This window comes from Martes martes (genome assembly GCF_963455335.1).
Source record: "Martes martes genome assembly, chromosome: 2".
In the NCBI taxonomy this organism is placed as follows: Eukaryota; Metazoa; Chordata; class Mammalia; order Carnivora; family Mustelidae; genus Martes; species Martes martes.
In genome coordinates, this window is record NC_137889.1 from 126514922 (window position 1) to 126659100 (window position 144179).

Consider the following 144179-nt stretch of genomic DNA (forward strand, 5'->3'; position numbering starts at 1 on the left):
CCACTTCCTTCCCACTTTAACTAAAAGTCTCCTTTTCAGTGAGGCCTTTCCTGGCTACTTTGTCCAAAATCTGATCTCCTCACACCCTCAACAATTCACATATTTTCCCCTGCTTTATTTTTCCCATTGGAACATAACATTATCTAACATATCTTTGATTTATTTATCATGAGCATTGTCTATGGTCCTCACTAGAATGTTAGCTCTCCATGAAGGCAAAAGTTATTGTATTTTTCAATCCTTGACTCATATCTAACCCAATGGCTGGTATATAGGAGATATTCAATAAATGGTTTCTGAATTTATGAATTTATAGAACTAGAAGAATGTGATATGACTTGTACCTTATGAATGTGCACAAAATTCATATACTACAACTTTTACCTAATTTTACCAGCAGGCTGATAAATAAATAAACTGATGTTGTTATCTGACAATTAAGTTTCCAAGGCATTTAAAATATGTGATATAAAAATAAAGAGGGTTTGTCACCTGATTTTGTCAGTTTGCCCTAGGACACAGAAGACACATAGGATACTCTCTGTGTATTGCTATTATCTATTTACGTTTTTGTTTATATATATCCATCTGAGCTGGTGACCAGTTAGGTGATGATTCATCGATTATCTTAGTTACTGTGTCATTTATGTTGATGTGTTTTGTTTCTACATGTTCACTGGGTAGGTGAGACTAATACTGAGGGACTGTTACATTGCCTTGGTGTGGATCTCTCCAGGAGTATTTATCCAGGATTATTGTTTATCTTCCTACTCAGAAACTTTTTTTCTGTTGTGTAGCTATATATCCTTATTCCATTCCTGACACATACATGAATGCCTTTTAGGGTGGTTCAGAAGTGTCCACTAAGGTACAAAAACACATAAGATAACAGTAGCTGCCCCCAAGGAAGCTATATTATTTCTGGTTTAACTTTGTTCAGTTTGTTAACTCGGCATTCAGTGTGAAAAGGGTAATTTTGGGATTGCTATGAACTCAAACATTACCAGAAGGGGGCATCAATAAACAATGAAAAGGATATCACAGAAAGAAGTGGAGGACTTCAGCAGAAGTCTGAGAATAGGAGAGTGAGAAGCTTGGATAGTCAGGAAAAATGTTATGCAGTAGTTATGTCAGTGCATGAAGAGAGGTAGGAGACAATAATTTAAATTGAACAGTGGCTTTTAATTTAATTTAGAAACACATACCTGGGTGTATATTCTCTTGGTTCTGATTTTCATGATGGAAACATCCATTCATTGACTAGGCGAATGAAAACTGGAAGGGTAACAAACAACTCTGTGACTTAAACATGCAACATGCAATTTCTTACATTTTTTAGCTTTATAAAAACTGAATTACTAAAAACAGTAATTGACTTCTCTTCAGAAAAGTTTGATTTAAGGAAAAAAATGTAAGTTAAAAGAAGGCGAGGCAAAGGATCCCTCTACTTCCAATTTAAAATAAAAGACTTTGTGGTATGCAGAATAAGGGCCTCTAAAGATGTCTACATTCTAATCTCCAGAACCTGTGACTATGTTACCTTCTATGACAGAAGGATCTTTGCAGATGTGATTAAGTCAAGGACCTTGAGAGAAGGACATTATTCTGGATTATCTGGATGGGCCCCATGTAATCCCAAGGATCCTTGTAGGCATGAAGCAAGATAGTGGGAGGAGATGCAGAAGTTGGAGTGATGTGGCTATGAGTCAAGGAAACAAATTCTTTCCTGGAACTTGAGAAGGAATACAGCTCTAATGACACATTTTAGACTTCTGACCTCCATGACTGTAAGATAATGAATTTGTATTGTCTTAAGCCACTAATATTGTGGTAATTTATTGACAGCAACAATAGGAAACTAATACAGGCTCTGAAAGCAGATCTTTAGAATTGTTGAGTGATTGAATCAAGATAATTTTCCTAGTTTTATTTTTGTTTCCCTTCCAAGATTTTCATGGACATAATAAAGTAAATACTATAGCTCTTCTGATAAGTGATACCAAGTGGCTGTGACACCAATAGTTATCTGGATTTACAAAGTACATTTTACTCCTAGAAAAAACAGAATATATTAGATATATGTTTTGAATGACCATATAGTCTTTGTTCAATGGATGTCTATTTAACCTCTGTCCAAGTGGCTGATAGATGAATAAATAAGCAGTATAACCTGCCAATTAAGTTTCCAAGGAATTTAAAATACATGAAATAAAAAGAGACAGAGTAGGTTTCTTTTTAAGTCTTGGAATTGTCAGAATGTTTAAAGCACCAATCTTTCAGGCCTCACTCTTGTGATAAAGAATATAACAAAACCATGAAAAATGGAGCTGTTTGAATCCATTTTTGAGTCAGAGACTAGAAGAAGAATGGACAAACAGTATGAAGCCTTTGTACTATTTTTGCAAGTCATTCTCATTAAAGTCTGAAGACTGTAAAGCTATTGGGCTCCTTCTAGGATAATGTCCCCCCTACTGTTATATTTCTTCCAATGAAACCCATCTGTGAGCTTTTTCAGGATGTTCATGACATGCATTTAAATTGCCTGTTGTGTTCCAGAAACCTCTTCTTCCTGCAAACAAGTGGTGACCTCTCTGCTCTATGTTCATTCAAGGGACAGACACTGTACATCATCCCAGGCAGGCAGCCAAATGATGGCCACATCCTGTTCAATGCAAAAATACACATTTTCATTAAACCAAGATAATTAGAAAAAGTAGCATAGAGGAATATGAGTAATTCCATCAGTAATTACAGCAATTATACCCTTAATTGCCATGCCACCTCCAGTGTCACATTATATATATGTACTGGCGTTTTACAGAGAAAACACTCACATGTTTTATATTAAAGATGTACCTGGTTACATCAGGTATTTCTAGTGGTTAAAAGATAATGGAGGTAGTATTGTTTCATCCTTGCAATGATCAAAGCAAAATGCACTGTATTGTCTTCATTGTCATTACTGAGTGATTTTCAAGACATAAATTTCTCTGTATTCAAGAAACGAGGGATAAAAGCCAATATACTAGAAACCATCATTTCATACAGTTTTGTCCCCAAATTGGTGAAAAACAGTTTCTCAAATTTCCCAAGAAAGAGAAAAATACCTGCTATTGGGTGTTTCTTCAGTTTTGCCCCTAGAGCATATGCTTAGAGTTAGCCTGTTAAAAAAATTTAAGTGTTTATCTCTGGATTTGACTTTCTAGTCCCGCATTTCTCTGCTAGCATATTAGAAACAAATCTTTGTGTTCACCTGGTGTTCTTGCAGTAGGAAAGCCGGTCAAAACCACATTGCCTTCAGTTGCCCACTGGGCTGGTTTCTCTCCCTCAGCCTGCAGCCCAAGTGTGTAAAATGATAAGTAAGAGACTTAAAGTTCATCTGTCCTCTTGCTCAGCCCTTAGGAATGACTGGGTTTGTCTCCCTTGCTGCCAGGCTTGCTGGTAAATGTCAGCCCTCAGAGAGATGTGATAGAGTTCGTCACTGTGAGGAAGGAGACAGAGCTGAACTGCATAGGGAAGAAGAGTTGTTTTGCATCCCACCAAGACAGATTGTCATAGCTTTTTCCTTTTCGAGTCAACATTTTGTATTTAATTAGGATGATTTTATAATCTCACAATAAAAGACACTCTCTTGTTCATATGTATCTGTTCACATTAACCTATTCTAGCCCCACTGAGTAGTCTCAAGTTCCCTCAGTGGCAGCAACTCCTGGAGCGCCATTCCCAAACTGCCGGCTACCGCAGAGGAAGAAGGTGCTTTACTGTTCCCTAGACTGGGGCTTAACTTATGCAGTAATACTGCTGGCAGAACAACTGAAGCTACGTCCATTCATAAATCTGTAGTTGATTTACATTAAAGCCCGAGATTGTGTCGGTTTGTGGTATCTCAGAAGTTCTACTAGATAGAGAGTATTCAATCACAATGTACGACTGAGACCAGCCTCTTGGGGTTGCATCTTTTATGCAATGTGCAGTTCCCTCCCAGGCACCTCCTAAGTCCCCCCCTGAAGGTGAATATAGCTGGAATGTGTTACTTTCTCCCCTATTACTTGCTTTGCTTATGACTTTTCTAATTAGGGCATTCTTCACATGGCTAACTTTCAACTGTGTTATTTTTCTTTTCTTTTTTCTTTTTTTGTAAAGATTTTATTTATTTATTTGACAGAGAGAGAAATCACAAGTAGCCAGAGAGGCAGGCAGAGGGACTGGGAAGCAGGCTTCCTGCTGAGCAAGGAGCCTGATGCGGTGCTTGATTCCAGGACCCTGAGATCATGACCTGAGCTGAAGGCAGAGGCTTAACCCACTGAGCCACCCAGGCATCCCTCAACTGTGTTCTTGAGGGATAACATCTCACGTCTGAGTTTTCAGGAATGCAAACATCTTGCAGGTTCCTTCTCCTTATTTTGTCTATTCTCTAATATTTTGGCAATTTCTGCTGTTTACTTGTGTTGCATCTTGGTCATATGACTGAAACTCTCCCTGTCTCAATTTCCTCATTGGTAAAAACAAGGATAACAATACTTGTTTTACAGAGTCATTGTGAGGACTTAATAAATTAAAATTCTCTAAGTATTTAGATGTTGTCTGACATATAGTTAGTGCTCAATAAATCTTAGCTATCTTTATCATCATGATTAATATTACCCTGAATTCATGAAACTTTCACATTCTCTTTTCTTAAACTCTTCACCACTTAGATACAATATATCTTTTTCTGATCAAGTTTCTCATTAATCTTTACCTTTTAACTTTGTGATCCTGAGTAAGTCAATCTCTCTGAGCTCTAGTTTCCTCATAAGTGGGGGTGATGATAAAAAAAAGTATCTTCATCTGGTTATCATGAGGATAAAATGAGCAAAGTCTATTAAATGTGCTCACCTGAAGAGGTTTCTACTATATAGCAAATGTTCAATGAGTATTTAATGATGTTAGTTTGCAAGGGTTCAATGAATAATAATATTATTAAATAATATTATCAGTACACTCTATGTTTTGGACATGGGTAATATAGAATTGATTATATTTTCCATGTGATTATTTCTCTTTCCTTTTCCTTTTTATTGAGGTAAAATTTATATACAGTAAAATGCACAAATCTTAAATGTACAGGTCAATGAATTTAGACAAATGTGACCAACATTTGTCCATGTGACCAACAAACCAAAGACGATGCAGACCATTCTCACCATTCCAGAAAGTTCTACTGATCCTTCTTCTAGGCTGTCTTGATTCCCAGTATGCAATCAATGCTCTGATTTCTAGTGCCATAGATCAGTTTTGTCTAGTTTTGAACTTCATTCCTGTGACAGAAAAATAGATTATGTGCTCCTTTGTGTCTAGTTATTTCACGCGACATGATGTTTTTGAGGTTCACTTATGTTGTTTCACCTATCACCTATACCACATTTTGTTTACCCATTCTTTTGTTGATGGTATGTATGTGTGCTTTTTTGCATTTTGGCCATTATTTAGAAAGCTTTCCATCAAAATCTTTGTGTGGACGTTTTCATTTCTCTTTAGGTAAATACCTAGGGATGGAAGAGATCACAGGGTAGGTGTATGTTTGTCTTAAGACACTGCCATATAGTTTTCCAATACGGTTATGCCATTTTACATTCCTACCACCAATTTATGAGAGTCTTTTTAATTTAAGTTATTCTAGTGAGTAGGAAGTGTCACTGTACTCTGGATTTAATTTGCAGTTCCCTGATGACTGATGATGTTGAACATCCTTTCATGTGTTTATTGGCCATTCCATGTCTTCTTTGTGAAGTGTGAATCCTGTATCTTCTTGTGAAGTGTGAATTCAAAACTTTTTTGCATTTTTAAAATTGGATTTTTGTCTTTTTATCATTGAGTTCTTTATATATTTAGGATATAAGTCCTTTGTCAGATAAGAGTATTACAAATATAGACTCCCAGCTGGTAGCTTCTTTTTCACTTTCTTAGCAGTGTCTTTGGATGAGTTTTAAATTTTAATAAAGTTAGTACTTCATGGTTAGTATTTTTTGTGTTCCATAAGAAATCTTTTTCTACCTCAAGTTATAGAAATAGTCTTCTGTTTTTTCTTCTAAAGCCTTTAGAATTTTAGCTTTAAGTTCAAGTCTATATCCATCTCAGGTCACATTTATCCATGGTTTGAAGAAGGGGTCAATTTCCCTTTTTTCACTTTTTCATACATTTATATAGTTGTTCCAGTGCTATTTGTTGAAAAGACTTTCCTTTCTCCATTGATTTGCCTTGGATTTTTGTCTATAACATATTTACTGTATATGTATGAGTTTATTTTTGAACATTCTGTCACATTAACCCATTTGTCACTTGTTATTTCAATGCCACACTACCTTGATTTTTGATATTACTGTAAATGGTATTGATTTTTAAATTACCTTTTCCCATTGTTTGTTACAATGGACTACAGTTTTTGGTATGTTGATCTTGTATCCTTACTTTATTAAACTTACTTATTAGTTCCAGTAGTAGATTTTCTGCAAACTCCTTATGATTTTCTACAGTCATAGTCATTTAGTATGCAAGTAAAATCAGTTCTTATCTAACTTTTTTTTAAAGATTGTTTATTTATTTGACAGACAGAGATCACAAGTAGGCAGAGAGGCAGGCAGTAGGTCGGGGGAGCAGCTCCCCGCTGAGCAGAGAGCCCAATGTGGGGCTTGATCCCAGGACCCTGAGATCATGACCTGAACCTAAGGCAGAGGCTTTAATCCACTGAGCCACCCAGGTGCCTATTGTTCTTATCTGTCTCTTTGATGTCTTTCTCCACTCAAATCAACTGATGATTTTTATGATAAACAGCTCAGTTTACCTGAGGAAAGGAAATGTTGAGTATCTGATTATTTCTATTGTTTCTTAATCTAAAAAGAGTTTTGGAAGGCATGCCTATATAGGATGTACTACAGAAATCATATTCTGGAATATTATACCAAAAGATAAAAATTTAAGGTGTGAAAATCTAAAAGGAGGAATTCTGTTGAAGCTGCTCTTAATTGATTACCCAGGGTGCTTGTGAGTAACCATTTGTTCTGAGGATAGCTGTGAGTAGAGATAGCTTATTAGTCTAATTTCTAGTGTTAGGATTTCACATTACTATAAAACTTTGTTGAACTTCACAGCTTTACATATCATTAGGACTTCCTGTCTTTCTATAGGTGTTATTAGCCTCATTTCAGACTGAGGAAAATGTGGCAGGCTGAAGAAAATTTGGCAAAACATACTGAAATAAATCAGCAGTGCTGCAAAGAAAACAATTGATAAAAATTTCTATTTTGGTCCAATCCCTCTTTTATCAGATACTATGGGTTATCTAAAGTAATCTAAACAATGACTCTTCCCCACAGAAAAAGGAAATTAAAACTTTAAATCAGCCCTTCATTTTTTTCTGCACTGGAGGTCTCCAGTGGAGAAGGTCCCTTGGATGCTTTTTCATTATCTTAGGCAAATAAGCATCAGGGGCTTCTGTGTAAATATGCAAATGCACATGCTGAATTAAGCGTATTGTTTGCTCAGTTAATATGTGCTTTGGAAGAGGCATTATTTGCTTATAAAGCTCTGAAATCCTTTGTAGATACATCATCTTGGGCTGACAGCTTTGAGAGATGGAAGTTGATGGAGTACTTACTCTAGCAGCCCTGCTTGAAGTGCCATTGGCATGGCTTCGGGGGAGGGGGTTGCTGATGGGTGATGCTTCTTTCTGTCACCACAGCAATGGCACAACCAGAAATAGCGGACAGCATGTGAAGAGATGATGACAGAGTATAAGGGATACACAGAATGAAAATTGCCCAGAATATGGCAGGACTTCTCCCTGAATAATTGAGAACTGGCTGAACAGTCACAGAGAGGCACTGAATGGGCATCTTTCTATTGAAGTTCCTACAGGACTTACTTCCGATATTCAGCAGAGAGGGAGTATGTGAAGAGAAGCTCCATTGCTTACTGTATGTCCCTATCCAGCTCACAGTTTCTAAATGAATGACAAGGAATAGAGAGCTATTGGTTTTTTGCTGAATTATAGCCATCTGGCTATTTTAGGAACAGACAATTAGAAATAGTGAGAATTCCCTTTCTCTTGTCTTCCAGAAGTTGGCATGCTGAAATCTGGTCTCATGGCCTTGTATTTGGAAGCCCAGCAAGGATATTCTGAGTCCTTCCATGTAAAGAAGTGTGACCTCAGTATATTACTGCATGTATTCAACCCAGATTAATGATCTCTAGGTAGTCAAAAACCTGGCCCTACACAGTTTAATGTCATCTTGACCTAAGTTAGGAGCATTTGATTTTCTTTTAATGACAGGAGACTTTAAGTCATGTAGTGCTTGGACAAAGCACTGTTGCAGGTTGTCTCCTGTGAATGTGTGTCTTATGGCTGATGGCTCCATTAAGTGAGTGGTGCAAACATATTCTTTAGTCAAGCTTCCTTTTACTCTGCTTCTGGTGAATGCTGAAGAATATAGAGGTTATTGTAACAAGACAGAAGTAGTTAAAATAAAAAGTTAAGGGGGAAAACAGTGAGCTCACTCACTTTGATGAATTTGCTAAGAGAAGTATATCCAACTTTGGCATTTTTTTTTCCTGGCCAATTTGTTTGAGAGGAAGGAATGGAATCAAAAGTTTTGAAAAGTGTGACACACCAAGTGAATCCATAAGCCAATTTTCTCTACGAAACAAAGCTCAAAGGCACAAAAGCACAAAGCAAGGTTTCTGTGTCTGCCACAAACTCACTCCCTTGAAGTTGTCCTGTTGCTTTTATAAGCTAAATTGCAGCATAGCCAATGGGCAGATAGAAGCAGGTGAGGTCCCACCGTGGACGTATTCCATCTGTAGACCATTAGGAGTCTGCTCTAGCCGCCCTGTGTCGTTCTCATTAAATGCTAATCAAAAGGCTGGGGCTCATCTTTTTTGCAGTGCTCCCTATTTCTTTTAATGCACCTGCAAATAAAATGAAATGGTCTTAATGGACTGAGGCTTTGACTGATTCTCTTAGCTCTGCTGCATGGTCACTAGTTGCTTCTCTTGGTAATTTACAGGGTTTCCTGCTGTATGATAAAACACAGGTGCTCAGGCTGTCATCCAGAGCAATGATTTATTAGCTTTAGTGATACCACAGACCTCAGGCAGCAGGCACTAAATCAAGAGAATATATACTGAAATAATATGTTTTCTGATGATGACCCATGGAGACTCTTTAGCTGTTCATGCCCTTTACCCACTGCTGTTGGTTTTGCCATTTCTCCTCATTATTTTAAAGCCCACAGGATTCACTTCCTGTCTTAATTTCTCACCTGCCAGGACAGTCTCACCACCAGCTTTATTGCTATAGATTTCTAGTTGATCCCTCACACCACCAAAGAGTTCCAGCTAATGAGTAGGAGAAAGGGAACCTTAGGGGCTTTTTCAGGCCTTAGGGACCTTCAGAATTCCTTTTCCAGGCTCTACTTTGATATGGTTGCCAGACAATAAAGCTCACATTGTCTTTTAAAAAAAAAAAAACCTGCTTTGAGGTTAAATATGTCTGGACATTCATTTGGAACATTTCATCTACTGAATATTTCTTCATGGAAATTTGTTAAGAGGTTCTGCCTTCCTATTTTTGTGACAGTGACTATCAATCAAAGTGACTTCCTGTTGATTATCAGAGAGCCCTATGAACAGATCAGGGAAATCTTTAATTACTATTAAATGCCTGCCAAACATGGGCACAGGGAAGAATTACTCATTTCAATCAAAGCAGAAGACTGGTGTGGACTCTTAATTTTAATGAGAGGACAGATCAAAGATGTAAAGAGAGTCCTAGTAGGTAAGAAAGTAAGTACAGGAACAAAATGTCCAAAATAATGCTGAAAATGAAAAAAAAAAAGCAGTACTAGAACAGAAAAGTCAATCATGTGAAATATTAAGTAAGGTAACAAAAATGGATATTAATTATACACATCAGATAAAGAAATCCAGAACTTTTAATAGGGTAAAATAAAGAGATCCAAAGCTTCAGCCAAAGCCGTGGGGGGCAGGGGTCAGTGGTTATTGTCTTGCATTCGTAGTGTGGGATGACAAATGTAGAGTGTGTATGACAAGGCAATGGACGTTGGGAGGTCTGAGAACTTTTATGACTAAGGATCCTGGGATTTGACGACACCAAAGTGGAATAGCTGAGTGGTGAAGATAGTGAGGATGGTGATCTCAGGAGATTTCTTAGTGTCCTCAAAGGCAACAGGTACTCAGTTGGTTAAAAGAAAGTATATATGTCTCCCCAAAGTGATATTCAGAACTTTCAACAACTGATGAGGCATGGTCCTGACCCTTCAGTATAGAGACCAGCCATCACCTGGAATGGGATCCTGGATGCCTCTGCATCTAGGCATGGCTATGTTATGGCTAGATGCATGGCTATGTCATGGGCAGGAGGAGTCCTGGGAGAGGGCTAGGCAGCCAGGCCTGTGAGGAGCTTTTAGGGGTTTCAGGGCAGTGACTTCCTACATTAAAACATATTTATTTTTTCTTTAAAAATTTTTATTTTTAAAATTTTAATTACAGCATAATTAACATAAAGTGTAAGTTTCAGGTGTATAATATATTGACTCAACAATTCTATACTTTACTCAGTGCTCAAAACAAACCATCAGTTTGCTCCCTATATTGAAGAGTCTGTTTTTTGGTTTGTCTCTTTTTCCTTTGTTCATTTGTTTTGTTTCTTAAGTTCCACACATAAGTGAAATCATGTGGTATTTTTCTTTCTCTGACTGACTTATTTCACGTAGCATTATACACTCTAGATCCATCCATGTAGTTGCAAATGGCAAAATTTCATTCTTTTTAAATGGCAAAGTAATATTCCATTGTATATATTCCATTCCATTGTGTATATACATATGTACATACCACATCTTCTTTATTCATTTATCTATTGATGGACACTTAGGCTGCTTCTATATCTTGGCTACTGTAAGTAATGTCATAATAAACATAAGCATGCATATGTTTTTTCAAATTAGTGTCTTCATATAATTTGGGTAAATATCCAGTACAGGAATTACTGGATCATATGGTAATTCTATACCCTTCCATACACTGGAAATTCCTCTAAAAATCAGCCACTGTTTTCCACAGTGGCTGCACCAGTTTTCATTCCTACCAACAGTGCATGAGGGTTCCTCTTTCTCAATGTCCTTGCTAACAGCTGTTGTTTCTTGAGTTTTTGGTTTTAGCCATTCTGATAAGTGTGGAGTGATGTTTTATTGTGGTTTTGCTATCCATTTCCCTGATGATTAATGAGGTTGAGCATCTTTTCATATGTCTGTTGGACATTTGTATGTCTTCTTTAGAGAAATGTCTGTTCATATCTTCTGCCCATTTTTTGATTGGATATTTGGGTTTTTTTTTGTGTTGAGTTTTGTAAGTTCTTTATCTGCTTTGATATTACCCTTTATTGCATATGTCATTTGTAAATATCTCCTCCCATTCAATAGATTGTCTTTCCCTTTTGTTGATTATTTCTTGTACTATGCAGAAGCTTTTTATTTTTGACACAGTTCCAATAGTTTATTTTCACTGTTGTTTCCCTTGTTTCAGAAGACATCTAGAAAAAATGTTGCTACTATCTATGTCAGAAAAATTGCTGCTTGTGCTCTCTTCTAGGACTTTTAAGGTTTCAGGTGTCACATTGTGTCTTTAATGCATTTTGAATTTATTTTTGTGTATGGTGTAGGAAGTGGTCCAGTTTCATTCTTTTGCATGTTGCTGTCCAGTTTTCCCAACACCATCCGTTGCATATTCTTGACTCTTTGGTCAGAGATTGACCATATAATTGTGGCTTTATTTCTGGACTCTTTATTTTGTTCTATTGATCTATTTTTGTACCAGTACCATACTATTTTGATTAGTACATCTTTCTAGTATAATTTGAAATCTGGAGTTGTAATACCTCAGTTTTGTTCTTCTTCTTTTTTTTTTTTTAAGATTGCTTTGGTTATTTGGAGTCTTTTGTGATTCCACAGAAATTTTAGGATTATTTATTCTAGTTCTGTGAAAAGTACTATTGATATTTTGATAGGGATTGTTCTGAGTCAGTAGATTGCTTTGGGTAGTATGGACATTTTAACAATATTTGTTCTCCCAGTCCGTGAACATCTTTCCATTTGTTTGTGTCATCTCCAATCCTTAGAATCTCAGGAGTGTTTGATTATGACCACTATTAGTATTTTTTTTTATGGCCACTGTTATTGACATCTGAGTGGGAGAGTTTAGTTTTGGGAATATCAGTGATTGCCTAGGAAGCAACAGAAAATTTTCTTAGATTACTATTTTGAATTACTAGTCATTTGAGAAAGAGGCAAATAGATAATAAAGTATACTGTTAGTGTTTACTAATAGTATATTCAATTAAATACAAAGAGATAATTTCAGAATTCAGTGTTAAACAGGTTGTTAGAATCAATACTCAATTTCTGCTACTTTTGCGCATAAAAGCACAAAACATTATAATTCCGCATGTGCCCATGAATCTGTTTTCTCACTCCCTTTGCCCTCTCTCTTCACTCTATGGAACTAGTGGTCCTACTCCGCCTGTCCATGGCTTCAGCCATCTGCTTTCCTTTGCTCTGTGACAGCTATGCCTTCTGTTTTTGGCCTGCCTTCTTGGTTTCTGACCTGTATTTGCCTGATGTCTGGGAGCTGTGAGGATCTGCCTTCCCTGTATCTGCTTGATTCCTAACTTACTGCTCTTGCCTGCCCTCTGATGTGCAGTCTTGCTGGACTCTGCCTGCCTTATGGCTTACTCATTGTTCAACTCGTAACTCCTCAATATGGGTGAATTTCTGGTTTGTCCAGTTTCAGCTTCACCACCTTAACTCTGATTTCCTATTGTGGTCCACCATTCTAGTGTAAAAGCCTAGTATACAAGACCCCTTCTTTTTGCTCTCCTGTACTGAGGAAGAGAATGCATAAATACAACTTTAATAACCCCCAAAAGGTGTGAGCACATTTCGGGATGAAGGGCAAGGCATACACAAGTTAATAATTCAAAGGAGCACTTTCAAGTAGTTCCTTTAGTTAAGCATAGGCTTGAGATGCATCAATATGATTCTTTGTTGGTTTCCTTTGTTTAAGATTTCTGACTCTTTGAAGTATTTTCCTTTTAAAATAAATTTCATTCTAATTTCTCCTGAAATCTCAGGATGACTGCTTTCTTTAGATAGTATTATTTCCATTTACTGGAGAAGTCATTTACTGGAGAACCACCATTCAAAGTGGTTCTTTGAATCCATCTGACTCATACCTCAGTCAATGTTATTTACATTCTGCTCACAAGAAAATCTCCAGAGTCAGTGTCCCCTCTGCATTTTTCAGCAACCCAAGGTTCAGCCTCAAATTCTACTTATGCATCCTGTGTCTTCTCAGTTCTTATATCATCTCTTTTTGAACTCACAAATCCTTAAAAGCACTAGGTCTCCTTATAATTTTGGTCATAGAATTATAAACTTCCTAGATAAGGTGGAGTTTCAAAATCTCTAGGCATTCTCACTAATTAAAAACCTTTTGTTTCCCACATGCCACATAATCTTTGTTAGGATGTTACTAACCTTATTTTCTTCATCTCTAATTTGACAACAACAACAAAAAATAAAGCAACAATAGTAATGTCAAACATGTACTGAGCAGTCATTAAACACTAGCTTTTATGTTTACATTGGTTGTCTCTGTGATTATTTTTTAAGGAGATGTGTTAAATCTAAAAACAGTGTTTGTTTTTGCAAAACATGTCTTTTCTTCAAGTTAAGTAGTTCGTTCAAAGTGAATTATATACATGACATAAAAAATTACAGAGAAGGGAAAACTTAAAAATTAAAACATAAAATTATAATAAACAAGATATTGCAAACTGACAATAATTGTATAAAGCCCATTATTGCTAATTTAGATATGTAAAATACTATATTTTTTAAAGATTTTATTTATTGATTTGAGAAAGAGAGGGAGGGAGAGAGAAAACACCAGTAGGTGGAAGGTCAGAGAGGGAGGGACAAGCAGACTCCCCACTGAGCAGGGAGCCTGATCACAGAGCTCAGTCCTAGGTCCCTGAGATTTTGACTTGAGTTGAAGTCATATGCTTCACCCACTGAGCCACCCAGGCACCCCTAGATGTGTAAAATATTATTGCTATTCTATTTGTTTACGTGCATTTTTTAAATGAATGTAAGTGTTTTTATGGCTTCCCTCATAATTTCAGTCCCCTCACTATGATTTTCTTTAAGGCTTAAGATTTAATTCACTAAAAGATAGAATATCTCTGACAGCTCAGGGAGGCCCATGCCCTCTGTTCCTTGGACTTGTTGTTTTAGGATATTAGCATACTCTGGAAGTGAATTTTCCAGCCACAGAGGTTTCCAGGGTCTCAGGGTAATTCAAAGGCCCGAGTCTGTGACTAAGGTGATAGGGGAAGCAGAGTCTCGTCTGGGGGAGCTAGGGGAACAGGACCTGGTAAGGGGATCAGGCTTTAGCTACTAAGTTCAGCTCATACTGTTACTGGTCCCAAAGGAAAACTGGGTAAAAGCCAAGGCAGAGGTCAAGTCAGGCAGATGTTTAAATGCCACACATAATGAAACTGAAGTAGAATGACTGCAGGTCAGGGGGCTAGATTCATTCCAAGCTGACCTTTCACCAGGAAGGGGGCAGCACCGTATGTCCAGACTCTCACTTAGACTGGCCATCACTGGTTGCAAGTCTCTGCAGAATGGAGCAAAGTTATTCAGAGATGGATTTAAATCTTCTATTTAGTGTCTTGGACAAATATTTTCTCTGTGCTTTAATTTCTTAACCTATGCAATGAAAATAACCAAATCTATCTCGTATGAAATTGAATTTGGTTAACATTGTGATTAAATCTGGGAATGTATAAAAATTACTTAAGACAGTGACCAGCACATAGTAAGTACTCAATAAAAGGCAGATACTATTTTTATTGTTGTTGTTGCTATTGTTATTGTTATTTTTATTGTTATTTAAGGCTGAAGCCAAGGACCCAACAGAGGCAAGCAAGAAGCTGTACACAATGACTTTTAGAAGTGAGGTTTTACCACTCACGCTCTCTAAAAAATCCGTTCCAGTGGTACTTTAGCTCTTGAAAATAGAAATTCCTTAGGGGTAAGAAAATAGAAATTCCTTAAGGGTAATCTATATCTTCTCAGAGAAGAAATGTTTACATTCTTTTTTATACATACATAAAAACTTAATGATGTTGGCAAAAGATATATAAAGTGGGGATGTTATGTAAAATGATTCTGGTCTTTCAAGTAAAACAACAACAACAACAACAACAACAACAACAACAAAAACAAGTTACATTCTGGCCCATTTGAACCTGGACCCAGACTGAAAGAGTTCTATCTGGCAACTATAAGGGTTGAGCATTGTAGAACATGTGGAACAAAGTTCAATAAACTTTGTTTTAGTTTATAGTAAACTTAAAGTTGAAATTCCTTTAGTAACTGCAGCACATATATAATTTTTTTTCTCTTTTATTTTAATGTTAAGATATTGAGATAATGGGGTTTGGTACATAAGTTCTGTAAGAAATCGAGTCTTCGGGGTGCCTGGGTGGCTCAGTGGGTTAAGCCTCTGCCTTCAGCCTCAGGTCATGGTCTCAGGGTCCTGGGATCGAGCCCTGCATCGGGCTCTCTGCTCAGCAGGGAACCTGCTCCCCCCCACCTCTTCCTGCCTCTCTGCCTGCTTGTGATCTCCCTCTCTCTGTCAAATAAATAAATAAAATCTTAAAAAAAAAAAGAAATCGAGTCTTTCCTCAAAAATCTTACACTCTTGTAGGAAAAGAAGATATATACAAATGCACCACACACACAAGAAATTTACTCCTACCCTTCAACCACCAGTGTAACTACAGATGAAGTGATGGGCATAAATAGAAGATTTTTGCAAGGATTAGAGAAGTACAGTGAAACATTCTCTTAGGCTACAGACAAAGCACATTGGGACAACCATTACAATTATTCTTACTGTTGTATTTATTGTTATTTAGGACAGAAGCAGGAAGGCCAAGCAGAGACAAGCAAGGAACAGGTATTCTGTGACTTTCAGAATGGGGACCTAGTCCATGCTATTTCACCCATGGCAAATATATAGCAGGGAGAAAACAAGGAAGGGTGAACATGAGGGCAATCATGTCCACACAGACTTCTTGCTGACTCTGTCTCATGTTTAAAAATCTGGACAGGAATTAGCCATACAGAATCAGGAGTATGGGGGTTTGGGAGAGAGTGCTCGGTAGATGCCTGGCAGCTACTCCATGAGGGCTTATAGGCAGCAGGCATTAGGCAAGACCTGGAAAGTCCTGCTGTGTGGTATGAGACATATGAGCTGAATCATTTTCCTTTTCCTTCTGTGAGTCCGTAAATAAAATGGGCATTACTCACTACTAGTGCTTCTGGTGTTGGGTATTTTGGGGGGAATTTTCAGGGTAGAGAAGGGAGTACTGAATCAGACCTCAGGAAAACACGAGATGTAAGTAAAGGCTGCCCAAAGGATTCCAGGACATGTATGGATTAGAATTTAATAATGATAATAAAATGTAAGACTGAGAAGTGTCATAAAAGAAGTAAAAAGAAATCTCGTCAGAGGTCTGAGAAGTGGAAAGTTATGAGTAGTCTAGAATAGAGAAAGGAGTGAAAAAGGAGGAGGAAAGCTTTGCAAAAGAGTTAATTGGATTGGTCTTTGGGAGATGGTGTGGTGGACACTGGCTAAGCCCCTATCATCCGCTCTACTTCCGATGATTGTGTAAACTGACTGTGGCCATTCCATGCCCGTTGTCAGGGATTAGTTCATAGATGGATAGGCCCATGCTAATTTAGACCAATGAGACAGGTAAAATACATTGGGGCTTTGGGGGAAGAAGCAACTGTTTCCGATATTGGATGGGAACAAGGAAACATTTAGCTTCATCTGCTTCTGGCTGTATTCTTGTTCTCATAAGAAAAGCCAGTCTTCCCATGAAGCTACAGTGAAGGAGAGCAGACTAGAAAGAGAGAAAGAGCCTGTCTTCCTGCTGACAATGGTACAGAAGGGTAAGATTTGAATATGTGGAGTGACAGAAATTCTGTAGAACTATGATCAAAGGCACAAAGGTGAGAAAGTTTAAAATATATGTGGAGAACAGCCAGGAGTTCTCCACCACAATCCTCTCCACACTCACTGGCTCTGTCTATCTAGGATCTGAAAACAATGTACAATAAACCACTTTTGTTGTTTTTAAAATGTACTTAGTTGTTTTCACTTCAGGAGTGCATTTATTATTGCTTTTGAGTATTATACATTTGAATGTGGTAGAAAAAATCAATTTTTTGGTCGTTGATCAGTTTCCTTAATGGTTACATTTTTTTTTAAGATTTATTTATTTGTTTGAGAGAGAGTGTGTGTGAGAACATGGGAAGGGGTGAGAGGGAGAGAGAGAATCTCAAGTAGCCTCATGGCTGAGTGACCCTGTCTGATCTGGGGCTTGATCTCATGACCCTGAGGTCAAGACCTGAGCCAAAATCAAGAGTTCAACGCTTAACCAACTGAGCTACCAGGTGCCCCAATGGTTACTTAATTTTGATGTGTTTTAAGAAATTGCCATATCAGTAGTTGTGTTTGAGTTTCCATCACATTCTCTAGGTCTACCACTTTCTGCCATAGCAAGGTGTCGTGGGAAGAGCTTTGGAGAGAATACCCGTGGCTTTGAATCCCAACGTTTGGTTGTGTGACAGCTAACTTTTTAAGTGCTTTTTCGTCTACTGTACCCTAAGAAACTTTTTTGTTAAATGAAATTCCATTCATGTTTTATCTTACTATAGTCGCTGGAATCAAGACTAGACTTACTATTTTAGGTTTTTACTGAAATAACAGTTCCTCTTCCAGAGTTTTCAGAGAGAGATAGCTCTGAGAAAAAAGTTTATTATGTCGCAGGAGAGGAGGTTTTTACTTTGGTATCCTGACCAAATTCCATTTGGAATACTTGTGTTCTACCTTATTAAAATTTATATAATAAAAATAATCAACCACTTTTGGGTGGTTATGTAATTTTTTCTTATTTCCTATTCCTTGTTTTATGGAATGGTTTTCATCTGGCTGGAATGTAAGTTCAATGAACAGAGAAAATTTTGGGGGACTCTGTTCACTGTCATATAACAAACACCCAGAAGAGTGCTTGAACCATAGTTAGAGCTCAATAAATGTTTGCTCTATAAGTGAGTCTATTAATCAGTGCTACTACATACCACATGATTTTTCCATGTTGGGAAGAATGATTTCTTCATCACTATATTTTATTTCCTTAATTGAATTAAGTTATTGTTTATTGGAGGTTTATTTTCTAGATGACTAACAGTTATATGAAGTGTTTCCAATTAAATTATGTAGGCTTCTGTTTATTAAATTTTAAGATAAATTTAGATTTTGAAAACAACACTATAATCTATACATAAAGAATATCTCCTTTGTTATAAGAAAACAAGGGTGAATAGCTTGACAAGTAATACTGTCCCTTTTGATGAACTTATTAGTCTTTGATGTTTTAATGTAGAACAAAATAAAATGAGAAAAATTATTTAATTCTGCCTCCTGTGCTTAATCTATGTATACTTAATCTTATTGGCTGCTATTGTCACCCTGATAATCAGATTCAAAAGTATCAAAGATGAGGAAAACATCAATCTAGCAAAATGAAGACTCTCCTTTACCTGTCCCACCAACTGAAAAAAAAAATAAAACAAGAAAAATAACTTATTCCCCAATGGCAAGTTAACTGAAACTAAAATATTTGAAATAATAAATGTCTCCAGATACCTAGATTTACACATTGTTTGCCTTGCTATAAATAAATGGCTGCTATAAGTAAGAGCAGGCGTAAATGACTGTGACTGCACTGTATGTATAGGGAAGGCATATGTCTTGATGGGAAACAAGGGACAAGGAACATAATGAGATTCAACTGAGAGAGATTTGGGACTTAACTCCTCTTCACGTTGGAGTGAAACCAGATTCATAGCCGTAGAAGGACTCCATAAACATAATTCACTGAAATGAGAGGGTGATAAAAGGCCTTTTTTCTTGCCTTTTGCAGGGATAAATTACAGCCGAAGCTACAGAAATGTTCCTTTCCAGCTTCAGATTAAGTGTGCTTGTATAATAAACATTTCCGTAACATTCAGCTTCTTTAACCTAGACAGCTCAATTAGAGCTGTACGATAAAATACAACTTCCATGTACTTTGTGAACACTTAATGTGACTGAGGGCCTGTTAGCGAGAAATCTCACAGAAAATAGGTCTTGTCAAGTGTTTAAGGAAATTGAACTGGCATGGTGTTTAACAAATATATATATGTATATATTTACATTCTTTTAGATTCTATGTAATTTAATTATACTGATATATTTTTGACTCTTTTCTCTGTGAAAATCTCTTATTCATATGTCTCCTTTTTGCTGGAACACTATGGGGAAACTTGGGATTTTGTTATAAGTAGGCATAGATGTTTAAAGAAGTTAGGAATTTGGCAGAGTCACAAAGATTATGGAGAGAGTCTTAATCCAAATCTCAAAATTGTCATGAATTGAAGTTAAAACCTGTGATCCCCTGTGACTTGGAGTTGTATTGTTGAATGAATTTGCATTTCTTTTCTGGAGCAAGCAAATATCCCTTGTAGGACTGGTTGAGAAAAAGATCTCAGATGGATGAGTGGTCTGTAAGCAGCACTGTGTGCTGGAGACAAAATTTGGCAATCTGCCCCACTCACTCATCTGCACAATAGCATTAGAAGACCCTTCCAGGCTGTGACTGTTGCGTTCGTGTGGTAACATTACCGTGTCATAAACATTGTCATGAATGGGGTGCCGGGGTGGCAGGTTGGTTAAATGTCAGGCTCTTGATTTCAGCTCAGGTCATGATCTAAGGGTCGTGAGATCAAGCTCCGTGTCAGGCTCCGAATTTGTTGTGGCGTCTGCTTGAAATTCTCTCTTTCCCTCTGTCCCTCCTCCTGCTCACGCTCTCTCTGTTTAATAAATAAACTCTTAAAAAAAAAAGTCATGATTATCTATCTAATAAAGTTTCAATTTCTTCAGGCCAGTGTATTTCATGTGAGTCATCTACTTAATTGGGACTTACTTTCTCCAACATTACTTCATGCTTCCAACGTTTATGACAAAGCACAGAATTTATTATGCCTTGTTTGCCCACCTTTCTCCTGTCAGTCCCTCTGTGCATGCTAGCAGGAGTGACTCTGCTCCTCTCCACCCTTGCTGGTGGAACCTTTGTGTGAATCCTTCACCAGTCTCCCAGCCAGGAAGAGTGTCCCCTCGAACTCCTTTATTGCTTCATTTTCCTTCTCTTCTGACACATCAATTTCTACTTGTATTATTGTTATCTTTGTGTCTGTCTCTTCTCCCTCGAGGGCAGAGCAGGTGATGGATTCCCTGTCATGCTTGGGACTAGTGCTGTATATTCAATTTTTATTTTTCCACTTATATTGAACATATTTATAAACAGATCCTTCTTTCTGAGAATACCAGCAATAGTTTTTTGAATATACAGAAATACCATGTATAAATATAATTTAAGTACCTATAATAGTGTTGTGAGAAGGACCGAACGCTGATGAATAGAATACCAAATACATTTCCACTTGTAGAGGAAAAGGATCCTAGTGTCTTCCTGAGAAATTTGTTACTTCTAGCTTAAAAGAAAAATCTTACAGACTAACAGAGAAACTTCGGGGAACATCAAAAGGTAAAAAGATTAATTTTTAATGTTACATGATGTCTCTCGAAGGAGATAATTCAGATGTCAGTTGCACTTTTTCTTCACTAGATTGGTTTATCATATCATGGTGAGGAGAAGATGGGAGAGAGTGCCTGAACTTTTCAAAGGACTTGTTTACCAATGTTCCAATCACGCAAGATAAGTGGGACTTCAGGGAATTCTTTATTTGCACTTCTAATTGTTTCCTTACATGTGTCCATAAAAATTCATTCAGAAAATTGCAACAGATTTAAGGAAATAAAAAAGACTTCAGATGGCTGTTAGTAATACAAATAACTTAAAGCGTTTTTGCAAATTTCATGTCAGCCACAATTAACAATATGATATTTACTTTGGAGTGGATGGATACCCTCGGTAAACACTCTTTCCAAGTATATCAATGATTCTTTTTATAATGTCATTGTAATTGAAGCATTTTGCCTTGCATAGACAGATGGGTGAAAAGCCAGTGCTGATGACCATTTAGGCCGATATAGGCCATTTCACAGGCCAGCTCCACCTTGTCCTGTGAAAAATGGCTATCTCCTTGGTGAAGGGATCCATGCAAGCATTGGAGCTTGGATCACAGTTACCATATACCAAGAATTCTGCCAGACTGCAGCACTTTTGGCATTGTCTCATTTACATGCAGTGTGATGTGGAATGAATTTGGACAAACATTGATTGGTGAGAAGCAGATGAGTGTCATGATCACCATTTTTAGTGCTTCATTTTCTCACTTCGTATAAAAATGGTCTACCCTCTTGAGAAGTAAAGAAGATATAGAAATGTTGCTCTACTGTGTGAGTAGCAAGACAAATATTTCCTTTTCTACCACAGAATGTTTTCTGGTGCTTGTCAAAATTTCTTGTGTGTTCTGTGACTCTATCCTCATACACCATGGCAGCGCTTTCTTCGTGATAGCTCTGAGCTTGCGCTTGTTATTAATAAAACCAATATTTGGAGACTTATTGGGATGGATTTAAAAGCCAGTCAATGAGGCTGTTAATTAATCTGCTAGCCCTTTTCTCTTGCCCTGCCATTGCAACGATCACCATAAACTGTGCCTCAACCAGCATAGCCCTTTTCTGATGAGGTGTGGCTTACTGATAATGATTTCATTTCTCCTCGGGAGGTTTTTGTGTCTGTACTCAGTCATCTTGATGGCAGTGTTTTTACCATAAACATCAAATGTCACTATACTGGGAACAATATGTGACAATTAACCACATTTAATTGGTCTGACAATTATGGAGACATAATGCTGCCATGGAAATGGGCTGCCTCACAGCTATATTGATGATGCTGGGTGGAATAGCTTTCCTGTGTAGGACTTGTAAACAGAGATGTTGCTTCCACCAGTTGAGAGGGTATTTGGCTGCAAATAATAGAAAACTCTATTACAGTATTTGCACATGTTCTGTTATTCTTAGCACGTATAATGACGGGAATTTTAGTTGCAAGCTGATTGCTACACCTCCAGAATCTGTCTGAGTCCCAGGAGAAAGATGGAAGGGAGAAGCAGAGAGGACCAGTTAGGAGATCATTAACTTCCCAGAATTCTCAGTTCATTCCTTATTAAGCATTTAGAGGTCCTTAGCTGTAGTAGAATCTGGGGAATACTGCACTGAGTCAGATCTTGATTCTTCATCAGATGGAGAGAGGATAGTGATACTGAGTCAGCTGATAATGTCAGTCACACTTCTTAAATGTGATTTTAAAAAGTTGAGAGGTACCTGGGTGGCTCAGTTGGTGAAGCTTCTGATTCTTGATTTCGGCTCAGGTTGTGAACCCAGGGTCATGAGATGGAGCCCTGTCTGTCTCTGCATTCAGCATGGAGACTGCCTGAGATTCTTTCTCTCCTCCTCTTCTTCTGCCCCTTCCTACTGTGTGCACATGGTCTCTCTCTCTCAGAAAAATTAATAAGTCTTTAAAATAAAAGAGTTGAATAAGACTGAGAGTTGCTTTTCTATATTGTAAAATCTCACTTTTCTGGACTGAATATTCCTGGAGTGTGGGCTGGGTTGGGAAGAGTTAGAGAGAACTAGAATACTGCAATAGATTGAATGCTTTTAGTTCCCAGGTTGCTTTGGCTTAGAAGCCAAGGAAACAGGCAGAAAAGTCCCCTGGTGACAGAAATATCATTCCTTATTTTCATCCTTCTTTCCCTTTTACACACTCTAACCTCATCCGTGATATGGAGAGACTTGTAAAAATTGTTACTCCATTGTTCATGACCTCCCCTATATAGACAAATGATAAGATAGGTAGTGTTCAGGTAACAAAAGCCTAGACTAACATCTCCCTTTAAGAAAGGAAAGGAAAGGAGAATATGAAGAAAGAACTGTGAGATACTGGCAACTATGATCTGCCAGAAAATTGATGTTTGTAAACTTGTGCCTGGTTTTATTTTCAATATTTATGATTTTATTGGAATTACGGAGTCCTTGACATTAAGTTATATCGCCAGTAGTTTCCGAGGGAAGGGCAGGTAAGTGATCAATTGCTTTAGGCAAAAGTCATTCATTGGTATCTGACTAGATTCTCATAGTTAATTTTATATGCTGACAATTACATAAATTAATCCAGTAAATCCAACAAAGCCTACCAAGATTTGTGTGGATTTGTCATGAACATTAAAATGTCATCAGGATACATGATAATTTATACTGCCTACAATTAGCAGTAATCCTTCCCGTCTCCAGTGAGAATCTAATAACAAGAGCTAATGGCTGTAATGCTAAAACAAACACCAGAGGATCTGAGCAAAATCTCTTCTTTGTGGCTTTTGGAAATGGTCTTCTGTGTGTAGAATATTTTCATGGTGCACATTTTCTTTTTTTGGAAGAATATCAACTGCTTTTTCCTATTCCAAATCAAAGTGTTTCAATACATCATAGAACATATTGTTTCTTTAGTTGAATTATACATCTTGTGTTCAATAAAATGGTAATTAGGGTTTGTATGGTAAGTATTTAGAAGGTTCAAATTTCCTCAAATAAATCCATAACTGTAATGTTGACAGTATTTTAATCCACTATTAACTAAATTACTAGTTTTGACAGTTTAACACAGGGGTAGCAATAGTGACACAGCTACCACTAGCTCTTTCAGGTGTATGTATGAACCTAAAAGATTTTCCAAGGTAGATGGAGCTTATGGCATACAGACTGGTAGGCAAAACTGGGGCTACTTTTTAGTCCCTGGCTTGCTCCCTCAGCTAAGTACCCTTGTGCAGAGCACAACCTATATATAATGTGAACATACCCTGGGACTAAAATTCCAGTTAATGAGTATAAATGTAATACCTCTGTAAGAGTTTCTATTAAGTGCCAACACATTTGAACAACCACACTGAATGGACAGTATTATATAGCAAAAATAAATTAATTATATGGTATTTGCAAATAATTAATAAATTAATTATATGTTATTTGTAAAACCACACGGATCTTTTGATGTTGGAAAGGCTATGTAAGAGGGCACCTGGGTGACTCAGTTGGTTAAGCATCTGCCTTTGGCTCAGGTTGTGATCCTAGGGTCTTGGGATCGAGCCCCATCTTGGGCTCTCTGCTCAGCAGGGAGTCTGCTTCTCCCTCTCCCTCTGCCTGCTGCCTCCCCTGCTGTGCTCTCTCTCTCTCTTTCTCTCTGTCAAATAAATAAATAATTTTTTTAAAGAAAGGCTATGTAAGTCATTTTTCTTTTTTTTTTTAACTATATAGAAAATATTAATTCCTTATCAGTCATATGTCAGGAACTTTCTACGTACATAATTGCATTTATTATGAACAACAGCCTTATTTTATCAATAATGAAATCAAAGCTTAACAAAGTATGCAGGAAAGGGCTAACGAGAAGGCCCAGGCTGCTGAAACTCTGCACATTTCCTACGTCTTCAGGCTGTTGGCTCCTGGGAGATGAGCTCTGAGTCTTTGGAGAATCCTACCTGCTACAAGTGTTGTGGCAGGCCTCAGGACTTAGGCCGTACAAGACAGTTTATGCAAATGATGTGATTTTCATGAATCCTGTTTTGTGTGCCTGGAGATTTGCACCACTCCGTAACACTTGGACTGGGAGGTTGTGTTCTAAGTAGCTGAGGTTAGTCAAGTAGGTGTTGTATCCTCTATGAATGATCTCCAATGGAATCTTTGGATACCAAGGCTTGGGTGAATTTCCCGAAACACTTTATATGTTTTGCCACACATTGTTGCTGGGAGAATTAAGTACTGTCCTTGTGACTCCATTAGGGAAAGGACAAATATAAGCTTGTACCTAGTTTCTCTTCTATTATTCTTTATTCACATTTCCCTTTGCTAACTTTAGTCAATTCTCTTTCCTTATATTAAACCATCTCTCCCTTCTTTCCTTCAGTGAGTATTTCTGCAGTATATAAGGTATTTATATATTTCTGCAATATATAAAGTATTATATATTTCTGCACATATAAGGTAGGTGAGAAAAAGATACAATATTTTTATTCCTCTGACAGTGGCAGGAAAATGCACAGGCTTCAGCAGACATGAATATTTTCAGTGACCTTCAGGGTTTTTGTCTACAAGTCACTTGTCTTTGTGATGGAAGTGTATAAAATTACTGTTTGTGGTTTGCTGTATTTTCTGGAACTTCTTAACTTTCTCAAAGCTAATAACAAATCTTAAATATAGTGGTGACCTTCCCTGATATTCATTCTTTCAGCATTTTCAATGGTTTAGTTGTCATTTATTTACCTGTATTAAATCTATTCCTATTTGAAATACCTAGTTTACATCTGTTTTCCTAACTGAATATTGAGAGGGTGTTTAGTACCAGAAATGGTCTCAGGAACTAAACCACAAGCAAGAATTGTAGTCATTGAGAGAACAGAGACAAACTAGATGACCTTTGATTGCCCTGACTTTCTTCCTGAAAACAAATTATGTGTCATGTGGCAGGAAGAGGAAATCCAAGCAGAGTATAGCAGTTTCACTGGCTTGAGAGACAGAAATTGGAATTAAGTAGGCTGAGGCAACTGGAATTTGTGAGGCAGTGTTCCAGAGAGGAAAGAGCTATATACAGAAAGAGCTCCAGAATTCTGTACAAGGATTTTCTTGAGTCTGCCTTAATATCAAGCTTTTCCATATATAGAAGTGAGACTCTGTGATGCTGGGCAATGAAAAGCCACTAAATATCTTGAGCTGAATAATTCTGAGTTCACACAGGGCCTAGAGAGCTTATGGTCTGACAATGATAGTGAGAAGATTATACTGAACATTTAATTTTTCTTTTCATTCATGTTGCTATTAGGTTGGTTGTGCAACAAATTGAAATTTGTAAACAACTGGTTTGGTGTTCACCCTGTAGGTGTGTAGCCCTAGAACAGTTGCAGGGAACTTTGTAGATGTGGGAGAGCTCTCCCTATTTTGCTCCTCTAAGTTTTCCCACTGCCATAAAAAATTGGATGAAGGACCTGAACAGACATTTCTTCGAAGAAAGCATACATACAAATAGCCAATAGGTGTGTGAGAAAGGTGCTCCATATCACCACTTCGCAGGAAAATGCAAGGCAAAACCAATGTGGTATCACCTCACACATGTTGGAATGGTCATTATAAAAAACAAAGGTAAGTGTTGCTGAGGATGCAGAGAAAAGGAAACTCTTGTACAGTGTTGGTGGGAATGTAAATTAGTATAGTCATTATGGAAAACAATGTGGAGTTTCCTTTAAAAATTAAAAATAGAACTACTGTATGATCCAGTGATCCCAATACTGTGGTGTGTATACATCCTAAGGAAATGATATCTAGATTTCAACAAAATACCTGCACTCCCATGTTCGTTGTGGCATTGTTCACAATAGTCAGTATATGGAAATGACCTGAATGTCCACTGATAGATGAATGGATAAAGAAAATGTACATACAGGGCACCTGAGTGGCTCAGTGGGTTAAGCCTCTGCCTTAGGCTCAGGTCATGATCTCAGGGTTCTGGGATCCAGCCCCGCATCAGGCTCTCTGCTCAGCAGGGAGCCTGCTTTCCCCCTCTCTCTCTGCCTGCCTCTCTGCCTACTTGTGATCTCTCTCTCCGTCAAATAAATAAAATCTTAAAAAAAAAAAAGAAAATGTACATATAACGGAATATTATTTAGCTGTCAAAAGAGAAAATCCTGCCATGTGCAACAGCACAGATGAACATGGAGGACATTATGTTAAATGGAATATGCCAGACACAGAAAGACAAATACTGCATAATTTCACTTGTATGTGGAATGTAAAATAGTCAAACTCGTAGACGCGAAGTTGTAGAGTGGTGTTTGTCAAGGACTGTGGGGAGAGAGAAATGGGAAATGTTAGTCAACGGCTACAAAATTTTGTTATACAATAAGTACTGAAAATCTACTATAAAGCATAGTGTCCATAGTTAGCAATACTGTGTTGCTTAAAATTTTTCTAAGATGGCAGACCTTATGTTAAGGGTTATCACAAAATAATAATGACAGCAACAATATTATTATCTAAGAGGGCAGGAGGAAACTTTTGTAGGTGATGAATAGGTTTATGGCATAGATTGTGGTGAGGGTTTCATGTGTTATGCATATCTACAAAATCATCAAGGTGTAAATATTAATTATATAAAGCTTTTTGTATGTCAAAAATTTTTTAAGGGAAAAGAATTTCAAAACAACAACTATAGATGCATGTAAGGATTAAAAGAAAACATAAACATAATTATAAAAGAAGTGGAAGATACATAAAATAAGCAAATGGAATTTCTAGAGCTAAAAATACACTATCAGTAGTTAAAAAAAAAAAAATCCTGGTAGGGCTTAAGAAGATACCAGACACTGAAGAAGATCAATGAATTTGAAGACATAACAGAAATAAAACAATCCAAACTGAAGCATGGAAAATATAAAGCTGAAAAAAATGAGCAGATCCTTAGTGGCCTCTGAGACAGCATAAAGCAGTATAAGATATTGTAATTGGATTCCAGGAATGGAGTGGAAAAAATATTTGAAGAAATAATACAAAATTTCTTAAAGATTTATTTATTTATTTGAGAGAGGGAGAGAGCACACAGCAGGGAGAGGCAGAGAGTCTCATTAAGACTCCATGCTGAGAGTGGAGCTATACATGGGGCTTGATCTCATGACCCTGAGATCATGACCTGAGTGGAAACCAACAGTGAGGTGCTCAACCAACTGCACCACCCAGGCAGGACCCCCTCATTTTTAAAAATATTTGATCAAAACTTTGTAAATCCAAATACCCAAGAAACTCAATGAACACAAACAGCATTAAAAAAGAAAAAGAGGAAAAGAGAAAAAAGAAAACTATCCCATAAAATACATAATAGTCAAATTTCTGGAAAAGTGATAAAAAGAAAATCAATCTTAAAAGTATTTAAGGGACAAAGGACTTATTAACATGCAAGGAAAGAAAGCTAGAAATAGTCAGTTACTTTTTATTTGAAGCACACATGCCAGAAATCTGGAGTGACTTCTTTCAACTGTTGAAAGGAAAAAAAAAATTTTTCCTATCACAAAATATTTTTTAAAAATGGAGTCAAATTAGAACTTTTTTCAGAGAAACAAGTTGAAGAAGTTTGTTACAGCAGGCCAACAATACAAAAAGAGTTAAAGAAATCCTTTATAAAATATATAATTTTTTTCTTATTTTCTAATTTTTCTAAAAGATAATTGAGGGGCACCTGGGTGGCTCAGTCAATTGACGGTCCAACTCTTGATTTCAGCTCAGGTCATGAGATTGAGCCCCATGTCTGACTCCATGCTTACCGGGGAGTCTGCTTGAGGGTCACTCTCTCCCTCTCCCCCTGCCCCACTTCTTGGCTCTCTCTTGCTGTCAAATAAATAAAATCTTTAAAAAAATAAAAGATAAATGATAATTTAAGGAAAATGTATAATAATTGTTTTATGACATTTATAAAGTATTTAGAAATCAAGTATAACTAAAATAGCTTAAAAATGAGTGGAGGAAAATGAATCCTATATAATACTCTTATACTGTAATTTTACCAAATTGACACTAGTTAGACTAACATTTTACTTAGATTGGTCAAGAAAATAAAGAGAGAAAATATAAATTATCAGTAACAGAAGTGAAATTGAAGGAGTGGGCATTGCTAACAGATTCTATAGGATATAAAAGTACAACAAAGGATTGTTATGAACATCTTTATGCCATTAAATTAAATAATCAACAAATTCAGTGAAGAAACACAAGTACTAAATTGTTTCAGGAAGAAGTACAAAAAACTGACTAGTCCTATATCTATTAAAATTGAATTCATAGTTAAAATACTTTCCATAATGGAAACTCAAGACTTAAATGGCTTTGAAGAAATTCTCTCAAACATTTGGAGAAGAAATAAAACAAATTTTGCATTAAATTTTTTCAGAAAATAAAAAAAGGAAACACCTCCCAGTTTATGATACTAATATTAATATGGTACAAAAACTAAACAAGTATATTATAAAGAAATAAAATTAAGGATCAGTATCTCCTATGAATATAAATACAGAAATGTCCAGCAAAATAATAGGCAAATCAAAACCAGCAATATAAAGAAGTTGATAATAAGTCATGACAAATTAGAATTTATCTCAGAAAAACAATGGCTTAAAACAAATGGATCAATGTAATTCACCACATTAACATAGTAAAGGAGAAAACACATATGATCATCTTGATAGATGCAGAGAAGTAATTTGAATTAGTTTCACCATCATACATGATAGAGTCCCATCAACTAAGGAACTACTGGGGACTTCCTCAAATTGATAAAGCAAATCTATAAAAACCTAATATGATGTTTAATAGTAAAAGACTGAATGCTTTCCCACTGATGAACAGGGACATGTCAAGGAGGTCCACTCTTGATGTTATTTTTATATAAAATAGTAGTGGATCTAGCCAGTGTATTAAAATTAGAAAAAAACAAAACCACATAGATTGGAAAAGACTAAACCTTTTTATATTCACAAATGATATAATAATTAATTAGAAGAATTTAAAATATCCATAGAAAAGCTGCTAGAGTGCTTATGTGAATTTAACAAGGTCTCAATGTACAAGATACAATTTGTAAAAGTCAAGTTGTATTTTTATAGATTTGTGACAAAAAATTGGACATGGGAATTAAAAATACCATCTATAATAATATCAAAATGTGAATATCTAGGGATAAGTTTAACAAAATATGTGCAAAGGCCTGTATACTGAAAATACAAGACAAGGATGGACACTTTTATCATTGCTATTTAACATTGTAGTGGAAGTTCTAATCAGAGCAATTAGACAAGAAAAATAAATAAAAGATAACCAAAGTGAAAAGAATGAACATGTATTTATTAACAGATAACATGGTCCTATATTTAGAAAATCCTATGTAATACACAAAAATACTATTAGAACTAAAATAATTTCAGCAAAGTTGTAGGACAATAAATCAATACACAAAAACCAGTTGCATTTCCATATACTAGCAATGAACAGGCCAAAACAGAACATGAGAAAATGATTCCATTTACAATTGCATTATAAAATAAAATACTTAGGAATTAATTTAGCCAAAAAGGTGCAAGGTACACATTCCGAAAATTTCAAAATGTTGCTGAAATAAATTAATGAAGGTCTTAATAAATGGAAAGGCAGCCTTTTTTTTAATGGTTTGAAGACTTCATATTATTAAAATTGAAATATTCCACAAGGCAGTCTATAGATTCAATCCAATCCCTATCAAAATCTCAGTGGCCTTTTTTTTTTTTTAGAAATGGAAATGCTGATCCTAAAATTTGTATGGAATTGGAAGACCTCAAATGGCATTTTTTTTTTTTTTTTTTGGATAACCTGATGCAAAAATACCTTGGTTCTCTCAGACCACATCATTGTCTTGATGGTCTGTTACATTGATGACATCATGCAGATTAGATCTAAAAGAGAGGAAATAGGAAATAAATATCTCAGAAACTCTTATAAAATTTCAAGGATCCTGCATGTGGTTGAAGATTCTAGAGTTTTAGTAGTCTGGGAATATCGATGTGTCCCATTCAAAGTGAAAGACAAATTGTTGCTTCTGTGCTCTCCAATAAGAAAAGAACAGACTACTCTTTAGATTCAGGAGGTAAAATATACCATGTCTGAATAAACATTTTTTTTTAAGATTTATTTATTTATCTGAAAGAGAGAGAGAGCGAGCATGAGCATACTCGGGGGGGAGGGACAGAGGGAGAGAGAGAATCGCAAGCAGACTCCCAGCTGAGCAAGAGGCCCGACATGGGGCTGGATCTCATGACCCTGAGATCATGATCTGAGCCAAAATTAAGAGTTGGACACTTGGGGCACCTGGGTGGCTCAGTGGGTTAAGCCTCTGCCTTCAGCTCAGGTCATGATCCCAGGGTCCTGGGATCGAGCCCCACATCGGGCTCTCTGCTCAGTGGGGAGCCTGCTTTCCTCTCTCTCTCTCTCTGCCTGCCTCTCTGCCTACTTGTGATCTCTGTCTGTCAAATAAAAAAATAATAAAATCTTAAAAAAAAAAAGAGTTGGACACTTAGCTGATTGACCCACCCAGGTGCCCCAGAATAACCATTTTTTTGAGTGACTTATTAGGGTGCTGGTTTTGAGTGGGTCCAATAGCAAAAGAAGGCTTCAAGTTACTATGTGAGCTGTTCCACTGCTTTAACCTTGTGACTTTGTGGATCCAATTGTGTTAAAGTGTCTACATCGATTGTGTATGCTCTTTGGGAGCCTTTGGAACTCCAGGAGAATTGCACCACAGATCCTTAAGGTTTTAAAGCAAAGTTATACCCTTTTCAAAAATAATAATTTACTTTTTGAGACAAATCTTGGTTTGATATTGGGCCTTGAGCATACAATAGCAAGTAATATGTAACTGAAGATGCCTGTTATAAAATGGGTGTTACCTGAACCACCAAGCAATAATAGGATAAGCAACAACATTCTCTCATCAGGTGGAAGTTCATTTATGTCATATCAGGGTCTAGCAGCCCTAAAGACGTTTGAATGTCAAGAGCAAGTGCTTAAACTCTCCATTGCATTTACTCCTGTTGCCTTCATATCTCTCACTCAACCCACCCCTGTGCCTCATGAGGTGAATCTTGACTTAGAAAGAAAATATTCAGGCCTGATTTGTGGAAGGATTTGCATAATATGCAGGTAGCAGCCAGAATTCAATGCTTAGCATTAACTTAGGAGTGGTTCAGAAGGACAGTGGGGAATGAAATTTCTTTCAGGGGACAGAATATCAAGCAGTATATCTTGTCATCCTCTTTGTCTAGAAAGAGATAGGGATAGAAGAAAAGATCTACATGGATTCAAGGTAAATAGCTCACAGTTTATCCAGACGGTCAAGGGCCCGGAAACACCACATTTGGGAAATCAGTGATAGGAAGGCATGGGGAAGAGACACATCCTTGGAAATTTGGAATGTATTCAGAGTGTTGAGGCTATTTGTGACTCACATGGAGGCTTACCAAAGCACACCCACTATAGTGGGCTTTCAGTAATCAGGTGAATGAGATGACCTGCTCTTTGGACATTTTCCTTTTTAGTGCTACTGCTTGCTTAAGGGCATCAAGAATAAAATGTACATAATGACATGGAAGGAGAATATGCATACTCAAAGTAGAGATTCTTCTAACTGAGACTGATCTGGCCACTTGTACTGCTAAGTGCATAGTATGTCAATAGCCAGAAACCAATGTTAAGTCCCAACTATGACACACATTCTATGGGAACAGGCTAGCCTTTCTTTCACCATTGAGGAATCAATGATTTATCTTCATTGAAATTTTGTAACATCTACAATGCTTTTGGTGTTATCATGCGGGAGATGGGGTAATGTTCAACCAGTGACTAATGTATGATGCAGCTTTTCCCATGGCCAGATGTGGGAACACATGGATGTGGGAATCAAGATGTGAAAGTAAGAGTGCCTCCATTCACTGTTATTTCTTATAACTGACATGCCAAACTTTTCTTCCCATTGCTACATATTTGGATTGTGTTAGTTGAGAGGTTTTAGTTTCCAAGGGAGAAAAGTTTCCCACAGAGAACACAACATTGATTCTGCTGACCTGGAATTAGAGATTTCTCTAGCCACTTTGGGATTCTCATGCAATCAACTAACAGGCAAAGAAGGCTGTCACAACACTGACTTGATAGCAAATTTTGATAAAGAGTACAATGTGAGAAGCTACTGAATAAGCAGCACTTCAGCTGTTCTGGGTTTTCAAATCATAGGGTGACCTAAACTTTTACTCCTGATGTATAGGAGTAAAAATTATAAAAGCACAAAAATACATAAATGAATAATTAAAAAATACATTGTGTCATAAGAATAATTTAACAAGGAAATCAAATTTAGATCAAGACATTAGGGAAAGACTCTGAAAAATTAAAAATCTAAGATGTGATGTTGATGATATGCTTGGGACTACCAAAGGGAAGAGTAGAGGAGAAAGCATTTTGGGCAGAATGAAATGCTGTGCAAAGAGTTTCCTTTGAGGAATTGTATGATGACTGATATAAATAATGTGTGTGCCAGGCTGTTGGTGGCAGTAGATGGGGGTGGAGAAGTAGGCAAAAGCCAGGGCATGCAGGGAGTTTTACATAATGGTAAGGAGTCTGGAACTCTTTTATTAGATATGAGAAGACACGGAGAGGGTACAGTAAAGAGATGACAAGAAGCAATTTATATTTTATAAAGATATTTGCTGCTGAGGAGAAAGGTTGAATTAAAGGTGATAGAACAGATAAGAATGAGGTTGATTATGAGGTCATTGCAATAATCCAATTAAGAGATAAGACAGAGGGGCCCCTGGGTGGCTCAGTGGGTTAAAGCCTCTGCCTTTGGCTCAGGTCATGATCCCAGGGTCCTGGGATCGAGCCCCACATCGGGCTCTCTGCTCAGCAGGGAACCTGCTTTCTCATCTCTCTCTGCCTGCCTCTTTGCCTCCTTGTGATCTCTGTCAAATAAATAAATAAAATATTTTTTTTAAAAAAGAGATAAGACAGAGAAAATGGAGGAAAAGGACAAATAGATGGACCAGCAATATATGTACAGGTGGAATAAACAAGTCATGGTGGTGGACTGTGCAATGGAAATGATGAAGAGGAAGGAAAAGATTAGTTTCTAGGCTTTTGTTCCCCAAAATTGGATAAATGGAGGGATCATTTACTGAGATACAGCAACAGGAATTCAAGCAGGTTTTGTGTTGGGTTAACTTTTGGACATGATAATTTTGATATTCTTCGTGAGATACCAAGTAGAGATACCTGGAAGATGTTTGGATATATGAATTCTAGTCTAGTTTATTGATAATGGGTCATTGGCAAAATGATTTTTGAATCCCTGAAAAGAGGTTAGCTAAAGACACAGAAAAAGAAAAGAAGATAAGTGGACCTAGGACAGAGCCTTGCAGAATTCTAACACTGGGAAAAGGGGAAGAAGTGAACAAAGGAAAACTGGGAGTGAACACTTTTGCTAACTGAATAATAACTTCTGTTTATCTAACTTATTTTAGTAGATAATCGTTAATATAGCCCATACTATCATTAATTATCCTAGATTTATAATATATAATTGTATAAAACATACTACTGTTGATTCAGACTATTATACTGTATGAGGTAAATGTTCTTACCAGTATAATTGTTCCTTTAAGAATTAAACATTCTGTTTTAGAGTCAGAAGCTTGGGTTCAGTCTTTCCAGGAAATCACTCTGTCGTTGTCGTTGTCGTTGTCTATTCCTCTCTACTGACATCTTTTTTGTCTGGACTTCCACAATAGCAGGTTCATCATATCCCTGCTTTCTAAAAAGAAATACTGTATTTTCCATACGGCCACCTTCTTGAAATATACATATACACCTTCTTGAAATATACATTGAATCCATTTGTTTGGACATTTTAGTGACTTCTATTTTCACTTAAACACCCGAGAAACCTTCCATCTCATCTTAATCACTCATTTACTTATTTTTCTCTCTCCACTCAAATATGAGCTCCAATAGGACAGAAGTCTTCTTTGTTATGTTCAGTGCTATATCTCCAAGTCTAGCACAATGCCTGGCACACAGTAGGAGCTTAATAAATACCTCTTGAAAGGACAAGGATTGCGTGGTTAATCACTGCATCATTAACATCTAGCACACTGACCAGCATATAGTAACTACTCAACATGTATTTGCTGAATGAAAAAATGCATGAATAAAATGAATGTACAATTAATCAAAAGTGATTCTCTAGTCTTAACATCTCCAGTAGGTAAGACTGAATCTTTTGTCACAAAATTTGGATATATTAGCACTTTAGAAAATAAAAAACAACACCAGAAGTACTTAAAATCATTGTGTCAAATACATAAAATATGAAATCACCATGTTCTAACTATGAGCTCTCTGACAACAGAATAAATTTTTGTTCATCACTGTATTCCAACTCCTGGCACACAATCATATACAGAATTTCCCTCTTTAGCTCATCTGTAAATAAAGAGGAAATATAATTATTGCACTGCAATTTTAGATGGTTTCCTCCAGAAATGCCTTTGAGCTAGTTGCTTCTGAAACATTAGAAAACATTTCTGAGCAGTGTGTTTTCTTCCTTCTCACCTGTGACTGTCATTCAAATAATGTGATTTTTCCACAGCCTTGATAAACCTAAAATGGGAGTTAATCAAAGAGCTCTCAGCTGGAACATTTGACTTGCTACACATATTCTTACATCTAATGGGGATTAGGTTATTTTAAAAATAATTTGCTAGTGTGAAAGACAAGGTTCAAATGAAAAACACATGTGTATAGATCTAGATTAAGTCCCTTACAAGTTCATACTTCCTGACATCTATTGGGACTATTGTAATCTGGGTTTCTGGGTTTGATTTAATAGAAGGGCAAAATCTTGTGGTGAGAATTGATATGATGCCCCTCTCAGGTGTAGTTTCTTTCCTCTCAAAGCTAAGTTTAGATGTACTCTGGGATTTCTTTGACTTGAAAGGCTTGAGTGTGTTAAAACTTTATAGCTATTACTGGAATTTTAGGATTTTCTGAGATTTAAGGCTCTGATTCTAGACACCATGTCTAAGAATTTTTTTCCTTGTTAGGAGAACACCTAGTCCTAGACCTCTCTACAGTGACAGGTGTGTTCTGGGGATTAATGACAATGTTTAAAAAATACAGAGTTCTGTAGATGAAATATGCTTCTTTGGTTCAAAACATTAGTGGTCCAGCTGAATATTTTCAGTTATAAAAATTGAATCAAATGTGTTTACCAAAACAGTGCTTCCAGTGCAATTGCTACCCACATGTTTTTATATATCTAATGCATGTATAGCTTATTAAAATATCTTACAGATGCAGTTGGATAAAAATGATGCACTTGAAATTTAATAACATTTAATTTACCAAGTACTTTATCATTGTCCTGGAAGAAAAGTCCTCAGATTCTGTTTGGTAGAGTTAGCAAAAGAACTGTAGTAATAGAACAGACTTTTCTAGATAATTTAGCCTTCTCATACCACTCTGTCGTCCTGGTGGAAACTGCAGTCTTCCTTGGCATTTGTTTTTACTTGACTTTAAGACCAATTTATATAATAACAGCATGAAGTCTTCAATTTGACATACCCTTTCTGTACCTCACCTATGATCTTTTAATTTATTACTGCCGGTGTTTTCTGCATTGATTTGATGTTTTATCGCAAATGTACAGAAAATTGTTTTTCTTTAGACTGAAAATCAAGAGTCACTTTTTTTTTAATGTTGAGCAAAGCATCATATATGCAAACAGGGAAGTTATTAGCATCTTACAGATTACAAATTAGGCACAGCTGGAGACTGTATTAATATCATCAGGCTAACTAATACAGAGAAGCATTAATTTACTAATGGTGCTAGACTTTGTCCATTATTGAATAGGCATAGAATAAAGTGTTGTAGAATCATTTTGTTCATATTCTATGTGTTACCTTTAAGATAGGGTAGGAGATTTTTATGGTCTGAAGGAACTCACTGAACTTTTAGAGCATGAAATACTTCAGGTTAGGAAAGTCAGACTCTATAAGGACTATTTTGATGGACATTTTTGTCATTAAATTTTGAATAAATATGAAAAGTATGTAAATATATCCTAAACAAAAAAATAAGTACTTAACAAAGAATTTGTCATCTTTTATCGAAGTAAGCCTAAAAGAGAAATAAAAATCTCATTTCAGTTATTTGAAAGATAGCCCATAGTCGATTTGCATTAGATGTTGATTTAACAAGGTCTTCTTTGGTTAGCATTTAATAAAGTGTACTGTACCTGAAAAACAGTTTATCTCATTGAATATTATCATATTTATTATTATTATTAAATATTTATTGATTTTTCTTGGATAATGCTTGGCACATAATGTTAAACAAAAATTCTTGAATTCATTAAATTGTATTGAAGAAAATTAATTTTTAATATAGAAAGATAGCACTAAGGTGTGTTTGAATTAAATGCAAACAATATGTCTGAAAAATCAGTTCTGGCTAGTCTGTTTATTCTAGACCATATGCTTTTGAGGACAGCTGTATTTTGGATCCAAATGTTGCCTTTTTTCTATTACTTTAGTCTTATAGGTCAACTTAACATGTGTATGGAGAATGAACTTAGGAGCTTGAGTTAGAAACTCCCGGATGCATGGCCATAGAACCTGACTTAAGAGTTGTAAGAGCTGATAAACCTCAGGGTGGAAGACCTCTCAGAAATCTAACATACTTCTCTTCTGGGATTTCTCAGAGAGTCTTCCAGAGAACTCAAAGTCCACCTGAGTGTTCCAGAAAAAAGAAAACAAAGATTCTGTAACTAAATAAGTTTGGGCAATGCTGCTTGCTGTAGCTCTCTCCTGGTGTGTCATAACGCACATTAACATATTAAAACTCCAAGCACTAAAAAATATATCTACATGTATTTAACACAACATCTCTTAAAATATACTTGACCCTGGGGGGGGTCTTTTTTCAAATAATCCTATTAATGTAATAAGGACCTAATCTTCTTTTCTGCATATTTTGGACAATTCTGTCTTAAGGTGCTATCAATAACTTACATTAATTGTGAAAAACAGATGAAAAAAAGGACACATGAAGCCTTTGGACTTTAGAAGAAGTCAGAAAGGTTGCCTTTGAGGGAGGAAAAGAAACAAACCAGGAATCAATGGGGGTGATGGACCAGCTTTACAATTTGTCTAGTGGTTGTCTGTGATTTCATAACTATTGACAAGTACCATATGTAAATGTTAGGGTTCTCTTTTGATGCAGAAGTTATTATCCATCGTGATTCAGAAATAAAATTTATTTGAGCCAAGGGGCAAAGATGGTTAGGATAGTTTAATTTGTTACAAATAGAATATAAATGGAGATGAAAACAATAAGGAAAAATCATAAAATCACAACACTGTAAGAGGCCTTTGAAAGAGTCTGTTTTATTTTTATTCCATTTGGAAAGTTCTCCATTCAAAACAAAGCATATTCAATTACTTTGTTGATAAATTTTCATGACTTTTATGTCATTAATTCTTTATAATATCAAATTCAAATCCCTTCTCTTATAACTCAAGCCTGTTTCCTCATGTCTTGCCTTTGTGTGCATATTGGTTTACTGTCACTTAATGGAATTTTGTCATCTTTTATCTGAATTCTTTAACTAAGCCCTTCTTGTCCTCAGAAAGAGGGATTTAAAATGTATTCTGAAGCTAGATTTCTGTCATGGAGAAAATGGGAGCTATATCTTCTTTATTTCTGACTGGAGTGTTTTCAGAGTCTCCCACACAAAACAAGTGACAAGTATACATAAGGATCTATTTGATGGGAAGAGGACAAAGAGGTTCTCAGTAATACATTTAAGAAGGAGCTGGGATTTCTCCATATTTGGCACCTAGAAACACAAAAGCAGTTTATGTGAGGATAAGTTAGTGACTTAATAACCAACCAGGTAAATAAAGTTAGGCAGCATGTGGATTTTTCAATTCTCTTTCAAGTCAAGTCTGTGGCAAAAAAGAGGGACTTTGTTGGTGTCAGGTGGTGCTTCAAGGACAGGAAAAGCGCCTTGGAAAGCAGGCGCAGGTCCTCAGAAGAGATTCTGGATGGAGACTCTGCTCCCAGAGTGCTTTTGAACACCATGAAGAATGCATTCATCTACCTTCAGTTCAATAATTAATGTCACTATTCCTACAGTTTCTCTTAGAATAACAAATACAGGCAACTCAAGACTTTAAAGATATCTCACTTTAGATGCTTCATTTTATGGCATATTTTAGCCTTGATATTATTATGTGTTATAGTGACACAACGTGGAGATAATGTTTTCAGATTTAGGGGAATTCTTATGACCTCCACAAAAGAAGAGACAGTGGACTATTTGACAGAATACTTTATTCAATTTTTATTTATCATAAAAAGAGAGCAAAATGTTTAAATGATTGGCATAACATTATGGAACTGAGCTCTAGTTGGAATCTAGATGATTATTTGCACTTAACATGGAAATTGACTTTGCCTTCAGAACTCGAGTCGTTTCATGCAGAGTTTTGTGCTCTCTAAGGTGATTTCGGTCCGAAATCTCACCTGAGTTCTAAGGAAATTCTGATATTGAAGCAACTTCATGGAGAAAAGAAAACATTCATGCACACCCACATCCCCACCCCCACCCCAATGCCCAAGCACAGGCTTTGAAGAACTTGCTGTTGTGGTTGCTGACATGGAGAGGAAAGCATCCTCTGCTATTTTTCCTTGGAGTTCTATTTCTGCAAATCTCGAGCTCAATGATGGCTGTTTTTAACCAGCATCTTGCATGTACTTTCCTTTGTATATAGAGGACATTTTGCTTTTATATAAAGGGTATTTTATGGCACGTGTTGGACATGATTTTTCTACCACTTATCAAATTTTCTATCATATTATCAGATTTATTTTCCCTATCTTATATATGAAAATTAATTTTAGCACTATAATTATGTTGTAACTTGATTATTTATTTATCTCCTATTCATTTGGTGCACAGGATATTAGTTTTGAAAGAGGACTTTGAGATCATGTGCTCTAAACTCTCTTTTTTCCCATTGTGGAAAAGTTATTTATTTGCCTAAGGACATATGATAGCTTACTAAAAGAGTGGCAGTTAGAATATGGGCAACCTGAAATAGTATGCGATCACAAGCTGATGGAATGCCTTTTCTGAATTTAAGAAACAATTTCAAAATTAGCTGATTTGAATACTCAAGCAGTCTGCGTACGTGGTAAGTTCTCATTCAGTATTTGTAGATTGAATGGATAAATAATAGATGTTGAATAATAGCCATTTAAGTCGTGATTTTTGTGGACTTGTTTGTTTTATTTAACATTCTAGATCATCCTTGACACATTTATTTTGTCTGCATAAATTAATAGCTCACTTTCTACATAAATCCATAAATTTAATGTCTTTTGCATGGAAACAGAGTCTTTTCTTGATTCAAACAAATTATTTCTCACATGTTCAGCATACCTGTGCTGTTCCATTCAGCAAGGCATATCCATTTGTAAGTGCAGAAACCAGCCTTTTCTGAGTTGGGAGATAATATCCCTTACACATTTGGAGGTGTCGATTTGTAAATGGAAGGATAAAAGGTATCCCAAATGCCAGCTAGCTCTTCTTTGATATTTAAAATATTGTCTAGGTTTATATCTAAATTTTTACATCCATCTTAAAAAATATAGTAAGAAAAACAATTTTTACTTAGAAGTTTATATATTTGGTTCCAAAAAGGTTATAAAAACATTTTTTTCTGTTAAGCAATTATATTCTAACACTAATATGGTAAAGTCACCAGTAGGAGAACAATGACATCTATGAGTTAGACAGACTCTAGTTAACAATTAGATGATACAAAAAATGGTAAAGTTTATTTTACTTGTCTATTTGCATATGTGTCCTATATATCCATCAGAAATACAGAATGTATTATTTAAATAAAATCTAGCTGAACTGATTGAGGGTGGAATCATTTACCTTTGTTAGTGTCTTTATGAGGACATTTACACATGCAGTAATAGAGATGGATAATTAAACATACTGATTTCAATAATACTTTAATGGAATGTAATTGATCTTTCAAACTTTGTATCATTCCTGATTCTCAAAATCTTGGTTTTAAGTATCAAGATTGTTCATTAAATAACTCACTTCTATTCCTCTTTGCTATTAAATTTTGAAAATGCCATAAATCTTTGTCAAAATTGCATTTGTTATCTCTTAGATGTCTTCTTTATGACATCCTCAGCATCATCAATTTCAAAACCGAGTTGCACCATCTTGTGTTTAATTTGCTATTTCTCAGTTAGTTATGAATACTATTACCGCCTTTAAGTCCTTTATGCCTTACTCTGCTGTTCTCTCTCATTTTCACATAAACTGGTATATGAGCTGAAATAGATCCTGTTATGTGGAAAGAGTCAATTAATTCACACTTTGATCTAATAAGATAGGCTCTATCCTTGGATAGGATTTGTGGGCATGACAGTAAAGTCTCTCACTCTATCCCAGTAGAATCCTCCCAGTTCAACAGGCTGTTAGGCATTTGGAAATCTTTTCTGATTTTCTATATATGGCTTCCCAGCATAGCTTTCCAAACTTCCTTGGTGTAAATTATCCTTTTTTAAAATCTAAAATGTGCTTGAGATATTTCTGAAAAATTTTCTCAATACAGACTTTAATTGAAGATGGAATTGTAGTTCAAATGCATTCTCCTGAATTGTTATCAGGTGTCTAAAACAGCAGGCAGTAAACTGTCTTTTTTCCAGCTAAGCACCTATTAAAGCTACTGGCTGTATTTGTTATAATACCAGCCAGTTAGAATGAAGCCATTCCAGACTGACTTATCATTCATGTATGCTACAATTTCAACCGACCTACTCTTTCCATGTAGTAATCCCATTGCAGTTTCCTTTTTAAAAGTAGCCAACACATCTATTTTAACCCTTAATTTCCTTGAGCCTCTCTGGTATACTCAGCAGACAAAGGTATAGAAAACACAGTTCCTAATTTATAGAGAGATTATACTCTAAAAGGTCATTTGTCAATTAGCTTAAAATAATGGCACTCATTTCCCCAAAAAGCAATGCTATTTTTTCTGTTTAGGTTCTTTTTGTTGTCTTCAAAATTTTATCCTTATTATTTATCAAAATATATTCCTGGTACATGGTAGGTATTAAATAAAATTTGTGGCATGAATGACTGAATGTAATGTCCAACACTGTAAAACCTAATCACAATGCAGAAAACCATTTATATGAGAAAACGTTTTCTGAGTTCCACTTTGGAATAAGGCCAGCTACAAACCTTTCAATAATACACTGGAGTAAGAACTCGTTACCAATTTTCCTGACTTGTGAATAGACGCATCTCTAGTCTGTCTTCCTGGGAGCCCTTTTAAGTCTTGCATAGCTTGTTCTCTCTTTCTTTTCTTCTGCTTGCTCCATGAATTGGTTTCCTGTTTCCCTGGTGTTGTATGTAGTTTCACATATTTTATTTAATCTGCTACTCCTGAAATAAAGGAATATTTCTTGAGAGGTTTTTTCTTCTTTGTTTTTTATTCCTTCCTATGTGAATAACAGGAAAGTAAATATACCAAATTTTTTTAATCAAGATTTTATTTATTTATTTGAGAGAGAGAGAGCACAAGCAGAGGGGAGAGGGAGAAGAAGGCTCCCCAAACAGCAGGGAGCCTGACATGGGGCTTGATTCTAGACCCTGGGACCACGACCCGAGCTGAAGGCAGATGCTCAACCAACTGAGCCACCCAGGCACTCCTATACCCAATATTTTAAAAGAAAACAACACAACCCCCAACTCCCAAATTCCTTTTTATATTTACTCATAATTCCTTTTCTGGTCGCTCATAATAAGGAAGTAGGGTTTTATATAAATTCTTTCCTTTTGGGGCACCTGGGTGGCTCAGTGGGTTAAAGCCTCTGCCTTCGGCTCAGGTCACGATCCCGGGGTCCTGGGATCAAGCCCCGCATCGGGATCTCTGCTCAGCAGGGAGCCTGCTTCCTCCTCTCTCTCTACCTACCTCTCTACTTGTGATCTCTGTCTGTCAAATAAATAAATAAAATCTTTAAAAAAATAAAAAAATTCTTTCCTTTTGAGTTTTATATAAATTCTAATAGACAAAGGTATTTTTACTCATATAGGGCAATGAAAATATTTTTCTATTTAGAGAACTTTGGTCAGGCTCTCTTGGGCCAGTGTCCAACAGTAGAAGGAAAGACTAAGGCTTCATGGTCTTGAACAGAATTTATCGGTTAATTTTGGCCAAATTGATGCTGAGTAAAACCCACTCAGAGGAGTGCCTGGGTGGCTTAGTTAGTTAAGCCTCCAACTCTCTATTTCTGCTGGGTCGTGATCTCAGTGTCGTGAAATCAAGCCCTGTGTGGGGCTCTGTGCCCAACATGGAATCTGCTTGTCCCTCTCCCCCAGTGCTCTCTTTCTCAAATAAATAAAATATTAAAAAATAAATAAAAACCACTCAGAAACTCAGTGACAGGCAACAATAAGCAGTTGTCTCTTGCTCCTGTATCTGAGATTTGGCTGGGACTCAGTTGATGGAGATGGGGCTTGGCAATAGGCTGGAAGTGAGGTTTAGGTCTATTCTAGGTATCTCTTATTCTCCTGGGATTAGTAGGCTACTCAGGCATTTTCTTCTTATGTCTATGGCAGAATTTAAGGATAAATCTGCCTGTAAACACATATCAAGCCTCTGCTTACTTAGATCCCATTGACTAAAGAAAGTCACATAACTCTGCTCCAAGTCAAAAACAAGAAGTAAACTTCCTGCAACTTCCTTGCAGGAAGAACTGCAAAGTCAGATGGCAAAGGGTAGATACAAGGAAAGGTGTGGAACTGAGAACAGCAATGCATTCTACCACCTAGGACGAGATGGAGAACATGTGCGTGCCCCAGGGAAGCTAATAATTTGGTGTCTTTTAAAACCAGTATTCTTTAGCATGTTGCTGTCCAGTTTTCCCAACACCCATTTGTTGACAAAACTGTCTTTTTCCCATTGTATATTCTTGCCTCTTTGTCATAGAGTAGTTGACCATAATAGCATGGGTTTATTTCTGGACTCTGGCAAGAGAAACAAAAGCAAAATTAAACAATTGGGACTACACCAAAATGAAAAGTTTCTGCACAGTGAAGGAAACCATCAACAAAACAAAAAGACAAGCTACTGAATGGGAGAAGATACTTTCAAACCATATATTCAATAAGGGCTTAATATCCAAAACCTATCAGGGACTTATACAATTCAACACCAAAAAAAAAAAATCCAATTAAAAAAATAGGCAGAGGACATGAATAGATATTTTTCTCAAGAAGACATACAGATGGCCAACAGACACCTGAAAAAATGGTCAACATCACTTAACATCAGGGAAACGAAAATCAAAACCACAGTGAGATATCACTTTACACCTGTCGGAATGGCTAAAATATAAAAGATGAGAAATAACAAGTGTTGCAGGGAATGTAGAGAAAAAGGAAACCTCATCCAGTGTTGGTGGAAATGCGAATTGATATAACCCTGTGGAAAACAGTATGGCGGATCCTCAAAAAGTTAAAAATAGAACTACCATATGATCCGGTAATTCCACTACTATTTTTTTTTAATCCAAGGAAAATGAAAACACAAATTCAAAAAGACATATACACCACTATGTTTATTGCAGCATTATTTGCCATAACCAAGATTTGGAAGCAACCCAAGATTTGGAAGCAAGATTTGTCCATTGGTAGATGAAGAGAAAAAGAAGTTTGTGTGTGTGTGTGTGTGTGTGTGTGTACACATACACACACATATACATGCATACATACTATGGAATATTACTCAGTCATAAAAATTTAAATCTTGCCATTTTCAACAACATGGATGATCCTGCAATGTTTAATGCTAAGTGACTAAGTGTAATAAATCAGAGGCATGAGTAACAATGTCCTTTAAGTAGTTGTTTAGTATTTAGTGAAGGTGGAGAGAAAATGAGTATCTAATGGAACAAATTGTGCAGAGAAACATTTACTCAGTAATTTATTTTTGCTTGCCAAACCAGTGTCAATATTTTGAGGGGAAAAAATTGTGTAATATAAGAGTGCAGGTTCTGAGCCAGGTTGCCTGGATTTAAATACCACTCCACTCTTACTAGCTGTATGACATAGGGCAAATCATTTGACCTCAAGTTAGTTATAAACATTAATATGCTGCTGTTTTCTCTTCAACTTTCTTTTCTATATAGCAAACCAGACAACTTCTTAGAAGGCAAAGAATTTAAAATTTAGGCAACAAAATAAATTACATTTCAATAGATGTGCATCATGCAGTTTTTGGAATTTCAGCTGATTACAACTGATTTTATCTGCCCACAACTGCAAATGTCCATTAAAAAATTATTCACTAGAACTCTATCTGCAATAGAGAGGGGCATTCACTTGAGGCATAAGGTTATGATAAAAGATGAATTTAAAATTTGATCATTTATTCCAATATTATTTTAACAGCTTCATAAGTTGGCTTCTCATTGTCATTGTCATGACTTTCCCTGTATTCCTACTCTGGTTCCCTGTTCTCAGACAAGGGGAGGTAGCTAAACTGGATTAAAAAACTGAGCAATCAGGGACGATAATGCTGATTGATGAGAGGTTTTGAACCATCACTGGTAATAGCAGAACATGTATTCTATTGAGTTGGAAGGGATATGTTTATAAGCTGTTTGGAGTGGGAGATGGGATTGCAAAAGACATATTTGAATAATGAAGCCAAATTATTCTATAAGAAAAAAAGCTTTGTTAGTGTAGGGACTTTAATATTTTGTGTGAGATATGAAAATTTGGGACCAGGGTTGAATTGCTGGGAACAATAGAAGAAGGTTCTCAATAGAGAGCTGAGGAGGACCACAGGGCTGCAAAGTTCTTGTCTCTAAAAGGTGATTAAATATTTAGTTTTTGTTGAAAGCACTACTAATTTTTAAGCCTTTCTAAGTCATCTGTGTCTTTGTTTGTCTCTCATATGTGGCTGGTTTACTTTCCCCCTTTTCATGTCAGCCTTGCTAAAGTGATCTTGGGCCAATGGGAAAATTAAGATATGGAAACTGGGAGGGGTGCTTATCAAATACTTATTAAATAACTCTTATGTACTAGACATTCTTCTAAGACACTAAAGGGACAAATAAACAGTACCAGGTTCATAGTGGAGCTTACCATGTCAACCAATTATTTTCATATAATCTGTAAAATGTATCATTTATTGAAGACTTAGCACCTGGCTAAAATACTCATTTCTACTACAAATCCTTCCATCATTTTAGTAATAACCACTTAGACAATCCACCCATACTTTAGTTAGTCAGTGCCTTGACTTCCTCAGTTCCTGTATTTTAGTTCACTTTCTCTGTATTCCCATTTCATTTGTTCTTGACCTTTTTGTGACCTTTAATCCATTGACCCTCTCCCACTTCCACATCACTTTTTTTTTAAATTAAATTTTTTATTTATTTTCAGCGTAACAGTATTCATGTTTTTTCACCACACCCAGTGCTCCATGCAATCCGTGCCCTCCCTAATACCCACCACCTGGTTCCCCCACCCTCCCACCCCGCCCCTTCAAAACCCTCAGGTTGTTTTTCAGAGTCCATAGTATCTCATGGTTCACCTCCCCTTCCAATTTCCCTCAACTCCCTTCTCCTCTCCATCTACCCTTGTCCTCTATATTATTTGTTATGCTCCACCAATAAGTGAAACCATATGATACTTGACTTTCTCTGTTTGACTTATTTCACTCAGCATAATCTCTTCCAGTCCTGTCCATGTTGCTACAAAAGTTGGGTATTCGTCCTTTCTGATGGAGGCATAATACTCCATAGTGTATATGGACCACATCTTCCTTATCCATTCATCCGTTGAAGGGCATCTTGGTTCTTTCCACAGTTTGGCGACCGTGGCCATTGCTGCTATAAACATTGGGGTACAGATGGCCCTTCTTTTCACTACATCTGTATCTTTGGGGTAAATACCCAGCAGTGCAATTGCAGGGTCATAGGGAAGATCTATTTTTAATTTCCTGAGGAATCTCCACACTGTTCTCCAAAGTGGCTGCACCAGTTTGCATTCCCACCAACAGTGTAAGAGGGTTCCCCTTTCTCCACATCCTCTCCAACACACATTGTTTCCTGTCTTGCTAATTTTGGCCATTCTAACTGGTGTAAGGTGGTATCTCAATGTGGTTTTGATTTGAATCTCCCTGATGGCTAGTGATGATGAACATTTTTTCATGTGTCTGGTAGCCATTTGTATGTCTTCATTGGAGAAGTGTCTGTTCATATCTTCTGCCCATTTTTTAATATGATACGGTTCATTTCTTCCCACCATCACCCACCTATGTCCTCACTTCTCTCCTTGTCTACTTCAGCGATAGTACCTTTGGCCACTCCCTTTGCATAAATCATCAACTCCCCTGCTTTTCTCTTACCTAGCAAAACTCTACCCTATTTAAATATAATTGTTGTATTTCATGAGTGGAATCAAATAGCTGAATGTGGCTTAAAGAAACATCCAACAACACTTACTAGTCTCTTTAGATTTATGATGACAAATCTCAAGTGAGCACTCAATCCTGCAGGGCAGTCTTACTAGATTTTTGTAGTAAGTTCATTTTCCTTCTCTCTGAAGTGATGATTTTACACTTTATTCTCTCCTTTTAAGCTTTCAGTATTTCTTATCTCACCTTTAGTCTCAGATTATGATAGAAGTGCTCAGAACTGCTTCTATTTCCCATCACCAAATCTGCCTACATTTTTGCTCTTTTCTGCTTTCCCTCTAGTTCTACAGATAAACTGTCCTTGCTTCTCCCCATAGCCAGCTCCTTCTCTTGTGCTCCATACCCTCTTATTTTCTGGCATTTTCTGCCAGTGCAATATCTTATCTCTAGCCTGCTTTTTCGGCTCTTTTTCTAGCGGATCATTCCCATGAGCTTATAAATATGTTATCATAGTTTCCAACTTTAAAGGGAGAATCTGCCCTTTTCTATTTATTTATTTATTTATTTATTTTGCCCTTTTCTTTAGTTTCCCTTTATACTACCATTCTATTCCTCTGCTCCTTTTGACAGTAAAAGTCCTTGAGAAAGTTGCCTGAACTTTGTGTCCATTTCTCATTTCATTCTTTGAAAAAAAAAAATGTACCCTCATCACTCTTTTCTTTCTTTCCCTCCATTGAAACTGCTCTTGTTAGCAGCTAGCCCTGACTTCTAGCTTGCCAAAGTCAGTGTTGATTATCAGTGTTCATCTCATTCAACCTCTCATCAGCACTGCAACCCTTCCTAGGCTTCCGTGGGACCAGATATCTAAGGTTTTTTGTTTCTTTGTTTGTTTTCTGTTTCACTGGTTGTGTCTTCTCAGCTTTCTTTATTGACTTCTCCATTTTCCAATTTCTTGGCCTTCCTTTCCTGACTATATATTCCCTTTACATGATTCTATCCAGTCTCTTGCCATTTAACACAACTATACACCAGTGACCCATTTATAGCTCTAGCTCCCATTTCTCTCATGAGTTTCAAGCTTGTATATTCACTATTCATTTGACTCCTCTTTGATGTCTATTACGTACCCCAAGTGTGGCATGTCAAAAACAGAACTCCTGATATTTTGCTGGCCTTCCTGCTTGTCTCTAGTTGTTTTCTTTTCATTTACTATTTCTACACTTCCCCAATTGCTCGGGTCTAGGAATTCCTCCTCTTCCTCCATATCTAATCACTTAAAGAGGCTTTTTGGAACTTGTTTACTCTAAAAATCTGTCTCAAGCCAGCACTTCTTTCTACCTGCACTTATTCAAACCCCCCCCCTTTTTTTAGATGATTGGAATCTTCTCCTGTTTTGTATTTTTTTACTTCTACTTTGCCCTGGTGCCATCCATTCTCCATAAAGCAATTAAGATCTTCTCAAAATATTTTTAAATTTACTTTTTAAAAGATTTTATTTATTTATTTGAGAGAGAGAGTGAGCATTAGTTGGGTGAAGGACAGAAGGAGAAGCAGACTTCCCGCTGAGCAGGGAGTCAAACATGGGGCTTGATTCCAGGACCCTGAGATCATGACTTGAGTTGAAGGAAGATGCTTAACTGATTGAGTCACCCATGTGCCCCGAGATCTTCTTAAAATATTAACAGGGTCATTCATTCTCTTCCGTAAAACCCTTCAATACTGTAAGTTACCTGACTGGTTTAGTCAGAAGAGCATATGACTCTTGATCTTGGAGCTGTGAGTTCAAGTCCCACATTGGCTAGATATAGTACCTAAATAAATAACACTTCAAAAATCCTTTAGCACTGTGGGTATGGTTTGTAGAGATGACACAGTTTGATGGAAGAGTATATATTTATGTTTTAAATTGAAATTATACTTTAAATGTATGTATATTGATTTTTATGAATCTGCTTTTAACAAATTCTTTTTCTAATCAAATATTGATTAACTTGAAGAAGAGGATTTCTGTTTTATATCTGTATTTCCACCTTGACTGAGAAAAGGGCATTTCCTTGTCTAATTATTTAATCAATCTCTTTGAAAATAACTATATAATACTTTATTGTATGCATGTGCCATGACTAAAGATTTTCCTACTGTTGAGTATTTTGTCTGTTTCTACATCTTAATATAAAAAATAAGAATGTTATAAGTGTGCAAATTGTAGCACAAAATGTGTAATTAATGGGTCAAAGATTATATACATTTTAAAGACTTTCATTAAATATCTCTGGGGCTTTGTTTAGATGCCTTGTAGAAAAGGATTGGTTCAAGGTTGAAGGGTCAGTATGAGAATAGAACATTATGGGCTATTCCATATCATCTCTAATCTAGATTTTTCTTACTGTTTTCCTGAATTCTCCCCACTTTTGTACCAGTGCTCTTTAAGAAGAAGGCTATCATGTGATGAACAGTATTTCAAAGATATTTATAGGATTCTGGGAGTAGAAGGGGTTCTCCTTGATAGCCTCATTACGTGGTGAGGTAGGGTAACTGTTGAAGCGTAGAAGAGAGAAGTAGGGTGGCCCATGCACTGAATCAGTAGCAGGAGCATCACTAGTTTAGGATTAGCATTTGCAGTCCAGGAAGCTGCATGTCAGTGATTGGTGCCTGTTACCCACATGAAGATTATACAGAACTAGGACCAATGAGGCTAAGTTGATCTATGCAGTGAAAGGCCTCTCTGGGTAGGGCAGGGAGAGACGGGAGGAAAGCTAAACTAGAAAGGGCCATGAGAGAGATAAAGGGACAGCTGCTATGTTTGGGAAAGTTGAAGGAGAGATAGAGAAAGAAAATTATAAGTTTTTCTGTTGTCTTGTCAATGTTTCCAAGCAATAAAGATCTAAATTGCTTTAATTGTTTTTCAGTTCTTAGACACATATTAATTTGGATAACACTCCATGCTGCGGCTTGCTTTTAGGCAGAGAGTGAGTTGGCCTGGATTAATGTGGGTTACCATTATGATCAGAATATTTATTCTGTAGACTCTAAGTGGGGCAGAAATTCAAGTGGTAGCAATTTTTTATTGTCATTGGGACTCGTTTGCATCTTCAGGTTGATGTGATCTAGGGAAACAGAGTTATACTCGTAATTGCTGAAACTTACAAACTGTTAAAAGAGGTATGGGTATCATATGGATAAAATAATATATCCTGTGTTTCCAATTTACATTATATCACAAGTCACATTATTTTTTCAATTGGACATTTTGTGCATTTTGATGAATATATGTATTAATCTTTGAAGGACAAGAAAAATAACAGTGATTTTATAACAGATTTTTATTAAAAGTCAGCTAATAACCTAGCAATCAGAATTATGACCTACTTGACGAGGTAGAGTTCTGAAAGCTTGAAAAAAAGCTTAATGGGTATATTTTAAAAAATCACAGTAGATAAACATGTTATGAGACAAACCCTTTATTATTTTAGTGATGATTACAACTAATTGTAATTACTTTTTAAGAAAATAAGTGTCTTGAAAAATGCTTATTTAATTTGACTTCATGGGAATAAGACTTTCTTTTTAAGTGGGAATGCAGATTTATTAAATAATGGCATAGTACTTCATGGTTTCATAATAATTCCTATTTTTAACAATTAAAAATAGGAGTTTTGGAATTTCTTGAATATATCCTGTTTACTATGCCTCAGATACATTATATATGTATCTGAAATGATGTGATGCAAATAAACCCAAGGCATGATTAGAGTTTTAAGTACCAAATTGCAGACCAGGGTGACTTGTTTTTTTCTAAGATGCAAATGAAGAGAGCATGCCCTTGCAACCTTCATCACCTTGTGTATCCAAACAGTCCAAATGAGTTGTGATGAGTCTGCTTCTAATATCTTAGAACAACTGGTTTCTGAAATGTCACAATTGGAGATTTTATGGTGTCACTTAATGTGAAATAAAACATGAAGGGATTTCAGGGGAAACTTGTCTGTTTGTGGATGTGACAGCAGGCCTGGTTCAGCTGTGCAGTAGGTGAAGGCCTGGGGCCTTAGTAGGCCACCTTGTCATGTAGCACTTGTCTCTTTTGCTCTCAGAAATTCATTCTCCTGAATTCATATTTTGTTAAACTCAATTCATATTTATCATTGCTTTAAATTCTGTTTGGAAGGAGATAGAATATTAAACATATCATTTGTTTTAAAAATATGTATGAGATTTTATGAAGGATACTAATGAAAAAAGGTGCCTGGACCAGCCATTGAGGAACAAATTATTCGGGAGACGACATATAGAAACATGAAACAGTCATATAACAAAAAAAGTTGTTTATTTTTGAGTGGGAAAATGAATGTCATATGTGAATGCTATTATAAGAATCCAGACATGGGAGAATGTGTTCTGATATGAAGTGGTTAGGAATTGTGGTATTTGAGTTCAGTGCTAAAGATTGGGCAGGATTTCTGTCAGAAGCAATGGAGGTTTTGTAGAGAAGGAATGATACACGTGTGCAGAGCTAATAAGGCAGGAGTCTTTTCCTCCTGAATGCACGGTGGCAACAGCTAATGTTACAAATATGTTTATGTTAATGTGCTTCTGAAATGAGTTTAAGGTAGATGTTATTGTGTGGTTGAGTTTGTTTTCTTATCCAATAGTTATCTAATAGGTGGGAGTGTCATGCCAAAAGAAGGGGAGACAGCCAAAATAATGTGAATAGCCGTTTCTTGGCAGTTAGGTCTAACTTTTAGTTCCTACGCTGCTGCTTCTTACACTATTGTTAAAGTCACCTATGATGTGTCATTTTTATTTTTCCTGATTTGTAAGATGAAATTGTTGAGCAGGATGCTTTTGAAGTCCTGGGATTCCATGAGCTGGTTCTATAGTGGGCTAGGGAAAGGGGTTCTGGACAGAAGGACCTTTAGGCACCTTTTAGTTCAATCTGTTCATGTGAACTCTTATTATGTGTGATAGAGATAGAACTGTTCATCTTATACTCTAGAAAGATAGTGGATGACTTGTAGGCTATTGCATTTTGCCCTTTCGGAGTAACTAGACTGTTAAGTTTAGAAGGCTGACGTAAGATTTCCCTTTTGGTTACTGTACAAGAAGAATGAGGTTACTTTTAGTCTTTTATAAGAGAATCTTTTGAGAATAAAATGGCTTTAATGTTTCATAGGGTCAAACAATTTTCAACAGCCCAGAGTGCATTATTCTTATCATGGCTTAGCAGGTGTCCCTGAGTCAGAAGACTAAATATTTAATGTGATACTCACGAGGACTCGGCTGTCTTTTACTCTTAGACTAGTTGCATCCTTAGTATTTATTAAGAAATATACATGTTTTCAGATTTATAAAACTTCATTATCTAAATTTGGTTCTATTGTCAGTATCAACTAACATTTATTGAACACACACTGTTTCTCTGACATTGTATTATGCATTAAGGATTCTGCATATTAAAGTCTTTTCTTCTCAAGGACTCTGAAATCATTCTTTTAAGGTTAGAAATAGGAACTGCAACTGTGGGGTAATAGTAACCTCCAGTGACGCAATAGGTAATCGTAAGGTTTATATTCTCTTATCATCATTTGATACACTGCATTCATCTCTCTATATATAATAATCTTATTATATTTTCAATTTCTTCTCCTGTGATTTAAATGTGGCAGCTGTAACTAATTTGGATATCAACCACCTGCTGTGTTGTGCCCATCTCTATAAAACTTTTTCTACAATCTGGAATATATCTAAAAATATTCAGAAGTAAATACATCATCATTAATCTGTAATATACAGTGGCAATTTCACAGAAATAAAAAAATGAAAGTAATAAGAATAAATTGTGAGGTAGAAGTTCTAAATTAGCCCCTAATTCTACATCTGACCTAGAAGGACTGCTTGGACGCAGGGCAGCATCATGAAGCTGGGAATAAATTCTGTTTCATTTGTCTTTGTGTTGTCCCACAAGTGTGGTGTTGTGAAGAAATTGTTTCCAGTCAGGTTAGGCGCTCCCATCAGGGCAAACACATAGGATTCTGTTCCTTCCTCAGTGTAGGGTATCGTGCGGAAATGAATGAGTCAAGTGTCTATTCTGTGTATATGAGAGATGTGACTATGTAATACCAAGACTATTTTTAAAACCAATTATAGAATTTTAGAAATGACTTTAATAAAATCATTCTTCTGTGGGTCAATGATGAATATTCCACCAGCTAAATCCAATTGCCTTTTATTTTTTATAGTTTTTATCCTTGTTGAAATCACTCTTTTTGAGGTTTTCAACACTGTTGGCCATTCCTTTTTTAAAGCAAAAATTCACCTCTTTGTTAAACAAACCCTGCGACTTACTAAAAACATTAGAAAATAAACTGAAAAATACAAAAAAAGAAACTGACCCATGATGTTATTGCTCAGAGACAGAGCCACTGTTAGCAACATAGTATATAGACAGTCTTTCTTTTTTCAACTGTGTATACTGTTTAAAAATGGGATCATCCCATAAATACTGTTTTTAAACTAATTTTCTTGTTTTACAATATGTTATGTCCATTTTCCATCTTATCAAATATTTGTAATACCTATAACTTGAACAGCTATAAATAAGATCTGTGCAAAAATGAAAGTGTTTTATAACTGCACAGTTTCTCCTTGATTCTAAGCCTTTTGGGGAGGGGGAGGGCTCAGCAGCAACAAATGTAGTGAGTCTTCAAGTTATTCTTGTCCTTTCCAGTTTAAGACTCAGGCTCTTTGGCAGTTAAATTCAAGTACTACAATCTCAGGTATTGCTCATAGTTTGTTCTTTAAATCTCTTTCTCCTCTCAAGAGTTTTTCTTTGCCTCATTCTTTCTCACTCTGATTCAGGTGCTTGTGCTCATCTGAGGTGTCATGGAAGAATGGGGGTCCTGTAAAAGTTAAGTACTGAATGGGTGGTGGGTAGGATATGCATCCCATTCACAACTTCCCTCTCTGCTGCTTCATGTCACTAGTGTCTTTGCCTGGTTGGTTCCTGGCGTTGGGGATGCTTGCTGCAACCACAGCTCTGGCTCAGCAGGTAGGGAAGGTCACTATTGGTTCTTTTCCTTTTGTTGTCTCTGGATAGCTGCTGCTGATTCTTTTGGTGTTGATGGACCTGCTGGGGTCTTAAAACAAGCACACGATACCTTCTAAGGGTGCCTGTCTGGTTTCCTATGAGGCTTCAGAAGCATAATAGCTGTTACTTCCCCCTCCCATCTCAGATTTGTCCTGCTTAGGATTTATGCTGTTTAGGTGTTCCCTTTAATCCTAGGCAGTCTTTTGCTCTGGAGGATGGTAGTTGGTCTGCTGCTTCGAACCAAACAACTTGCTCTGGGTTCACAAAAATCCACACATTTTTATCTTGTACTTTTCTTCCATCTCTTGGGATTCACATCTTTGTTCTCTAATTTCATGGGGAAAGTACTGGGGAGTGGGGCTGGTATGGAGAGGGACACTGTGTTCATTATATAGCTGCCAAATACTGATTTCCATTTTTTTCCTCTAGTATTCTTCATGTGTCCCCCCACTTCCCATTTTCTCTTGTCTTGGAAAAAGACTAGTAAACCAGTTCATTCTCTTTGTGGTGCCAGAGCAAAGGGGAAATTTGGACATTAAGGTAGGAACCCTTCTGAATTTAGCCTTCTCAGTTATCTACAGTGGGGATGGATCAGCAAAAATAAGAAAGGAAAATCTGTCTATGTTTCAGTTTTTAGTGACAAAGAAGATTTTTGGTGATTTCTTTGGCATACTTTAAATTACTGCAAGTTGTTGGATGGTGTTCTGTGTATGTGCCAGCATTTATTTTATAAATTCTTTTTCACATACTATGCCCCACTCACATTTTTTTATCATAAAAAATAAAATATTTAACTGGTTTTTAATTAAAACACTGGAAGGCATGTCTCCCTCTATTTTAAAAATTATCTTCTAACTTCAAAAATCTCTGCTTTTAAAAAGTCCTTTCTTATTCTTTTCTCGTCTGATCACAAAACTGGTTCTTCATCTTCCTCTAATTTCCTTTCTTCGTGGTCTCTCTTTTGGAAGAGATCCTATCCAAACTTGTGGCTCAATTCTCACTTCTAGTCATATGACTCCTGAATTTTTATCTCTAGTCCTTAGCCACTCTCCTAAGAACTAGTCACATTTACAAGTATTTGCTAAACATCTTTACCTGAGGGTCTCTCTGGCACCTTTAATTCAAAATATTAGGATTGAATTTAGGCCTCTGATGTTGTTTGATAAAGAATGCCATTTTGATAGCAACATGACATGGGGGAATGATTGATGTCTGGGTGTGTAACTAGACCAACCTAGTAAAGACAAGAGCTGTGTGACCCAGGACATTTTGACATTGCTTTGAATTTCACTTTTTTAATCCAGTAGACTTTTTCTATTTTAACAATGCCCAACAGTATGCAGGGAACTAAATGATAAAAGGATGAAATTAGATTAACAACTGAATAATCCAATGCTGGAAAATGGAGTAGTCTTGGAGTTATCTGAGAGAACTATGATAATTTTAAAAAATCATGCCATTAAATCCTTAGCATCTAAAATAAAGTTCAGGGGTGCCGGGGTGGCTCAGATGGTTAAGTGTCTACCTTCGGCTTGGGTTTTGATTGCAGGGTCCTGGGATTGAGCCTCGTGCTGTGTTGCCTGCTTGGCGGAGAGCCTGCTTCTTCCTTTCCCTCTGCTGCTCCCCTTGCTTGTGCTTTCTCTCTCTGTGTCAAATAAATAAATAAATAAAATTTAAAAAATAAAATAATGTATAATTCATAAGAGGTAATCAATAGATCTTTTTACATAATCAATAAATGAATGCACAAAACTTTAAACTGATCATAGCTGAAAATGAACTTTTGCTTTTGACAAACAAATGATTGTTTTAGTCCATTCAGTCTGCATCAACAAAAACACCACCAATGGAGAAACTTATAAATGAAAAAAATTAATTTCTCATAGTTGCAGAAGCTGGGAAGTCCACAACCAAGTTGCCAGCATGTCCAGGTTCTGGTAAGAGCTCTCTTCCTTGTTGGTGCATAGCCAGTGAATTCTTGCTGTGTCTTCACATGGTGGAAGGGGCAAGGGAGCTCTTGGACCTCTTTTATAAGGGCATTAATTTCACTTAAAAAGAGGGCTCTGCCCTCATGACTTAATCACTTTGAAAAGGCCCTAAGTCCTAATACCACTATGATTTCAACACATGAATTTTGGGAGAACACAAACATTCAAATACTGGCATCCTACCTGTGGCTTCTCAAAATTCATGTCTTTCTTATATGTAAAATACATTCATTCTATCCTAATAGCTTCAAAAGTCCTAACAATTTTTCAGCATCAATTCAAAAGTCTAATGTCCAAAGTCTCATTAAATACGTAATTTAGATATGAGTGAGACTCATGGTAATTTCAGAGAATTCCTCCCCAGCTGTGACCTGTGAATAAGCTGTGTTTCCAAAACACATTGGTGGGACAGGCATAGGGTAAACATTCCCATGCCAAAAGAGAGAAATAGGAAAGAAATAGGTGACAGGACACAAGCAAGTTTAAAACCCAACAGGGCAAACAACATGAAATCTTAAGACTTGATAATCTTTGACTGGATGTTCTGTTCACCAGGACTGCTAGGGCAGGAGTCCTACTTTCTGAACACACTGGGGCATCCCTACTCCCAAGGCTTTGTTAAGCAAAGACCATGTGGCAGTTCTCACAGGTTGGAGTTTCATGTATGCAGCTCTCCTGGGTTATAGTCACACATCAGGGTTGGGGGCAGCCCTAAATAGTTTCCAAAAACTGGTATCTATTTTTTTCTTCTATTGTTCCATGACTCTTTTGAACATTTCCCTAGTAGGGGCTTTCTGAAGAGGCCTCACCCTTTCTTTGGACTTCTGCCTAGGTCATGTGCCTACAGGTCTGCATAGCTTCATCCTTCGAAATCTAGGTTCTTGGCAAGGGTGGGGCCCCCCATGGCTTTGAGTGAGGTTTGCCTCGCCTGTGGAAATCCAGGCAATGACCTACTCCTTTTGAAACTGAGGAGGCAGCCCTGATGGTCTCTGAATCCCCTCTGGGGTCCTTTTCTTATCTTAAAGAATATTGCATGTTCACAGCTAAAAAGCTCGATGGCTCCATCCTGTAAAATCTAACCAATCTGACAATCTTCCTTCTTTCCTGTCTCATTTTCTTTCCCTTCAGGAGACTGTTTCTCTGGAGAGATGACTGATTAAGTCTGTGGTTCACAACCATACTCATCTTATCCAAGGTTGGTTTGGTAACAGCCTTAGTGTTCTCTTCTGAATACATTTTCTCATTTTTGCAATTGGAACAGACTGAGAATTTTCTGAATTAAGAAAGAATTTTTTAAAAATTTATTTTAAAGTGACATAGAGAGCATGAGCATGGGTGGGGGGCAGAGGAGAAGGGAGAGAGACAATCTCAAGGAGACTCCGCCCTGAGTGGGGAATCCACACAGGGCTCAATCCCATGACCTTGAGGTCATGACCTAAGCTGAAACCAAGAGTCAGATGATCATCTGACTGAGCTACCCAGGTGCCCCAAATTTTCTGAGTTTTTAAGTTCTGCTTCCCTTTGGGTTAACAATTTTGTCTTACAGTCATTTGTCTATTCTCATAGCATTCAAGGGAAGCCAAACTGCACCATCAATACTTTGCTTAGGAATAGGTTCAGCCAAATATCCAATTTCATTGCTCACAAGCTCTACTTTCTACAGAACACTAGGACATAAACATAAATCAGCTAAGTTCTTTGCTACATTCTGTCTATAATCACTTTGTTTTTCTCTAAGGAAATTGAGGGTTTTCCCACAGCTCTCCTCTTCTTCTGAGCCCTTACCAGATTTGCCTCCAACAGTCTGTTCAACAGCAATGTGATATGCCAGCATGGTCAGGTTCTGGTGAAGACTGTCTCATCAGTCTCTCATGACAGTGAGCATCTGAGATCAAGTGTAGGATCATATCAAAGAGGGAGGCTTGGAAGGCTCATTTACATGGATATTAAAATCATAGGAATTGCAGGCATAATGTAGACTATGATAGCAAGTCAGGAGCAAAAATGTTCAAGGAAGGAGGGGAGTGACTGTAACTAGTTGAGATTCAGATATATTTTGATTATGGAGTACAGAGCTGAACACTTCTGAAGTAGAGGAGGATGAATGGTCTGTTTTAAATGTGTGTTAGAATTGTATCTTATTTGTCCTTGGAATTCACATGTCCTTCTTGTTGTTCTGTAAATAAACAGCATAAAGGAGCATAAACTCCTGTCCACTAGAAATCTCATGATTGTCTTAAGAAAACAAACTGCCATGAGAATTTGATAAAAAAGAACAGAGAACTGGTGGTTGCTAGAGGGGAGGAGGTGGGAGGATGGGCAAAATGGGTGACGGGGAGTAGGAGGTACAGGCTTCCAGTTATGAATGAATAAGTCATAAGGATGAAATGTACAGCATAGGAAATATAGTCAGTGGTAGTATAATAATGTTGTATGGTGACAGATGATAGCTATACTTGTGAGCACAGTATAGCATATAGACTTGTCAAATCACTATGTTATATACCTGAAACTAATGTATATATCAGTTAAAAAAAGGAACTTGAAATAAAGAATACAGTAAATAGCTAAATAAACCTCTTTGGATTTTTGGCATGATTTTCCTTAGGGCTACCTTGATTTTTTTGAGACTAAACATTTTCATATTCAAAATGAAAGAATACACACAATATACATAGTAACCACGTAAGCAAATTCACAAAACCAAACCAGCCTACTCCCCCAACCCCGAGTTGGATATTGCTGAAGCTTCCTGAGGGCTGGTGTCAAGCCCATCCTCCTGCCTTCCACACAGAGGAAAACACCCTGAGTTGCTGTTTATCATTTTCTTACTTTAAGGCAATGCATCTACATTATCTTTCTCGGACTTGTGTTTCTTCCACTTGACAGTTTGTTTCAAACTATATTATATAGTATAGTATTTAGTATATAGTCATATATATTAGTATAATGTTGAATAAAGTGATATATACATTTGTATATCTAAAACAGACTCTAACTCAACCACAAAAGGGAACAAACTGCTAATATATGCAACGAGATAGATGAACCTCAAAAACATGCTACATTAAATAAGTCAGATATGAAAGATCACACATTGTATGATTCCACTTTCAAGAAATTTCTAGAAAAGGCAAAACTATAGAGACAAAGTAGGACAGTGGTTGCCTGGAGGTATGTATGGAAGTGGAGACCTACTTCAGATGGACGTGAAGGAACTTGTTGAGTTGATGGCAGTGTTCTATAACTGGATCATGATGAACATTGCACAACAATATAATTTCCTAAAAATCACTCAAACTGCATGTTTACATTGAGTCAATTTTATAATATGCCATCATACCTTAATAAAGCTGTTTTTGAAAAATGAGTAATCAACAGTGATCAGTTTTTTAAAAGAACAAAATATAAATTACTGAATAAAAAATGAATCAAATTTTAAAGTTCTACAGATGGTATGTAGACTAAAGATTAAAGTATTATATCAAATCTCCTGAACTGAGTAATTATACTATGGTTGTAAGCAGAATACCTTTGTTCCTAGAAAAGTCATATTAATATATTAAGAATTAAATTAAATAAGTGTGATGTATGTAACCTTTCTACAAATGGTTCAGAAAAATAAATTGTGAGTATCTATGTATGTGTGTGTGCTGTGTGGGTGGGGAGTGATAAATAATAAAGCAAATATTTTCAGTGCTAGTTTTTTAAAAATGTAAGTTTATTTCAACATTGAAAGTTTAAAATCAATATTTTGAAAAGACTACTAAAATACAGAAACTTCAGTGCCATTATGGATAAAACTTAAAAAAACACAAATAAACAATATTAGAAATGAAAAGGAAGATTTATATTAGGCAGAAATGAAATAGATAACAAGAACACAATAAAAAATTATGTCGAAAAATTGAAAATGCCCATAAAATGACTTTATTCCAGAATAAAGGAAAAGTATTACTAGTTCTGTAATTATAAAGAAAGAGAATCAGGAGTTAAGTTTTTTCATACAAAGAAAGTGGCAGGCCCAAATAGTTTAACCAATAAATTTTATTAAATTTTCAAGGAATGAATTATTCTAAAATGTTGTGAACTTTCCGGAGAATAGAAAAAAAGGTAACACTTAGATGACTCATTTGTAAGGTTAGCATAACCCTATTACCAAAACCAGACAAAGAGAAAGGGAAAAAATTGTAGTCCAATCTCACAAATTAATATAGAATAAAAATTAAACAGAGTATTAGAAAACTGAATGCCACAGTACTTAAAAAATAATACATTGAGACAAAATTAGTTTTTTTCCAAGAATGGGGAGGAAGTTTGACCTTAGAAAAACTATGAATGTAAGATACCACACATAAACTTATTAAAAAAGGAAACCATACTGTCATTTTAATAGACACAGAAAATGATCTGAAAAATTTGAAATCTGTTCCTAATTTTTTTTTAATTTTTTTATTTTAATAAACATATAATGTATTTTTATCCCCAGGGGTACAGGTCTGTGAATCGCCAGGTTTACACATTTCACAGCACTCATCATAGCACATACCCTCCCCAATGTCCATTTCCCCACCACCTTCTCCCATCCCCCCTCCCCCCAGCAACCTTCAGTCTGTTTCTTGAGATTGAGTCTTTTATGGTTTGTCTCCCTCCCAATCCCATCTTTTCATTTTTTCTTTTCCTACCTCCCCCCAACCCCCCCCCCCGCGCCTTGCATCTCCACTTCCTCATATCAAAGAGATCATATGATAGTTGTCTTTCTCCGATTGACTTATTTCGCTAAGCATGATACCCTCTAGTTCCATCCATGTCGTCACAAATGGCAAGATTTCATGTCTTTTGATGGCTGCATAGTATTCCATTGTGTATATATACCACTTCTTCTTTATCCATCATCTGTTGATGGACGTCTAGGCTCTTTCCACAGTTTGGCTATTGTGGACATTGCTGCTATAAACATTCAGGTGCACGTGCCCCTTCGGAGCACCACGTTTGTATCTTTAGGATATATACCCAGTAGTGCAATTGCTGGGTCATAGGGTAGCTCTATTTTCAGTTTTTTGAGGAACCTCCACACTGTTTTCCAGAGTGGTTGCACCAGCTTGCATTCCCACCAGCAGTGTAGGAGGGTTCCCCTCTCTCCGCATCCTCGCCAGCATCTGTCATTTCTTGACTTGTTAATTTTAGCCATTCTGACTGGTGTGAGGTGGTATCTCATTGTGGTTTTGATTTGTATTTCCCTGATGCCGAGTGATGTGGAGCATTTTTTCATGGGTCTGTTGGCCATCTGGATGTCTTCTTTGCAGAAATGTCTGTTCATGTCCTCTGCCCATTTCTTGATTGGATTATTTGTTCTTTGGGTGTTGAGTTTGCTAAGCTCTTTATAGATTTTTGGATACTAGCCCTTTATCTGATATGTCGTTTGCAAATATCTTCTCCCATTCTGTCAGTTGTCTTTTGGTTTTGTTAACTGTTTCCTTTGCTGTGCAAAAGCTTTGATCTTGATGAAATCCCAATAGTTTATTTTTGCCCTTGCTTCTGTTGCCTTTGGCGATGTTCCTAGGAAGAAGTTGCTGCGGTTGAGGTCAAAGAGGTTGCTGCCTACATTCTCCTCAAGGATTTTGATAGATTCCTTTCTCACATTGAGGTCCTTCATCCATTTTGAGTCTATTTTCGTGTGTGGTGTAAAGAAATAGTCCAATTTCATTTTTCTGCATGTGGCTGTCCAATTTTCCCAGCACCATTTGTTGAAGAGGCTGTCTATTTTCCATTGGATATTCTTTCCTGCTTTGTCGAAGATTAGTTGACCATAGAGTTGAGGGTCTATTTCTGGGCTCTCTATTCTGTTCCATTGGTCTATATGTCTGTTTTTGTGCCGGTACCATACTGTCTTGATGATGACAGCTTTGTAATAGAGCTTGAAGTCTGGAATTGTGATGCCACCGACTTTGGCTTTCTTTTTCAATATTCCTTTGGCTATTCGAGGTCTATTCTGGTTCCATATAAATTTTAGGATTACTTGTTCTATTTCTTTAAAAAAAATGGATGGGATTTTGATAGGGATTGCATTAAATGTGTAGATTGCTTTAGGTAGAATAGACATTTTCACAATATTTGTTCTTCCAATCCATGAGCATGGAATATTTTTCCATTTCTTTGTGTCTTCCTCAATTTCTTTCATGAGTACTTTATAGTTTTCTGAGTATAGATTCTTTGCCTCTTTGGTTAGATTTATTCCTAGGTATCTTATGGTTTTGGGTGCGATTGTAAATGGGACTGACTCCTCAATTTCTCTTTCTTCCGTCTTGTTGTTAGTGTAAAGAAATGCGACTGATTTCTGTGCATTGACTTTATATCCTGACACTTTACTGAATTCCTGTATAAGTTCTAGCAGTTTTGGAGGAGACTTTTGGGTTTTCCACATATAGTATCATATCATCTGCCAAGAGGGATAGTTTGACTTCTTCTTTGCCAATTTGGATGCCTTTAATTTCTTTTTGTTGTCTGATTGCTGAGGCTAGGACTTCTAGTACTATGTTGAACAGCAGTGGTGATAATGGGCATCCCTGCCGTGTTCCTGACCTTAGCGGGAAAGCTTTCAGTTTTTCTCCATTGAGAATGATATTTGCGGTTGGTTTTTCATAGATGGCTTTGATAAAATTGAGGTATGTGCCTTCTATCCCTACACTTTGAAGAGTTTTAATCAGGAAGGGATGCTGCACTTTGTCAAATGCTTTTTCAGCATCTATTGAGAGTATCATATGGTTCTTTCTCTTTCTTTTATTAATGTATTGTATCACATGGATGGATTTGCGGATGTTGAACAAACCTTGCAGCCCTGGAATAAATCCCACTTGGTCGTGGTGAATAATCCTTTTAATGCACTGTTGGATTCTATTGGCCAGTATTTTGGTGAGAATTTTCGCATCTGTGTTCATCAAGGATATGGGTCTGTAATTCTCTTTTTTGGTGGGATCCTTGTCTGGTTTTCGGATCAAGGTGATGCTGGTCTCATAAAATGAGTTTGGAAGTTTTCCTTCCATTTCTATTTTTTGGAACAGATTCAGGAGAATAAGAATTAATTCTTCTTTAAATGTTTGGTAGAATTCCCCTGGGAAGCCGTCTGGTCCTGGACTTTTGTTTGTTTGGAGATTTTTGATGACTGTTTCAATCTCCTTACTGGTTATGGGTCTGTTCAGGTTATCTATTGCTTCCTGGTTCAGTTGTGGTAGTTTATACATCTCTAGAAACGTATCCATTTCTTCCAGATTGTCAAATTTGTTGGCGTAGAGTTGCTCGTAGTATGTTCTTATAATTGTTTGTATTTCTTTGGTGTTGGTTGTGATCTCTCCTCTTTCATTCATGATTTTATTTATTTGCGTCCTTTCTCTTTTCTTTTTGATAAGTCTGGCCAGGGGCTTATCAATCTTATTAATTCTTTCAAAGAACCAGCTCCTAGTTTTGTTGATTTGTTCTATTGGTTTTTTAGTTTCTATTTCATTGATTTCTGCTCTGATCTTTATGATTTCTCTTCTCCTGCTGGGTTTAGGCTTTCTTTGTTGTTCTCTCTCCAGCTCCTTTAGGTGTAGGGTTAGGTTGTGTATTTGAGACCTTTCTTGTTTCTTGAGAAAGGCTTCCACTGCTATATATTTTCCTCTCAGGACTGCCTTTGTTGTGTCCCACAGATTTTGAACCGTTGTGTTTTCATTATCATTTGTTTCCATGAATTTTTTCAATTCTTCTTTAATTTCCTGGTTGACCCATTCATTTTTTAGAAGGACGCTGTTTAGTCTCCATGTATTTGCATTCTTTCCAAATTTCCTCTTGTGATTGAGTTCTAGCTTCAGAGCATTGTGGTCTGAAAATATGCAGGGAATGATCTCAATCTTTTGGTACCGATTGAGACCTGATTTATGACCCAGGATGTGGTCTATTCTGGAGAATGTTCCATGTGCACTAGAGAAGAATGTATATTCTGTTGCTTTGGGATGGAATGTTCTGAAGATATCTGTGATGTCCATCTGGTCCAGTGTGTCATTTAAGGCCTTTATTTCCTTGTTGATCTTTTGCTTAGATGATCTTTCCATTTCAGTGAGGGGAGTGTTAAAGTCCCATGCTATTATTGTATTACTGTCGATGTATTTCTTTGATTTTGTTATTAATTGGTTTATATAGTTGGCTGCTCCCATGTTAGGGGCATAGATATTTAAGATTGTTAGGTCTTCTTGTTGGACAGACCCTTTGAGTATGATATAGTGTCCTTTGTCATCTCTTATTATAGTCTTTGGCTTAAAATCTAATTGATCTGATATAAGGATTGCCACCCCAGCTTTTTTCTGATGTCCATTAGCATGGTACATTGTTTTCCACCCCCTCACTTTAAATCTGGAGGTGACTTCGGGTATAAAATGAGTTTCTTGTAGGCAGCATATTGATGCGTTTTGTTTTTTTATCCATTCTGATACCCTGTGTCTTTTGATTGGGGCATTTAGTCCATTAACATTCAGGGTAACTATTGAGAGATATGAATTTAGTGCCATTGTATTGCCTATAAGGTGACTGTTACTGTATATTGTCTCTGTTTCTTTCTGATCTACTCCTTTTAGGTTCTCTCTTTGCTTAGAGGACCCCTTTCAATATTTCCTGTAGAGCTGGTTTGGTGTTTGCAAATTCTTTCAGCTTTTGTTTGTCCTGGAAGCTCTTTATCTCTACTTCTATTTTCAATGATAGCCTAGCTGGATATAGTATTCTTGGCTGCATGTTTTTCTCGTTTTGTGCTCTGAATATATCATGCCAGTTCTTTCTGGCCTGCCAGGTCTCTGTGGATAGGTCCGCTGCCAATCTAATGTTTTTACCCTTGTATGTTACAGACTTCTTTTCCCGGGCTGCTTTCAGGATTTTCTCTTTGTCGCTAAGACTTGTAAATTTTACTATCAGGTGACGAGGTGTGGACCTATTTTTATTGATTTTGAGGGGCGTTCTTAGCATCTCCTGGATTTTGATGTTTGTTCCCTTTGCCATATTAGGGAAATTCTCTCCAATAATTGTCTCCAATATACCTTCTGCTCCCTTCTCTCTTTCTTCTTCTTCTGGAATCCCAATTATTCTAATGTTGTGTCGTCTTATGGTATCGCTTGTCTCTCGAATTCTCTCCTCGTGGTCCAGTATTTGTCTCTCTTTTGCTCAGCTTCTTTATTCTCTGTCATTTGGTCTTCTATGTCACTACTTCTTTCTTCTGCCTCATTTATCCTAGCAGTGAGAACTTCCATTTTTGATTGCACCTCATGAATAGCTTTTTTGATTTCAACTTGGTTAGATTTTAGTTCTTTTATTTCTCCAGAAAGGGCTTTTATCTCTCTGGAGAGGGTTTCTCTAATATCTTCTATGCCTTTTTCGAGCCCGGGTAGAACCTTGACAATTGTCATTCTGAACTCTAGATCTGTCATGTTACCAATATCCATATTGATTAGGTCTCCAGCCTTCAGTACCGCCTCTTGTTCTTTTTTTTGAGGTGAGTTTTTCCGCCTTGTCATTTTGTCCAGATAAGATTTGCTTTCTCCTGCTGTGGAATTCCGCTGTTCTTGGTGACTGAAGTTGGTTTTGAATGGGTTTCTTGTTGATCTTCTGGGGGAGGGGCCTGTTGTAGTGATTCTCAAGTGTCTTTGCTGCAGGTGGAATTGCACCGCCCTTGCCAGGGGCCGGGCTAAGTAATCTGCTAGGGTTTGCTTTTGGGAGCTTTTGTTCCCTCAGCGCTTTCCGTAGAGTTCCGGAGGACGGGAATGAAGATGGTGGCCTCCCAATCTTTCGGCCCGGAGGAGCCGAGAGCTTGGGGTTCCACTCCTCAGTGCGCTCTCAGAGCAAAGCGCCCAACCGCCCCACCTCCCTGGCCTGCGGTCGCGCCTTGAGGAAAGCAGTCAATTGCTGGAGCTGGAGAAAAGCGCCGGGTCGCTTCCATCTCCGTGGTCTCCGGCCGCGCTCCGAGCCCACCCAGCCTGCGACCTGCACAAGGTAACCCCGGGCTTATAGCTCACTCCTCGGCTTTGTCGCTGTAGCTGGCTTCCCTGCTCTAATACCTGCGAGCTCTGTGGCACTCAGACACCCCCAGTCCTTCTGTGACCCCGCGAGTCCTGGGGTTATGCTGACCCCGCCTGGATTTCCCCCCGGTTTCGCCTCTGGAATGATGTCTCCAGGTGGAGCAGACTTTTAAAAGTCCCGATTTTGTGCTCCGTTGGTCCGCCGCTTGCCGGGAGCCCGCCCCTCCCCCCGGGGTCTATCTTCCCGTCGCTTTGATTTCACTTCTCCGCAGGTCCTACCTTTCAGAAAGTGATCGATTTTCTGTTTCTAGAATTGTTGCTCTTCTTCTCTTCGATTTCCCATTGGATTTGTAGGTCTTCACAATGGTTAGATAAGCTATCTAGCTGATCTCCTGCTATCTGATGTCATCTCAGCCTGCTACTTCTCCGCCATCTTGACTCCTCCCCCCAAATCTGTTCCTAATTTTTAAAAAATACACTCTTAGATACAGAATGAAAAGGAATTTAGTTCAATTAAGAGTCACTTGAGCAAAAATCAACCTACATGGAGAAACTTTAGAAATATTCTTTTAAAAATTAAGTATGAGGATTAATCCTGTCACAATATGCACATATATCAAATCATCACCTTGTATGCTCTAAATATATACATTTTTGTCAACCATACTTCAATAAAACTGGAAGAAATATAAAATAGGTTAGAAAAATAAGTAAATGAATAAGAAAATACAAGGCAAATTATCCACAACTCTCATTTTATTCAACATTATTCTAATATATATGCCTATATACTATATAATATACTACATAATATAGTTCAAAACAAACTGTCAAGTAGAAGAAACACAGCAAGTCTAAGAAACATAATGTAGATGCATTGTCTTAAAGCAAGAAAATGATAAATAGTAACTCAGAGTGCTTTCCTCTGTGTGGAAGGCAGGAAGATGGGCTTGGGAAGAGCCCTCAGGAGGCTTCAGCAATATCCAACTCAGGGTTCACCTTTCTTCTGATGACAGTGACCCCAAGACTTAGTCTCCTGAGACTTATTTAGTCTCCCTGCAGGTTCTTGACTCATTGCAGGAGTCTCCAGTTTAGTTCCCCACCCAAGCAAGGGGTCCCAAAATTCAGTTTCTTCAAGTCAGTGACATAAAAATTTATATTCTTGGGAAACTTGGCTTTTGGATTGTTTATAGCTCATTATTTCCTTTAGGCCAGTGTTCTTTTTGTTCATTGTTTATTTTAGATTCTTATTTTATCATAAACCATTAATAATTAAAAAAATACTACTTACCCAGGATTTAATTTTATTATGTGAGAAGCCCTCAAATATGTAACCTCTGGTATGTTTGAGATAGTGATACCTAATTTAGTTAAAGACCATTATTTTTGTGTTTCATTTAACTAGAAAATATACCTTAACATTTTTAAAAGCATTTTCTAAAGAATTATTAGTAGATGAAAAATGTAGACAACAAGCTGAATAACAAGTATTTGCCAACTGATTTGGTTTGACTTTCAACAATAGAATAATTTTTATTTTGACTCATTCAACTCTCCTCAAAATACTACTCTTAAGTCTTGGTGACTTTCTCCCTTGACTGTGATTAAACACCTGCTAAGCAGGGGAACCTAACCTTGTTTTAAGAACTCTGATTTGCTTTCTTTCTTTTTTCAAAAATTATTTTTATTAACATATAATGTATTATTTGCCCCAGGGGTACAGGTCTGTGAATCATCAGGCTTACTCACTTCACAGCACTCACCATATCACATACCATTCCCAATGTACGTAACCCAACCACTCTCCCCACACCCTCTCCCCCCAGCAAACCTCAGTCTGTTTTGTAAGATTAAGAGTCTCTTACAGTTTGTCTCCCTCCCAATCCCATCTTGTTTCATTTTATCCTTCCTAGCCCCTAAACCTCTCACTCTGACTCTCAAATTCCTCATATCAGGGAAATAATATGATAATTGTCTTTCTCTGGTTGACTTATTTTACTTAGCTTAATAACCTCTAGTTCCATCCACGTTGTTGCAAATGGCAAGATTTCATTTCTTTTGATGGCCGCATAGTATTCCCTTGTATACATATACCATCTTCTTTATCCATTCATCTGTTGATGGACATCTAGGTTCTTTCCATAGTTTGGCTATTGTGGACATTGCTGCTATAAACATTCAGGTGCATGTGCCCCTTCAGATCACTACATTTGTATCCTTAGCATAAATACCCAGTAGTACGATTGCTGGGTCCTAGGGTAGCTCTCTTTTCAACTTTTTGAGAAACCTCCATGTTGTTTTCCAGAGTGGCTGCACCAGCTTGCATTCCCACCAACAGTGTGGGAAGGTTCCCCTTTCTCCACATCCTCACCAACACCTGTTGTTTCCTGACTGCTTCATTTTAGCCATTCACACTGGTGTGAGGTGGTATCTCATGGTAGTTTTGACTCGTATTTCCCTGATGCCAAGTGATGTGAAGCACTATTCCATGTGTCTGTTGGCCATTTGGATGTCTTCTTTGCAGAAATGTCTGTTCATGTGTTCTGCCTATTTCTTGATTGGATTATTTGTTCTTTGGGTGTTGAGTTTGATAAGTTCTTTATAGATTTTGGATACTAGCCCTTCATCTGATATGTCATTTGTGAATATCTTCTCCCGTTCTGTCAGTTGTCTTTTGGTTTTGTTGACTGTTTCCTTTGCTGTGCAAAAGCTTTTGATCTTGATGAAGTCCCAATAGTTCATTTTTGCCCTTGTTCTCTTGCCCTTGGCGATGTTTCTAGGAAGAAGTTGCTGCAGCTGAGGTTGAAGAGGTTGCTGCCTGTGTTCTCCTCAGGGATTTTGGTGGATTCCTGTCTCACATTGAGGTCTTTCATCCATTTGGAGTTTATTTCTGTGTGTGGTGTAAGGAAATGGTCCAGTTTCATTCTTCTGCATGTGGCTGTCCAATTTTTCCCAACACCATTTGTTGAAGAGACTGTCTTTTCCCCATGGGACATTCTTTCCTGCTTTGTCAAAGATTAGTAGACCATAGAATTGAGGGTCTATTTCTGGGCTCTCTATTCTGTTCCATTGATCTATGTGTCTGTTTTTGTGCCAGTACCATACTGTCTTGATGATGACAGCTTTGTAATAGAGCTTAAAATCTGGAATTGTGATGCCACCAACTTTGGCTTTCTTTTTCAACATTCCTCTGGCTATTCAGGGTCTTTTCAGGTTCCATATAAATTTTAGGATTATTTGTTTCATTTCTTTGAAAAAATTTGATGTCATTTTGATAGGTATTGCTTTAAATGTGTAGATAGCTTTAGGTAGCATAGACATTTTCACAATATTTCTTCTTCCAGTCCATGAGCATGGAACGTTTTTCCATTTCTTTGTGTCTTCCTCAATTTCTTCCATGAGTACTTTATAGTTTTCTTAGTACAGATTCTTTGCCTCTTTGGTTTGGTTTATTCCTAGGTATGTTATGGTTTGGAGTTCAATTGTAAATGGGATTGACTCCTTAATTTCTCTTTCTTCTGTCTTGCTGTTGGTGTATAGAAATGCAACTGATTTCTGTGCATTGATTTTATATCCTGACACTTTACTGAATTCCTGGGTTGTAGCAGTTTTGGACTAGAGTCTTTTGGGTTTTCCACATAAAGTATCATATCATCTACAAAGAGTGAGAGTTTGACTTCTTCTTTGCCAATTCAGATGCTTTTTTATTTCTTTTTGTTATCTGACTGCTGAGGTTAGGACTTCTAGTACTGTGTTAAATAGAAGTAGTGATAGTGGACAACCCTGCCATTTTCTTGACCTTAGTGGAAAAGCTCTCAGTTTTTCTCCATTGACAATGATATTCACTGTGGTTTTTTCCTAGATGGCTTTGATGATATTGAGGTATGTATCCTCTATGTCTATACTTTGAAGAGCTTTGATCAAGAAAGGATGCTGTACTTTGTCAAATGCTTTTTCAGCATCTATTGGGAGTACCCTATGGTTCTTGTTCTTTCTTATATTAATGTATTGTATGACATTGATTGATTTGCAGATGTTGAACCAACCTTGCAGCCCAGGAATAAATCCCACTTGGTCGTGGTGAATAATCCTTTTAATGTACTATTATATCCTATTGGCTAGTATTTTGGTGAGAATTTTCGCATCTGTGTTCATCAAGGATGTTGGTCTGTAATTCTCTTTTTTGGTGGGGTCTTTGTCTGGTTTTGGGATCAAGGTAATGCTGGCCTCATAAAATAAATTTGGAAGTTTTCCTTCCATTTCTATTTTTTTGTGACAGTTTCAGGAGAATAGGTATTAATTCTTTAAATGTTTGGTAGAACTCCCCTGGGAAGCTGTCTGGCCCTGGGCTCTTGTTTCTTCAGAGATTTTGGATGACGCTTCAGTCTCCTTTCTGGTTATGGGTCTGTTCAGGCTTTCTATTTCTTCCCGTTCAGTTTTGGTAGTTTATATGTCTCTAGGAATGCATCCATTTCTTCTAGATTGTCAAATTTGCTGGAGTATAGTTGCCATAATATGTTCTTATAATTGTTTGTATGTCTTTGGTGTTGGTTGTGATCGCTCCTCTTTCATTCATGATTTTATTTATTTGCGTCCTTTCTCTTTTCTTTTTGATAAGTCTGGCCAGGTGTTTATCAATCTTATTAATTTTTTCAAAGAACCAGCTCCTAGTTTCATTGATTTGTTCTATTGTTCTTTTGGCTTCTATTTCATTGGTGTCTGCTCTGTTCTCTATGATTTCTCTTCTGCTGGCTTTAGGCTTTCTTTGCTGTTCTTTCTCCTGCTGCTTTAGGTGTAGGGTTTGGTTGTGTATTTGAGACATTTCTTGTTTCTTGAGAAAGGCTTGTATTGCTATATACTTTCCTCTCAGGACCGCCCTTGCTATGTCCCAGAGATTTTGAACCGTTGTGTTTTCATTTTCATTCATTTCCATGAATTTTTTCAATTCTTTAATTTCCTGGTTGACCCATTCATTCTTTAGGAGAATGCTCTTTAGCCTCCATGTATTTGAGTTCTTTCCAACTTTCCTCTTGTGATTGAGTTCTAGCTTCAGAGCATTGTGGTCTGAAAATATGCAGGGAATGGTCCCAATCTTTTGGTACTGGTTGAGACCTGATTTGTGACCCAGGATGTGATCTATTCTTGAAAATGTTCCATGTGCACTAGAGAAAAATGTGTATTCTGTTGTTTGGAATGGAATGTTCTGAATATATCTGTGATGTCCTTCTGGTCCTGTGTGTCATTAAAGACTTAATTTCCTTGTTGATCTTTTGCTTGGATGATCTGTCCATTTCAGTAAAGGGGCTATTAAAGTACCCTACTATTATTTTATCATTGTCAGTGTGTTTCTTTGATTTTGTTATTAATTGGTTTATATAATTGGCTGCTCCCATGTTAGGGACATAGACATTTAAAATTGTTAGATCTTCTTGTTGGACAGACACTTTAAGTAGATATAATGTCCTTTCTCATCTCTTATTATAGTCCTTGACTTAAAATCTAATTTATCTGTTGTAAGGATTGATTCCTCAGCTTTCTTTTGATGTCCATTAGCATGGTAAATTGTTTTCTACCCCCTCACTTTAAATCTGGAGGTGTCTTTGGGTCTCAATGTGTTTTTTGTAGACAGCATATCAATGGGTCTTGTTTTTTTAATCCATTCTGATACCCTGTGTCTTTGATTGGGGCATTTAGCCCATTTACATTCTGTTAAGTATTGAAAGATATGAATTTAATGCCATTGTATTACCTGTAAGATGACTGTTGCTGCATATTTTCTCTGTTCCCTTCTGGTCTACTACTTTTAGGCTCTCTCTTTGCTTAGAGGACCACTTTCAATATTTCCTGTATGGCTGGTTTGGTGTTTGCAAACTGTTTTAATTGTTTTTAGCTTTTTGTCTCTCCTTCTATATTCAATAACAGTATAGCTGGATATGGTATTCTGGGCTGCATATTCTTCTCCTTTAGTGCTCTGAATATATCATGCCAGTTCTTTCTGGCCTGCCAGGTCTCTGGATAATTTCCTGACAGTCTAATATTTCTACCATTATAGGTTACAGACTTCTTGTCCCAAGCTGCTTTCAGGATTTTCTCTTTGTCACTAAGACTCGTAAGTTTTACTATTAGATGACAGGGTGTGGACACATTTTTATTGATTTTGGGGGGGGGGTTCTCTGTGCCTGCTGGATTTTGATGCTTGTTCCCTTTGCCATATTAGGGGAATTCTCTAATATAATTTCTGCAATATTCCTTCTGCCTCCCTCTCTCTTTCTTCTTCTAGAATCCCAATTATTCTAATAATTTTTCCTCTTATGGTATCACTTATCTCTCAAATTCTCCCCTCGTGTTTCAGTAGTTGTCTCTCTTTTGCTCAGCCGGTTATTCTCCATCATTTAGTCTTCTATATCACTAATTCTCTCTTCTGCCTCATTTATCATAGCAGTAAGAGCCTCCATTTTTTATTTCACCTCATTAATAGCTTTTTGATTTCAACTTGGTTAAATTTTAGTTCTTTTATTTCTCCAGAAAGGGTTTTTTTTTCTTCAGAAAGGGATTCTCTAGTATCTTCCATGGTTTTTCTGAGGCCAGCTCACACCTTGAGAATCGTCATTCTGAACTCTAGTTCTGACATATTACCAATGTCATATTGATTTTGTCCCTAGCCATTGGTACTACCTCTTGTTCTTTTTTTTTTGTGGTGAGTTTTTCCACCTTGTCATTTTATCCAGATAAAAATATATGAGCGAGAGAATAAAATACTAAAAGGGCGGCAAAGAGCCCAGAAAAATGTACCCCAACCAAATCAGAAGAGGTCCACAACTGGGGGAAGAAAGGGGGAAAAAAGAAATAAAAATTATATATATATATATATATATATATATATATATGTATGTGTATGTATATATATATGTATATATTAGACTGGTGAATAGAACGGAAGAACAGAGCTACCCCACTTGATTTTGGATGTATTTTGGTCTCTTAGAAGAAACTACCTCCCATAATTTTAAAGAAAGAAAAACTTGTATATATACAAAAATAAGGGTAAACATGATGAAGGGATGGAATATGACTGTAAGGATGAAAATGTAAAAAAAAAATTGTAAGAAAAGAATATATAAGATAAGTTGGTTGGAAAAAGATAAAAAAAGAGGAGGGAATGTGCATAGGCTAGAGACTAGAACAAAGCCATGTGATAGATTAGGGTATATTTTGATCTATTAGAAGAAATTGTATCCCAAAATTTTTTAGAAAAAGCACACCTATATGTATACAAAAAATTAGGTTAAATACAATGAAGGGATAAAATATGACTATAACAAAAAGGTTTAAAATATTTTTTTTAGAATGGTATTGCTGGGAACCTGGGTGGCTCAGTGGGTTAAAGCCTCTGCTTTCGGCTCGGGTCATGATCCCAGGGTCCTGGGATCAAGTCCCACATCGGGCTCTCTGCTCAGCAGGGAGCCTGCTTCCTCCTCTCTCTCTGCCTGCCTCTCTGCCTACTTGTGATCTCTGTCTGTCAAATAAATAAATAAAAATCTTAAAAAATAAATAAATAAATAAATAAATAGAATGGTATTGCTAAGATAAAGTAGTTAAAAAATGTTAAAAGAGGAAAGAGGAAATGTTAAAAAAAATAGAATAAGAAAAAATTAAAAAATAAACCAAAAAACTTTGCAAGACTAAAGGATCATGGGGAAAAAGCCATGAATTCTATGCGCTGTTTTTCCCTACCTCTGTAGTTCCACTATTCTCCTTGATCCGTGAGCTTGGTCTTGGCTGGATGTTCTTGCTGATCTTCTGGGGGAGGGGCCTGTCACAGTGATTCTCAAATGTCTTTGCCCAAGGTGGAATTGCACCGCCCTTGTCAGGGAATGGGCTAAGTAATCTGCTCTGGTTCGCTCTTCGAACTTTTGTTCCCTGAACACTTTTCGTACCACTTTGGAGGACAGGAATGAAAATGGCAGCCTCCTGATCTCTGGTCCAGAGGAACCAAGAGCCTCAGTGTGCCCTCAGAGATTAGCAGTCAATCACTCCTGTCTCCCTGGTCTCTGGCTGCACTCCAAGCTCAACCAGCCTTTGAGCATTTCTATCTCTGGTGCACGGCCCTGTTTGGAGTCTCCAAACCCAGCAGATTCCTGCCACGCTGCTCCTCCCAGAGGAGGAAGGTGAGTCTCCCTGGATCTCCCACTTGTGGGGTTCCTGCTCAAAGAGCAATGGTCCAACTGTGTCTTGGATCACAGTTTAAGGTAATGCCAATCTAAAAGCTCACTCTTTGGCTCCATCTCTGCAGCCGGCTTCCCTACTCTGATACCTGGCAGTTTTGCCACACTCAGACACCCCCAATCTTTCTGTGACCCTGCAGGACCTGAGACCACACTGTCCCTGCGAGGGTTCCACCCCCACTTAGCCTCTGGAATGATGTCCCTCAGTGGAGCAGACTTCTAAAAGTTCTGATTTTGTGCTTGACTGCTCCGCCACTTGCCGGGAGCTGGCTCCTCACCCCCTACCCCTTGTGGCTTTGGATTCACTTCTCTGCATGTCCTACCTTTCAGAAAGTGGTTGATTTTCTGTTCCTAGAATTCCTGCTCTTCTCTTCTATCTCCTATTGAGTTTGTAGGTGTTTGGAATGGTTTGATACCTATCTAACTGAACTCCTGGGATCTGATGTCATTTCAGTCTGCTACTCCACTGCCATCTTGTCTCTCTTCCCTCTGATTTGCTTTCTTAAGGTGTTTTGCTTACAAGCAAGTTTTCTGGTTGTGGTATATGTTCTGAAGCTTAAGAAAAATGAAATATGAAGCCTTTTAAGGTATAGCAGAAAAGGAAGAAATTGAACAAATTTACACTAAACGTATGGTGAATAAATACTTATTAAATGTTCTACTTCAGTGATAATAGGAATGGAAAGCAGTTGATTTAATTACGAAACTAAAATATTGTTGGAATATCTAAACTTTTACTGCAGACTAACAGGAAGAAAAAACTTAAAGGGATTTTTTGTCATTTAAAGAGTAAAAGCAGAATCAATTGGCCTGAGTCTTAATTCCATCTAATAATAATGTGGGGTCTCTTCCCCTGCCATGTGTCCTTCCCTATAAACATATCTAGGCAATTGACCAAGCGGTTTTTAAGGTGACCAGCTGGGAATAGTATGTACAGCCTGTTCCATGGGTGTCATGAAGCAGTGTTCATAGCTGGAGCCAAACAGGCCTGGTTAGAATCAAAGTTCTGCCACTACTAGTTAAGTGAGCTTGGATTAATTACCTCATGTGGCTAGCTGTAACTTCAACATAAGGAAGTGGAGATAATAACATAACAACAGTGTTACCTCAGTAGGCTGTTTTGGGGATTGAGTGAATTGAATTAATATTGCATGCAAAGTGCTTAGCAGAGTATTTGATAGAGAGTAAAAGCTGAATAAATATAGTCAGTGTTACTGTTGTTCTCTGCCTGGTTCAGGGAATTTATGCTAAGTTATTATAGGTATGGATCTTCATGCCCCTTTGATGTAATGCTATGTATCTTAGAATTGAATGAGAGAAATAAGATACTTTATAAAAAATGTTTCCAGTAGCTGAATTTTGAATGTTTCATTAATGATGTTATGTTGCAAACACCACATCGAGGACTAATTTCTGTAGTTTGATTCTGGTAGCACTATCTGGCATTAGAACTAAGCTGATCAATTTGTCATAATTTGGAAGGAAAACAAACATTTTGGTCAGTGTTGTCTCCTTATGTAGGCATAGCTAGATGCTAATTTAAGTGATTGAGATAACTAACTCTATTCCAGTCATTTCCCTCATCTTGCTATTTAAGTGAAAAATTACCATACATCTCATTATACTGTGTTCCTGGTTTATTGAAGGACTTTGACCTGTACAATGTGAATGTTGGCTTTCTGTTCATTTCCTAACACCACTCAGTGGCTGGCATAGAGTAATTGTTTTAGCGTGGTTACTTATGTTCATTTCAGATCTCCATGAAGCTTGATAGAAACATTTCAGAAAAATGTTATGACAGGAAAAGGGTTAGAATACTGATTTTGATATCTCTGGGACTTGGAGTAAGAGTGGCTTTTCCTTAAAGCAGTAGATAAGTGCCAAAAAGATTTGTATGCATTTAATGTATACATTTACATAAAATATTTATAACATATATTCATATGTATGAATCATATATATTATATTATATTATAGTAAATATATATTATATGTACTTATAAACTATATAACATATTTATATATGTAAAACCGATCCAGACTGCATGAAGGTGTTTTTGGAACAGTTTGAAGCTATCAGGAGACTCCTGTGATTGTCAGGTAATTGACTTCACTTGTGGGCCAGGCAAAATTGCATTAATTGAGTTGATCACAAATAATAGTCTCAAGCACCACTACATCATGTGAATAATTACCTCAGGTACACAATACTATAATTAAGAGTCTAGTTCTAAATCATACTTATCCAATTTGTTCTTGCTTGCTAAGCCAGGCATCTCAAGTGGCTTAAACTTAGCAGCTAACATTGTAGGTTGTTACTGCAGTATTGAGAGGAGGAAACATCCTGTCGGCCCGTAGAATGATTATACGGCCTTATAAGACAGGAAGGTCAAGCACCTTTGTGAGGTGCAGAATGGTGCATCAACAGGGTGCAAAACAATACTGTAATTGAGCAGTCTTTGAAGCCAATTCCTAAAAAGTACCACAGACTTCCATTTTCACCCAAAATTCTGGTTACTTTAAAAATACCTAGTGGATTTTTACACATTTTCACATACAGACCCCAGTGTTCTGTGTCAATGGTGGAAGAGTAAAACCTGCAGAGAGTTGTGCTCCCTGATCTTTAGGGTGGGAGTTCTCTTGTCTTCTCTCTGTTTGTGTCCATAGGTCACACCGCATGCCTCCACCTGCATGTGGTAGACTAGATGGTACCCTGAATTCCAGTCAGAGGAGCTGGGGTTATTACTGGGCTGACCAGCTAAATGAGGTGGTGGGCAATTTAACCCTTTTGAGTATTAGTTCCCTAATACTCCCTAATAGTCTGGAAAAGGAGATTATTAGGATTGTTTTTTAAACAATGAGGTAATTGGGACTAGGTGAAGACACTACTAAATAATGAAGGTAAAATGCCCTATACAAAAAATATTTTAAAATTACTATATAATTTTATTTCTTTGTTTAACTAATCTACTTCCATACCCTCACCAGACATTCTGCCCCTTGACTTTGGCTCTGCCACCCCAGTCTTGTTTTTTGGAGGGCCATCCCAGGATTCACTTCTCATTCTTAAGTTGTTCCCTTCAACGTGACTGATCCTATTCTGGCCCCATGTTCACTGGCTGGCTCTTGGTTTCTTACTCTGGAAGGGTCATTTTGCTACTTTCAAATGGCTTCTTATGCCTTTATTTAGCCCTGACCTTGTCAGGCCACAATTGTAACATCCTCCCAATAGGAGCCTTTCACCTAATCTCTTAGGTGATAACTTGATGTTCTTTGGCAAACTTAACTACTTGCTCAGCCTTCTGAGAAAAAGGAATCTTTCTGACGACTTTCCCTCTTAATGGACCACCTATAGCAGAATCACCTGAGGACTAACAAAGAGGCATGCCTCGGTGTCCTACCCTGACCCACTGTGGTCAGATTCTTGCAGGCTATTAGTTTTTTTCATAAATGTTCTTGATTAGGTTGAGAAAGCTCCCTTCCATTCTTAAGAATTTTTATTGTGTCCTCCATGCTATTCCCTAAAGTTTCACAAATAGGTGAAACCATATGATAATTGACTTTCTCTGCTTGACTTATTTCACTCAGCCTGATCTCCTTCAGTCCCACCCATGTCAATGCAAAAGTTGGGTATTCATCTTTTCTGATGAGTAAGTAATATTCCATTGTGTACATAGATGACATCTTCTTTATTCATTCCTTTGTTGAAGGGCATTGCTGCTCTTTCCACAGTTTGGCTATTGTGGACATTGCTGCTATGAACATTGGGGAGCAAATGGCCCTTCTTTTCATTACATCTGTATCTTTGGGGCAAATACCCAGTAGTGCAATTGCAGGGTTATAGGGTAGCTCTATCTTTAATTTTTTGAGGAATCCACACTGTTTTCAAAAGTGGCTGCACCAGCTTGCATTCCCACCAACAATGTAAGAGGGTTCTCTTTTCTCCATAACTACTCCAACACTTGTTGTTTCTTGCCTTGTCAATTTTTGCTATTCTAACTGGTGTAAGGTGTATCTCAATGTGTGTTTATTTTTTAAAATTTTTTTAGATTTTTTTTTTTTTTTTTTTACTTATTTATTTGACAGAGAGAGGATGCAAGCAGGTGGAACAGCAGACAGAGGAAGAGGGAGAAACAGGCTCCCCAAGGAGCAGGGAGTCTGATGCAGGACTTGATCCCAGGAACCTGGAATCATGACCTGAGCTGAAGGCAGATGCTTAACTGACTCAGCCACCCAGGCACCCTCAATGTGGTTTTGATTTGAATTTCCCTGATGGATAATCATGATGATTATTTTTTCATGTGTCTGTTAGCCATTTGTATGTCTTCTTTGGAGGAGTGTTGTTCATATCTTCTGCCCATTTTTTGACTTATTTGGTTTTTTTGGGTGTTGAGTTTGAGAAATTCTTTATAGATCTTAGATATCAGCCCTTTGTCTGTAGTGTCATTTGCAAATATCTTCTCCCATTCTGTGGGTTGCCTCTTTGTTTTGCTGACTGTTTCCTTTTCTGTGCAGAAGCTTTTTATCTTGATGAAGTCTGAAAAGTTCATTTTTGCTTTTGTTTCCCTTGCTTTTGGAGACATGTCTTGAAAGAAGTTGTGGCTGCTGTTGAAAAGGTTACTGCCTATGTTCTCCTCAGGATTTTGATGGATTCCTGTCTCCACTGAGGTCTTTCATCCATTTTGAATTTATCTTTGTGTATGGTGTAAGCGAATGGTTGAGTTTCATTCTTCTGTATATAGTTGTCTAATTTTCCCAGCCTCACTTATTGAAAAGACTATCTTTTTTCCATTGGATATTCTTTCCTGATTTGTCAAGGATTAGTTGACCATAGAGTTGAGTGTCCATTTCTGGGCTCAATATCCTTTTTTTTTTTTTTTAAATTAACATATAATGTATTATTTGCCCCAGGGGTACAGATCTGTGAATCATCAGGCTTACTCACTTCACAGCACTCACCATATCACATACCATTCCCAATGTACGTAACCCAACCACTCTCCCCGCACCCCCTCCCCCCAGCAAACCTCAGTCTGTTTTGTAAGATTAAGAGTCTCTTACAGTTTGTCTCCCTCCCAATCCCATCTTGTTTCATTTTATCCTTCCTAGCCCCTAAACCTCCCACTCTGACTCTCAAATTCCTCATATCAGGGAAATAATATGATAATTGTCTTTCTCTGGTTGACTTATTTTACTTAGCTTAATAACCTCTAGTTCCATCCACGTTGTTGCAAATGGCAAGATTTCATTTCTTTTGATGGCCGCATAGTATTCCCTTGTATACATATACCATCTTCTTTATCCATTCATCTGTTGATGGACATCTAGGTTCTTTCCATAGTTTGGCTATTGTGGACATTGCTGCTATAAACATTCAGGTGCACGTGCCCCTTCAGATCACTACATTTGTATCCTTAGCATAAATACCCAGTAGTACGATTGCTGGGTCCTAGGGTAGCTCTCTTTTCAACTTTTTGAGAAACCTCCATGTTGTTTTCCAGAGTGGCTGCACCAGCTTGCATTCCCACCAACAGTGTGGGAAGGTTCCCCTTTCTCCACATCCTCACCAACACCTGTTGTTTCCTGACTGCTTCATTTTAGCCATTCACACTGGTGTGAGGTGGTATCTCATGGTAGTTTTGACTCGTATTTCCCTGATGCCAAGTGATGTGAAGCACTATTCCATGTGTCTGTTGGCCATTTGGATGTCTTCTTTGCAGAAATGTCTGTTCATGTCTTCTGCCCATTTCTTGATTGGATTATTTGTTCTTTGGGTGTTGAGTTTGATAAGTTCTTTATAGATTTTGGATACTAGCCCTTCATCTGATATGTCATTTGTGAATATCTTCTCCCGTTCTGTCAGTTGTCTTTTGGTTTTGTTGACTGTTTCCTTTGCTAAGCAAAAGCTTTTGATTTTTTTTTTTTTAAGATTTTATTTATTTATTTGGCAGACAGAGATCACAAGTAGGCAGAGAGGCAGACAGAGGGAGAGGAAGGGAAGCAGGCTCCCTGCTGAGCAGAGAGCCTGATGTGGGTCTCGATACCAGGACCCTGGGATCATGACCTGAGCCGAAGGCAGAGACTTTAACCCACTGAGCCACCCAGGTGCCCCAAAGCTTTTGATCTTGATGAAGTCCCAATAATTCATTTTTGCCCTTGCTTCCCTTACCCTTGGCGATGTTTCTAGGAAGAAGTTGCTGCAGCTGAGGTTGAAGAGGTTGCTGCCTGTGTTCTTCTCAGGGATTTCGGTGGATTCCTGTTTCACACTGAGGTCTTTCATCCATTTGGAGTCTATTTCTGTGTGTGGTGTAAGGAAATGGTCCAGTTTCATTCTTCTGCATGTGGCTTTCCAGTCTGGTCCAGTGTGTCATTTAAAGTCTTTATTTCCTTGTTGATCTTTGATTGGATGATCTATCCATTTCAGTAAGGGGGTTGTTAAAGTGCCCTACTATTATTGTATTATTGTCAATGTGTTTCTTTGATTTTGTTATTAATCGGTTTATATAGTTGACTGCTCCCATGTTAGGGGCATAGATATTTAAAATTATTAGATCTTCTTGTTGGACAGACCCTTTAAAGTATGATATAGTGTCTTTCCTCATCTCTTATTATAGTCTTTGACTTAAAATCTAATTTATCTGCTGTAAGGATTGCCCCCCTCTCCAGCTTTCTTTTGATGTCCATTAGTATGGTATATTGTTTTCCACCCCTCACTTTAAATCTGGAGGTGTCTTTGGGTCTAAAATGAGTTTCTTGTAGACAGCATTTTGATGGGTCTTGTTTTTTTATCCATTCTGATACCCTTTGTCTTTTGATTGGGGCATTAAGCCCATTTGCATTCAGGGTAACTATTGAAAGGTATGAATTTATTGCCATTGTATTGCCTGTAAGGTGACTGTTGCTGTATATTGTCTCTTCCTTTCTGGTCTGTTACTTATAGGGTGTCTCCTTGCTTAAAGGAATGCTCTCAATATTTCCTGTGGGGCTGTTTTGGTGTTTGCAAATTCTTCGTTTTTGTTTGTCCTGGAAGATTTTTATCTCTCCTTCTACTTTCAATGACAGCCTAGCTGGATATGGCATTCTTGGCTGCATATTTTTCTCGTTTATTGTTCTGAATATGTCCTTTCTGGCCTGCCAGTTCTCTGTGGATAGGTGTGCTGCCAATCTACTATTTCTACCATTGTAGGTTACAGACCTCTTGTTCCTAGCTGTTTCAGGATTTTCTCTTTGTCATTGAGACTTGTAAGTTTTACCACTAGATGGTGGGGTGTGGACCTATTTTCATTGATTTTGAGGGAGGTTCTTTGTGCCTCCTGCATTTTGATGCTTGTACTGTTAGCCAAATTAAGGAAATTCTCTGATATAATTTGCTCCAATATCCCTTCTGACCCTCTCTCTCTTTCTTCTTCTTCTCGGATCCCAATTATTCCAATATTGTTTCATCTTATGGTATCCCTTATTTCTCGAATTCTCCCCTTATGATCCAGTAGTTATTTGTCTCTCTTTTTCTCAACTTCTTAATTATCCATCATTTGGTCTTCTATATCACTAATTCTCTGTTCTGCCACATTTATCCAAGCAGTAAGAGTCTCCATTTTTTGTTGTACCTCATTAATAGCTTTTTTGATTTCAACTCGGTTAAATTTTTGTTCTTTTATTTCTCCAGAAAGAGGTTCTCTAATAACTTCTATGCTTTTTTTGAGCCCAGCTAGTATCTTGATAATCATCGTTCTGAACTCTAGTTCTGACATCTTACTAATGTCCGTATTGACTAGGTCCCTAGCCATTGGTATTGCCTCTTGTTCTTTTTTTTTTTTTTTTTTTTTTTTTTTTTTGGTGGTGAGTTTTTCTGCTTTGTCATTTTATTTGGATAGGAATAGGTGAAAGAATAAAATACTAAAAGTATAGCAACAACCCCAGAAAAATATACACAAAACAAATCAGAAGAGACCTGAAACCGGGGGCAGGGTGGGGGTAAGGGGGAAAATAAGAAAAAAAAAAATATATATATATATATTAGACTGGCAAATAGAGTAGAGCCACACACTTGATTTTTGGTGTATTTTGGTTTGTTAGAAGAAACTACCTCCCAAGATTTTAAAGAAAGAAAAAGCTATGGATAAAAACAATGAAGGGATAGAATATTACTGTAAAGGTGAAATTAAAAAAGATTTTAAAAACGGAACTGGTAAGATAAGAAGTTGGCTGAAAAAAGAAAAAAAGAGGAAAGAATGTGATCAGGTTGGAGACTAGAACAAAGCTATCCACTAAATTTAGAGTATATTTTGATCTATAAGAAGAAATTGTATCCCAAAATTTTAAAGAAAAATAAAACCTATATGTATATAAGAAATAAAGTTAAATACAATGAAGGGGTAAAATATGATTATAACAATGAAAATTTAAAAAGATTTTTGAAAAGGTATTGATAAGATAAAATAGTTAAAAACATTAAAATAGGAAAGAGGCAAAATTTAAAAAATAAAATAAGAAAAAATAAAATAAAAAACTTAACTTTGAAAGACTAAAAGATCATGGGAAAAAAACCCATGAATTCTATGTGTTGCTTTCCACAACTGGTCTGGAGTTCCGCAATTCTCATTGATCGGTGAACTTGCTCTTGGCTGGATGTTTTTGCTGATATTCTAGGGGTGGGGGGCTGTTGCAGTGATTCTCAAATACCTTTGTTTGTGGCAGAATTGCACTGCCCCTGCCAGGAGCCAGGCTAAGTAATCTGCACAGATTCACTCTTGGTAGCTTTTGTTCCCTGAACACTTCCCATACAGCTTTGGAGGACAGGAATGAAAATGGCATCCTCCCAAATTCCAGTCCCATAGGACAAGAGCTCAGTCTGCCTTTAGAGAAAAGCCGTCAATCCCTCCTCTCTCCCTGGTCTCTGGCTACATTCTGTGTTCACCCAGCCTGTGACTGAGCATTTCTATCTCTGGTGCACACCCTGTTTAGAGTCTCCAAACCCAGCGGATTCCTGCAACATACTCCTGCACCACTCATCCTCTAGGAAGGTGAGTCTCCCTAGATCTGCCACTTGTGGGGTCCCTGCTCAAAGAGCAGTGGTCTAACTGTGCTCAGATCATGGGTTAAGGTAATCCGGACCGGAAAGCCCACTGCTCCACTCCATCTCTGCAGCTGGCTTCCATGCTCTGATACCTGGGAGCTCTGGCACACTCAGACACCCTTGGTCTTTTTGTGTCCCCGCAAGTCCTGAGACTACACTGTCTCCGCAAGGACTCCACACCCCTCTTAGCCTCTTGAGTGATGTCCTTCCATGAAGCAGACTTCTAAAAGCTCCAATTTTGTGCTCTGCTGCTCTCCCTCTGGCCGGGAGCCGGCCCCTTCCCCTGTGGTCTATCTTCCTGTCACTCCGAATTCAATTCTCTGCACGTCCTACCTTCCGGAAAGCGGTCGATTTTCTGTTCCTAGAATAGCTGCTGTTCTTCTCTTCTATCTCCTGTTGAGTTTGTAAGTGTTCAGAATGATTTGATAACTATGTAGCTGAACTCCTGGGACCTGATGATATTTTGGTCTCCTACTGTTCTGCCATCTTGTTCGAGGGCTCTGGGCTCTATATTCTGTTGCATTGGTCTGTGTGTCTGTTTTTGTGCCAGTACCATGCTGTCTTGGTGATCACCGCTTTGTAATATAGCTTGAAATTACTACATCAAAAACTAATGATTTACTGTATGGTGACTAACATAACATGATAAAAAATAAAAATTAAAAAAAGAATTTGTATTGTGAATGGATGTTATATTTTGTTTGACTCAATTTGCAAATATTTTGTTGAGGATATTTGCATTCAGTTTAATGAAGGGTGTTTGGTTATGGTTTTTCTTTGTTATGATGTCTTCATCAAAATAATGGTGTAAGAAAATGAATGAGACTTTCTCCTTGTCTATTTGTTGAATGATTTTGTGTTGAATTGGTATGATTTCTTCCTTAAATATTTGGTAGCATTCATCAGTGAAGCCATTTGGGCCTCTTGCTTCCTTTAAAGCAGGATTTTTTAGGTGGGAATGCAAAGTGGTACAGCCACTAAGGAAAACAGTATGGGGGTTCCTCAAAAAAATTAAAAATAGAAACACCATATGATCTAGTAATTCCATTAATGAGTAATAGTAAAAAATTAATGGTGTTAGTGAAAACACTAATTCAAAAGGATTTATATACCTCTTTGTTTATTATAGCATTCTTTACAATAGCCATATTATGGAAGCAGCCCAAATTTCTGTCAATAGATGAATGGATAAAGAAAACACACATGCAACGGAATATTACTCAGCTATAAAAAGAATAAAATGCTTCTATTTGCAAATATGTGGATGGATCTAGAGAGTATAATGCTAAGTGAAATAAATCAATGACAAACACTATGATTTCACTCATACATGGAATTTAAGAAACAAAACAAATGAACAGAGAAAAAAAAGAGACAACTAAAAAATAGACTCTTAACTATAAGAGAACAAACTGGTGATTACTCGAAGGGAAGGAGGTGGAGGAGTTGGGTGAAATAGATGAAGGGAATTAAGAGTACACTTATAAACACTAAGTAATGTATAGAATTATTGAATCACTATATTATACACTTGAAACTAATATAACACTGTATGTTAACTCTGCTGGAATTAAAATTGAAAAAAGGATTTTTAAAAGTTACTAATTTAATTCCTTTCTTGATATAGGTCCCTTTAAAATTTTTATTAGTAGTATGTACTTTATTTTATATTTTTGTTATTTATTTATTTATTTATTTGTTTATTTTTGAGATAGATTGGAGTTGCAGGCATTGTGGAGGGGTAGAGGAAGAGGGATAGAAAACGTTAAGCAGGCTCCATGCTCAGTGTGGAGCCCAATGTGGGGCTCTATCTCATGACCTTGAATCTTGACCTGAGCCAAAATCAAGAGTTGGATGTTTAACAGACTGAGCCACCCAGGTGCCCTAGTTATATGTAGTATAGTAGCATATAACAGTGGTTACTAACTTCAGTAGCATCAGTCTTTCAAGGAATCTGTCAATTTTATTTAGATTGTCAGACTTATTAATGAAACACTGTTCATAATAGTTGCATAATCATTTTGATTTTTATAGTCAGTAGTGATGTTGTCTTTCTTACTCTAGATATTGCTAATTTGAATCTTTTTTGTTATTATTCACTCTAGCTAAATGTTCATTCATTTTATTAATATTTAAAAATCTAGCTTTTAGTTTCATTGATTTTTTTTGTTTGTCTTTTTTTAAAATTACTGATTACCATTCTGATTACCAATCTTTATTATTACCTTCTTCTAGTTAATTTAGGATTTAATCTGATCTTTTCTCTCCCTCTCTATCTTTAGCTTCTTCAGGTAGAAACTTTGATAACTGATTTGAGGCCTTTCTTCTTTTTAAGTACAGATGTTTAGATGTTTAGTACTATAAAATTTCCTTTAGGTGCTGCCTTAGATACATCTTACAAATTTTGATATGTGTTGTTTTCATTTTAAGTCATTCAGTTTAAAGTATTTTCTAATTTTCCTCATGATTTCTTCTTTAACCCACAGGTGATTTAGAAGTACATTGCTTAATTCCCACATTTTTGGAGTTTACTCAGGTTTCTCTCTGTGATTGATTTCAAATTAAATTTCATTTTGGTCAGAAGATATATACTGTATTATTTCAATGGTTTTAAATTATCAAGACTTGTTTATTACCAGAATATGATTTCCGGTAATCTTATCTGCACTTGGAAGGAATGTGTTTTCTTTCTTTTTTTTTTTTTAATGTGCTTCTAGTCCAAACTTTCTTCCAGCTCAACTCTTTTTTTTTTTAAAGATTTTATTTATTTATTTGACAGAGAGAGAGAGAGAGAGAGAGAGATCACAAGCCAGCAGAGAGGCAGGCAGAGAGAGAGGGAAGCAGGCTGCCTGCTGAGCAGAGAGCCTGATGCAGGGCTCGATCCCAGGACCCTGGGATCATGACCTGAGCCAAAGGCAGAGGCCCTAACCCACTGAGCCACCCAGGTGCCCAGGAATGTGTTTTCTGTTGTTGTTGTGTATTCTATAGATATCTATTAGGTCAAATTATTTGATGGTGCATTTCAATTCTTTTACATCCTTTTTATATACAAGCTGTGTGTGGATTGAGGAATACACTCAAAGGCACAACGTATTTACCAATCTCTTCAGGCTTTAATACTTGCTAGACATTCCAGAGGTCTCCTGAATTCATGCTTAGTGTAGAAGTTATCTAAGGATATTTTGGGGAATTTATTATCTCAGCACTTCTAAGATTTTTTCACTTCCAAAATCTCTCAGAATTTTAGCTCATCTCTTGCCTCCTTTGATGTGCATCTACCACCTCTGACCAAGTGTGTGTTTCTGCAGTGTGGGCTGGGTGGGATTAGAATGGTATCTGGCAAGAAGGCCACCAACTCATAGTTGAATAACAGTTTTCTACGGGCAAACAATTCTGAGGCTGTTTCTTGCCTTTGGTTGTTTTCCAGTTCCCTGAAATTGCTGTTTTTAATATTTTTCCTATGTTACTACTTGTTTTCTGTGGAATGGAAATATGGTCTTGTTATGTCACCATTATTAGAAATTGATCTCTACTCTTTCCCTTAGAAACATCCTTTTATCTTTCCTGCTATGAGTCTGAGTGTCTTGCTACCTTTCTATCTATTCTTCCAGTTTCCTTTAAATATTAGAATGTCATGGCATTTAGGATAAACAAGTTTTTAAAAAATGCATTTTTCTCTTCTTCACATGTTCCTCTAGGTAATCTCATTGATTTCCACAGCTTTAATTGCCACTACATGTTACATCTAAGATTTATATTTCCAATCTAGACCTTTGTTTTGAGCTCCAGATGCTATGCTTATCAACTTATTCTTTATCTTCATTTAGCTCTTTTGTTTTCACCTCAAAAGCAAGTCTAGAATTCAGTATTTTTATCTCTAACCTGCTTCCTCTAGGATTCCTTATCTTACTAATACTGGTGTCATCCACCATTGTTCTTGGTATGTCCTTAGCATATCCATTCCTTTCTCTATACTTCCATAAATAATTGGTTGCCAGTTTAATCTTCTAAATATTTCTTGAATATGACCACATCTTTTCCATTGTCATTATATGAATCTAAGCTATCATCCCTTCCATGAACTACTTAAGAGCATCCTTATTTTTCTCTCCAGACATCTGAGATCATCTTTGAAAGATATAAATCTTATTAGCATTCATACCTAAAAATATTTCTATATCTTTCTTATGACTTTAGAATAAAAAGGAAAACACTCAAACAGCTCTATATGACCCTACATAATCTAGTTCTTCCTGGCCACTTCAAGCTCATGTCACACTACACTGCCATTCAGTCTTTAAAGATCTTTTTTTAAGTTCTTCACATATACACCATCCCTGACTCCCTAAGACTACCCTATTATATGCTTTTAAGTACACTGTATCTCTTCACGGCTTCTATTACATTTACTATGTAGTTGTTTAATGTTTTCCCTGCTTATATGTAGGCTCCACACCCAAAAATCTGTCTCTTTTTTGTTCACCATTGTATCATCAATATATTATGGAATACCTAATATAAATTAAGCTCTCAATAAAATTTGTTTAATGAAAAAATGCAAAGGCATACAATTCTGTGTTTATTGGTATTAATGCATTTATGTATTGCTTCTGTATTGCAACTGAGATTAGAGAATCACAGAGTTAAATAATCAATCAGGCTAGTCCAAAGATGATAAATATAAAATAGGATAAACCTTTATAGAAGTGTTTTTTTTCTAAATCTTACCCTGCTTGTAGACAGTTCTCTCTCTACCTGGTTAAACTCCTCAACTTTTCCTCATCTCTTTCTAATATTTTATGATTCAGCTGAGGTTGAATAGGAAATGATTGGACTAGTGGAAGTAATTCCCACTATTTGGAAACGTCTGCCAGATATTTCTTAACATTTTTCCTTAAAATCTTTTTTCTGTTCAGACACAACATAATTTTTAGTTCATTTAAAATGGAATTCTCTCCTTTAAGGTTCAGGATATGCTATTATCTACTAAATAGTTAAAATGTGCAGGATCTGACACCAGCAAATTCCACTTACTCGCTGTGTGACCTTATCAAGTTTCTGAACATTTCTACAGTATTTTCACATATAAGATGTGTAAATGATAACTCCTACCACATAGAGTATACAGTGATAAGAATAATGTTTGATGCTTATTAAATAGTTAATATACATATTAGCATATATCTAGTATCTGGCTGTCTAGTTTCTCTTACCATATGTCACACTTTTCCTCCCAATTTATGGGACATAATTGCCTCTTAACTGTATGAAATCAGAAATCTTGGAGGATAAGAATCCATACCTTGGTCCCTCAGATTGTACATTCCTTGAAAGTAGGGACCATGTCCTATCACAGTGCAATAAAAAACAAACCATCAAACAAACAAACAAAAAAAAACCACCTCAGTAAATATTTGTTGATGGGCTTTCTTTAAAAATATTATCTTTCTTTCTTCCCACTTTCTGGTCAAACTATCTCTCCCTCAATTAGTTTAATTTAGTGTATTTGTTCTATCCCATCAGAAACCCCAAATTAGTTTGCATTAGAGTAATGTCAGAAGTCATACCTGTTTAATTAGCACTAATTAAGGCAGTTAGTTACCACTAATAAACAAGGAAAACATGGAATGAACTGACTCTTTAAAATCTTCCAGCTACTGGAACTTGGTGCAAGTCCACTTATTAAAATGTATAAAATATCAAGGACCGTGAAACTGCCTTGGTATCAAAGCAAGGCCAAACAAAACAAAAAGAAACATGGAAAAAAGATATGTCAGCTTCAAATAGAGTAACCAGCTGGTGTGGATACCTTTCAATCAGTAGGAGTTATGAACCAATCCCACAGCATAAAGTTGAATAGAGGTGAGAAAAATTAGGTCAATTGAACTTTTTTAACAGGCTAGTCAGAGTGCAAAAAGAAGGAGGAGGAGGAAGTAGAGGAGAAGGGGTAGGAGGGGGAAGAGGGGAAGAGGGAGAGGAGAGAGAGAAGGAGGAGGGGAAGAGGGTAGAAGGGAAGGAAGGAGAGGAGAAATGGAAGAACTTAACTTGGAGTACTGGCATCTATTGGATAGGAAGCTGAAGTCCAGTGTGCCTTTCTGTCATTAAGGTGATTCACATTTGATGAATCTGAAGGAAATGTTCTGTTTCTCTCTAGCTGGTTGGTGTTATAGACAAGACCTACCTTACTTTTATTGCCACTTTTCACTCCTGTCATCAGCTCGAAGAACTCACTGCTGAGACCGGAAAGAGGCATAATAAAGAGGCTTTGCTTGATTCTCTGTGGTCTTCTCATTTTTAGTTATCCATGGGAGAGCAATGCTGATTGAGAAAGAAAGGGTCTTAAGGAGTCAAAGAGGGGGACCCTGGCGTCTGTCAGAATCACAACTCTTAGGCTGCTTTAATCAGGGTCAAGAGCTCATGAGAGATGGGAACAATTTCCCACCTTCTGTTTCCCTCTGTATGGTATTTATCATGCTTTCTTTCTGAATTAAGAAAAAAAAAATTCCCCTTTTCCCTTGTAATTCAAATCTGAAAAGTTACTTTTATTTTTCAATTTTTCTTAAACTCTATTTCCATGACTTACATGAATTGCATGTGTGTGTGTGCATATGTGTGTTTAATTCTACATCCCTCTCCCCATGGCCATTCAATTTTCTCTTCCACTCTATTTAAATATATTCCCAGAGAATGTGATAAGGCTGGTCAAAAAGTAGATACTTGTAATCGCTAACTTCAAGTAAATCATGGAAGATTAACTTTATCTTTCTATAAAAGATGGAATAGTGTGTGAAATGGGCAATTTGAATATTTTCAGGAAAGAGGATTCTTGCCTTTCTTGATTGCTTTAAACCAATTGGAGAGATAAAAAACATTGAACACTTGCTCCCCCCAGCTCTTCTCCTACCAGGCACTCTCTCCTTTATAGAACTCACATTGACAACATAATGAACGCACAGCACAGCTGTCAAAGGAAATGTTGGAGCACTTGTGAAATTACAGGCTGCTGCAGAAATGACTTAAGCATGCCATTACCTCTTGCTGCATTTAGAACAAATAAGCCACCTGCCCTTTAGGTATTATCTGATCTGTTTGAATAGACTGCTATATAGACCCACATAGAAGACTCCAAACATTCTCTCCTACAATTCTGCTCAAAGAACTGCAGCTTCAGCATCTAACACTTCTTTTCCTCAGTGCTTTCCTCTTCGACTCAGCCTTTGCATACATTATATAAACAGTCACACTGTGTTAAAGGAAGCCTCATTTTTGTGATTGCATTTACCTAGCTCTGGGCTGCTGTATCTGCAAACTGTTAGTCTGACTTCAAACCTGTGTACCCTCTTGCCTCTAAAGCAAATTGTTTGATCATGAATCCACATCATAACTAAAATCCCTTTCTTTTCAGACACGGATTGAGTTTCAGAGTTGTTTTGTGATTACATCATCAATCGAAAATGGATATATTAAGATACCATGGTTACATTACCATAGCTATTATCTCCTTAACAAGGAAGAAAGTTTTAGGTTTGTGCCCTCAGGAGCACCACTCTTGCCTTTCTGTGCTCTTGGCCAACACCTTAGCTCAGGGGCACTTAGTAGGTCCAGCACCAGTCAGGACCCTAGTGGGACACCAGTTGAGTACTCAAAGTGAGAATGTGGATAAAATGTTTATTTGCTAAGGTATGGGCACAGTGTAGGGAAACCATGGTACTTCAGGGTTCCTGGGTGGCTACTGTTATCACCCTAGGACTGAAGGGATAAGGAGAGAGAGTAGCTCCCAGGTCCTTAAGGCATGGAGGGGGTGGTTATAGGAGCTGTGACCTTATATCAGGACAGGTCACAGCCTGCCTAAGGTAGCCTTCTGAGGGGGGGTGGTTTGAGAATATAGACACTTCAAGATCATTCTTCTGCTTCCCCTAGACCTCCTGTGGGTCTTTATCACTGGCTGAACATAATAGGAATCCAGAGGTGAAGGGAGATGGTGATGCAGTCAGTTTCTTAGGTAAGAGAGCAAGTAGAGAATCTTGGAAAGTGGCCTTGAGGACAAATGGAGGCTATCTAGCACACTTTCTGAGGAGAATAAATATCTAATGCTCCTAATGATTTCTAATGACTTGTTTCTTATTCACCTCCCCTAATTCCCATTTATCCTTTAAGTGGCAGCCAATGTATTATTCTTAAAGTATAGCTGATTCTATTACATCCTTACTGAAAGACCTGTGATGGCTCACTCCGTAGGACATAAAGTCCAAATTCTTTTTCATTGAATTCAAGGCCAAACAAATATCCTTTCCAACCAACTTTTGAGCCTTTGCTAGCCACCTATCTTCTACCCCAATTTATTTCTTTAGCCTGGTCATGTCCAAAAGTTTCCTGCCACCCCATTCCTTTATTCACTCTCTTCCCCTCATCTAGCGTTCTCTTAACACTTAATAACCTCTGTTTTCTTTAGAACAAATCACAAACATCACAGTTCCATGAAGCTGTCTTCTTTCATCCTACTCAGAAACAATCCTTCTATTTTGCTGCAATGACATTTTGCTTGTTTGTTTTCCATATAACATTTAATACATTCTGTCTAATAATTAATTGTGAGTATGTTTGCTCAGGTTTCTTGGTAGACTATGAACTATCCTATACTCATTTTGGGGCTCTGGGTCTGATTAGAAAGGATCCTCATTCACATGGATAAAATTAGACTGAGTTGGGATATGCCAGGAGAGACCAGAGGTAGGTAGAATTCATGGCTGAATCCAGGTCATGTCTGAGTATGTACATAGAGAGAAGGGCTAGAAATACCATGCGAATCTGATAAATGAGTGAGGATCTGAATATAAGGGGAAAAATAGCAAAGAGGGAGTCAGTTGTTGGAACAGTTCTGAAAGCAGTGGGTGTTAGGGTGGGAAAATGTAAATGTAAATGATTATAATTCCCTGACTATGAACAGAACTATGATGGCAAGAGCTATACCTGGGGTTATGGTCATCTGGAACATCATCTTTCTGGCTGGCTGTAATGAAGAGTTGGGCCAGTCCATGAATATTAGTATTTTGAAGGCAGGGGCCATGTTTTATTCATTTTTGTTATTATCTTTCTCTCCACCCCCAACGCCCCCTTAACATAGTGTCTGGATCTTAGCAGGTGCACTAAATATGTTTGTTGAATTGACTGGAAGTCAGCAGATTTTATTTGTATAAAAATATTGTATGGAATGTGAAAAGATGTGTGTACATAATGATGATATTTTAAGAACAGTAAAAAGATAGCCTGCTGTAAATATTTTTCAAAAGTGCATCTTTTGTATTTTCATTGTAGGCTGTTGTACCCACCTCAGGTAAACTTGTCTTCAATAATGTCTGCATAATTGGGCTATATTGGGTACCTGATGCCTGTGCCCATCAAGTGCTTATGTGGAGTCTGAGTAATTGAGGATGAGGCAGAGGTAAGAAAGTGAATTTGACCACTGTTTCCTAAACATGTTGATGATGTAGGAAACATTTGCCCATTTCTCAGATGTCTTCACTGATGGCACGTTGGAGTGGTATGGGAGAATAAGAATTGCATATCTCAGTGCTGCCTGAATCATAATTGCCTGGGCCAGGTCCTGATGAGATGTCAGTTCCTGAGCCTCAAGCTGTGTCCCTGAATGAGAATTTAAGATGATTTCTGTGAACACTAAAGCTAAGAATCTTTGCCCTGGATCACTGAAGGCACATTAAAATCCCTTGAAGAGATTTAAAAGATATTGATACCCTAGTCATTCCTCTCTCCTTTCTAGCAAATCTAATTTTAAGGGTCTGGAGTAGAATTTCTAACATCAGTAAACCTCAAGCTCTCTTCAGTAACAGCATGTCTTGTATGGGCCTTGGAAGCTTACCACATTGATTGATAGGTTAGAAACAGATCATCCTAACTTCATGGGGACATAAAGGACAGACTAGCTAATGTGCTAAGGAGAGCAAACAGGGTGGTAGCAAACTATCAAAGCCTAGTCACTAACGGTGAAGGCTCTTGAGTGTGAAGCCTGGGTCTCCACAGTGGCTCTGGCACTTGTGAGCTCTGTAATGGCAGGCAATTCTGTGTGCCTTCTGAGGATCATACTAATGCATACCTCAGAGTGTTGTTCTAAGAATTCAAATAAGTTAATATAAGTAACTTAATATAGGTGGAATATTCAAATAGAATCTGTCTGTGACACTGTAATTTATAAAGAATATATATTTGGTCATTCAGATGACCAAAATATATTTTTCATATATATTTGGTGTTTGTTGACAGTTCCTAGCTCACAGCAACCAAAATCCTTAGAATTACCTAAGTGTTGAAAGTGATACATGTGTCTTTTGTTATGTGAGTAAGGTGACTTTTGGAAGCATCTGAGGCTGGGGCCTGGTTGCCAAGAGAACAAGCCTGGTGATTAGAGGGTTGGAACTTCCAGTCTTACCCTTCCACCTTTGGGGAGGGGAAAGAGGCTGGAGGTTGAATCACTTGCCAATGCCAGTGATTTAATCAGTCATGCCTATGCAATGAAGCCTCCATAAAACCCCAAAAGGTCTGGGTACTGAGAGCTTCTGGGTTGCTGAACATGTGGAGATTTGGAGAGAATGGCTCATTCTGAGAGAGAGCATGAAAGCTCTGGGCCCTTCCCACTTACTTTGTCCTATGCATCTCTATTATTAGCCTGTCCCTGAATTATATATATTCTTTATAACAAACCAGTGATCTAGTAAGTAAAATCTCTGTGTTCTTGAGCCACTCTAGCAAATTAATTGAACTTGAGGGGGTCCTGGAAACCTCTGATTTATTGCCAGTTGGTCAGAAGTACAGGTGATAACCTGGACTTGCAACTGGCATCTGGAGTGTATGCGTGGGGGACAGTCTTATAGGACTGAAGTCTTAATCTGGGGAATGCTATCTCTGGATAGATCAGAACTGAGTTGAATTCTGACACCCTGAGTATTGCTTGTTGGTACAGTGGGGAGCTTCTTCCCACCATGTTGGAAACTGGATGCTCAGAATACCAATTTATTGTCATACCATAAGGACTCAATAAATGTTAGCCATCGTTAATATCATCAGTAATTACAGGAAAGAATTACATCCTCCAAGTTATGGTTTCCAAAATGGTGACAGCAAGCTCTGTTATGATAAAAAGGTGTCAAAGGACTAGAGGTTGTGCATATTTTGTGAGACTCAGTGACCAGAATTAGGAACAAGGAGTGAAGGTAGCTGGGATTAGGATCATTATGTGGAACATTTTAACAACTAGACTCTCTAAACTAAGGAATGAATGACTGTTAAGGTAATGGATTCTCAGTCTCTGGAAATACTCCAAACAAGTTGGTTGACCATTTATCTGGAACTTTGTAGAAAGAGATTCATGTAAAGGGTAACAATTTGGACTATAAATGCAATTGATAAATCCCGAAAGTGCTTTATAAACTCTAAAAGCACTTAAATCCAATAGTTATTATTACTGCCATAATTACTTCTAACAGCTGGCTCTTAGAGTATGAAGTCCTATGGTTTTATCTTAGTTTTTGGAAATCATTTTGGTCACTCTTCTTCAAATCTTTTTGGAGAGAGCAGTTAAGAGTAATCACCAAAAGATGAAGATGTGTAGATGTCTTTAAGGCTTTTGTTTATTATAAAATGTAACTGCAGCCCGGTTTGAACAGATGCAAAATTGGATGCAGAAGACCTGCCAAAGGGTGCTCAGAAAGTTTATTCTGTTATGATTGACATTTTTAAAAGTAATGATGTATTTTAAACATGGAACTCAAAGAACAGAAGTCATTTATATGGCTATAAATCACTTTATCAGAGCACTGAAGTTTTAATTAAATAATGTGTTAGATGCAGCAACCCTCAAATCCCAGCTATTAGACATAGTTATGGCTTTCACCACAGTTTCTCTATCTCGGTCCCAAATACAACTAGAATTGCATTAGACCTCTAGTATTTGTTTGAAAGAACATAAAAGGGGAAAATTAAATGGGAATTTAATGTGTTTGGGTGTGTGTGTGCGTGTGTGCGTGCATATGCATGTGTATAACTTTATGAATATGTTATTGTTGTGGATAGAACGGTATCTTCTCCAAATATGCACGTTGAAGCCCTAATTCCCAATGTGATAGTTTTTGGAGATGAGCCCTTTGGGAGGTAATTAGGATTAGATGGGTGTCATGAGGTTGTGGGGTTCCTTGTGCGGGATTAAGGACCTGTTGGTTTGTAAATCGACCCCTCCACACAGGAGGCAAGAAGAGACCAAAGAAAGAGGCAGGCCATCCAGACTGGAAGGTAGCAGTTTTAATAAGCAAGGGAACAACTTATCTTTGAGGTTTATCTTGCCAGAAGACAAGGCCACAAGCTTACCTTAGGCACCTACCCACCAAAATCTTAGCAGGCTATATATTCAACTATGTAATCAGTCAGGATGGTCTCAGCAATATATTATTTTCACACTTTTGCATCTTTGAAGATGGTTCCTACTGTGAGAATGGCAAGCAGAACATACATTCCAAGGACAGGGAGAGGGAGAGCCTTCAGTTGCTCAGGTCCAGCTCACGGGTCAGCTAGTGGTCACATCCTCTCAGTGATCTCCTTCAGCAGTGCCCTTTTAAGAAGAGGATGAGAGAAATCTCTTATTCTCTTTCTATACATTGCATACAAAGAACAAGTTATGTGAGCACGCAGGGAAGTGATGACTACTTATAAGCCCAGAGAAGGGGCCTCAGAATGAAACCTACCTTGCCAACCCCTTGATCTTGGACTGCTAGCCTCCAGACTATGAGAAATAAATATTTCTGTTGCTTAATCCACCCCATCTGTGGTATTTTATTATGGCAGCCCAGGCTGACTAAAACAATTATCAAGTGGTTTACAGATTGCAAATTAATATGTGTTCATTTATTCATTCAGTAATCTTTAGTTGAGCATCTAGTATGACATGAGGCCCTGAAGGATAGAAAGATGGATAAATCAAACCTTCTGTCCCTCTGAAATTTATAATGGTGGATGAATAATGTAAATCAGAATAGAGTAGGGGCACCTGTGTGGCTCTGTTGGTCGAGTGTTTACTTGGTTTTGGCTCAGGTTATGATCTCATGGTCATGGGATCACACCCTGCGTGGGGCTCTGCATTCAGCGTGGAGTCTGCTTTGGATTCTCTCTTCTTCTCTCTCAAATAAATAAATAAAATCTTTTAAAAAAAGGCAGAATAGAGTAAGTAAGGAGTTGAGGAAGCTATACCTGATATAATTCTGACTGAGGGATGGTTAACCAAAGGAAGAACAAGATTTTTTAAAGGTAGAGAAAATGAGGAGAGAAGCTATTGCAGAGTGAGAGTACAGGCATAGAAGACTGAAAATGTGTAAGCATGTTAGAAAACTAGTATACAGAGGAATGTATATTTGTCATCTAAACTTATAAGCCTCACTTACTTCTGCAACCTGGCTAGCAAGCTCACATAGTCTAGGGAGAAGTTGAGTGGTAATGAAACAAAATAATCATTTTCTGGAGTGAACCTGATCTTTTGGGAAATTGATAAAAATATTATTAATGTAGAATTAAATTTTATTTAAAAAGTTACTATGTCTTAAAAAAAATCAAACTTCTTAATGGCAGGAAGACTTGGGCTTGCCTCAAACTCACATTTGTGTCTTTACAAGTAGACTTTAAATATAAAGGTGAGCTGCAAATCCTAACAGTAATGTAGCTACAATATTTAGGTGGCTCTTCTGGGTGGAATATTTGTGGAGGACAACTGAGGCAAATTAACTAGGAACTTCAGTTGGGAAGATTGAAGTATTCACATTGCAACTAGTGGCAGAGTGGAGGTAAGGGTCAGGGAGAGTTAGAGAAATTTTGTAAGAACAGGGGGAAGCTCAAGCAGACATTTCTCATGCTATCACACCGACTTCTGCTAAGTCAGTTGTCCCTCTGCGTGTAGTCCCAAAGCAGTTTGTCATTCTGATGATGCACTTCCCATATTGTTGTCTGTTTGCCTTGTCTGATTTTCCAGCTAGTGCATGAACACCTTGAGGTTGGGACAATAGCAGTGATTTTGTAGTTCTAGGGCCTAACGTGGGGCCTGGCAGATGCTATTTACTTATTTACGTATTTGCTGAATAGTGGTTAAACTGATGATATGGCATAGCTAAAATTTTGCAAAATGAAAATTAATAATACAGGATTGTTGAATAGAATTTGAGAGTGGGAGTGGCTAATTTGGGGACCTAGGCAATTGAAGAACATGGATAAAGGCTGCAGATAACATTAGATTGATTTAGTCTTTTTCAAGGGAGGGAGCACCTGCTGAGGGAAGGAGGAAGAATCAGTAAACAACTGCTCTCATGGTCTAAATAATGGAGCAAGCAGGATGAAAAAGACAGGCACACAAGGAGCATCAAAACTGGTGTTTGATTAAATACAATAGAAAATCATATTTATGGTGTCACTTTACAGTGTCAAGACTGATCTCCATAAACTACACTGGAAAACACTATTATTAACTCATGGAAACTTGAGACACAATTTTCTAATAAACTTCTCATTTTCTTGATGATTCACATCTGTGGATTAGGAGGTGCTCTGAAAGGAAGGACCAGCAATGAAGAAGCCAGGAAGTGGATACTTAGCTATCACCAACTTGTCTTATGAGGGGTTATTGGGGAACCGATCCCATTTGTATGTATACTGCAATCCTTCAAGGGTACTGATAGGCTGAAGTTTTATTCCAACGAAAAGGGCTTGTTCTGCAAAGTGACTGGCTTTATTCCATCAGCTCCTGTAGCATCTTATCCCGTGCTGAAAACAATCTGCTATGTCAGTTGCCATTTTCCAATTATTTCCTAGCACCTTTTTCCCTCTGTATCTGTTGAGACAAAATCAAAATTTAAAAAAACATGTAGAATTCATAGCTCATAGTAAAACAGACTGTAAAATGCTGAAAACTTGAGGCTTTTATCTGGCCTGTCAGGAAAAATTCTCCAATTCTAATTTGAATTAGGCCAGAGATGCACAGAATAATTTGAGTAGCTGCTGGTTAATGAGCTGTGGTTTACAGGTTGGGCCTCTGCATGCTTCCCCTGGAGTACATTGCATGCTAAGTAATCCACTCTCATTATAACCTCAGCCCAAGGAGCAGCCCATTTGGAGGCCATGTAATGATGTGATGCTATATATCACAAAAATTAGAGAGAGGGAACAAGAACTGGTAGGTCATCTTGACTCTCCCCTGCTGGGGCAGGCTTGTTTCCCACACTGTTTCCTTGAGTGCTTTTGTCCAGTCCGGTTTTAAACGACCCTGACGATGGAGCTCAAACCTCTTCCCTTGAGAGGCCATTTGGCAGTCTAATAGGCTTTGCTGTTAGCACAGTCTTCCTTGATGTTCAGCCTAAGTTTTCCTTTGCTCAATTTCATCTCATTACTGCTGTTATTCCGCCTTTGTGCATCCCAAACAATTCCTCTCTCTCTTTCATGGTTAGCCTTTCCTTGTGCTTGTAAATGTTTTCCCCCTACCTCTTAGTCATTGCCTAGCCACAGAATGTTTGCTAAAGTTTTTTAAACTTTCTACTCTCCTCCATTCATGTTTGTAACTCCCATCTGAGTTCTTCCCTCTTTGATCAAAACTTTCCTGATTTGTCAGGGTTGGGAACAGTATACTATATTTCATGCTAGATGACGCTCCTAAGGGCAACACTGGGGCATTCTTCCCCTGCTCTATGACAGATGTGTTTGTATACACAGCCTAAAATTGCATTGCTTCTCTTTGCTGCCAAGCCACACTAAGAAAGTTGAGGCCTGATGTACTATCCAGGGCTCACACTCTGTTGAACTGGAGAGAAGAGTTACTCACCTGGCAGTGGTGATTGGACATGTGCATTTGGCCATTTTTCTTTTCAAAAGTCTGCTTTAGGCTCTTGGCTTGATTAAAGTTTGATTAAGGACTGAAGAGAAAAACAAATTGCCCAAATAGGAACATTAAAAATAATAAAACCTTGTGCTCTGAAGCAGAGCATTCTTTTTTTTTCTTTTTTTCCCTTTTTACCCTATAATTGTAATGTAATGATGGTAAAGTGAATAAGCTCTAACTTTACCTGTTCTCCTTCATGAAAGGAATGAAACATAGAGTGTTACAAAGTATATTTTTTAGAACATTACAATTTCCCAGTTTGAAGGGATTAGTAAATGAGAGAAAAACAGAAATGAGAAGTTATTAAACCTTACCTTCCTTTTGCTCCTCAGAGATGAATTCACATATATGTGGAGGCCAGAATCAACTGAAAAGAGTCTCTGAAATATTTTGCTTCAGTTATATTTCATGAAATGTAAATATATTTTCATTCAAATAATACTTACTGCAACATAATTTGACAGTATTGTGTGGCTGTGTTAGCTGTCTGTATTATTTACTCCAGTAATCCTCGTATAATGAAGCAAGAGCTATTTGTTATTTATTGCTCATGATTCTACTTGTTTGCCTTGAAGTACAGTCATCCTCATTTGTTTAGAATGAGTCAACTGATTTTCAGTGTTATATTAGGTTGGTTCCTGTACTGCTTGAAATGATGTGGCATCACTTGAAACACTGGTCAGGAGAAATCTTATACTATTTTTTTTGCCTTGATTTAACATAGCTTAACCATGTAGGCAGGTGAATGTTGGAATGGCTCTACAATCCTCTTCAGAGCTATGCTATAGTAAGAACTGCTACAGGGGCACCTGGGTGGCTCAGTGGGTTAACCCTCTGCTTTTGGCTCAGGTCATGATCTCAGGGTCCTGGGATCGAGTCCCACATTGGGCTCTCTGCTCAGCAGGGCTCTCTGCCTACTTGTGATCTCTTTCTCTCTCTCTGTCAAAAAAAAAAAAAAAAAAAAAAAAAAAAGAACTGCTAGAACCCTGGAAGTTTTACTAATAGTGAAAGCTGCCATCTAGGTGCCAGGCTACGTTTTTTGATTTGTAGGAAAAATGTTTATTCATAATATAATTAACAAGTGATCCTGGGTTATCTGTAATGTAATATTTGATCAATCATATGATATTGAGGTTCATGGGTATTATGCTGGTCACACTTGGCTTTGACGGAAAAGGCTAAGATTTAAGTTTGGCTCACAGGGAGATTCAAATTTCTTCTTAGAGACAGGACTCTACATAGAAAATTAGAAAACTATCAATGGTAGTAAGTCTAATGTTCTATAAATTCATGCTTTTATATGCTAAGTAATATAGGAGAGCCTGAAAGTGTAATAGTGAAGACAGTGAGAGTTCTTGGGATACGGGCTTAATAGCTATAATGAACATTTACCGAATGCTTGCTACCTTTCAGGAATAGTGCTAAGTACTACTGATGGATTATCTCTTTTAATCTTTGCTAAAAAAAAAAAAATTCTCACATTTTACTGATGAGTTTCGGAGAGGTTAACTATCAGACAGGTATTAAGTAGTGAACTTAAAATTCATACTCATATGGGTTTTTTAAATGCAGAGCTTATGGTATTAATTGCTATAAAAGAAGGATTTGAACTTAGCCTGAAGTTGTGGATATTAGTAATAGTTTGAGTGAGGATTTTATGATATTGGCATCTAACCAAGAAATCTCATAATACTTCACTTCTTCATCAAGCCCACAGCTACTTCTTTGCTCATGAGATTCCCAAGAAGAGATGTATGCAAGAAAAAATGGCACATAATAAATGAAGTACCGCTCTGCCAGCAGTGTGGGGTTCTGCAAATGCCCAGCATACATGTAGATCTTTCTCTGTTTCCAAATCTTAACCTCACCTGGACACAAAGAATGTCAAATTCCCTGACAACACTTATGGCAAGAAGAGGGACAAAGAGGGCTAGATTTATCTGAGGACATATGTTCTGGCTCAGCCTAATGCTGTGGATTACAGGGCACTGGATTTGTATGCTAAGTAATATAGTAAGAACTGCTATAACCCAGGAAATAACATAGTAAGAACTGCTATAACCGACTGGAGAGTACCAGAGAGAGAAGCGACAGCAACATACCTGATCCACTAATGCCCTGTCATGCCAAATACTGTGGTTCAATTATATCCATGGAAAATGATTCCACTCAGATTAATATTCAAGAAGTATAAAGACCTTTTCCTTCCTCATTACATTCATGATAATAATGAGGAAGAGAAGGAACCAGGCACCCCATGATAGGGGAGAAGTGTGACTGTGAATTACATTAGAAATGGGAGAGTCTTTGGTGTTCTGAATATACAGATTTTGATCAGCCAGTGAGTCACCTGGATGGAGGTATGTGGAGGAATGGACTTGTGTAGGTAAGGAGCCAGGCCTGGAGGTACAGGTTGGTAGTCATTTGCATTGAGATGTCAGGAAAGAGCAGAGGGCAAGTAGACTGAATCAAGAGAACTCACTGGAAAGGGGTCATTAATAGGAAGACAGTCCAGTATAAGGAATAGAGTAAAAATGGCAGTAGAAGGTGGTGGGGCAGATGGGGAACAGAGCAGTAACTCTAAAAAGATGAGAGTTTCAAGTAGATTCTAGCTATCTGTGCAAAACAGTTTAGAGAGACCTAAAGGGATATAATTTCTAAAAGGAGTTAATAATGACCTTTGAGGACACTACATCAAAAACTAATGATGTACTGTATGGTGACTAACATAACACAATAAAAAGAAATAATGACCTTTGAGAAAATAGTTTCAGTGCAATGGAGGGAATAGAAATTTAAATTATGGGTGTCTAGGAGGGAATTGTTAATAAAAAATAGGAGTTATAGAATACATATATCTCAATGGTGATGGAAGAGTAAGATAGCTAGAAGAGGTAAGCAAGACTCAAGATTATTATTATTTGTATGGAAGAGAGGTAGGGGGATGCAAAATGGTGAACTGATTATGAGTTACAGTAATGCTTATCACTACCTGATATTATTGTTTATTTCCTTATCTATTGGACAATTTATTGCCTGTCACCTCCAGTTAGAATGTAAGATTCAGTAGAATGGGGTCGTTGTTCACCATGATCAAAGGATAATGTTTCCACTGGAATGTAAGCTCTATGGCACTTTGTCCCGTTTGTTTTTTGATAGATTCCCAATACCCCAAACAGTGCCTGTTTCACTGTAAGTGTTCAATAAATATTTGTTTAATAAATGAATAGTTTAATGAATTACTTTGTATTGTCTACAATAGAGCTTAGCACAGTGGGTGCTCAAACACCCACATTCATTATTTAATAAATTAATGGTGAATAGGAGATGAAGAAGGCAGTGGTAAGACTTAGCAGAAGCTAAATGGCATATATTTGCAGTGGGTGAAGGTAGCATGTTCTGTATCTTCCTTTAGAAGTACTTGATGGCCAAAAGTGATGGTATAATATTATTAATAAGAAAAAAAATTTAACATCTTTTGTGACCCCACTATATTTTAAGGTCTATTCTAAGTGTTTTCTATAATGCAACTTGTTTAATTCTCACAGCAACCATATGGTGAGCACCACTGTCATCCTCATTGTACTAGGAAGAGACTGGAGCACAGAGAGGGTTAGCAGAAAAGATGGTTGAGATGAATCAGGATTTGGAATGATAACTATTGTAACAGATTGGGGTGACAAATTTCAGTATGATGGTGAAGGCAACATTAAAATGGTTTCCTCTGAAGTTCAGTATGATGTGGAGCCCAGTGTAATCAGATGAGAATTTAGAACTAGGTGAGAAAGAGGGACGATGAATGGCTTGGTGAAAATTTTGGAATCATAATATTAGAAACAAAAGGTATCTTAGAGATCATTTAGCAGATTCCCTTATTTTACAAAAACACTTCGACTAACCTTTAACTGAAATTTTGCATTTTCTTAGATTAAGAAGGTAGATCAGAAATCACAGTATTATGATAGTACCTATAATTTTGTTACCTACAGAAAATACAGATATTTTCAAATACTTATTATCATAGCAGATAATTTGAAGGTTCATTTATAATCATCTCTACCTCAAAATTAGTCTTTTTTAGACCTACCGGTAAACCACTTAATTCATTGAATTAATAAAGAGGCATAGATATTATTAAATCATAATTCTGTTTTTCAAATATTTGATCACTGTATTTCAGTGTAATTTGCTTTCTTTGTGTTCTTATTATTTTATTTTATACATTTAAATGCATTCTTCTGAGAAGGATTTCACAAGTTTCATCAGACTGTCAAAGGGTCTGTGGTCTAAAATGATTACCTCTGAGGAAAAAAAACAGAGGCTTAGAGATCTTATGGTACCAGAGATCTTATGGCTAATTAGTGTCTGAAGCCAGAACCCAGATCTCTAACTTCTACTTTAGTGAGCCTCTCACCACTACCATACTGGTACATTTTGGTATGGAGGAGAATGAGAATGCTTTCAGAAATGGAAGCGTTCTGGAAGTGTGATGGACTGAATGTGTGGCCTCAATATTCACATATTGAAGTCCTAACCCCTAATGTGATGTTATTAGGGGGTGGGGCCTTTGGTTGGTAATTGGGTCATGATAATGGAGCCCTCATCAATGAGATTAGTGTCTCTTGTAAAAGAGACATCAGAGAGCTCCTTTGCTCTTTCTGCCTATGAAGTCACAGGAAGAGGATGGCTATCTATGAACCAGGAAGAGTGTTCTCACCGGACTCTGAATTTACTAGTGCCTTGATCTTGGACTTTACAGCCTTCGCTACTGAAAGATATAACAGAGAGAAGTAAATGTTTGAAAAATAAATGTTTGTTCTTTAAGCCACCCAGTCTATGGTATTTTTGTATAGCAGCCCAAGCAAAATAAGACAGAGGGCATATGGAACGGTTAGAGAGGCAATTTCTTGTTTCATCTCCTTCAACTCCATTTTGCATGTATGCTGAATAAAGAGAAAGTAAACCCTTTGGTCTAGTGCAGGGGAGAGAATTTTGTGAGCAATCTCTATTTGGGAAATTTATACATAGTATTTTGATGAATTCTATTTCTTTTATTTCATTATTAATTCCCAAGTTATCTGCTCAGTCTCACCAAAGCTTGAAACAGAACCTAGTCTGTCTTGGATTCTAACATCTCTTTCTGTTGTGTTAAGCTTTTGTAAATCTACCAAACTTTTCCAGAGATGTTTTAATATTATAACTTTCCCACTTTGGACACTGTTTCCATGGAAAGCTTTCCAGTCTTCTTTTTCTTCCTGAAGAGGAAATACGTGGATATTTCAAGGGAAAATGAATTGGGCAATAGGAACCAAGGAAGTACTAGAAGAAGAGAGGGAGAAAGGAGAGGGTTATTGGAGATACTGGTCTGGAATGCAAAATAAATTCAATAGGGTACAACCAAGGGGTCTAGCTGATAAGGCTTAGGTGGGTATTGGGTTTAGGATATAGTAGCATAGTTAAAAGATTTGCTCAGGAAAGTTTTTGTGAAGAACAGTGAAGGGGGAAGCTTTGAGGAGTACTTTAGTAAATTGGTGAGCATGATGGATAGGTCAGGTGTCCTGAAGGAAGATAGGAGGAAGGAACTAACCTTGACTGGGTTTCTATCATGTGGCAGACATGTATACACTCAACATATTATCTTGTCTAATCTTTAGGTTTAGGATAGTTGTGATCCCCTTTTTACATATGAGGAAAATTAGATGCATAAAATAAAATGACCGACTTGTCTAATGTTACAGTGTTGGAAATTGAGATTTCAACTCAATTTTAATTTATACCAAATCCTTTGTATTTTTTTGTGTGCCTTGATGCTTTCCAAAGAATAAGGAAGCATTGAGAGGTCTAGAAAATAGGACAAAGTGAGGACTGTATAGGAATGCATGCATAGATTGGTAATACAGTCTGGGAAGTCTGCCCAAAAAAAAGGCAGAGAGAGGATTAGAGGTTTTGTTACTTTTCGTTTCAGGTGACTGTTATTGACTATTCCTCCATGTGAGATATGGGTTTCTTTTGGAATGAAAATGACTACATTCCTGTATTATAGTAACACAATATAACAGCCCTCTAAATAGTTTGCTAATAAAACAACAATGCATTGCACAATGTCTTTGCTTCTGGAGATTTTTATTGTAGTATCCTGCTAAGAGTGAACTTTGTTTGAACTGCAATGAGCAAACTATTTGGGAAACAGGCTTTTTTTTTTTTAATATAGTGCATAAGAATAAACTGTCCTAACTGCCAACTTGCAATAGCACATAAGCCCGAAGAAAGATTGTCTCATTGCTAAGGATGATATGTAGCCTTTGAACACACCGGAGCTGAAAGAGAAAGGTGTCATTGCACTGAAACAGAAGATACTGGCTGGAAATACTTGAAAAATATTAGATGTTGAGGGACACCTTGGTGGTTCAGTTGGCTAAGCATCTGACTCTTGATTTTGGCTCAGGTCATAATCTCAGGGTCATAAGATCAAGCCCCATGTGGGGCTCATGCTGGGCATGGAAACTGCTAAAAATGCTCTCCATCTCCCTCTACCACTGCTCCCTACCCTTTCACTGCATTCTCTCTCTCTCAAAAATAAAAAAAAAAATAGAGGACTTAGAGAAATTTGCCATTTCTCAAAAAGCAAATATTGAAAAGGTAGCTCTGATATTTTTCTCTCATCTGATTAATCTTAAAAAAAATAGCATACTTCCCAAGTTAGATTCTAACATATCTGTCATACTATATCAAGAAATCAAATTTCCTTATTAAAAACAAAAAGCCAGAAATAGTGTATTTTTTTATATTTCATTTTCTTTTGTAGTCAATAGTTAAAAAGTTAAGGAAATAGAAATTACAATTTTGAGAATGAAAAATTTGTAAGAGTAAGTCCAGGTTGTCAAAAATGCTTATCAATTTTCATTCACTTAATAAGCACAGTAAATATAATCAGTAAAAACTTTAGCCGTGCGAAGGATTTTTGTACATGTCTCTGTGAAATGAGAACCGACAATTTAATTCTGTTAAGTGATCTTCTTCTTCTTTTTTAAAAAATAGATTTTATTTATTTCTTTGACAGAGAGAGATACAGCGAGAGAGGGAACACAAGCAGGGGGAGTGGGAGAGGAAGAAGCAGGCTTCCCGAGGAGCAGGGAGCCCGACGCGGAGCTCGATGTGGGGCTTGATCCCAGAACCCTGAGATCATGACCTGAGTCGAAGGCAGACGCCTAATGACTGAGCCACCCAGGCTCCCCTGTTAAGTGATCTTCTTAAGTTCACCTGTGTGTGTATGTGACCTCCCTTTCCCTCAAACATCTTAAAGCAGGGTATTTTTCTCCCCATTAGGTGCTCTGGGCAAATCTAAATATCACCTGTGCTAAAGTAAAACAGATTTTCTGTTTTTATTTCTTCTTGGATGAACATTTGGCTCTCCTGTTCATTCATCTTTCTTATTTGTTTTTATGTGTCAAATAACTAAGGGTATAGAAAAACAATATTTTCTGCTCTTTGCAATTTTTCTGGGATGCCAGGTTGTGTGAGAGAGTCCTGGCTTATTAATGTACCTGACTTTTTTTAGCATTTATCACAAATGTAAATGAACAGTCTATGGTGTAGCCTGTTTTCAGGATTGCTCTGATGATCACGTTGCTATGGTGATAACAGAGCATACAGGTTCATGAGATAGTATTAGTAATGCAGCAGCTTGAAACTTAATCAGTGCACTGCGACTTCTCCCCCATATTTCAATATCACTTCGGCAAATTGAATTCCAGGCAGTTGTCAGTCCAATGTATTCCCTGTGGTTTCTCCTCTGCAAAACTGCCTCTTTATTCTATACACTGATGATCATGGAGTAATTGAAATCTGCAGCTGTTTGTCATGCTATTTATACAACTCTGTCTTGTAGCCAGCAACCTTTGTATGGTGTGCACTGCAGGTAACAATTAGATCCGGAAACCTTTTTTTGGTTGAACAAGTGAATGATTGTTTTTCCCCCAATACTCCTGATTTCGGATACTTTATGTGATACCTTGTTTTGTGAGGGAAAGTTCAGCCAAGGTTTAATCACAGTCTATTAGGGCAGCATGCCGGGCGGGGCTTTGCATTCTTTCCTTCCAATGACTGTGAGACAACTGGAGTGTTGAGAACAAGGGCTCACTCCTCAGGGAAGGTGCCCCCCAATCCCTGACAATCTGCTCTCCAGCCGTGTCAGAAACAGGACCCTCCAGCTTCTAGTGGCCTTGAAACATTTGCAACAATAGATGTGAAAACACAATTCAGTGTGGAAAAGAAAGCAACGATCGGGACATGTGGCATGGCTGGGGCATGGAATAATGCTTTCTCTTTAGGCTGCTTTGTAACTCGGGAACTTAAGCCTTTTGCTCTTTCCCAGTGAGCTATTCCATTATCAAGTCTCCCTATAGCCCTTTGGGGGTTGTTTAGAGGGTCACTATGTGATTTTTTTTTTTTTTTCCCGCTGAACTCCAAGGGAACATAAACAGAGCTTTATTTGGAGCCCAGCAGGCAGAAAGTGTCCCTTCTCTCCTCCTTGTAATATGTGCTACAGAGGAGAGGAGAGAAGCTGTGGCCTTCCCCACCCAGCTGAAGGTAGATGATTTCGTGTTATGTGTTCCCTCACCAAAAAGGTGAGCATGATCACATGGGATGGTAATGGGGGATTTTCTGTTTTTATAAAATGAATTAAAGAAATGATTGGAATAAAATCAGATCTTTAGAGATCAGAAGGGATTTGGTGTTTCCTCTCTCACCATGACCCATCAATAGTCTCCAGCACATTCTGTCCTGTACCTAGCACTGACCGAAGACCACAATTACCTGCTTTCATGCTAAGCCTCTTCCCTGCTGTGTGCATTCTTCTCTCCTCCTCCCTCCAACTCTGGACACTCCTCCCCAGGGCTATTATGGTCTTCACACACTGACATTGTCTAGGGGTTCTTTGTATAGTTTAGAAGTTACAGAAGGCCTGTCTGTGAACAATCATTTTATAGTTGTTGTGGAATACCAACCAGGTATAGAAAAAAAAGTTGCTAGAGAACTCTTAATAGAATAATCAGAACAAACATGGATTTCATCTCTACCTTGTATAGTCAATGCAAATAGGAGAGCTAAGTTTTGCACTATATTGAAATATCAGGTTTTTTTCCCCTTAAATTTATCAACAAAGTTGTCCAGCAATTGACAGTGTTCTAACTTAGTTAGCTATCGCCTTCCAGCCAGCATGTGTACCATATGATACTGACCTCTTCACAACACATGACTTTATATGTTCAGGGAATGCCAATGACAAAACTGAAGATTACTGGCTATTGGGGGATTGATGGTAGCTGGGGATCTTGGGCATCTGTCTCAAGCATCACTTAGATTTATCCTTTCTTTATTTTCCTCAAGGCTTCATAAATATCCCCCATCCCCAATCCCTTTCAATGACACTTTAGTTCAAATGCCAGTGAAACAAATTTCAAGGGCAGAGTTGTAACTAAGGCGGAGGGCACAACGATGTAGAGGATAACCAAATTTAAAATAATGTTTAAAAAGATTGTTACATTTACATGTTTACAGCATGCGCACTCCTTCAGCATTACAGGAACAACTGATCTTAATACCTACTTAGCAAGAATGATTGGCTGGAACAGGAGGCTACCAGATGGCTCAGCATTGTTATTAATGCCCCTCTGGGAGCTGCATCATGAATCACGAAGTTGAGGGCAAACTTTAAGACTCCAGGTGGCAAAATTAAAACAAGAGACTGTTTCAATTTTTTTTTTTAAAGAAAGAAATGAATACTAAAATGCAAAGTGGAAACACTCTTGCTATATACTCATTGTTACTCAGTTATACGGAATTTGCTGTAACTTGACTTGCTGTAGGAAACCCCATGTTGTTTAAATATGTCATGCCATGGTTTTTTTTCTTTCTTTTGAATTGTTTCATTTTGAATTATTTTCTTTCCTTGCCTTTTTTCTTATGCTAGGATTATCTTGTCACAACAAAATTACATGCTGATGATACTGGAAATTCTGTACAGCTATCACCCTGGGTTTATGGTTTTTTTGTTTTCAAGGACCCCAAGTAATCCTTTTCATACCATAGAAAGAATCATGTTCAATTACACACTTAGAAGTGGCTCTCCAAGTTTGAGACATAGGTTCCAGTCTGAAGGGATCTGGTATTTCTTATTCACTCCACATATGTCCTCAGGAGTGCTGGGAAGCCTGCCTGAACTGGGAAGTTCCTGCCTTGGAACTCTTAGAGGAAATCCCATTATCCTTTCCCTCTAGGAACTGACCAGACCAGGAGTAAATAAATTAATTCTCTAGCCCACCTTGGGTTGCAGAGTCACTGAATTGATTTAAATATTTGCATGCTCTTAAAATTATTCTCAGTGGCCTCATGGGTGTGTATGAAAACATTGCCTGGCCAAAAGAGCCTGTAGATTTTCATTACTTGTGGGCTCAGATCACATTTCTCTGAGCCCTGTTCATTCCACCCAAATGGAACTTGCTCCTCTTAAAGTTCCCTAAGCTATTTTTGGGAATCCCTGAATGGGTGCCTCATGCATGTCTACAATCTAATATGCTCTTCTATTCCCAGCTCATGGGCCCTCCGAAAGCCTCACCTTGGTTACTGCTTGGTTACTGCTAAGGGTATTCATTTATTTGTGTCTTTGGATGGTCCCAAAGATCCAATTCTCAGAAGGACAGAGATGGGGAGGATTTTCTTTTCAGCTCTATGCTTTATTTGGTCATTTAAGCTCCAAGGCATCTCTATTTGTACCAAAATTTAATTATTAATTACAACTTTTGAGGGCTTGTTATGTATTATTGCTTTGTGTGTTTTCTTTTGGTCTTACAAAAGCTTTAATAAATAGTTTCATCAGTTCCAGGTCCTCAACTCTTCACCATCTTCTCAGCTTCTCATGAAATTCATCTGTCAGTCATTTCTACTTCACCTCACAGATATTCAAATCTTTTCCAAGCTGAAGGGGGGAACTTTCAACACTCCATTTCCTAAAACAACCCAGTCTTCCTGATGTGATTATTGTCTCTTCCCAAACAATTCATTTTGTTTTCTTTTTTTGAACTCTCTTCTATGCTCACTAGGCCTGGTAGTATTTTCTTCCTGGGATTAAAGTAACCTGAATACCTCAAGTCCAGAGTAGGTGCTTTGCTTTGTGTTTTGCACAATTAAGAAGATTTGTAGAGTGAGTAGTTCTTCCTAAGAAATGCCTGTTCAAAAGGTAAATTCAAACTTTTTGCAGAGTAGAGAACTGCTTGAACCTCTGATTTTCCGTTTTTCTGGATCTACCTTCCTTATCAGAGACACAAAGACCTCTGGGCCAAGTTTAAGTCACAACTTGAGCTCTCAGAAATCTGTGCTTCCCCATCCTTTAACAGGATCTGGAAGAATGTTGCATCTCTCAAGCATATATCCCAGAAATGGGATCTTAGTCTTGAGATGTAGAAAGATCAAGGTATCTCTACTTTCTTACCCCTGTGTGTGTGTGTGTGTGTGTGTGTGTGTGTGTGTATGTGTGTGTGTATGCACATGCACACATGTTTCCCAGGTAAGTCAGGGACAGTGTCATCACTAGGCAAATGAAGCTGATTCTGTGTTCACAGCAGCACAAAGAGAGCAGACTCTGCATACTCGTCATGAGGTTATATAAAATAGATTGACAATCCCATTTGAACTCCTGGGACATTTGGTTTCACCAGTGGAACTCAGATGTAATGTAGGAGCTTGTGTGACCCTGGTCTTCACTCATTCACTGAATACCTATCTTATACTATGTACCTGGCATTTGTGAAGACAGTCAAGAGCAAAATAGTAAAAAAAATCCTGTTCTCAAGGAGCTTACGGTCTAGTCAGACAATAAATAGAATATATAAGTAAATTATGTAGCATACCATCTAATGATAAGTGCTAAGGAGAACAATAAAGCAGGGATGGGAATATGTTGTGCTGGAGTGGAGATGGGTTTCAGTTTTAAATGGGTGATCATCAGGGCCACACCTGAGTGAAGATAAAGAAGGTGAGTCGTGAAAGTATCTGAGGGAAGAAAGCATGTGGAGGGACAGCAAGGATGGAGGCTATGTGGGAGTGAGCCTGACATGAAGAAGAGGCCGGTGTGACTGGTGCCAGCTGAGTGTGGAAGGTCAGTGGGAGAGAAGACAAGAAATCTCCCCGCAGGGCGAGGTCATGGAGGACTTCCAGAGGACTTCCAGCTTTTACAATGATGGAGGTGGAAAACAACTGGAAGAATGGAGTTGCATTTCCTGAGAAGGGGAGATTGTAGGAAAGGCAGATTGGGGGTGGGGCGTGGCGAATGGGAGCTTGGCTTTGGCCATATTAAGTTTGAGGTGTCTGTTAGACCTCCAAGTAAAGCTGCTGAACAGGCAGTTATAGACACAAATCTGGAGCCCAGGGGGTATATGGCTGGAGACATGAAAAAAGGCATCACCAGCACGATGGCATTTAGAACCATGAGGTCAGATGAGATTCATAAGGACAACAGTAAGGCCCATCTGCAGTCAGTGTTGACTAATTTGAAGTGAGACCAGCAGCATGGCTGAAGGTCTACCTCCAGCTGTGTGCATCTGCCGACATGTAGGCCCAGAGTTCACAGAATTAGATTTAACCTGGAGTTTTACCAGGATAGTAAGACAAAGGCTGGAGGGGACAAAGGAGGAGAGACTGTGCAGAGAAGTGATTATAATAATGAATCATGGAAATTATTTGGTGTGGAGGATAATTAAGATATAAAGGGATGGATTCAAGGAAAAGTGGTAGGATCCATGTTTATATGTCCTGGTGGTATAGAAGAATTGTAGGAGCTGGGGTTCTCCGAGGAATAAGCTGGAAAGAAAAGGGGGGGGATGGGGATCTGGGTGCTTTAACAGGGGCTAAGGAAGTGTTGGAGTTATTTGTAATGACAGAATTTATGGCTATCATTTCAGGGTAGGCCATGACCCTTGTTAACTATTGTGAAATAGGTTTAATGAGTCAAGATCAGCATTATTAAAATAAAATAGGGCAGAATGGAAAATATTAGAGTGTGTTAGAAGTAACAAGGACAAATATTGCTTTGTGGCATGTTTTTTCAATTACATATATATTATATATAATACATGTATTCATATAAATTATGTATATAAACAGGTCTATTTGTATTAGATCACAGTACAAAATGCATGTCTTAATTCAAAGCAAGGTCCGGAAGCTTAGAAAACACTGCAGGTTTTGTTCATGGGAATGAGTAGTTGAAGATAAGGTTATTGGAGGTGTTTTTGTGTCTTGAAAAGTCTAGAAAAAGCCAACTAATTCCTCAGCCTCCAGTATGTGGTGAAAGTTAATATGCCACCATGCCCCAACTGATGACACACTTATGAGAGACTCAGGTCAAATTTGAAAGTCTTCTTCACAATTAAGTACCACTAAAGCTATTCTCTTTTTCTGTCTCTCACAAGTATGCATTCCTTTAAAAACTAGATAAAAAGCTAGTCCTATTATGATTCTATTTCCCAATAAGGTCACAGTTTGAGGTACTGGTGTTCCCCTGTTAGGTCTTTAACATATCTTTTGAGGGGACAAAATTCAACCCCTAGCAGTAAGCATTTGGGAAGCTATGAGGGGCTCTAGCTGGCAGAAACCTAGTATGAAGGATTGGGGGCTTCCATGGCTGGTGTGTTATTGGCAGGACCTAGAGAGCTCTAGCTGGATACACTGTTGACCCATAAATCAACTCGGTCATGGATACTTCTGTTTTAAAGTTCACAGTTACACTGGGTGGAAATAAACAAATAGGAGAAATTACTATGTAAAGGAATTACATTCATATCTATAAAAATCATTTGACCCATGTCTGAAACAGTATCATGTCTTCTCTAAGGATCTAACCATATCACCATCGGAGTGAACTGCAATTTCAGGGAAAGATGGCTTCAGTGTGAATTCAGCAAAGCGTTAGGTGTGTTGCATAACACCTGGCGAATTACAGAATGAGGTACACAGAGACTGCTGATTGTCAGCCAGAGTCTACTCTCTGCATGCAGCTCCTCAGCAATGGGCAAGAGAGTGTGAGCAGCTAGGAGCAGGGGTGAGCTTTGAAGCAAATTACTTTTTCTACAAATGTTCTTTTCTTTCCAAGCTCACTTCAGTGCAGATGTGTCTCCTGAATAAGTAAATTTCAAGGACCAATTTATAATCTTGGAGTCATTCTGTGGACACTGTGCTAGTCATTGTCAGTAGCAAGTTTGGGGACTAGAAGGCACCAAGGATTATGGTTCAGACTGGGGAACAGGGGGATTAACATTCAGGCAGGTTTTCTTCTTCATTGGTTACTTAGAGAAATGTTCTTTCATATAAAAGGACCCCTGCTGTCCCAGTTTATGCCTTTATCATCCCTTGATAGGTGAAGTAGTTAACTGAATTAAAATTAGGAGTACTGTCACATGTTTACATCCCATCATTATTTTAGCAAACTTTGTGAAAAGTTGAACAAATGCAGGGGAAATAAACAGTGAAAAAGGTACATACTGAAAAGAAAGTTTCCTCCCCCCAAGAGCATATTCTTGTTTTATTTTCATAAGAAATATGATAAGACTTCCTTTGGGTATTGTCTTCATTTGTAAAATGGCCACTCCTGACTCCTTGTCAGCAGAATTGGTGTGACAAGTTGCTCTTCCAGGAGAAGAAAATGGTTTCCTGATAACTAGACTCTTCTTTTGGCAACCAGTGTCAAGAATTTAAAAGTGGGGTCAGGAAGAGGAGCAGCACCCATGATCTAGCATGATCCAGTCACCTCTGGCATCTGCATGTTGTACCGAGACCCTCAGAGTGAACCAAGTGTAGAAACCTGCAGATTGAAATTGGGATGAAAGCAAGATCCGGAAGATGAGATTATTTTTTTCTCATTAGAAAAAAGGAAGAGTGGGCTTAAGAGAGATTGTTCTGTGTTTGGATGGAACTTAAAAGCAGGTGATATAGGTAGTCCTCATTCAGATGCCCCCTGGGTGCTTCCATCCTCCTGGGAAAATTTGGTGGTTTTCCCAAGGAAGGGTCAAGCCTGCTCAGGAAATTCTAAATCACATCAATTTTTCCTCTGCAACCCCAGAAGCCAGTTTCTGCTTTAAAACCTTGGAACTTGCTAGGAGTCTTTTGCTCTTGTTGTGTGGACCCCAACGGAAAGGTATTATGAAAGGTTATTGCAGCCATAAAAGCCCTTAGGATCGAGAGGGAAGAAAATGCAAGTAGACATTATAAAAAATTACTTTTTGTGCCACTAATGATCACTTTTGGTTTTGGTTTTCCTGAACACTCAGGAAAGAAAGAGAGCTCACAGGAAAGGAATTCGTTGCAAAAGAATAATTGTCCAGTATATTACACAGCACAGTGGGGTTATAATGAGTATGAGAAAGTGCAGTATCTAACCAACCTTTAGAGTTACTATAATAGTTTGATTCAACTTCTCAGACAGAATGCTGAGCAACCAGATAGTTTTGCCCAAAGGATCAGACTACAATTGTTTTGAAAGTTTCTTGGGGGAAATGCAATTAGTGACAAGATTTAATAAAGCCAAAACAACTGAATGTGATGAAATGAGCCCCTATTCTTTTGTTCTTTCTATGTAATGTAAGAAAATAGCAAGAAAACGATTACATTATAACTAAATGAATTAAACAAAGCTCCAAAACATAAATTAGAATTTAACTATGCCATTAAAAACTAATTTAATTTGCAAGCCATCATTACTAGATAATAAAGACCCATTGCAAAATGTACAACAATATCTTGTGAACATGTGAAAAAAAAACAAGTAATAAATCTCATTGAGCAGATGAGTTTCTGTTACATTAGCAGATAAAAATGCTGAATGGATGTTTCAGTATATAATGAAAACTAGTAAGAAATGGAACAATTGGTTTCCTTTTTTTTTGAAGGAGGAGGGAGACTTAAATGGTTTTATAGTTAAAGGAAGGCCTGAGGGAAAGTTAGAGAAGCACACACAGCGTATGGATTTGGTGTAATGAAACCTGCTCTCAAACCAAGACAAAGAAAGGGCATTTAAATATTTGTCAATATATGAAATATAGTGTAGTCTACTTCATTCGAGTGTCAACAGTATCTTGTTTTAGCTAATTGAAAATCTGATGGTAAATGCAGCCTTTTCCCTATGGTGTATCTTATTAAATTGTGCTGGAAAGAACAAGGTATACATAAAAAATTCAAGAGATGTGAATAAAAAATGTGTTTCTTCTGGGGTTATTATTTTAAAACTTACTTAGAAAATATCATTAACATTTCCTTATCTGATTATAATACAATGAAAATGAGTTTCAGAAAACTCATTTTATTGGAAATGAGTTTTAAATGTATATTCTGTGATAAAATAGCTAATGAGCAGTATTTTCCCCCCACCCCATACCTGTACTGGGTCGCAGGCAGAGCCCAGTTGGAGCCTGCAGGTAGAATCCAGCACCCATTTACTGACAGTCATCATGGAGTCTTGCCAGCAGATGGCAGTATAACCTTGTTTTTTTCGGTCTGTGCCACCATTTGAAATTAACATAACAATTTTTTATGGCATCGGAGCATTAATACAGGGTGGAAAAGAAAACTTCTGTATTTCCCCTGCTTGTGTCATTTCCTTTGAGGTTCAGTGACTGTGCAGTGATCTGCCTTTGAAGGACCTGACTGATTCTTCCACGTCACAATGCTCTCATACAGGTTTTTACATACAGGTCACAGGCTTAATTATTGTGGTGATAATTTTATTACATTTCTTAGTGACTTGATATGGCTGGACATGCTCTTTGTTAGAGACTGAATGTTTGTGTCTTCTCCCCCACTCATATGTTTAAGTCTTTTTTTTTTTTAAGATTTTATTTATTTATTTGACAGACAGAGATCACAAGTAGGCAGAGAGGCAGGCAGAGAGAGAGGAGAAAGAAGGCTCTCCACGGAGCAGAGAGCCCGATGCGGGGCTCGATCCCAGGACCCTGGTATCATGACCTGCGCCGAAGGCAGAGGCTTTAACCCACTGAGCCACCCAGGTGCCCCTCATATGTTTAAGTCTTAACCCTCAGTGTGAAGAGATGAGGAGGCCAAGGCCTTTGGGAGGTCATTAAGTTCACGTGAGGTCATTAAGTTCATGTAAGGTCATGAGGGGCTGCCCTTACAGTGAAGTGGAAGAGACACCAGAGTTTGTCCCTCTACCACATGAGGATACAGCAAGAGGATGGCTATCTGTGTCTTGATCTCAGACTTCATCCCCTATAACTGAGAAATATATGTCTGTTGTTTAAGCCACCCAATCTATCGTATTTTGTCAGAGCATCCCAGACTGGCTGAGACACTCATTTACATTTTATATTCTGTTGTGAAATCTTCATGTTGAAAAGGGTTAACGTCTAGCTTAAATATTATGCCACCTGCGCAGCAGTACCTAGATTACTCCTCGCTAGATTGTAAGCTTCTCAAGGACAAATGTGATAGTTTTGTTCTTGAATCCCTGACACTTCACCCAGTGTTGGGCGTTTTGTTCTCACTCAAAAGAATTTGTTGAACTGACTCAAGTCTGGTCTGAAGGCTCACAAGAAGTAAGTTTTTACCTATTGCTCCCTTTTACAGAGCTACTCAAAGAAATATTTAAGGAGAAGCCAGGAATGTTTGCCTTATAAAATGCAGCAAAATACCCCTAACTTTATTTTGCTGAGTATAAAGAAACTTTACTGATCATAGTAATCAATAGAAAATGGCATATTGAGCTTCATTGCCCAACTCTGAAATGGGGCTACTTTCTAACAGGAATTTTCTTACAGTTCATTACCAAGAATGAAAAAAATTTAAATCTAATGAAATAGCAGGGGAGACAGAATGTCAATACTAAGGTGAAATGAACCTTTAAATGCAGAATTATCAATAAATGTATTATTGATTTGGGGAGAGTAGTCATAGATACAGTCATTTATTTATGAAACCACTTACTTTTTGTAAATGATTTATTGCAGAAGGAGTAAGGAAAGACTATGTTTCATTTCAAAATGCTGGATACAAAGAGATGAAATAATTGTCCAAATGACACTTTTGCTGACTACATTTCCTTTATTTATATTACTTTTAATGCCATAGTGTTCTTTATTATATTATGTACTAAGTGACATCTTAAAATTTCTAAGTTGGAAGACACCATCTATAAACTACTATGAATACGGAAACATTTATTGGGCTCCTGGGACTTTTAGCTGGAGAACATTCTCCCTACAACTCAAGTTTACTTGTCTTCACGATGAGATTTACGGGTTTCATATGGCAAAGAGGAATGTCAGTACTGTGTGTCTCCCATTCCTCACTGCAATAGCATCTTGCTAGCACCAATTTCGGGACCCTCTTGTCTTTAGAGGAGAAGGATTCCTCCTGGCAGAGGGTTTTCCTGTCAACACTTGGGCAGACTGTGTGGATTACAGGGCCCAGGGTACATGTGCTCTGCTCGAGTTGTGATTACTTAGTACCCAGGCGACGCACTCATTCACACGCTCCTAGGTTTTAGCCCTGGCAGGTCTTCTTTTGATATAATTCATTCAAATGTAATTCATAAAAGGAAAGGAAGAGGCTGCTGAATTTGAAACAGACTTTGCCTGGTCCTTTTGCATTTGAAAAGTGTTCTTGCAATTTATTTTTAGTGATTTAGGTTAATATAGGCCCAGTGAACAGTTAAAGCTTTGTAAAGCTTTGTTATACAGGGAGGAAAACTGAGGTACCTAAGGAGTTTTGTGTATCAGTGATCTGTTCGTTGTAGAAATGAGGAAGATGATCAGCTACTTATCTCTTTTTTTTTTTCTCTTAAGGATCAAATAAAAAAGTGGAAATTAAAATATGCTCTGAGTATGACCATTCCCATTATTATTATTATTGGTGGTGAGTACAGGCCTTCGGAGGAGGTAAATCACATTTGATGCCATTGGGCCAATGATTTGAGGAGCAGTGATTTTAGTCAGTTGCAACTCACATCATCATGACAGTAATGGGACAGTAGTCCCAGAATCCTTTGCCTTTTCCTGAGAAACAAAGTAGATCATACTTCAGCGAAAACCAGACTGATAGGACCATCTTCAGAGATCCTCTCCCACAACTGCTGATCTGTGTTCAGGAAGAGGTGGGTGGGAGCGGGGAGATACACTGTGTTGGAAATAATCTTCTCTTGTTCTGACCTGCTTAGTGGCAAAGGTCCTCAGCAGGGAGTGGCTGTTAATCTAGAGGCTCCTGCTTATTTTTTTCACCATGCTAATTTACGCTAAAGAAGACAATTTGGCATTCATTTGTTCCTAATAGGGGAATTGCACATTCAGGTGGTGGTATTTAGCAGCGAGTTCTGCTGTTTCTTCTTCATCCTGGTGGTACATTGGTATTGCTTCTCACTGAGTTAAATTGTAGTAGGGAAATATGAAAAGAAAGCTCAAAGATGCTGTCTTGTATGGAACATAATGCACAGTTATAACAAACAGAGCTTGATAAAATACCAGCAGCAGGGAGCACAGTTATTTATTGCCTCAAGGGAGAATGAAGCAAAATAGCTACAAATTGTTTAAAATATGTTCTTCCCCCAGCCCGCTCCATATTTCTTGAGCTTCATTCTCTTTGGCTCTGAAACAGAAAAGACCTTTGTTATTTTCTAAGCCAAATTCTGCCTTCCTTGGTGTGCAGTGCCTGTCTTGGCTTCATGTGAAGGAATGAGCTTAAAATAAACTCTTAGAACAATTACCTCAGAACCATTACAAAACATGTGCAAAAAGCTAAGTGTGTGCCTCCTGGTAGGTATGCCTCCCGGGGTCCTGGTGTGGAAGCCATGGCTTGGGAACTAGCTCATCATAAAGGCATATCACATTCCTGCTTTCCACTGAGAGGATCCTGAGGATGCCCTCTCTTATTTCATGGGCAATATTAAAAAGTTAGATGTGTTGAGTACTGAGTCAAAGGTAAAAAATACTTAGGGAGTGCCAGGCTTTGTGGAGAACCTCTAATTTCCATCTTCCCACAAATCCTGCAGTGTATTTCCAGATTTCCATAATTTCTGATTCATGCTGCATCATTATATCATTATACAACAGTGACAAGCTTACATGTAGGCATAACCCCCTGGCAGAGAGCTATGCGTTTCCTGGATCACCTAAAAATATTCCATGCTTCGCTGATATGGCTGACTTCAAAGATCTGTAGTAACTAAGAGGAAGGTTGTCTCTACTGGGCTGAAGGTGTGATCATAACTGTTGTGAAAGTATGTGGAAATGCCTGTATTCAAGGCAGCGGATGACCACACTTTATCATTGAAACATGTATTATTTTGGTAATGTGTTCTACAATCTTCACTTTGTTCTTCTCATAAGAATATTAGGTCACTTAGAGTATAATTATTAAAAATAAAGAATAAAATGGAATCTAGTTAATGATAGGGACTGGCAACTTATGGGGGACTCGTAAAATAACCAAACATAGAATGTATATGCCTACAGGCTTCTGGGGATTATTTTAGTAAACAGTGCATGCTGCTGAGTTTAAATATTTGCAATTAGTCCTCAAATAACTGTTAAGAAGTAGAAAAGCAAAGATCTATAAGTACTACTCCAAGTCCAATTTAGAGACCAGCTGCTGTAAAATATTCTGGGTTAGAACCATCAAACTGAGCTAAGAAGTGTGGACAAACCTTTGAGGTACAGATGCTGCTATTTAACAAAATCAGTCATGCAAAACATTGGTTTGTTTAGCTTTCTTAAGTAGAAACAGGATAAAATATTTTGCAGAAATGAATGAGTAAGAATGTGGTGAGAACCCTATCAAAACATCCAGAATGATTGCCTGAATGAACACAGCTAGTGAATGGCAGAGGAGCGAAGGCAACTGCAGAAATTGAGTATTACTCAGCTAAAGCCAGTTTGGTAGTTATGAATAATATTTTTTTTCCCACATAAGTTAATTGGTTGACTATTTTACCAATCCGGACAACTGCTATGCTTCGGTACCAGCTAAGAATATAATGTCTTTTTCTGGTGTTTATATTTGTCAATTCTAGGTTATTGATATGTGTTGGGTTAGTGGGGTCCACTCTGTTATTATATCATTGTCCACACATTATCCTTTCATTAACTCTGCAAGAATTGACTAAATATATCCTTGGGATTTCTGGGGTTACAGACATGGGTAAGACTTGCTTCTTGTTCTCAAGGAGTTTATAGCTCAGTAGCGATACAAGGAAAGGGACTTATAAATAATAATTGAATAAAGTGCATAATGAGTGCCAAAAGTTAGACCCACTGTGCTTTAGGCAGCTCCATTTAAACCTGGAAGCCAGGGACTGGATGCTCAGCCACATGCCCGTGGTTTGACTTCAGCAGTTTTCTTGACTTTTCTCAGCTAAATATTAGAATGGATATTTTTGCGAGTATCAAGTATATAAAATATGTGAAAAAGTGCTCTAGGAATGTACCTTGCTCCCTTTTGGACTGCAGGTAGGATTCAGATGAGGGTAATGTTGCATCTGGTTGAGGGATTTTACTAAGAGGAGTATTTAGTCAGCAACCTTGAATGGAAGGTTAGGTTTCAAAAGCTGGGGGTTGGGTGGGGACATTTCATTTTAAGGGACAAAGCTAAACAAAGCAAAAAAAGAATGAATTTAAAAAAAAACACTGTGGTAAAATAATATAACATAAATTTACTGTTTAACCATTTAAATGTACATTTCAGTGACGTTAAGTACATTTTCATTATCGTGTAACCGTCGCCACCATCTAACTCTTTTTTCAGCCATCTTTTTCATCTTGCAAAAATGAAATTCTGAACTCATCAAATAATAACTCCTTGTTGGAGAAGCTCATCAAGAGGACATGAGTGCTGGTTGGCCCCTGAACTGGACCCAGGCTTCTTACTCCTTCTCTTGTCCTTGGAATGTACATCTACCCACCACTCCCACTGCAAGAACCATTTTCAAGGGTGAAGCCGTTAGAGAGCAATGTGTTGTTGAGACCATCTGGTTGAACATATGACCAAACCCTGTTAAGGCCTTCACATAAACTTTTATGATTCTGACAGGTGGGTGCAGAGATCTACTCATCTCATGGCTGCTCAAGACAAGTCGCAAAGAGAGGTGTAAGTTCTCTCTTTGCTTTTTGTGTAAGGGGGCCCATTTCAGATTTCACCCCAAAAGTTCCTGAGGTTGCAAACCGACTTTCTTCCTGCCCTCTTCCTTTCAATTCCTGACAACCACCCTTCTGCATTCTGTCTCAATGAATTTGACTATGTCCCTCAAATAAGTAGAATCAGACAGTATTTGTCCTTTTGTGACTGGCATATTTCAGTTACCTAATGTCTTCAAGGTGCATTCATGTTGGAACATCTGTCAGAATGCTCTTCTTTTTAAGGCTGACTAATATTCCATTGCATGTATGTAGCACGTTGTGTTTATCCTTTTATCTGTTAATGAACACTTGTGTTGCTTGCTCTCTGTGATTATTGTGAATAATGCAGCTATGAACAGGGTATACAAATCTCTGTCAGAGACCCTTCTTTTGGGTATATACCTAGAAGTGAAATTGTTGGATTATATGGTAATTCTTTTAAGCAAAATATTTATTTATTTATTGAGAGAGAGAGAGAGAGAGAGAGAGAGAGAGTGAGAGCGAGCAAAGGAAAGGACAGAGGAAGGGGAAGAGAGAATCTCAAGCAGACTCCTCACTGAGCATGGATCCTGATGTGGGGTTCGATTTCACGATTCTCAGATCATGACCTGAGCAGAAATTAAAAGTCAAATGCTTCACCAACTGAGGCACCCAGGCACTCCTATGGTAATTCTGTTTAACTGTTTGGGGGACCATACTGTTTTCCATAGTGGCTGCACTATTTACATTTCCACCAGCAGTGCACGAGGCTCCCAAGTTGTTCACATTCTCAAGAACATTCATTATCTTCTGTTTTTGTTTGTTTGTTTGATTGTTTTGATAACAACCATCCTAATGAATGTGAAGTAGTATCTAACTGTACATTGATTTGCATTTCCCTAGTTATTAGTGATGTTGAACATCTTTTCATGTGCTTACTGGTTTTTTGTGTATCTTCTTTGAAGAAATGCGTATTCAAGTCTTTTGTTCATTTTTTTTGACCAGTTTGTTTTTGAGTTGTTGAGTTGGAGGAGTTCTTTATATATTCTGGATATAAGCCCTTTCCAGATATGTAATTTGCAATTATTTCTTACATTCTATAGATTGCCTTTCATTCTGTTGATAGTGTCCTTTAATGCACGAACTTAAAATTTTGATGTAATACAATTATCTATTTTTCTTTTGTTGCCTGTGCTTTTAGGGTCTTATCCAAAAAGTCATCAGTCCTAAAAGCATCATCATGATATTTTCTTCTCTGTTCTGAGTTTTATAGTGTTAGCTCTTAACATTTAAATCTTTGGCCTATTATGATTTAATTTTTGTATATGATATAAAGTAAAGGTCCAACTTCACTCTTTTGCATGTGAGTATCCAGTTTTTGCAACACTATTTATTGTTGAAAAGGCCATCTTTCCCTAACGAGTGGAATGTTTTTGAAGGATGGAACATATGAATGCAGTAGTTATGGATTGGTCTAACAATAAGCCAAAGAGTTTGTGGTCATATTGTAGACTGAATGTAGGGCTCAGTAGTTTGGACTGAATTTAGGAGACACTAAGGTGTCACTGCGTAGGGCTGAAGTTCAGGAAAACAGATCTGTAGTCTAGTGCAGGGTGGGTTAGAGTAGGAGGAAGTGTGCAGTATTAGTGTATTTGAAGGCAAAAGAGAATATTGTAGAAATGTTTCCTTTTGTTTGTTATCACTCATCTGGTATAGAAACTCTCAGAAATCTTATTGACTGATACTTTCACATTTTTATGATCTATAAAGCACTGTTAATGAATTTTGCACTCTGAATTGTTTTTCTCATCAAAGATTTGATGGCTTATCATTTAGAACTTGAAACATAACAGAGTGGCATAAAGAAAAAAATGCAAATCACCATTAATCCCATAATCCAGATGTTATTGCTGGTAATATTGGCTGCCCACAAGTCTAATTTTACACACATATGTATTTTACATAACTGAGAATAATATTGAATGTGAAATTTTCCATTTTTTATTTCACTTGGTGTTGTTCTGTGAGCACTTTTTTCTGCCATTATGATGAATTTCAAAGTGTACTTAAGTAATAGGTATTGCAAAGGAAGGTAGAACTGGTTTGAATCTCGGCAACAGCACAGACTTGCTCTGTAACCTTTACCCAGAAATTCACCCAATCACAACCTCACTTTCACTGCCTGCAAAATTGGATCATACTGGCTACCTCTTCCCGAGGGCGTGATGGAGAGCAATGAGGTAATGCTTTGGAATTGCTTTTTCTCCCCTATAAGAAAGGTGCTATGCATGTACAGATTACTGTATCACATTGGGCCCTTGCTGCGCCACGGGCGGAACAGGGACAGAACCACTTTCTCCCCTTTTCTACCATCAGTCCCTCATCCTATCTCTGTGAACTTACGGGCCTGCTTTCTATATGGAAGGCTTATCGCATAAACACACAGCTGCATTGTGTTGCCGCAGCTACAGAAAATATTTATGGCATTGAAAGCAGTTATTCTAGATGATTTGATTAGCACATCATGAGCTCACAGACACTATCAGGAGCATCGACTAGCATCTCAGTATTCCAACTTCATGTATTCCTCTACTTAGAGTTCTCATTGTTCTTTAACTCTGAGGTGGCTGCTGCCTCTGCTGACAGCGTTTCCATCTGTGCGAATAAGTGTGACTGTGCCACCCGCTGTCCTTGCCAACACTCCCTAACTGTGTCATTTGTCTGCTCATTGCAGGGCCGGCGTGTGTTAATGTATCTTCCTTATTCTACATAATGGAGTAGGCAAGCTGATTGTCTCATCCCTTTCTTCTGATTATAGGATCCCAGGTTTATCTATCACATCTGCCCACAAGCCCTGCCCATAATGAGTGCTATGACTCACAGGTATTCATGGAGCAAATTTCTCTGGGGACGTTGACTACATTATTCATTTCGTAAGACCAAGGTTTTTGTGTTCTCTGCAAACTTCTTTTCACCCTGAACCCACCCACTGCTCAGTTTTCCACAGATGGTAAATGAATAACTTCTCTGTAGTCTTTATGAAATTAAAAGGCAGTAGGTAGAGCGACCTTCTTCATTGAGAACTTACAGTTGACAACATCTTTGAAATCACTTTAAATAGCTCTTTAAACGGCCACCCTTTAAGCCACGCATGGTGTAGGAATCACATATGTGCATCTTAAGGATGAGTGCATCTAGGTGTAAAGTACCTAGTCTTGTCCTGTGTAAGTGGCCAAATCTGGATACTAACCCCAGACTCCCCACTGCAGCCAGCGCTCCACTCACTGCGGCGAGAGAAGAGGAAAATGATTTTCCAAGTGGAGCAATGAGAAATAAGAACTCAAAATAAGAATTTAAGATAGCTGTGTTTTAATCCAGCACTTTTGTCTTTACTCGGGTCTGTGTGATGTTGGTCACCACAGACTAACCTTCTCGCCTTATATATTGTACAGAATCTGAAATAGCACTCCGGACAGTCAGCAAGGCCTCGAGGTCTTATTCTGTTCTCCAGATCAAACGGTGAACTGTTTGTTTTGCCACAGAGACCTTTAAATATCACACCCATGTGGACAAAGCCTCCAGCATCTAGAGAAATCTGCCCGAGTATCAGGAATATTTGAAAGGGCATTTCTGAATAGCAGCCTTTATGCTTTATTTTCGTTACACTTCATCTACGCATTTTGAAATTCATTCCCAGCCCAGTTTTATTAATCCTGCTGCCTCCTCTGTGAGGGAGGGCGTGCATCTTTTATCTCCATTTTACAGATTTACAGACTGAGTGACGGGCTGTGTCGAGAAAGGCTTTTCAGTTTCTTGACTTACAGAATCTAATAATGAGAGCGGGGAGGGTCCTCGAACTCTTCCGCTCCACGTTATGTCCAATTTGCTTTCTCATCTCAAGAGGGCATTTTCATCCTTGATTTTGGGATAATAGTTTCAAGTTTTATTCGCACCACCAGACCTGTAAATTTTTTTGTTCTGTAGAAGGCCTGGTCGGGGTGACATCTCTCTCTTTTTTCTGTGAGGTAGGGGAGGGGAGTGGGAGATAATCCAATAGAAAGACCTGCACCAAAATAAATCATTTTCTTTGCTTTTAATTCTGGTTAGTTTATTATATGCTGAAGGCTTAGATTTAGACTTTAAAAGAACTGGCAATAATATCTATGATAGTATCATTTACAATTGGTAATACAATACCCAACTTATTTATATCTCCAGTACTGCTTATAAACACATAAATATAGATAAGCCAATATTAGAAAATTAATTGGAAATCAGAAAATATATTCACCAAGTTTTTTTTTTTTTAACTATGCTCAGAGAAACTAAGAATGACTTTCTATTTTCCATGTACAGAGCTATACGCAATTGGTATTACAAACTGGTTCTTGCTTGCCACTATGCTAGAGAATGTGGTTTTTGTCTATATGTTCCTTAAAAAAAAAAAAGGATAATCATAACAGGAACTGTGTGATGTGCTTAATGACTCAAATAGCAGAGAGGTCCTATATGCTAGTTCTGTGCCTTGTTCTGTAAATACATGCTGAAGGGATGAATAAATGAGTTGAATGAGTGTATAAACTGAGTTGGATAAAGAAAGCTAATAGAAATAAACTGGACATTGGAGGGCAATTCATGTGATACTTGTTAGGAGATCAATAGGGATGGCCACCAAGACTCTATTAACTGGCCTAAGGAAAGTCAGGTGGGGAAAGTTATAAAATAGGGGGTAACTTTTAAGAGTCTCTTTCCAGCGAGGGAAGATAATCTAGAGAAATGGCAAGGGCACTGAACTTAGCAGGCCAGGTACAACTCTCCTAGTTTCATTTATTTAATCAACAAATATGTAGTGACTGTCTATCCTGTGCCAGGCACGGTGCTAGGGCTGAGACTACAAAATCAATCCAATTATGGCTTCTGTCTTAAGCACAATTCAGATGGAGGATGCAGACTGGAAATCTAATGATATCGATGTAACAATATTTATTTATTTTTTAATTATTAATATTATTTACAAGTATCTGTAAGATTTGTCAAAATGCATAAAAAGGGAGTGGTCACTTTGCTTGGCAGAATTAGAGAAACTTTTATAGAGAAAAGAACAGGAAAAGGTTTAGTGCTGTGTAGGAACAGCACCTCAAAGTGAGTGAGACATCCCAGAGCATGGAATACCAGAGGTGAGGGATGGGGGTGAGGGTCTCCTTGGATTAGAAGTAGGGGCTATGTTGTGTGCGTGACTATCTAAGGAACACTGTATCAATAAAAGGATTTTAATGTGTCTTCCAGCCTTGAGGCTTTATGGTAGTTAAAAAATTATTGCTGGCCTCAAGGGACTTATTAAAGCCTTCATTAATTTGCAAAATACTATTAAGGATTTACTATTCACCAGGCTCTGTTGTAGGTGCTCATAATACAGTAGTAAGCAACATAAAAAAAGTCCCAGCTCTTATGGTGCTTATACAGAAAGGAAAATAGATCACAAGCAAAGGAACAACAAAGAAACAAACAATGTCAGTGATAATTATTATGAAGCACAAAAGCGAATGGTGTAGGTTACATATGAAAATCATGGAAGTTCTCTACAGTAAGTTGATAATTGAGCGATATTATATGACAGAGGAGACAGGACATATATAAAAGCACCACAAAATGAGATAGTACGCGATAAACGTTGAAAAAGACAAAATATAAAGAAATAAATGAATATTTATTATGTTCATATGTCAGACAACACTCACTATATGCCTAAAAGTCATTATCTGTAGCAACATAAAGTTGAAAGAACTGAGAATCAGAGAAGTTAGGTAACTTTTGGCACATAAGCTGGCTTCAAACTCAGATTTGTCTGAATCCATAGCTTGGGCTCTGCCCCACTCAAAGGACTGTGAAAGCCTTCTTCTTCTGGCATGAATATGGAAGCTTGAAGGGAGATTTCTTGGTAGAGGAGGGTGGAGGTCCACTTCAACGTTGGGTGGGAATTTGATATGTGAAAACAAGAAAATGAATGGGACTGGAACATCCATGGCAAATAAAGCAGAAGGGGAAAATGTGAGGTATGTCTAAAACCAAGTTGATTAAAGCCCAGGCTAACAGTGGACCCAGAGAGAGAGAGAGAGAAGGCTTGAAGGAGGGTCAGATTTCAGAACAGAACAGAATTGAGAACACATGTGCAGGACCTGGAGCGCCCTTCAGAAGAGTTTGTTTTTTATTTAATAGGCCGTGGGGAGTCACCAATGGTGTTTCTCATGAGAAAGCTGCTTAGCCATAGGGCAGATAGAACCTTTTGTGGGGCTCTTATAATTCTGTTTCTCTGAATATTTTAGTAACTCACCGGACTGAACAGCTTATTGTCCTTGGTATTATCTACACTTGCTCACTGTAAGATTAGATCTAGCATTAACCTGATGCAATGTGGTATCAGGTTCAGGTTCTTGGACATGGTTTTGCATGAAAAATTTCAAGTGTGCCAGTTGTCAATTGATTCCTTGAGAAATAGCATTGTCCCAGATGTCACATTGTTAGATGGATGTAGTGTATTGGATGAACTCCATCTGGCTGATCCCGTCTCCAACAAACTGATGAGATGCTGACAGGATGAGGAGGTAGAGGCTAGAAGTGCTGGCATTACAGTAAGCAGTCAGGGAGATGCTATTCACGAGAGAAGAAAGAGCGCAACTAAAATCACCTTTGCTCCCAGTTGGAGAGCAGATTACATTCTTTACAGCAATGTGATGTCTCAAACCACCTGCAGTGGAGGGAAAATAGGCCGGGTGAGTTCTTTAAGGAAGAGCTCAATGGTATCATAAGAAACCGATATATGCCAACATGATGCCATGCAGGGTCAGACTCCTAGAGTGTCCTTCGGGCATTTTTGGTGGCCTATTATGTAATCTGCCCTTCTTGTGCTTTCTATCTATATTTTTTCCACTTGTGTATTGTACATCCCAGTCTTTGTATATCAAGCTGCTGAATGCCAAAGGTGACAGTCAAAATGTGTTTGAAAAGCATCTTTCAGTTATTATTTTTCATTCAGAGACATGGGGTCACAATAAATCCCAATGCAGGGGTTCAATCTATGAATGGGCTTGGAGAGAGGTCTGTATACTCGAACTTGTTTGCAGATTTTGGTATTTAGATGCATTTTCAAGAGCGCAGCCATGAGACAAAGAGACTCTGTTACTTTGTTAAAGTCAGACTGTTACTTGTCCTGGAATTTCCCTCTTCTTCCATCCTCCCACTTCCTTCCTTCCTTCCTTCCTTCCTTCCTTCAACTTGCTAATCAACTTAGTAATTACTTTCTAGCCAACTTCTCAATCTTCTGTATCTCTTCTCTCAAGGAAGTTTTCAATTCTCCTTTTCCCCCACATGGCACAGAGAGGAAAGGTTAGAAACCAATGGAAAAGGGAAGATGGGAAGAAATGAGAATAGGTAAGAGTTAACAGGAAGTTAGTCGTGGGTTAGATTTGGGCACCAAAATAGTTGTTATTACTTCTTTTCTCTCACACTTCTCATCTTACATTTTATTGGTAACGGTAATTATAGCATTTACAAAACAAAACCAAAAAAGTAAATGGTAATCAGAAGAGATTGTGAAGGCCTAAATACAGCTCCATACAAAATTAACAAAGGATAGAGGGACACCACATACTAGACTTATTATTTAGGGTTTAAAATGGAAAGTTTTCTTATTGACGTAAATTTTAAGATTTCAAGTAGGTCAAAGAAATGATATTTGAAACATATCTGAGGCAGCTAATGAATAGAAGGCAGAAACAGTATAATGAAGAAAAATCTGGGAAAAAGGGACTCTAATTACATGGGTGTAAACATATCACAATATGTGTTACTCTTTTTTTTTAAAGATTTTATTTATTTATTAATTTATGAATGACAGAGAGAGAGAGAGAACAAGCCAGGGGTGGGGAGAGGGACAGACTCCATACTCAGTGTGGGACTTGATCTCATGAACCTGAGATCATATGACTTTAGCTGAAACTGAGAATTGGATGCTCAAGTGACTGAGCCATATGCCTGTATGTTTAACATAGGCATAACAAGAGTAACATGTGTTACTCTTACAAAACATCCATAAGGATGTTTGGATGGTTCACTCAGTTAAGTGTCTAACTCTTGATTTTGGCTTAAGTAGTGATCTCCCTGTCATGAGATTGAACCCCGCATGGGCTCCATGCTCAGTGCGGAGTCTGCTTAAAATTCTCTCTCACTGTCCTTTGACTTCTCTCTTTCTCTCAGAAAAATTTTCTCAAAATGTACATGAAGTAAAAATTCCTCTAGAATTGTGCTCTAATTTTATGGGCTATCAAGAATTGCAGGATCTTTCTCTATCTGCAAGGTAAATTAATATTATTATAAACTTGAAAATTGATATTACATAAGAATTGCTACAAACAGGGGCGCCTGGGTGGCTCAGTGGTTAAAGCCTCTGCCTTCGGCTCAGGTCATGATCCCAGAGTCCTGGGATTGAGACCTGTGTCGGGCTCTCTGCTCAGCAGGGAGCCTGCTTCCTCCCTTCTCTCTCTGCCTGCCTCTCTTCCTACTTGTGATCTGTCTGTCAAATAAATAAATAAAATCTTAAAAAAAAAAGAATTGCTACAAACAAATAAACAAAAGGGAACTAGTTAGGATTAAACAGACTTTTTAAAAAAAGATTTTATTTATTTATTTGACAGACAGAGATCACAAGTAGGCAGAGAGGCAGGCAGAGAGAGAGGAGGAAGCAGGCTCCCCACTGAGCAGAGAGCAGGATTTGGGGCTCAATCCCAGGACTCTGGGATCACGACTGGAGCCAAAGGCAGAGGCTTTAACACACTGAGCCACCCAGGCACCCCCTAAAGAGATCTGGTTTTGAATCCTGGCTCTGACAGTTACTATTGCTGTGCTATGAACTACTTACTTAAGCTCTATGGTCTTAATTTCTTTTATGTGAAACAGGACTAATAACATCTAATCCATAAAGATCATGTGAAGTTGAAATTGAATGATTTGTACTTGGCATATGATAGATGTTCAATAAATGTTTGCTCATACTATACAGACAGATCAAAGCAAAACAGACACAAACATTTTAAAATTGATAAACTCTCTTTTGTATAATTTGGTATTTTTCTCTATAATCCAGAATTTTGACCTTATCCATGGGTTTTGACACTAATTATGTATTACGGTATGAGGTTTTTACGCAGTAAGTAAGTGGTTTCAGACTGTCTTAGTGCTGCTCTAGCTATTACTGTTTTTTTTTTTTTTTCTTCCAATTTCCCCCTCATTCACCTCCAAAGAGAAAATAGTCAAGGGGAAGTGAGTCGCAGTCCCAGAGGGTTTACTCTCTGGCCGCCTTTTTCTAGCTTCACTCATCCTCTTGCCTGCCACACGGTGCAAGTTCAAAAAATATTTGTTGTATTATTACTGTCATTACTCCATTCTTCTCTGCAGCAAAAGCAGGAAGATGAGAAGTATCTAAGTAATGGTATGGAACTCTTGAAAGTGTTGAAGGCTCTATGTCTGCTTTTCCTCTAATTAGAATGAAGTGTTTCTCCTGACACTCAAATGGGGGAGTGAAGCTACCCCTCCCTTTTCTTCCTCTGATGTGGGTTATTTTTTATGCAGTCGATTGTTCACTCATTAAACGCTTCACACTTGGTTCCCCTTAGCTGGACCCCTACACATACTTTAAAAGAAAGCATTAGATAATAGCTTCTATTAAAATTGCTTCAATCATACTTTTCTTAAAGGGCCATTATCCATTAAACAGAGCCAAATATTTTGAGCAGAAATTTAAATATGATTTTTAATAGAGATTTTAACTTTCTTATTAGTAGCTGAAGAATATGTGCAGCTTTAGATACCCAAACACCTCAAGAATTACTGTAAGACAATTCTGATAATGAGACAGTTCTGAAGAAACAGCTCTTCAAATGAAAGGGATTCAAGAGACATGTACAGGGCCCATATGCCTGTCAATCACAGCCATTGGTATCAGAGGCTGACTGACACAAGTTCGTCCATCCCCTCCCTCCTACCTCCTGTTTATTTCATTTTTATTTTGACACCTTTGACTCTTCTTTAATCGTCTGAATCCTGCTCTGTGGAAATAAAAACATTCAAGGTTGCCATCTACTTTTTAGTTGAAACTTTTTTTTTTTTCCTTTCAGCTTTTCTTTGTAATTGTAAACTTGAGAAAAGTAGAAATCTCCTCCATTATACTTTCTGTCGGGGGAAATATTTTCCATAGTGTTGCGTATCAATAGTAGCCAAAATAGTAACCTCTTCATTTTGAGGAGTTAATCTAGCTTGCCTGACTCAATAAAACTTCTTTATGGTTTGTCTTCATTTTCTCAAGGGTGGAGATGTAGTATTCCCCAATACTACCAATGTTCTCTGTCATTTGGCCCTTTGCATGGAATTATATCCAATGCTATGAATGTTCTGTTCCTAAATATTCAGAAAAATTAAAGCTCTACAATGAACTCTTGGGAGAAACAATTTGATAACTACGGCCCATCAAGGGTTCAGTTTATTTTTCTTGTGTACTTACCTTCAGATTAACTTTATTTAGACTTTCCTGTAAGTGAATAGCAGAAAGTACTTGTCAGCTCATAGTTCTAGCTCACCTAAGTCATCGTTAGTTTTATTGTTTTCCTACCTTGTATTGGCAAAATTTGTCCACTTTGTATCATCAGCACGTTTCATCACCTTACCGTATTTTCTTTTCTTTAGGTCAGCAAAGTAACTAAAACCAATACTAATGCTGATCTTTATGACATTCCACAAGTCACTTCCCTCCATTTGGCACAGCTGCCACTTACAAGCACCTTCGGCTTCAATATCCCATCCAGGTCATTATCCACTTCAACAACTTGTTTCTCCTGGTTCACTGTGTGTCTTCCTGTAGTCCACATTGTTCAAAGGAGAGCCGGCTTTTTTTTTTTTTTTTAAAGAGATTCTCATGTCTAGAATCACAGATTCTTCTTAAATTGAATAGAAATACCTTTGAGAAATCTGTGATCATACAATAGCATGTTACTTCTCAAGGGAAAAGAAAAAAGCTCAGTTATACTTCAACAGGAAGGTGGATAACAACTGGACAAAATTCAGGAATAGGAGACTAATGACAGAAATATTAAACCAGTCCCTGATTTACTCTTTGCCCATGGTGTCACTTATTTAAACATTTATTAAAAGTTTAGCTGTTTGGTTGTATTTTTATACTGGAATCTTCATTAAGATTGTGTTAGGTTGCTGTACAATATCAATGAAATAATAATGCATTGAGAACAAGGGTGCTGGGTGGCTCAGTTGGTTAAGTGTCAGACTATTGATTTCAGCTCAGATCATGATCTCAGGGTTGTCAGATCAAACCCTGAGTTGTGCTTACACTCTGGGCATAGAGCCTGCTTAAGATTTCCTCCTTCCCTCTCCTTCTGACCTTCTCCCCCCTCTTAAAAAATTTAAAAAAGGTAATGCATTGAGAACATTATCTATAAAGAGAGAGATTTAGTGTTTACCATAAGAATGTGAGAGAGAAAAACTTCATTCCTCCCTTAGAAATGGGATTTCACAGAACTTATCATAAAATAGCACTATGTCTAAGATCCTGGAAAAACATGACTAATTAACATGATTTAGAAATTTTATAATTATAATTCTGAAGCTGACTCAGGAGCTCAGTTAATTCTCTTACAGGTCATAATTAAGGAACAGAAACTTAAAGAAGTTGTTTTTATTACTACTTTTTTCCTACTTCTGTAAATATTTCCTAAGAGTTAAAGGATGAAAAACCCAAAAATTTCCAGGGACTTTCCCCTGCCCATGTTACTGATAATATTGTGGGTTTTCAATACTCTGTGCTCTAGATTTCATGGTTTTTAAAATTCACTCTATTGTGATATTTTCAGTGTGGTTTATGATATAGAGAACCTGGCATACTTCATTTGCTATGAAGAATGATGTCCATTGTGCAAAATTATTATCATGTCTATAAATTGCCACTTTGCTCTGATTTCATCAAAATCAAAGGGTTGGATGACTAATTCTGTATTTAAAAAAAATCACAGTAGTTGATGTAATTTCAGTCTGAAATTATTTAGCTGGCAGATAATTTTGTTGCATTTATATAATATTGGCTAAGTCAAATTCTTAGGTTAATTCTGAAGGAAAAAAGGGCATCACATAATTCCTGATGGCAGTGAAAAACAAGTGACTGAGGGATCAGAGGAGGGCGAAGAAGAAAGAAAAGTAATATTTATGTGACTTGTAAGCATATCACACTGTACTTTCTCCCTTTGGTTACACACAGACTAGATTAAGGTCTCTCTACCTCTAATCATTTTAGCTGTTGTTTTAATGAATGTGAAATTACCACAATCTCCTAAGATTTCAGTTAGGAAGACCTTCTGATGAGTCTTTTACCTTGTTTTCTTTCAATGCAGTTGGAATTATAATGAAGAAATTAAATCATTCTTCATAAACAATAGGAATACAGTCTCAAAGGTTTTTATGATCTGACATCCTCTTGGCAAAAGCATTAACTAAGTTTCAAATTTATATTTTGTTTTGGAAGATTGCCTTTTCAAGATAAAAAATAACGTTCTGAAATAACGATGTCCTTAAAGTGACTACAAAGCCCCATATCTTTGTATTGCTCAATAATTTTTGTCAATCAAATAGAAATACCCCGGCACAATGACACCTTTGTTTACAATTAAGAAAAAGCTAAAAGATACTTTATTTTTACATAAAAAATATTCATTGAGTGCCTGTTCTGTTCTGTTGCAGGAATTGTGGTAAGTGCCAAGTATATATTTGAACAAGACAAGTTTACCTGCTTTTATAAAGCCTGTGTTATAGTAGGGTTATAATTATAGCTATAGTGAATCTAGTTTTATATTTAGGAATACGAATAAGCTATTGGATAATGGTATGGCAAATCTATAATAGGGAATTAGGTATAAGCCTCCATGGGAGTACCAAGGATGAGTGTGACTCAACCTAGATTTGGGATTGTGGGAAGGACCCCTCAAGGACCCCCCTGAGGGAAGTGGCAGATTAGCTGAAACTTGCAGGAAGACTAGGAAGAGAACAGTGCTCTAACAATGAACAAGTGAAAAGGTTCAAGAGACTATGACTCAGTAGGGCTCAGTGATTGTGATAATGGTAATGGTGTTTTTGGTAGAGAAAGGGGAGGCTAAAGAGTTAGACAAGGTCTATTCATATTGTAAGACATGTTAGGGAGACTGAATTCTATTCTGATGCAATGGACTGATACGACAAAGTTTAAAAGGGAAAATGGCATAATCAAATCTATTTTGAAAGATCAGTCAAATTGTTAAGCAATATGTAGCAAGAAGCTGAGTTTTCAGTATCTCAAGTCATAGGGAATGTAATACATATGTGGGTTTATGTGTAGATTTCAATAAAAGTGGACTTCTGTTTTTAGCATGAAGTCAGTCTAGATTCTTTGACAGGTCTGGCTGAAAAACAACTGAAAATCTCCTGCATTATTATGTCATTAAAATTCTGGCAAGGAATTAAGAAACTCTCACAGGCAAAACATAAGTGAAAGTGAGAACTCAGATAACTAGAGAAATGAGACCGGCTTTCTCTGAGAGTATTTGCCAAATTCGTGTGGCCTGATCTTTAGTTTTCATTATCTCCATAGGGCATGGAAAATGGGAGAAAAAGACTAGGACCTTCTAAATTTGTGAATTTAAAAAGGAGACCCCATATGAAAATGGAAACTTAAAGCTCTGTGCCTTTAAGGTAAAGACGAAGTAAAAGCTAGAAATAATACTCCTTGACTTGCTACTCTTATCACAGCAAGAGAAATAACTTCTTTCAAAGTTTAACATTGATTTGAGAGAAAAAAGTTCTCTTTAGAGCTGCAGGACAGTCCACAGGTACGTTTGAAGTGATGTGAGATTGGTGTGCTTTAGGATTGTGGAAGAAGCAAATCCAAATCCTCTTGGAAGAATTTGTCTTCAACTTAATTCTCAAATATTCCCATGAATATCCTAAGGAATATGAGCTCAAAGCTCACAGCTCAAATCCCCAAATACACAAAGAAACAAAACAAGAAAGTGAGGACTATCAGAAGATGGTAGTACCAAGACTAGCAGAAGGTAGTATCAAGTTAAAAAAGCCTTCAGGTATTGATAGTATTACATAAAGAACAGAAAATGGACACATTTTGTGTTTTTACAGAAATAAAATCTATTTTAAATGAATAAGAAGAAAGCTAATAAAAAATGACTATGCAGATATAAGAACATAAACATTTTTTAAAAATGTAAATTGCATTTTAATTAAAAAGTCAATGAACATGTTTAACAGAAGACTGGAAACAGCATAAAAGAAAATTAATGAATTGAAAGACATGCCTGAAAAAATTATACAGAATGAGGTGGCAAGGGACAAAGAGATGAGAAGTATGAGAGGTTAAAAATATATAATACAGAATGAAAACCTGTGTATAATACAGAATGAGAAAGTGTGGTATATATCTAGTCAAAGTTCCAAAAGGAGAGGACACAGAGAATGGGGGAGATAAAATACTTCAAGAAAAACTGGCTATAAATTTCCAAAAATTGACAAGAGATCCTAACATTCAAATCGTAGAAGCCTAGCGTATCTATTGAAGAAGGGTGAATAAAAGAAAATTTGTATCTAGATTCATCATCATAAAACTGCAGAATCAAAAATAAAAATATATTTTTTTATAATTAAATAATTTGACTTTAATTTGAATATAATAACTTATTACATCATCACATTTTTTCTTTCTTTTTAATGAGTAGGTAAGCTAATTACCTCCTTAAAACCTTTATGTAATAATATTTATAGGGCCAGAAAAGTACTCTGGTCTATGAACTCCAAAACCACTTATAATAAAAATTTGTATTTAGACTAAGTTTAGTAGATTGTGGGTGAGAAATTATTTTTATGTACTTAACTGTAATGTTAAAAAGTGTAGTTTTTTAAAAAGTTTTTATTCAAATTCCAGTGAGTTAACGTACAATGTAATATTAGTTTTATTCCCATGACTTATCCATTCCATAACTGAAAGCCTATCTCTGACTCCCCTACACCATTTTGCCCATCCCCTCATTCCTCTCCCCTCTGGCAACCATCTGTTCTATGCATTTATAGGTCTGATTCTATTTTTTTATTTGTTTATTCATTTTTTTTTTTTTAAGATGCAACATGGGAGTGAAATCATATGGTATTTTTCTTTTTCTGTCTGACTTACTTCACTTAACATAGTACCTTCAAGGTCTATTCATGCTGTCTCAAATGGCAGGATCTTATCCTTTTTATGGCTTCATAATATTCCAGTGTGTGTGTGTGTGTGCGTGTGTGTGTGTGTGTGTGTACCACATCTTCCTTGTCTGTCCATCTATCAAAGGACACTTAGGTTGCTTCCATAACTGGCTATTATTAATAATGCTGCAATAAACCTAGAGGTTCATATATCTTTTCAAATTAGTGTTTTTGTCTTCTTTGGGTAATTATCCAGTAGTAGAATTATTGGATCATATGGTATTTATATTTTTAATTTTTTGAGGAAACTATAAACTATATACTGTTTTCCATAGTGGCTGTACTAGTTTACATTCCCACCAACAGTATACTAGAGTTCCTCTTCCTCCACATCCTTGTCAATTCTTGTTATTTCTTCTCTTTCTGATTTTAGCTATTCTGACAGATGTAAAGTGATACCTCACTATGGTTTTGGTTTGCATTTTTCTGATGGTTAGTGATGTTGATCATTTTCTCATGTGTCTGTTGGCCACCTGTGTATCTTGTTTGGAAAGATGTCTTTTCATGTCCTCTAACCATCTTTTAATTGGATTATTTTTTTTTTGTTGTTGTTGGGTTGTATGACTTCTTTATATATTTTGGATATTAATCCGTTATCAGATATATCATTTGCATATACCTTCTCCCATTCAGTAGGTTGCATTTTTTTTGTTGATGGCTTCTTTTACTGTGCAAAACTTTTTATTCTGATATAGTCTCAATAGTTCATTTTTGTTTCCTTTGTTTGTTTGTTTCCTTTGTTTGTTTGTTTTGTTTGTTTGTTTTGTTTGTTTGTTTCCTTTGCTTTAGGAGATATGTGTAGAAAAATGTTGCTACATCCAGTGTCAGAGGATTTATTGCTTGTGTTCTCTTCTAGGATTTTTATGGTTTCAGCTATCACATTTAGGACCTTAGTCCATTTTGAATTTATTTTTTGTGTATGGAATAAGAAAGTGGTCCTGTTTCATTCTTTTACATGTATCTGTCCATTTTCCTGGCACCATTTTTTGAAGAGACACTCTTTTCCCTATTGTATATTATTGCCTCCTTTGTTGCAGATTAATTGATCATATAGTTGAGGGTTTATTTCTGAGTTCTCTATTCTGTTCTGTTGATCTATGCATCTATTTTTGTGCCAGTACCATACTGTTTTGATTACTACAGCTTTGTAGTATATCTTGAAATCTGGAATTGTGATACCTCAGTTTTGTTCTTCTTTTTCATGATTGCTTTAGCTATTCAGGGTCTTTTGTAGTTCCATCGACATTTTAAGATTATTTGTTCTAGTTCTGTGAAAAATGCTGTTGGTATTTTGATAAGAATTGCATTGAATCTGTAGATTGCTTTGAGTAGTAAAGATATTTTACTGATATCAATTCTTCTTATCCATGAACATGGAATATCTTTCCATTTGTTTTGTCATCTTCAATTTCTTTCATCAATGTTTTATAGTTTTCAGAGTACATGTCTTTCATCTCCTTGGTTAAGTTTATTCCTAGGCATTTTGTTCTTTTGGTGCACTTATGAATGGAATTGCTTTCTTACACAATAATTTTTCTTTAAATTCTTAAGAAATACTGCTCTTTGAGTCACAGCCATAAATTGCAGTTTAATTAACCAATAAATAATAATATTGTATGTAGAAATTGCAATTATGATTCACAAAACCTCCTTTCCCCAAGACTGCTGAGAAGAGAAAGAAGCTACTTTCTTTTCCAAGGGAGAGAATACTTTTAAGAGATGTAGTTTTATTCCTTGTAGACTACATTCTATTTCTAAATTAAACATACATTTAAATTAAACAATTGTATGTAAAAAAATAATTAATAACATAGCGTAACAAATCCTGTTTTCTCACCGTACCTGGCCTGCATATTAACAGAAACATTAACCCCCTTATTTTCTTAGCCTCCCACCCTCATAAGCTCTATATGCTTAATGTCTCCAAATTTGGCTTATTTTAAATAGTTATAGTTATTCTTGTTTTCACAATTTTCTAGATGATTCTATTATAATGTATATTAAATATCTTCACAAATTCATCTAGGGGAATGGCAAATTTTTAGGAGGAAATTAAAAAAATTCTGTAAGACAAAATACATTGTTAGGGGGAAATGTCATAAAGGTGTGTAAAGAAATAGGCATACTGATTTTGGATCAAGAATCTAAGGAAAACTCACACGTGATCCTCTGAATGTCAGAATAAAGTCATTTCATTCAATTACGTGGGTATCACACCAACTTTTATGTACCTGTCAGTAACTCAGAAGCATCTTGGTAGGAGAGAACCACTTTTCATGAACTCCCACATCCATTTGTCCCCACCAAGTCCATGCATTTTAAGAACAGAGTGAGTAAAGGTGACCTCTGTACACTAAATGAATAGGAAAATTACTGGCAATGCAGGATGATAATTAAAATCATTTCCCTGCTTGTTGAACAGATAACCAGCTACTATCATTTCTCCCTGTAGATGGCAGTGGTACTCTTTCATTCTGGGACTGTTTGCCCTTTTTTTTTTTTTTTTTTTTTTTTTAATCTGTTCTCTTTCACTCTCCTGGATAGTTCTTCTCAGCTCTGCTGGGTGATGATTTAAACAACACTTTGATGCAGTAGGATGTTGGTGTTCACAAATCAGGTCTATCCTTTTCTTTTTTTCTAAAAAGATAATATACTGCTTTTTCAAAGTCAATTAACACTTAGGGCAAATGAAATGGGGAAAGCAAAAGGTCACTTTCTAAAGGGTTGTCTTGAAATCTTTTGGTATTTTTCAGGTTTCATCCAGGAATTATAAATCATTGGAAAAAGAAAGGAAATAATAATTAGTTCATTTTGTTTCTTGATCACACCCAATAAGATAGCTTAATAAGGCTTTTCTGCTCTATTTCCTAGTGATAGTTGTGGTGTGCTCAGGGTATGGCTAATAATTTCTATGTGTCTTGCAGTCACCAAGACAATGGGATGCTTTGGGGACAATTTATGCATTGGGAGAAGGCTGATGGAAGGAATCAGTAACATTTCTGGATCACGATGTGCTGAATTATGTTTTGTAAAAGAAATTTGTCTAGATTGTGGCATGGTAGGTAATAGGGAGGTGATCGTCAGAATGGCAAAAATCACAGGACTCTATTGGACAATAGAATCAGGATCAACTGCTACTCCAAAACAATGCTAAGCTAGCTAAAGTCCAAGAGTTAGGAACAGAAAGCTGCAAAAACATGGAGGTGGTCCACGTTCTGACCACAGATGCCCTTTGCAATTATTGCTTGAATATCAAGATTGTTCCCAAATGGGCATCTCAGAATATAATAGCTCAAAGTTTGCATAACTTACTTGAATTTCATTTAGAAAGCAGGTCTGGACACCCCCAAACAATAAGCAGATATTAAAAACGAACCCAAACACATCACAAATGAAATTCTTAACAAGTTGACTTTTAAGTTGACTGCTGGCAATATGCCAGTTTGGGCAGCAGGATTTGGAGCTGTGCTCTGCTCACACTTCTCGCATTGCACCTCATAGTTACAGCTGCAGTCAAAGTTCTTTTCTGTCTTTTTATTTCAATAGAGAAAGGCCTTCACTTGGTTTAATAACCTTTTCCTTCTTGAATAGGGAGTTTCTGTTTGCAATCACATGAATAGAAAAAGACCTGCTCCAGAAACTCTGGGAGATTATTTCATGCCTAGCTACAAAAATAAGGTTTTGAAAGAGCAGAAGGGATGGAATAACTACATAATGAGCAAATTCTTGTGAGGTAAATTATTGTTCGGGATTTTTGAACTGATGGTTTAAAAAAGCAAATAATAATAATAATAATAACAGCAACAACAACAACAACTACAATCCTGCAAATACTGTTGCCTAGTGGGAGACAACACTAGCTTTGCTGGAAACACCACTGGGTGCCTGCACTTTGTTCTCCTCCCACTGTGCAGCCTGAAACATTCAAAACCCAGGAAAGGACCTGCCTTCACCCAACAGCAATGTCTCCTTGCTTTGAGTCTGTGTACAATTCCATCTCTACAGGGATAGACACGATAATGTGATCCTTTTCACCTTTGTGGGTCAGAATAAAGTTTGAGGCTTCAGGTAAATTATAAGCCAGTAGAAGAGTTGATCCAAACTACACTGTTTCATCGTTAGAAATGTTTCTGTTGGGGTGCAGGTGTCATCTGTATTTCTTGCTCAAAACCAGCAATCAGGTAATTGAAATTAAATGAAGGAGCAAAGGAGAGGGTGAGGGCAAGCCTGTGTTCACAGGTCAGAGTTTCTCCTTCTAGTTCTAATATTCCCCTTAGAATCTTCTGCTTCACTAAGCCTGGATCTGTAAACTTCTTCACCACATCTTTTCACATCTAATAGGACCAACTTGATTCCCATTCTTGAAACTTTAATGATGACGAATATCTTCTTCTGCATTCAGCTAAAGATTTTAAGCTGCATTTTGGGAGAAAGGTTTAAATTCAGAGCTGATTAAAGCAGTTAGGAAGGTGTCTGGTAGGAGGGAAAGAGGTGGGGAGGAGTGATTTCTCTACCATCTTCAGAATCTCTCGTTGAGGAAAGTGGTAGTTGATCTGAGGGCCGAAGCTTACTGTGCTCTTGACCTATTCTTGTCCGATTGCTCTCTCCCTCTCTCTGCTGTCATGAAGAACTTCTGTGGCTGTCTCCCCCTCATCTCCCACATCAGCACATTCAGTACACGAGACACAAGATTGTCACCAGAAACAGACTGGGCCTCCCCTTGTCAAAAGGACCATGAGCACCTGACCCTCCTCTTCCCCAGCGACTCAGTCTCTGGCAGGTGTTACAAGCTAAAATTGAGTTTTGTGGCAGCTGCTCCTGGAACCTCCGAGACAGCGTGGTGCTCCTGGAATGAGGGGAACAACGAGGAAGCTGCCCATCACAGTTCTGCGCCAGTGCCTGCTCCTCCCTCTGGAGGATGTGGCTGCTTGCAAAGAAAAATTGTTTTATCTTACATGAAAAGAATTGTTTTTTGTTTCTTGTTTACCCAGTGTTCACCATTTAAAAATAATACCACGTCTTCGTTAAGGAGTAAACTTAGGAAACATTACTCCTACTTGCATTTTTCTCTAGGTGCCAACATACCTCAGAAAGCTTTCAGACAACAGTCACCTAGCAACAGTTTTTTCATACATTAAATGATTTCAGACTCTCACATTTTCCTCCATGAGAGCTATATATTTCACCTTTTCTCTCCCTCTTACAGCCCAAGGAAAGAGCAACCAAGAAAGAGAAGGGTCTATTCAGTTTCATCATAAAATAACAGTTTTAAACTATTGCTTTTAAATGTGTGTATGTTTTCTGTAATCGTTTGCTAATCCATTTGTGACCTTTTATTTAAGTGGCCAGGTATTAGTAGGGATTAGATTCTCCTCCAAGTGACAGAAATACCAAAATATCGTGAGTTTAAGCAGATTGAAATGGAAATGCACGCAGTCCCTGGCTGGTATGACAGTGCCAGTCTCACTGGGAATCCAGGTTCAGTAGTTCTGATTCAACTGCCAACCTCTACATGCAATGTCGGTTTCTTTGTCTGATGTGGCTGTTGGAGGACCAGTCATTGTATCCTCATTTCAGATACTAGGAAGAAGAAAAGAGAAATAAAAGAGCATTATTCCCTCACTTTACGGTTACTTCCCAGGAGTCTGGAAGATTATTTCTACCTACATTCCATTGGCCAGGACTTAGTCCTGTCACATGTAACTTTCAAGCAGTCTTTATTTTGTGTCTTCGTGTGACCAACTAGTGTTCAGGGGTTCAGTCACTGGGGAAAAAGGGAAGATAGATATATAAGAATACCTAATAGTCACTGCTACAGGTCAAATGTTAAAATTTAGATCAACTAATTTATATATAATTACTAGCTTTTTTGTTCTTCTAGAAGGAGAAATACTTTCTTCTTTTCTCCTGAAACAATAGATGGCAGAGATGAAGATGTAAACATGACCTAAGTTGCAATTGTCATCGGGTTTGGAAAACATCTTAGTGGATTGCACAGAAGTTTAAACAATGTTGGAACTTGATTGTGCTATTTGTTACATTCGAGGGCATTTTCATTAAATATCTTACTAAAAGACTTCCCTATAAAGCTGTGTGTCACAGAAGAGAGACAAAGTTATAGAGTACCAATCCTTAAAAAATTTTTTTTACTGAGATTGAAAAATGTGTGCTGAAAAGAATCTGGGTTTATGGAAATACTGAGCACTTTTAATAATACATTTGAATTTAAAGACAAGAAGGATTTACAGGGTATGTGGCTTGGCATTTAGGTCTTTACAAGCTGCCTGTTTCTTGAGTCAACTTTGACCATCCTTTCATTAGTAGAATACATTCCAGTGGTTAGATCTACACAGATAAAACACATACTGGTATATGAATATCTGTTCCTCACCCTGGAGGTGCTGGTTTAATGGTCTGGAGTGGGTCCAGAGAGTGGTAATCTTTAGAAGTTCTCCAGATAATTCTGGCACTCAATTAGTCTCGAGGGCTAGTAAATAAGATGCCTCCAAATCAGACTCCTATGAAACCCTGCAGAAATCTCTTAGGGAGCAACTTCAAACTTAATATTAAGGCCATGAATAACTTTCTCATCTTAGAAACGTAGTTTAGCCCATACATTAAATGATTTATCATTTCAAGTTTATATTTTTGGGGCCAGTCATTTAATCATTACGTGGCTTCCTTTCCTTACCTGAAAAATAGGTCTCCCCTATCTGAAATGGAGTTTGTTTGATGATTAAATGAATGATTTAAGTAGAATGAACTACATGACATAATACAAGAGCTATTAAAATATTTTTTATTATTCTATAATTATATTTTATAGTATGTCTTTTTTTTTTTAAGATTTTATTTACTTATTTGACAGAGAGAGATCACAAGTAGGCAGAGAGGCAGGCAGAGACAGAGAGAGGGGGAAGCAGGCTCCCTGCTGAGCAGGGAGCCCGATGCAGGGCTCGATCCCAGGACTCTGAGATCATGACCTGAGCTGAAGGCAGAGGCTTTAACCCACTGAGCAATGTAGGTGCCTGTT